Source organism: Sarcophilus harrisii, chromosome 2, assembly GCF_902635505.1.
Source record: "Sarcophilus harrisii chromosome 2, mSarHar1.11, whole genome shotgun sequence".
Classification (NCBI taxonomy): Eukaryota; Metazoa; Chordata; class Mammalia; order Dasyuromorphia; family Dasyuridae; genus Sarcophilus; species Sarcophilus harrisii.
The window spans coordinates 266,692,278-266,836,456 of record NC_045427.1 but is presented as its reverse complement, the minus strand read 5'-3'; the positions used below and the strand labels follow the sequence as shown (position 1 = coordinate 266,836,456).

The 144,179-nt window shown below is 36.7% G+C and overlaps 2 protein-coding genes across 2 annotated transcripts; one reads left to right on the top strand and one right to left on the bottom strand.

The window, feature by feature from the left end:
- Positions 1–18,524: 18,524 nt before the first annotated feature.
- Positions 18,525–43,280, top strand: GATM (glycine amidinotransferase). The gene is made up of 9 exons (XM_031952238.1): positions 18,525–18,680; positions 19,747–19,962; positions 26,151–26,346; positions 29,679–29,869; positions 32,742–32,879; positions 33,511–33,675; positions 38,304–38,367; positions 38,991–39,107; positions 42,207–43,280. The coding sequence occupies exons 1-9, from the start codon at positions 18,612–18,614 to the stop codon at positions 42,317–42,319; spliced, it is 1,269 nt and encodes a 422-aa protein (XP_031808098.1). The 5' UTR covers positions 18,525–18,611; the 3' UTR covers positions 42,320–43,280.
- Positions 43,281–84,461: 41,181 nt separating this feature from the next.
- Positions 84,462–126,844, bottom strand: SLC28A2 (solute carrier family 28 member 2). The gene is made up of 18 exons (XM_031952237.1): positions 126,289–126,844; positions 122,222–122,335; positions 122,024–122,112; positions 120,375–120,466; positions 109,915–110,095; positions 107,785–107,926; positions 105,969–106,082; positions 105,113–105,190; positions 103,636–103,716; positions 103,010–103,090; positions 96,421–96,546; positions 95,581–95,711; positions 94,911–95,079; positions 94,163–94,360; positions 93,116–93,197; positions 91,480–91,578; positions 91,139–91,253; positions 84,462–85,976 (listed from the first exon to the last, which is right to left on the bottom strand). The coding sequence occupies exons 2-18, from the start codon at positions 122,300–122,302 to the stop codon at positions 85,853–85,855; spliced, it is 1,983 nt and encodes a 660-aa protein (XP_031808097.1). The 5' UTR covers positions 122,303–122,335; positions 126,289–126,844; the 3' UTR covers positions 84,462–85,852.
- Positions 126,845–144,179: the final 17,335 nt, after the last annotated feature.

Sequence of the window (144,179 nt, the reverse complement as noted above, 5' to 3'; positions counted from 1 at the left end):
GATCAAGGCATTCTATTCCTTCCTCAGCTTCTTCATATATAAAATAACGTGTTTGGACCAGATAATTTTGAAGATCTGTTTCCGCTCAAATTAACTTCTACAATGTTATATACTCTGTTTTCTATTAAAAGTTTTGGTTTTGTATTTTATCTTGACCATAACACATCATCTCAGCATGAAAACTATTAAGAACTGGCCACCCAGCTTCCCATCCACGTATGTGTTTCATAGCTAGAATATTAATCAATTGGATCATCAAATGTTTGGACACACATGCTTTGGCCTCTTGTAGAGGAAAACATATTCCAGTCAGCACGCAGGAGTTCCCAAACTTTTAAAATTATGAGGTGGGCCTTAGAGCTGAAAAGGTCAGTGTCTTAGGATCAATGTTCAGTCATCTGTGTTAGGGAAAAATATAAAGCAGAGTTCACCCGCAACTTACAATCCTGTTTCAGCTTCACCTTGTCAAGCTTTTATTCCCACTGTCATGTACATAAAGCCATAGCAGCTGCTGAGAAACATCATCTCCCACTCACTTGAAAGTCCAAGGGAGAGCCAGTGTTGACTGTTCTTCCAACAGAGTCCAGTTGGAAAGAGATTGGAAGCCACTTTTCATGGTCACAAAGTAGGTGGTTCTACTTGATTTAATTGCTGGTACTCTTTGTTTTTTGTTTATGTTATTAAAATAGCATTTTATTTTTCTCCCAAATAGATGCAGATGCTCTTTGGTACAGCACCTCCTATCTCTCCTCCCCATCATGGGGACCATAGAACCAACTAGAAGCATCTGATTTCAAATTCCCTTTAGTTAGGGGCCAGAGTACTTATGTTGCACATATTCAAAGGCTGCAAGTCCATCTCCACCGGAAGTGTTGCAATTCAATCCCTTTCCTAAGCTAGGGCTAAACCCTGAGGTAAAGAGAAATCCACTATCTAAATGTCAGGGAAAAGGTAGAAGAAATTGTCTTATCAAATGCCTTTCTGAACCTCATAAAAACCTATAGCTTTCATGTTAGAATATGCAACCTCAGACTTTTCAGAGCTTTTCTCCTCAACAATGAACTCTGTCCTCCCAGGACTAGTTTCTTGTCCTCATGTTAACAGGATATGACCTCTCCTGAGACATATTTCAAGAACTTGAAGAATAATGGAATAACGGTAATAATGCATTGCCTTTCTGACAAGGCTTAAATCCATGTATATGCATAGATACACCTTCCCTTGAGTCCCTTTCTGTAGAATGGACTGGTTTTGTGTATCAAGTAAATACTTTTTTCAGTCCTTTTGGTGGAACTTTCAGACTGTACTTATCAAATAGTATTCATTGTTAAGGGCCTTACTCCACCCTTTGAGGACCATAAAATGCAGATGTAATCAGAAGCTGTCTAAATTCTTGAATTTGAATATCCCATTTGAATAAGCCATTACTGTGGCTTAGGGGCCAAGAGATAAAATTTCTCTGACCTTTCCCTTTTCCCTATCTCCTTTAAAATTATTATGGGGTTAACACCAAGGGACTATGGTTATTTTTGGATACCAATTTGTTGGCTCTGTGTCCTTTAGTTATCTACTCAAGACTAAGGTGCCAAATCCCAACTAAAAAAACCAGGGCTTAAAGGAAAGGCAGTATGGTACAGCATAACAGATGCTAGATGTGGTCAAGTCCACAAGCATTCATTAAGTGTAAATACTTGTAGTAAGCTACAAGCCCTAGCGATGTAAAGAAAGACAAAATAAAAACAAAAACCCATCCCAGCCCCTTCAAATGAACAAATGAAGGAATCAACCTATCTTTATTCTCAAGGATCTCAGTCTCAGAGGGGGAGAGCATACAAACAGCTATGTACAAATAAAATTTCTATAGTACACTTACAGCTTTATACTATGTATGTCTCACAAGACATACCTCTTCAGGTCTCAGTTCCCTCATCTGTAAAATCTACTTCCTTATCAAATCCTCTCATCTGTAAAATGAGAGGGTTGGGCCAGATATCACCAAAGTTCTACCATCTCTAAAATTCTTAAATTTCATGAGGGTAGGGATGACCTTTTTTTTGTTTTTTTTATCTTTGGCACTTAGTAAATACTTGTTAAACTGGATGAATGAATGAAGACTGCTGTTTTCTCTGTAAATCTTGTACTTAAAAGTTGGCCTAGTTTTGAATTTCAAAAACATCTTTTCCTTTTTTTCTAGTCCCAGAGGACAGTTTCATAATAGTCACATAAAACTACAATTAATTTAGACGATGCCATACAATACAAAATTTAGCTTAGATTATGATCTCAAGGAAAAAGCACTGAAAAAGGAATCAGGAAATTAAGGTTTTAGTTCCTTGCTATGCCACTTAATAATAGTGTGACCAAGGGACAAATCATTTTGTAATGTCAAAAGAAACTGAGCAAGACAGAGATTAGAGACCAATTCAATATTTATTAAATGGAGAGAAATACTGGGACCAATGGATCCCAGGCCTAGATGAGACTATGAGTCTAGCCCCAAGTATTGGGACAGCAAGCCTTTTATGAAATAACAAGAACAATGGCATAATGCAGAGACCTAGGTGGGGATGGCCTCATAGATGGAGGTTACTGATATTCTAATGACATTAAGGAATGTCTATAATACCTTTATCTCAACCATTAAGAGGAGCCGGTCATAACCTTAAGGCAGAATATGAAATAGGACAAATGGAGGAACTGGTCACCCCATTAAAAGTGACCTTTAACATTACAATTTAAGTTCTCTGGACCTCACCTTTTTTCCTAGTAATGAGGAAGGCTGGACTAGATGATCCAGAGAGCCCTTCTAGTTCTATGATTTGGGGCTCCAAAGTATTTTAAGTGTCAACATTAAAGGAAAACAAAAGAGAATATTGGGCTAGGTGTGAATAAGGAAAGCTCAAGAAGTTTGGAAGAGTTAGCCCTATAATAGCAAGTCTATATTTTTACTGGCTGTGTGTGAGAATTTGGGGGTGAGGGGTAATCCTCAGGCACTCCCAGAGCCCAGAGAAAGACTGGCATCAGGGAGAGAAAATCTGGTTGTTACAGTACTGACTCAGGGGTTCTCATGTTTCAAGTACAGCCTCTCTGGAAAGGGTTAGTGTGAATGATATGTGTCTCGTGTACAGAATGGCTTTCTAGAAAAGGCAATGTATTAAATGTCTCAGTCTATAATTACTAAATCAGTCCTTTATGGTGAGTTCACTCCCTAATTTCACTTTCATCATCCAGTTTAGCATTTCTGGCTTGTTGAACCTCATTAATTTTTACTTAGCAAAAGTGTGTGTGTGTGTGTGTGTGTGTGTGTGTGTGTGTGTGTATTTATATGTAAAAAACCAGAAATTATAATATAGTGATATAGCTAGAACATTTAGGCTCCTAAGCAGACACACACACACACACACACACACACAGAGAAAGAGAGGACCCTGCCTCCCTTCCATTATGACCTTAAGCTAGCCAACTAAGCTTAATAAATTATTTTCTTAGTCCCTGGAAGAAGTTTCTGAGTGTACTTAACAAATAGTATGTGTGATTAAGGGCTTCACTCTGCCCTTTAGGGATGCCAGCAATTCAGGCATAAAATCATAACTTAATTTGGAAAGACAGCTTTTTGAGTCACACCACACCACAGAATGGAGTCTTAGAGAGTGCCAGACTTGGAGTAAGGAGAACTGAGGTTTGAATCCCACTTCTAACACTTAACTAGCTGTGTGACCACAGGCAAGGCATTTAGTCTTTGAGCTAACATTTTTTCCTTCGTAAAATGGAAATAATAATAGCAGTCACCTCACAGGGTTGTTTTAAGGATCATATGAGATGTTTGTGTAAAGCACTTTGTAAACATTAAAGTGCTATATGAGTATGAACTATTGCTGCTGGAAAGGAAAGGTTGTATAAGTGGGAATGTATATATACCTTTTCCTAGAATTCTAGGGACAAAAAGGGGCAAGGCTTGGAGAGGAATATGCCAGTGAAGACAGTGGCAAGACATGGGAGAGAATTACTCCTTTAGTCTCTACCACCTCTTTTTTTGGTTGTTTTTAAATGCCCCAAATCATAGAACTGGCATGGCTCCTGTGGATCATCTGAACCAGCCTTTCTCATTACTAATATTGCGGGGTGGGTGGGATGGTGAGTTCCAGAAACTGAAATGTTTCTTCCTGGGAGTCAAAAGCCTCTTGGATATTTCCCAGGAGACCACTAGCAAGACCCAGGAGTGGGCAAAATCTGCCAAATCAGATCTCTCCCATGGGGAGAGTCCAGGCTGACAGGTGTGGGAATGGTAAAAGAAGTATTAGCCAGCCAGAGTCACAGAGACCCAGACAAACAGCACAAAACAAAGGAGGAGGAGGCGGAGGAAGAACGATACAGAAACAGAGAAACAGAAAGAGATAGAGCCAAAGTGACAAACAGAGAAAGAGAAGGAGAGGGAAAAGGGAGAAAGAGAATTTAGGGTTAGAGAGACAGAGAGACACACACAAAGAAACATAGAGAAAGAGACAGAGACTGAGAGAGACAGAGACAAACAGAGATAGGAGAGACAAAGTGACAGCAAAAGAGAGGCAGAAGGAAAAGGGAGAAAGAGAAAGAGAAAAAGAGAGACAGAAAGACACACACACACACAGAGAGACAGAGATAGGAGAGACAAAGTGACAGCAAAAGAGAGGCAGAAGGAAAAGGGAGAAAGAGAAAGAGAAAAAGAGAGACAGAAAGACACATACAAAGAGAGAGAGAGAGACAGAGATAGGAGAGACAAAGTGACAGCAAAAGAGAAGCAGAGGGAAAAGGGAGAAAGAGAAAAAGAGAGAGACAGAGAGACACACACAAAGGAACAGAGAGAGAGAGAGACAGACAGACAGACAGTGAGAGAGACAGAGAGAGAGAGAGGTCTTCATATGTGAATTCTGGATCCCTTTGTACCAAATTATAACGTTAGCCAAAAAGATATGAAATTGTTACACTGTCCACAAAGTTCTGTTTAAATCTGAATGATAACTCCTAAAAGACAGAGCAAGGTTAATGATAAAGTCCCTGAAAAGCCTATTGTTTCATTTAAGTGTGAACAGCCTTTGCCTCCTGCTTATCTAGACTAAAGGAACATTTTTATTCTTGCTCATTTATTCCTGATTTCCAGGATGATGTTGTTTTTATTTTGAGGTGTTTTTAAAGGGGAGAAGGCTTTTAATTAAAATATCCTGTGGACTGCATATGGCAACTTTTTTTTATTGTTCCTTTGGGTTTTAAAATAACATTTTTTTTTTAATTTGAGAAAATTTTTAAAGTTTCAATGAGAGGAATTGAATGGAGTCTTCAATATCTTGGTCAAATGCCCCATTGTTTCAAAGGGGGGGGTGATCCTGGACTCTTAAATGCTACTTCCAGAGTTCCTATGCTCTGGAACATCCTACCATTCTGGAAAGGTGTTGAGGAGAGATCCAGTGACAGACTGTTATCTAAGGATTAGTTGAGGAAATTTCAGAGAAGTTTATAACAAGTTAGAAGATTAGTCATAAGCTGTGGAATTTGTTGGCCAAGGCAATCATTCACTAAGGCATAATTTGATGTAGTACCCATGAGATTAAATCATACAATTATCTTCTTCCTCTTCTTCCTCTCCCTCCTTTTTCTCTCTCTCCTACTCCTCTTCTTTTCCTTCTCCCTTCTCCATTTTGTTCTCTTTCTCCTCCTCTTCCTTCTGCTTGTCCTGGTCCTTCATTCTCCTCCTTTTCAGATCCCAGATGTTTCCATCTTGATCCAAGAGGCACCCTTTGACTGAGCCATGTGGTTGATTTCGATAAAATGTCATGAAAGTCTCATGTGACAATATTTTTCTGTTTTTCAACTGACTGAAAGATTGAAACCAATCAAAAATATTTTTATTATTGCTTACTATGTGTCAGGCACCATGCTTATTGTTTGTTGTTTACTTTAAGAGCATTTGATTTGGTAGATGAAAAAAATTGCCTTAAAAGTTTTCTTCTATCTATATCAGAATTATTTCATTTCTTGAAATAACATTGAAATACCTTGTTAAATGATTTCCAGTCATAAATATAAGATAAGCATAAGACAGGGAGATATATTTGCCAAAGTTTTCACCATTCTGATGAAAGAGAGCTAGTGTAGAATCCAGATACTCCTCTTCCCATATGATATTATGCTGATTGCATCAAGCCCAGAGACAATGAACAGAGATCTACAAACCACCCACAAGATTTAGTTTAACCATTCCTATAGATAAACCAAGTAAATGAAGAATACGTTATCTAGTTCAAAGCTTCTTAAACTGTGTGTCAAAACCCTAGATGGGGTCACATAACAGAATGTGGGGATCATGAAATAATGATTTATTATCCATAAACGTTTGATTTGTATGCCTATTTCATATGCTTACATATCTGGGGCCACATAAAAATATCTTGTGCAAAAAGGGACCACAAGTGGAAAAGTTTAAAAAGCCCTCTCAAGAAAGGAATTAGAGTAGGTAATGAGGAAAGCAAATTATCACTCTTTGCAGATGATATGATGGTATACTTAGAGAACTCCAGAGAATCAACTAAAAAGTTATTAGAAATAATCCACAACTTTAGCAAAGTTACAGGATACAAAATAAATCTACATAAATCATCAGCATTTTTTACATCACTAACAAAATCCAATAGCAAGAGATACAAAGAGAAATTCCATTTAAAATAATTGTTAATAATATAAAATATTTGGGAATTTATCTGCCAAGGGAAAGTCAGGAACTATATAAGCAAAACTACAAAACACTTTCCACACAAATAAAGTCAGATCTAAGCAATTGGAAAAATATCAAGTTCTCTTGGATAGGTCGAGCAAATAAAAATGACAATACTTCCTAAACTAATCTATTTATTTAGTGCTATACCAATCAAACTCCCAAGAAACTATTTTACTGAACTAGAAAAAATAATAACAAAATTCACCTGGAAAAACAAGAATTTCAAAGGAATTAATGAAGAGAAAATCAAATCAAGATGGCCTATCTATACCTGATCTAAAACTATGTTATAAAGCAGTAGTCACCAAAACCATTTGGTATTGGCTAAGAAATAGACTAGTTGATCAATGGAATAGGTTAGAGTCACAGAACAAAATAGCTAACAACCTAATATTTGACAAACCAAAAAGCCCCACCTTTTGGGATAAGAATTCACTATTTGACAAAAACTGCTGGGAAAATTGGAAACTAGTATGGCAGAAAGTAGATATAGAGCCACACCTAACATTATATACCAAGATAAAGTCAAAATGGGTTCATGATCTAAACATAAAGAAAGATACTATAAACAAATTAGAAGAACATAGGATAGTTTACCTCTCAGATTTGAGGAGGAGGAAGGAATTTGTGACCAAAGAAGAACTAGAGATCATTATTGATCACAAATAATTTTGATTATGTCAAGTTTTGTACAAACAAAACTAATGCAAACAAGACTAGAAGGGAAGTAACAAACTGGGAAAACATTTTTTACATTCAAAAAGATCTGATAAAGGCCTCATTTCTAAAATGTATTGAGAATTGACTCAAGTTTACAATAATTCAAGCCATCTTCCAATTAATAAATAGTCAAAGGATATGAACAGACAATTTTCAGATGAAGAAATTGAAACTATTTGTAGCCACATGAAAAGATGCTCCAAGTCATTATTAATCAGAGAAATGCAAATTAAGACAACTCTAAGATACCACTACACACCTGTCAGATTGTCTAAGACAACAGGAAAAGATAATGATGAATGTTGGAGGGGATGTGGGAAGACTGGGACACTGATGCATTGTTGGTGGAATTGTGAATACATCCAACCATTCTGAAGAGCGATTTGGAACTGTGCTCATAAAGTTATCAAACTGTGCATACCCTTTGATCCAGCAGTGTTACTACTGGGATTATATCCCAAAGAGATCATAAAGAAGGGAAAGGCACCTGTATGTGCACGAATGTTTGTGGCAGCCCTGTTTGTAGTGGCTAGAAGCTGGAAAATGAGTGGATGTCCATCAGTTGGAGAATGGCTGAATAAATTGTGGTATATGAATGTTATAGAATATTATTGTTCTGTAAGAAACGACCTCCAGGATAAATAGAGAGGCTTGGAAAGACTTACATGAACTGATGCTGAGTGAAATGAGCAGGACCGGGAGATCATTATACATGGCAACAACAAGACTATATGATGATCAATTCTGATGGACGTGACTTTCTTCAACATTGAGATGATTCAAACCAGTTTCAATTGTTCAGTAACCAGAGAGAAAACCGTGGGAACAGAGTGTGGACCATAACATAGCATTCTCACTCTTTCTGCTGTTATTTGCTTGCATTTTATTTCTTTTCTCAGTTTTTCTTTTTCTTCCTTCTTGATCTGATTTTTCTTGTACAACAGGATGGCTGTGTGAATATGTATACATATGTTGGATCTGGCATGGATTTTGGCATATTTGGCATGTATTGGACTGCCTGCCAGGTAGGGTAAGAAATGGGGGGAAGAAGGGGAAAATTTGCGGCAGGGGGTTATGCAGAGGTCAGTGTTGGAAAAATTACCCATGCAATATGCTTTGTGAATAAAAAGCTTTAATTAAAAAAAAAAAAGCCCTCTTTTTTGCTAATTTAGTCAATAGTTGATTGACTAATGAACAGGCATTTAGTACTTCTGTGTACCACATCCAAGTTATGGTATCTGACTAGAGGGACAACCCATAGAACTTGTCTATCAGTATAATATATTAGATGTGTATAAATGAATTATCATATATGCTTGTACACACATGAGTATGTATATACATGTATACATGTGTGTGTTTGTATAACGACAGAACTGGACATATTATTATGGACACACAGAATTAATCTGGAGATGAAGAAAGGATTGCCTTCAGGAAATCGCAAAGCTCCTTTAAAGACTCCCAGCTTCTTCCAAAAAGGCCCATCATTTAAAACATAAATATTCTTCTTACGATTTGTGGGTCATGGAATCTATTTACCAGTGAAATCGCATATGGAGAAACACAATGTAGGTGTAAATAGGCTGCAACATACTGTCAGTCAATAAACTTTTATATTCCATTATGGACTAGGCTCATTGCACGTTTTGGACTAGCTAGATATATTTTTAAAAAGCAAAAGACAGAAGCTCTCAGTCTGATGGAGGAGACAGCACATAAAAAGAATCATCAAGAAAATAAAAAAGAAAATAAATTCTCTGAAGAGAGGAGGGGGCTAATCGGGGCCAGGATGAAGTCTAGGAGTAGAGGGGGGTAGTAGAGGGAATGAGGAGGTAAGGAAATGAGGAGATACTGCCCTGATGCCCTCCTTAGAATGGAGGTTCTGGGGGGAGCCCTCTTTAGTCAGAAGGAAACAGGGGCACCAGCTGGGGGTGGGGGGTCCTGGGGAAGTGTGTTTCAGATGTCATCTTGCAGGATAATGAGGTTCTGGAGACAACAAATGAGGAATTTAGATGAGGGACTGGAATAAAGCATATCATCTGAAAAACCTAAAATTCATCAAGAAAGATAGATCTCCTGGCAAGAGCCAATAATATGCTTCACTAGTATGTAAGTCCTGTGTCAAAAATTTATGGAGGACCAGAGTCACCCAGAGGCAAGTTATGATTTGCATTATTGCGGGGAATACCCAAACTGATGAGATCACAAATTCATTTTATATTCAGATTCATTCACAATTCACTAATAAATTGTGAGAGAAATAAAAGGTTACAGTTCTATCATCTCACAATTCCTAGCTAACAAGATCCTACCTCACCATTTGGTTTAGACTTAGTTAAATCTTAAAGGAAGAAAGTATCTATTGATTGCTTTTAGACAAATCCCCAAAAGGAGCTAGATTTAAGCCTAAAAAATATGAGAACTAAGAAATGAGAAAACAGCATAAATTCTCTGATTCAAATGTACTTTTTAATTTCACAGTATTTTAGAGATTGGAGCAGTGAGGTGGCACAATACATAGGCTGGGCCTGGAGTCAGGAGGCCCCATCTTCCTGAGTGAAAATGTGGCCTCAGGCACTTAGCTAGTCACTTAACCATGTTTGCCTCAGTTTCCTCATCTGATGGAGAAGGAAATGGCAAATCTTTGGTGTCTTTGTCCTCTTAAAAAACCCTAAATAAGGTCATGAAGAGTTGGACCCAATTGAATAACAACAATGTCTTAAAGGTTATACTGGCATTCTTGTCCATTGCATGAATATCTTCTCTAATATAATTATAAGCATCTAGACTCTACTTTGATATTTCCAGAGAGAAGAGAGTCACTAAATCGTCAGACTGTTCCATTTTAGGACATCACCAATCATTAGTAGTTCTTCCATAATACAGGAAAAGGAGCCCAGCCTCTGGAGTCACTCGGTATGCTAAAGGCCATTCTTGTTATCCCTCACCCTAACCCAAAAACCTGGGCTCAAATACCACCTCTGACACTTATCAATTGAGTAACTGCCTGAAGGTCACTTAGCCATCCTGGCCCTCAGCTTCCTCATTTGTGAAAAGAGTAATCTAGACTAGATAGTCTCTGAAAGCCCTGACAGTTCTAGACCTGTGATTTATAAATTCCTTATATTGATTAGAAACAGTCTTTGTGGCCTGGAGAGACTTACACGAACTGATGCTGAGTGAAATGAGCAGGAGGACCAGAAGATCATTACATACTTCAACAACAATACTTTATGATGACCAGTTCTGATGGACCTGGCCATCCTCAGCAATGAGATGAACCAAATCAGTTCCAGTAATGAACTGAACCAGCTACGCCCAGAAAAAGAACTCTGGGAGATGACTAAAAACCATTACATTGAATTCCCAATCCCTATATTTATGCCCACCTGCATTTTTGATTTCCTTCACAAGCTAATTGTACAATATTTCAGAGTCTGATTCTTTTTGTACAGCAAAATAACGTTTTGGTCATGTATACTTATTGTGTATCTAATTTATATTTTAATATATTTAACATCTACTGGTCATCCTGCCATCTAGGGGAGGGGGTGGGGGGGTAAGAGGTGAAAAATTGGAACAAGAGGTTTAGCAATTGTTAATGCTGTAAAGTTACCCATGCATATATCCTGTAAATAAAAGGCTATTAAATTTAAAAAAAAAAAAAAGAAACAGTCTTTGTCCAGCGTTTGCCCATCAGATATAAGTCTCTTTTAATGGGGTTATGCAGCCTAAATCAAAGCCCTGTCCTTATTCTTTCTTGCAGATAATAGCAATTTGAAATATTTGAAAGGAACCATTATCTCTTCCCTGAGTCTTCTCCAATCTTAACTTACTACATCAAAACCTTTAAATTCTCTAACCAGACTGATTGCTTTCCTCTGGACACCAGCTTGTCAATATAGTCCCTTATACATGGTACCCAGAACTGAAGGATTCTATAGATCAGTAATATTATTAACTCCATTCTTCCAGAGAGTTTACCTGTATTAGCATTATGAAAGTGCAGTATGAGGTTCCTTGGGAATCAAGTCAAGAGGTATTGATGAAGTACTTTGTTAAATGTCAGGCATTGTGCTAAACAGAAAAATGAAAATAATTCCAGCCCTCAGGAAACTCCCAATCTAATGTGGAAGACAAACAAGAGGAGAACTTGCAAGTCATCTCAGAGAGGGGCCATTTGCCATAAAGGGAAAAGACTTCTTGCCAAAGGTGGGATTTATTTGAAGGAAGCCAGAAAAGTCCCAAAATAGAGATGAGGAGGATAGAGGCAAAGATGAAGAAGATCTAGGAATATCTGCTGTTACTATCAATTTTCACAATAGCAATAGACATTCTATCTTCAGACTACCAGCCAGGACCTACTAGATGGACTGCTAAGCTGTTCCATATTCTGTCTGCCTGCAGCTGTCCTCCTTGCCTAGGATTCTTATTATCCTTCTTAGCATTCTTATTATCCTTCAAGGCTCATCTTCTTCAACTAGAAGCCTTTCCTGACTCTCCTACCCACCCCTCACTCTCACTTGCTAATATTTTCCCTCTCCTCAAATTACTTTATATAATACTTATCTGCCTCTATATTCTCTCTGTTCAGTAGAATGTAAATTCCCTGAGACTTCATTAGTTTTTTTTTGTATCATCAGTGCCTTGCACATAACATATGCTTAATATTTATTGAATTGAATTTTTCTCTCATATAATCAAAGTTCAGCATATTTCAATGTTTCTGCATAAACAGTTATTACTTCTTAGTCCCTGAATAACCTGTTACTGGCTGAGTTATAAAATTAGAATTTAGCTTATCAGTAATAGCTTGATAACCAGTTATAACTATGAGATCATTAAGGGCAGGGACTATTTAATTTTTATGTCTGTATTTCTAGTTCCTAGTGCTTGGCCCATAGTAGGTATTTAATAAATGCTTGTTGATAGATTGACAGCTTGACCAACTGATGAAGATGATGGAAAAGAGGAAGGAGTATTTTTCTCCTCCAACACTTTTATCTGCCTCTATTTGAATATAAACCATGAACATAAATGTCCTACATTCAGTCCTGTGGTAAAACTCCCCATAAGAGGCACATAAGTCTCTTTAAAAGCCCACTACTCCCTCACCCCTAATATTTCCTTCCTCATTGAGACCATACTATAAGAATTTTATTTTGGTATCTATCATTTTTCCTTGAGTCACCTTCCCTCTTTTGAATTTTTACTCATGAGTTAATTTCTATTATTTCTCTTAACTATTTTAAAATGTGATTTTCTATTGATTATGCCACATTTCCTTCCTTGGTTATTAGGAATTATGAAAGTGCTAGTGGCTTCCATTTCAACCTAACCAGTTTTTCCACATTCGTTAAATTAAATCCAACACAAAAGTTTCCCAAATCATTTTTTTCCATATTCTCTCAAAGATAAAATTGTCAATGAGGTAAGTCAAAAAAGGTGATACAGTTTTCTTAAAGTCAGATTAATTTTGGAGCAAACCTGAGCTAAACTGACCTTGACATCAATTATAATAACTGTCTTTTTCAGTTCTTGGAAACAAAGCCAGAACTAGGATAAGGTAACTTTGTCCAAGGGCACTGAAATTTAGAAGATGTAGACAGGTGTGAATGCTACTTACAATCTTTCATTGGCGTAGTTGAAATCTGCCAGAGGGTGAAGTGACTCCCCAGGGGAGCTCTTTCTAGCCTTGATCAGCCTGGTTTACTTCCTAGTAAACCTCATGATAGGTTTACTGCCTCATGGTAGCTTCTTTAGACCTTTGTTACTCTCTTACTCCAACTGACATTTTTTTATTTTAAAATTTTTTTATTTTGATTTTTTTTGAATCACAATAGATTTTCAGAATTTTAAGAAAGCTTGCTATTGCATTGTTGATTCCACCCAATTAAACAAATATTTATTAAGAAACTATTATTTTAACACCAATATTTGGCTATGAATCATGGAAAACTGAGGTCTCAGAAGAATCAAAATTGTAGATGATTAAAGAAAGGTGTATGTAGATTGCAGGGTTCATCTTTTTTTTTGGACAGGCTATTGTTAAAATTAAATATCTTACTTTGAGCAGATTGCAACATTTTCATGTCCAGTTTGCCATCTGAGTTGCTCTCCTACTATCTCTCATTTTCACTGTGACCAACTTACTTTTTTCTCATCATGAATATTCTCTATGATGTCTTTCATGGACAGCCATCCTATCATTGGCAACTAGCTGTTGTAAAGTCTTAATGAAGACTGGTACAGGGCGCAAAATATGTAATAAAGGTCAGGACAGATCAGAAAAGAGGGTGGATCCATTATTTACAAAAATTGAAAGTTAATAGATCAAACAATTATTAAGGGCCTTCTATGAATCAAACAACACCATGTCCACACATAATTTTGGCAAGAGAAATGGGTTTGGGGGTATGGAAGAAGGCTAACTCTTGAGCTGAGCGTTGAAGGAAGTTAGGAGTTCCAAAACATTAAGGGAAGAAAGCACTCCAACCATGGGAAAGATGGGCAGTTATATATGATGAAATAGATGGAAACCTTAAGTATTCATAGATATCCAGGCAAAATTAAAGAATAGAAGGAAAACGTCTGAGGGATTGGATTGATCTTCTAACCTCATTATATTGGACTTAAAAAATTGTTATTGCTATCTTTTGTTTTTTTTATCACCAAATATACCTCCTTTTCCTTTCCCTCCCAGAGAGCCATCCATATAACAAATCTTATTTTTAAGAAAGAAAAAGAAAAGTAAAAAATCCCACAAAACTAATCAATACATTAGGAAAGGTATGCAGTGTACTAAACCTTTCAAAGGTAACTGCAAAGGGGTGATTTCTATCTCTTCTTTGGAGCTTGTTTTTTTTCTAATTTTGCATTATTCCTTTTTTATTTTTTGTGGGTTGTGTTTGTGTGTGTGTATGTTTACATTGTTGGTAGTCATTGTGCACATTGTTTTCTTGGCCCTGCTAACTTCACCCTAATTGTCTCATAATGATCTTTCTATGTTTCTTTGTTGTCATCATATTTATCATATCTCATAGCAAAATAGCCCTCCACTACATTCAAGTACCACAATTTGTTTTGCCATTTCCCAACTGATAGGCATCTACTTTATGTCTAATTCTTTACTATTGCAGTAAGTGTGACTGCAAATATTTTGGTATAAGTTGCGTTTTTCTTATCATTGGCTTCCTTGGTATATAAGCCTAGCTGCTTATAGAGTCAAAGGCTATGGACAATATTAGACTTTTACTAAATACATTCTCTTTGGTACAGTGGGATGATCACTGGCTCTGTTTAGAACCTGAGTTTGAGTCCTACATCTCACACTTATTTTGGTCAACTCATTTAACCTTAATAGGCATTGGTTTCCTTTTCTATAAAATGAGGGGGATGGACTGAAGTCCCTTCCAACTCTATCTTCTATCTGGAGCTAGGTCCCGTATGACACTTATAGGCAGTTTTATACTTTTCACAGTATTTCCCCGTCTCAGATGCTTCTCCGTAGAGGAAAAACAGATGGAAGCTTGTTTTTTCCCCCCAGTTCCTCTTTATATACAGTTGTTTACATGTTGTCTCCTTTAGAATTTGAAGCAGGGACTGAGTTTTTGTTTTGTTTTGTTTTTTACTTTTCTTTATATCTCCACTGCCTAGCACATAATAAACACTTAATAATTGCTTGTTGACTAACTGGATTTGATAATTCCTGAGGTTTCTTCAATTAATAGCACTGTGATTTTATTTCCAATTGAGTATTTAAAGAACCTCATTTATTTAAAGGGCCTCAGGAAGGTTAAAACCAGCCCCATTTGTCCTAATAGGAAACTGAGTCTCAGAGAAGTTAAGTGATTTACTTGTTTAATGTCATACAGCTTGTTAACTCACAGAGTTGGACTTTTCTCCCTTCCAAATCTTAAGCTTATGGTCGTCTTTCTAGGAGCCTACACATTTCAGGGGACATGGTGTGCTCTGTGGTAAATCCAAATCTGTAAAGTAGTAAATAGTGTTATAATAAGGTTCCATTGTTTGTTCATTTTTGTGGAGGCAGGGCATAAACCATCAATCCTCCATCTGCCCACCCATCCGAGGCTGGGAACACAACCACCAGGCCAGTCCTACTTCCCTGGGAACAAATTTCTCAAATGAGCATTTCTTTTCAACCTTGAGGCTGGCTAGTTCTATACACTTCTATATCAGAATTCTACTTACTTAGCCCTCCCTCTTCTCTATTGCCATCATGTGTCTCTAGCCTACCTCCCCACCTCCCACTTTCCAAATTAAAAATCAGACACTGTTATCCTCCCCTGCTACTATCTCTTCCAGATGTACCATCCCTATCCAGCCTAACACTCCCCCTATCCTAGTTACTCTATATCCCTTTCCACTCTGTGCCTGGGAACCTGTTCTTTTGTGAACAAATTCCCACACATCCTCCACTACTCCTTTAGCCATTTCACCTAAAATGAACCCTGTATTTTTCCTAGCAATGCCTCCTCCCTTGGGAAAAAGGCAGATGTGGCATTTTATTTGCTCCCTTTTGCTCTGTCCTAACTATTGTTCTGCCACCATCTTTCCAAAGCCTGTCCAAAGAATCACCTTATGTTAGTGTCTCCCCACCTTTGTCTCCACTGACTTCTGCTGATCTCCAAGATAACTTCCTCAGTTTCTTCTCCAATCTGTGACCCTCCCCACCCCACTTTGTTCATTGATGACCTTCCTAACAACATGAACACAATTTCTTGAACTATAGTGACCTTCATTTCCACTGTCTCAGCTTCTTCATCAGTATGGCCCCACCATAGAACTCATCATCATTTGGAACTGCTTAAATTGCCTTTTTTGATAATGGCTTTCTAGTCATATCCACTTCTCCCATAGACTCCTCCTAAATTTGTTCCTCCTGGCCATCATGACCTTTAATCTCTCGAAACGTCTGTATTATTCATTCTATTAAGTCTTCACCCGGTCCCTCCATTGAGAGATCCTTCTAAACCAAGTTTATCAAGACAAAAACTCTCAAATGAGCCTTTTTTTTTTTTTTTGCAACCTTGAGGATGGATGGCTAGTTCTATACACTCCTATATCAAAATTCGACGTACTTAGCCCACTTCCTTCGTTATTGCCATACCCCCATGGTCAAATAATCAAAGATCTACTTCTAGAATCCCTACCCCTTTCATTTGTTTCCCATTTTGCCATTCATCAGTCCTGAAATGAAGAGAATGGCAAACCATTTATTAAATGCTAGTCAGGTGTCAAGTGGGGAGGACACAAATAGGGAATCAAGAGAGATCCTGTTCTGCAGGGAATTCATATTCTAATTAGGGGTCGATAACATCTTAAGGGAGAATCCATGCTCAGGTCATAAGGCATAGAAAGGACTGGTAGCATTTAGGTTCTGAGAGGGAAAGTAACAGGAGCTTACAATCAATTAATGTAGATTAGACAAATGAACGCTAGGCAGTTCTGTGAATGTCAGGACAGGTACTTTGGGGAAGTCAGAAAGGGGAGGAGAAAAACTCAAACACAACAAATATGTATTGAACACCTGTTTTATGCAAATCCTGGGGATAAAAAGTTGAAAAACAAAACAGGCTTTGCCTTCAAAGAGTTTATAGTCTGATGGAAGAATAAGACAAAAAAGCTTGATGTTAAGAAAAAGCACTCTAACTAATTTGAGTTTTCCTAATGATGCTCCAGTGGATCCTCTTCCCCACTCCTCCCTTCAGCTAAAAAAAAAAAAAAAATCAATTTTAATTTCCATACACTAGTGTTAAAAACTGCCATTGCTCCCTTTCTTTCACCTGCTCACCTTCCTGTCACCAAGCCTATAGATTAGTAACTGCTCTGTTGCGGTAGAAGGGGTATTGACCGGGTTTAGATACTTGACCTGCAGTAAGTAACCTAGCTTCTTTCGGCCTTAGTCTCCTTCTCTTCAAAACGGGAGTAGTACCAAGTCCGTCACAAAGTTCTCCCGAAAGGGCTAACAAATGGGAGCTATTGTTTCCTGCACGCGGCTGAAGGACCCCTGAGTTTCAGACGCCACTTCCGTCCCTGACACTGGCCGCCTTATCGGCCTGGGCCCGCCCACAGCTTCTCCTTCTCAGTTCCCTCATCTGGAAACTAACATGTTCTTTAGGCAGGGTGTGAGGACTGGGTCTAGACGGACCCTTTTAGAAGCCATCAAGGCCATCCGCCTCATTTTATAGAGAAGGGAAATGATGCCAACTGAAGTTGCATAATTCGCCCTCAGTCACACGTGTGGAGAAGTGGATAAGAACTTCCGTCTGTCTGGCTCCAAAATCAACACTGCTTCCAGACGCTACCCCCCTCCCCCCAAATGGCACGAGGTATCATAAAGGTCAAATAATCCGTACGGTCTTTTTTTTTTTTTTTTTTTTTGGCTGAGGCCCTTGGGGTTAAGTGGCTTGTCCAGGGTCACACAGCCAGGAAGAGTTCAGTGTCTGAGGTCACATTTGAACTCGGGTCCTCCTGACCATGCCGGCGTTTGTAAGTTGGATTTGAGTCGCTCTCAGGCTACAGGGCGAGCGAACGTGGGGTTGCCCAGGGTCTCTGGCCTCTCTCCGCACAATCCCCGTTCCCCAGAGGCGGCTCGCGTTGCATGGCTGGGAGAACTAAGGCGATGAGGCTGTTTTAGAGAGTGGGATAACTAAACGCTACATTATGGAACACGTAACTACTACTTCTAGCCGTGTATTGTAATAAAACACGGGACGAGACGACCTGCCGCGTTACGCGGAGCCCCTCTCCCGGTCCTTCCCCCCTCCTCCCCCGGATGCGGAGAAGCTTTCTCCCCTAGCCCCGCACAAAACACAGCCGCGGCCGGCTATCTGCAGGCGGCTTCGGGAAAGCTAAAAAAGGAAAGCGCCGGGCGACCCCCGCGCCGCCGCCGCCGCCGCCGCCCTCGGGGCTGGGGCCCGCCCCCTGACCTTCCTGCTCCGCGTGGGGCCCCACCACCTGTTCTCGGCAGCCAATGGCAGCGCCCGGGGAAGGGCGCGAGGGGGGGAAACTGGCATATAAGGCTCCCCGGGAGGGGGGTGGCTCCGAGGCGCGTCTGCTGCGGGCCGGAGGCAGCGGCGGGCCACGTTGCGATAGCGGAGCAGCTGCGCTCGGGAAGATGCTGCGGGTTCGGTGCCTGCGCGGCGGGAGCCGGGGGGCCGAGGCGGTGCACTACATCGGTTCTCGGGTGCGTATCCCCGCCGCTCCCTTCCTCCCTGCGCCCCCTCGGCGGCGGGACCCGGATGGGATGGGGCTGCGCGGGGGACCCGGATGGGATGCGCCTGACCCCCCTGCAGCCTGCGAGCGTCCAGCCGCGGCGAGCGTCCAGCCGCGGCGCACCTGTGCGGGAGACGGGGGCGGGGTGGGGCGGAGAGCCATACGGCACACTCTGTGCCAATGGGGCTGTGCGAGCGGGCGAGCCCAGACCAACAGTGGGTCCTCCCTGGAACGGGAATAGTCAGACCCCGCCCCGCAGCTGGCTGGGGAGCACTTGGCCCCTCCTCCCTCCCAGCTGCCCGAGTCCCCAATGTTTCCCCCTCGGCCCGGCCGGGCGCTGCAACTTGTTGCGGTCCCTTTGAGCCTCGTTCGTTTTAAGCTGTTCTCCCACCCCCGTTACCCCCTCTTCCCTATGCGTCCTGCTTTAATCCAGTTTCTGGCTTCTAAACTCCGCTCTCCCGGAAAGAAGCGGGGGGTTCGTTTCCAGAGACGAGATGGCAAAGGCGGGAAAGCATTCCAGAGAGGAAAAGTAGCTGCTTCTCGTGGGAGGGAGTGCGTTTTCCCAATGCCATCCCAGGCGTACGTCTGTTTGCCGGGGACAGTTAGCACTGGTCACCTTTCACAGCCTTCCAGAAGGGCGGAAACCCACGCCCGAAGCCCGGCCGGCCGGGAGAGAGGATGTGCTGTGCTAGGCCCTGGGGACAGCGGGGAAAGCGACAAAAGCCCTTTCCTCCAGGAGCCTGCGACTCATGACGTTAGGGTGATGAGAGGTTAAGCGGGGGTGGCTTGAGACAGTTGACTAGGAAACCCCGATGGACCAGCGGGGAGGAAGGAAGCCGGGATCTGGCTTCAGGGGCAGGTGGGTGTTTTCGGGAAGATGCCTGTTCCAGGAAGAGACTGCTGCAGGTGTGGGGAGGAGGGTGCCTGGAAGGAGAGGGCGGCCCTTCTGAGGAACAATGAGCGCTCAGTGACTTGATCACCCACCAGGATAGGGCAGACGTGCACGGGGAATAATGTTCTTTCTTTCCTTTTTGAAGATTGGAAGAGTCTTTGCAGGATGGGTGCAGCGAGCTTTCCAGAGCACCCAGGCTGCAGCAGCCTCCAGAAACTCCTTTGCTGCTGAAGACAAGGCCACAGATCCTGTTCCTAAGGACTGCCCTGTCTCCTCCTATAACGAATGGGACCCACTTGAGGAGGTGATTGTAGGCAGAGCTGAAAATGCCTGTGTTCCACCATTCACCGTGGAAGTCAAGGTAAAATCTGTGCTCCAAAAGTTCCAAAAGTCTGTGCGAGTGTATGTGTGCATGCCTTCACCAAATGGTTTTATCTATTTATGATGGATTTTAGGTGTCCTGACCTGGTATTTCCTTTATGCAATTTAAGGTGTACATTTTGCTCCCTAAAGTATAAAAGCACAAAATCAGGTAAACAGATTTTCCTCGGGGGAAAAAATAGAGCCCTCTCAACATCAGTCTAGCAAGAGTTAGACTGCCTTTCAGCTTATATAACTTCAAGCTGCAGAAACTTATTAAACCAACTTAGCTACTTTATTGAAGATGGGCAATCATTATTTTTAAAGATAGCTTTTTGTGGACTGCTTCTTGGTCACAACTCCTGGGTTTTAGCCCCGGATCAGCCATACTCTGCTTACATTATCATAGGCAAATTACTTAATCTTTTCCGCTCTTGAAGATATAGCGTGAAGGTGTAAAATGAGATTGTCTAAGGTCCTTTCAGCTCTAAACTTCTCGTTCAGCTCATTTTGGCAGTTGATTGGAAGAATAAGAAATGTTTCTGATATTAAATCACTGTTAGAGCTAAGTCACTGAGAATCATTTAGGTTAGAGGAGAAAATACACTTAATTTTTAGGATTACATTTGTCCACCATAATCTTACTTTCGATGCTTCCTCCTGGTGTAGAAGATGATCTTGTGTTCCTACAGATTACCAGTGAAGCATAAGATTCTGTCAGATTCTCAGACTGGAAAGACTGTGAGTGTGGGTCAAGCCATAGTCTGTCATAGGAGGAACAGTTTAGCAAAGGGTGCAGAGTCTTATCACTGTTAATTTGGGGGTGACCTTTTAAAAATCTTGGTAACTCTCAAAAAACATCTATTTAGGTAAAGGAGAATTGCATTGGGGAAGATAGTGCCTATAAAGAAATTCTAGGTATTATTGTAGATATTAATAGTAAGTTAATAGTCCTTTGTAGAATTTTACTTATACTTTAAAAATTACAATTTATGTTCAAATGTGACATTTATATATAGATCTGTTCTAGTCTTCTGGGAGAATTAACATCATGTGGGTTCTTCAGAAGAATTTTGATTGATCAGAGAGAAAATAGACTGATTATCCCCAGCCATGCTGTACTTCTGTCCTTATGACAAATTCACAGATTCTTAGAGTAGAAAGGGACCTCAGAGGCTCCACACTCTATTACATACCCAACAGATGGGCAGCCAGCTTTTGATTGAAGGTCCCTAACGTCCACCCAAGGGTAGAGTAACCCTATCCCTTCTGAGTGAGGCAGGTCATTCTACTTTTTGACAAGTTCTAATAGTTTAATATGTGTTTTTGTTAACTTAATTACAACTTTCAAGCTGTGCTTCTTGTTTTTCTGTAAATAGAAGGTACAATTATTATTGGAGCTATTAGTCTAGCTTAATCTCTTAATTAACATGAATTTATTAAACATGGCTCTGGGCTAGATGTGCTAAGTGCTGGTTATATAGTCACAAAAGTAGAACGGGAAACAACTTGTACCTCAAAATTTGGAGAGTATGTGTGTGAGTTCATATCCAAACAAGGGGCATTTTTCTGTTTGTAAGTAAGTCATCGTATCATAACAGCACAGGATCTAGAAGTGGAAGAAAGCTTGAGATTTACCTTTTAATCCAACGTGCTTATTTTTCAGAAATTGAAACTTAAGAGTTGAAGCCTTGGTAGTGATTAAAAAGCCAGTATGTCAGAACTGGAATTTTGAACCTAGGTCTCCTGTCCAGAAACTTATTGTCTCTTGCTGCTTTTCTCTTTAAAAAAAAAGTTGACTTGATGTCTTTTTTTATATCAAAAACATATGGATATCCATATCCCGCTTAAAATTCAGTTCTTTGTAACAAATCTGAATAATCAGAGCCCATAGGGAATACAACATTATCCCATCATAGTTGCCTGCCTCTCTGCCAAGAGGAGTGTTTCATTTATCTGTTCTCTGGGATCATTACTGATTTTTCTATTATCTCAGGGAATGTGAGCCACAGCATGGAGGGGTTGAACGAGTCTCCCTTCCTTCTTCACACTCAGACCTGACCTCAGCTCTGCCCTCCGTAGCCCCAGGTCCAGAGGCTGCCCACATGTGGCAGGCAGGGTTGAGCAATGGAGGGATGGTCAAGACTGGAGGTGGAGGCAAAAGCTCTGGGTTTATATCCCAAACCGGCTGTTTTTTTATTTATTTATTTTTTATTATTTCTATGTCTCTGAATCGGTCATTTGACTTCTCCAGGACTCAGTTTTCCTCAAATCTGTAAGTGAGATGGCCTCTGAGGTCCTTTTTAGCCCTAAGACCCTAGAACTTTTTAAATGATATTTTCATGTATATAGTTGCAGTCACCAAGAATGATGTTCTTCTACACATGCTTATTGCATTGGAATTGTGTCTCTGAACGAATTAGATTATTACTTTCTATAAAATTCTCTTATGTGAATACATTCACATAGCACGGCTGACCCGTGTGGCCATTCCCCAAGTCATAAATATTCGATTCATTTTGGTTATTTTGCTTCCTTGTTGGCACAAAAAGTGCTACTATACCTGGAATACTTTGGACCCTTCTTTATTGACTTTTACCTCCTTGAGCAATATTCCCAGGAGTATCAGATTAGAAGCTTCTTGAGGGCAGGGATTATCTTTTTTTTACTTTTCTTTTTAATTCCCAGATCATAAATACTGTTCGAGTGACTGGCATCCCTGGGTAAAGGTTATGATTTCCTCAGCGATTTTTGGTTGTTTTTGGCTATGGTTATTTTTATGAAAAGGAACAAGGAAGGGCCATGTCATCAACAAGCCCCGTGCCTGCAGTTTGTGGTCTATATGGGAAGATGGACAGATGCATAGAGAGTCTGACTTATTGGCTAGATTGTAGGACTTTTGGATTTCAAGGTATTGAATGAACCCTGGCTATGGGTCCTTAAGGAAGTAGAATCTGAACAAGTCACAAAGAAGGGCAGGACTTAATGACTTGATGTCTAAAGTAATGTTTCCTTCCGTTCTAAATCTCTTAGAAAATTCTCATTCTGACATTCCAGATGAATATATTCTGTAAATAAACTCTCTGGTGCTCTTATTTGATTTTTACAGACATTAAAAGAATATCCCTTTTTATCTTCCTACATGGGAAGCTACTCCATCTCCTGGATCTTTTTGGTTAGCAAAACTCCCCCAAGATCAAACTCAAGACATGTTTTTAAATTGTTTTCTGAAAATGTTGACCTCATGCCATATGATATCGTTCAGAATCAGACTATTTAGAATTTATTATAATCTCTGTTCCGATTTGCTCTATAACCTTGGACAACTCACTTTGAAATTTCATGGTTTGGTGGAAAGAGTACTGGACTCTGGAGGTCAGGAGACTTGAGTTGGCCAATTGTCAGTTATTTATTGGATGTCTAGTCTTAGCTCTTGGACTAATTAGCTTTGTGTCATTGGGCAAGTTACTTTGTAGTTCTTGATTTTGCTTTCTGCACCTGCAAACAAATACTTCTCCCTACCAACCTTAAAAGAGTATGAGAGTAAGAGGATTTAACAAGTAAGAGTAATTTTTTGAAAGATTTTAACCACTAAATGAATTTTTACAACTCAACTCTTGTTTTAACTCCTCACAATACAGATACTATAGGCTAGCATGTTACAGAATTCCATTGCTGGGGTGGTTATTAATAACAGTAACTTTTTTGTCAATAGCTCCATTAATTGCAGCATGATGCTAATGAGACCAAGGTTATGGTCTCATATTTAAATTTTAAAAAATTAAAATTAAATTAAATTGATTAAAATTTGATTGTTTAGTTCCCAACTTCAATGAGCCATCTTGCAAATGAAGGTGCTAACTTTATTAGTAAAATAGATGAAGGAAGAAGAATCGAGGTAGAGAATGTAAATTGCTTAGTTCTTTATTATTAGAAAACTAATTGCATTCCTTATAGATGGGGGGACAGTTACATCATGCTTTTGTACAAGGAACCAAAATTAATCCATAAGCAGCTGTTTTTTGAGCTCTTGTTTTGAATCTAACACTATGTGGTACTACAAGATTCATCAAATTTCTAATTCCTTCTCAAAAGAGTATATTACTCAATTAGAGAAGTAATACATGTGCAATGAAATATTTAAGAAACAATATGAGATGCAATAAAATGCTAAATTGCATAGTAGAGAGAGCATATTGCATGGAATAGATTTTAAGTGTTGAGGGAATCGGGCAAAATAGCAGATGTTACATATATACATATTTTATAGTGTATATATTATTATTCTCAGTATGATTTTTTTTTTTCTGTAAAAGATGATGAATACTTGTTAATAGGATCATAGATCAATCGGAAACCATTTTCAGGCCATTCTCTTTAATTTATAAGTAGAAACTGAGATCCATTTAATCTTTCCATCATACACACATGCCCCTTCAACCAGGCTGTATGGGGTGGGTGTGTGGGGGTGTGGGTGGGGGTGTAGATTCAATATAAATGCAAAAGGTATTTCAAGTCACAGGGTTAAAATTAGTTCATTTTCCAGCTGGGTAAATAAGAAACAGAACATCTGCAAAAGTTCCTTGAATTTCCAAGAACAGCAAATAGCTCTTTAACCTTCACTTGGCTATCAGAAAATATAAGTACTCCCAAAACACCAAACTGAGAGCTCAGTAACACGGATAGCTTTTTTGTTCCTGCCGTCTTCTATTAAAATTACAGTGTGCAGAGCACGTAAAATGGTGCTCTTTATCCTGCAGACACTGAGTAAATGATTGTTAAGTAATTGAGCTGGTTCATGAAGGAGTGCAAATAGTTTCTATCTCACTCTTGGAAAAAAAAATTATATCCTGAGCACCTGGACCTTGTCCAACTGATTTCTAAGTCGAGTTCTCCTTGAGTAACCCTCATAACTTGTTCAAACACTTCCCTCTCCCTCAGTTCGCTTCATGTCTCCCTAGGAAAATTCCGCCCTGCCCAGAAGCCCCCCTGTAAGTACTCCTTGGGATGTGGTTCGGGTGAGCCCAGCAGTCACAGCCCATCCTCCTGTAGGTCCGCCTTGGCCTTTGGCTGTGGCCTTCAGGAGATGTGCTTGGCATGAAAAGGAGGGAAAAGTGAATGGGTGCCGGGCCTGGCTTGTCTGGAAGAACTCCAGAGAGTAATTTATTATCCCTTTTGTTAGCTTCTGTGCCAGAAGTTTGCTCCTACAGGGAGAGGCTGGAATAAACTCGCTGTGCCCCGCTGGACAGGGCCCGGTTTTGGCCAGAGCCGCTGTGAATCTGATCCCTTTTGTCTCATTGATTTGTGAGATTGTGGCCGTGCTGGTCCCTGTGGTTCATTCAGAACTCAGGATGAAGGCAAATAACCCATTGGTGCCCTGTCTTTTCGCCTTGCTGAAGGGCTTTTTCCAGCCACTCCTTCCTACCAGACAGCTGGTCCAGATCCCAGATCCCAGCTCCTAGCTGGGGCCCACCAAGCTCTAGTCAGGCTGCCCGGACTTAAGGTTTCGTTCAAGTGGTTCAGTTCCCTTGCCCCTTGCTGCTAGCTGCTCTCTAGGACTGTGAACTGTAGAGAAGGAGCAGGGCTTGCATCTGCTGTAGGAATGTTTTCATCCACGAAGCATATTTTTAGAGCTAGAAAGATTATTTGGTTCAACTTTCTTAACTTTACAAATGAGGAAACTGGCAGCACAGGTGAAGACTCTAGGCAAAATTCTCTAGGCACTCTAGGCAAATTCATCCCCTCTACCCTACCCCTATCCTCCCAATACATTGTTATCAAGGAAAACAATTTTACCTTTAGAGTTCTTACAGTCCCACCAGAAATGCTTTGATAGCAGTTAGACTGAGCTGAAAAGCCCCTGAGTCTGCCTTATTATAGCAAAGTTTATGTTCTTTGTTCACTGTCTGTCTCTTTTTACATTTCTCCAAGACTCAGAAACACTTAAGCTTGTGCCTCTGAATAGTGTGGAAATTGGCCAAGAGTATTCTGGGTATAAGACCATGCTATGGATGATAGGGGTATAATATCTCAAGCCAGGATGAAGATAATCCCAAACATTAGATCAGGAAAGCTGTCACAGTTAAGTTCGGTTATATAAAGTTGCACATTGCCCTCAGTGAGTGTTCTAACCCATCCTGAGTTATATTTTTCTTCGCCAAGAATTGATCTGCTTTCTTTTGCTTCTAGGCTAACACATATGAGAAGTATTGGCCATTTTACCAGCAGTATGGAGGCCAGTATTTTCCCAAGGAGCATTTGAAAAAGGCTGTTGCTGAAATTGAAGAAATGTGCAATATTTTGAAAATGGAAGGAGTGACTGTTAAGAGGCCTGATCCCATTGATTGGTCTTTAAAGTACAAAACACCAGATTTTGAGTCTACAGGTGAGTGATATTCTGTAGATTACTTGGATCATGAAGTTCTGGCCAGAGGGAAGGCAGTAATGACCTTCCTACTCTAGGAATCTTTTGCAAATTGTAGATTAATTTAGAAAATTCGTAGCAATGAAAAATGCTGGGAACTTTTTAAAGCCATCAGTTTGTATCATATTTTTTAGCTCATTTTAATTCGTAGAAGTTTCATGGAGAGAAGCAAAATCTTTTCCCAAATTTTTCAATTGTGGTGTGATAGAACTGGATTTAGAGGGTAAAGGATTGAGTTTGAGTCTTGATTCAACTACTTCCTCATTGGATGACCCTAGTTAAGGCCCTTTCAGTTCTCTGAGCTTCATCTCCAAAATGGGAATCATAACATTGGCACAACCTACTTAAAAGGGTTGTAAGAACTCCCAGAACTGCAAGTTTCATTTTAATTTGTCTCACCTATAGAAAGCTGTGTAGCCTGTACAGCCTTACAGATTGGTAAAATCCCATGTATTCTCAAGATAATGTGATTGTATTTCCATTTTACCTGAAGATTAGAGTTAATACTTTTAATCATTGAAAAGCTGTTCCTTCAAATATTTAATTTTAGACACTTCTTTAGTTTGTGTGAACAGGTGAATATCATTAAATTACCATTTTTTTTATTACATTTAATGGAATTTATGCAGTTTTCTTATTTTGTTTAGAATAGTAACCCTTAAATTATCTAATAGGAATGACTTGTCTCAACAATTAACAAGTAAAGAATAGAAGCAAGACCTTCCCTTCCTATTTCTTTATAAATTTAGAAAATTTTTATACTCTTTTAAATACATATGTATTGTTCTCTCTTGAACCCATTCCCAATATAAGTAGGATTCTAGGACTACTGATCCTCCTTCCCCATCTAATTTCTGTCAATTTTTCTTCTTGTCCCTCATTAGCATAACATGACTTTTTTTTCCTTTACCTAACAGTTTTGCTTTCTAGAATCACATCTTACTCAGCTTTACCCCATTCTTTCTTTTGACCTACCCAGTTACCACTGACAATCTTAGACATATGGTTTACATTTCCAGATACAAAACACCCACAGATTATCCTTATTGAGTCCCTTGAAATTAGTCTTTGGTGTTTATCTTATATATAAATTATGATTTTTTTAAAGAAAAATAATTAGAAACACACCGTGTTTCTAGACATCTAGGATACTCTAGATAAAGAGCTTATTCAGGAAGACTTTAGAAAATTAGTTTCTTCACACTATTTTTGTGCTTGTTAAATTTTCTCATTTATAGTTATGAAAATGAGGTCATGCTGATTTGTAATTTTTTACATAGTTATCTAAAGAACCATACCTTTCTGTATTACAAAAGATAAAATAACAAAGAAATAATGAAGCTGAAAGACATAAATGGTTATGGTCCAGTAAGACCTGGAAGTGGCTCTAGTCTTATAGTTAGGTTTCTTTATAGAGAGACATAAGATTTAAGGGTGGAACAAACTGTCAGCCAGACCAGAACTGGTCTCCAACCCATGAGTTGCTGGAGTTGAACAAAGCAGGCCAGATCCAGGAAGGATCATTGAATTATGATTGTCTCAAGTTGTTAGGATCATTGAACTTTGATCATTCAGTGGGTACAGAGTCAGAATCAAGAGTGGTGAGAACAGGAGTGCAGCACCGGGGTCAGTTCGTTTAGTAGTTACAAGCACCAGACTTGTTCAGAGTGATTGATTACTTTGTACTGCACTATGTTGGTTATAATTATAGCTCTCAGGTCAGGGTCTTCTGGGAAATGGGGCTAAGTAGTAAAAATCATAAATCCTGATTCTGCGCCTTTGCTTTAGCTGAGATCATCCAGAGGGTGAGTTGAAAGAAGTAATGTCAAAATCGGGGCACAACCTGCTTACTGGGCTTGGAAAACAGGGTGTCTCCTATCCCGACAAAACCTTAGGGATCATTCAATCCAATCCCCTCATGTTAAAGTTTAGGAAACTTGAGGCTTAGAGATGGACAATGATTATCCAAAGTGATACAGGTACTAAGTAGTTGTTTTTTAAATTAATGTTTGTTTGATGCTTGTTAGTGGCTAAACTATTGATTATTTTTTTCACTTGATAGTAACTCATAAAATTTTAAAATTTACCAAAACATTTTCCTTTCAACAGACTTTTAAACTAGATAATGTAGATATTATCTATATCGATTTACCCACTAGCAGTGTCCACACACATCCTGAAGTCCTGACAATAGCTTCAGTGCACCTTCTCTTATACAATTGTAAGTAGTGGAGGAAGTGGGCAACTTGGTTTAGATAGAGTTTTAGACTTTGAGTCAAAAGAACTTGTATTCAAATTCTGCCTTTGACACTCTCTTCAGTGTCCTCTGAAAAATGAAGATGATAATAATACCTATCTCTTGATGGAGAAGTGATAAATTAAATATGCAGAATCATCACACATTTTGAGATGTGGCCATTGTGGGAATTTGTTGCAAAGATTTTGTTTCTCCTTTTCTTTTTTTCCCCCAGTGGTGTGGGGAAAGGAGGAAGGAAGAAAGAAGAAAATAAATGTTTATTAAGAAAAATAAAAACATCTACCTTAGGTTATTGCAAGAATGCATTTAAAACACTGCAAATCTTAAAGAACTATTTAAAAGTGAAAATATTTTCACTGTTGTCATCGTTATACCAGTGAGCTTACCATGACTGAAACTCTGAAATCCATTTGTAAGCAAAGCATCTTTTGCCAGGAAAAACCTAGTTTTTCCTAGGTGGAAATCCTCATTTTTGTGTTGTTATACCCATTATATTTAAATTTTTTTCACTCCTGATCCCTTTTCACCCAAGAAATTTTTATATGACTCTGGTATAAGTATACAAAATAGATATACAAATCAAACACTTACTACTAATAAATCATATTTTCACAATCCCCACATTGTTATGAGACTTTATATGGAGTTATACACCACAGAAAAGAAGCTTGGGGTCTCAAGAAACTTGGTGTTGATTTGGAGGTTCCAATTTGTAATATTAGCACCTTTTCAGCTAAGGATTATTTCATGCCTTGTATTTGTACTACAAAGGCTTCTAGCACAATATCTGACACATAGTCAAACGATGCTTAATAAATACTTTTTGATTTATTGCTGAACCATAAAGAATTGGGATTTTGATAATATAGAAGCTACATATTTCATTCAGTACAGGAAAAAAATGTAGTTAGAGAATTTGGTACCCCAAATATGAACTGTTCAGATTTCATGCATGGAATTGTTTTTTGTTTTTAGAATGCTCTGTTTTTAAAATTTTGATATTAGGATTATTTTTAAGACTTTCTGACCTTTTCAGGTTTGTATGGTGCAATGCCAAGAGACATTCTGATAGTAGTTGGAAATGAAATCATTGAAGCTCCCATGGCATGGCGTGCACGCTTCTTTGAGTATCGAGCATACAGATCAATTATCAAAGATTATTTCCATCGTGGGGCTAAGTGGACAACTGCTCCTAAGCCCACAATGGCTAATGAGCTTTATGACCAGGTACTTTCTTAAACTATGCTTATTAGTGTACTTTTTTCTGCTTAGCCCATCAGAAATATCTTCTAATGTTGTGAGTAGGTTTGAAATTGCAGGTTCTTAAAATTATTACTTATTTGCTGTTGTTTAAGTGATTTTTTTCTATTATGAATTATAAAATCCAAAATAATGGATTGTTCCACAGTTGAATTCACTCTGATTATGGGTTCTATTATCATCTTGGGCCTATACATCCAAATTAATATTTAAAATCATTGAAAAGTTATTTTTTCAGATTAATTACAGAAGTTTCTATAGTTTGTGAGAGGTAAGGATTGCAGAGTTTGTGTCCATTTTTATCTGATTGAATTTAACGGAATTCATTAAAATATCTCACTAGTAATGATAGTTTTCAATTTTCATTTTAGTTGCAAATTTTTTTGGAGAGGTAATTGGGGTTAAGTGACTTGCCCAGGGTCACACAGCTAGGAAGTATTAAGTCTCGTTAAAATAGAGGCCTTAAATTAAAGAATGTTTTATTTTAGCAGTTACAAAGAAATTTTAAATGTACAGTCACATGCTTGGGTTCAAAAATTTAATCTTACAAATATAAGATTACAAGATCAGAAGATCTTGTAAAATTTGGAGGTTGATATAGCAGTAGGGATAATCATGGACTGTGATTCCAATATGAATCAGCAATATGACATGGCAGCCAAAAATAATTTGATCTTGAGAATCATTTAGAGAAGCATAGCTTCTGAGAATAAAAAGTATTCTCAGTGTATAGCTATGATCAGACAATATTTGGAGTTTTGTGATGTGTGTTCTAGTTACCACAGTTTATTAATAGGGATGTTGATAAACTGGAAGGAAATTGGAGGAAAATATCTAAGATAAAAGGTGTTGAGTCTATATTATAAGATCATCAAATGAATGAACTAGAGAAATTTAACTTAGAAGAGAAGACTTGAGGGACATGGGAAAGAGCTGTCTTCAAGTATTTAAAAGATTTGTCACGTGGAAAAGAATTGAGTTTTGTTCAGTTTGACTTCAGAAAATAAAACGAGGAGCACTGGCTGGAAGTTGGAAAAAGGCAAATTTAGGCTTAATGTTAGGGGGAAAATTCCTAATAATTATTATCCAGGTTTTTTTTTTTTTTTTTTTTCTGAGACAATTGGTGTTAAGAGACTTGCCCAGGGTCACAAGCCAGTGTTAAGTGTCTGAGGTCAGATTTGATCTTTGGTTTTCCTGATTTCAGGGCTGGCGCTCTATCTATGGCACTGCACCATCTAGCTGCCCCAGAACACCTTGAAATAAGAAAATTTCAGACCGTTGAAATATAGGACACCCAGAAAACTTATTCTATACAGTCTTTTAGTCCATGAACAAAAAGTGATTTTTTTTTTTTAGTAAAAGTATAGAATTTTCCAAGTTTATATATTATATATGTATATATTTCAAGAAGGAACTTTAATTCTCTACATTGAATATGCATGAACTTCACTGAATAACAAAAATGACTGGCTGAATTTTTTATGGTCACGTGATAATTATTTCCAAGATATTTTATCTCTTGAAAAATGCACTAAGGAATACTATGATTTGTTTTAAACTGACATATGCTGTGTACACTTACATAAAAATTTAGTTGGACAAACAAAGACTTGCAGATTACCTGCAAAATAATCTGCAAGTCTTACATTGTGATTGTAATTTATAGCTAAATAAATGTTAGAATGAAATATACATATCAATGTATGGCTTACAGAATTATGTTCAAGAAGAATCACACCACCTGTCTCTAAATATCAGAAAATTGCTGAGTACCCTAATTCTTTTTCCCTGTTCACATGGTCACAAGTTTTCTATTCACATGCTTTCACTTAGTTTCAGAAATGAGTAACACAATATATTTCTTTTTTTTTTTTTTTAATTTATTTAATAGCCTTTTATTTACAGGATATATACATGGGTAACTTTACAGCATTAACAATTGCCAAACCTCTTGTTCCAATTTTTCACCTCTTACCCCCCCCCCACCCCCTCCCCTAAATGGCAGGATGAACCAGTAGATGTTAAATATATTAAAATATAACTTAGATACACAATAAGTATACATGACCAAAACATTATTTTGCTGTACAAAAAGAATCAGACTCTGAATTATTGTACAATTAGCTTGTGAAGGAAATCAAAAATGCAGGTGTGCATAAATATAGGGATTGGGAATTCAATGTAATGGTTTTTAGTCATCTCCCAGAGTTCTTTTTCTGGGCATAGCTAGTTCAGTTCATTACTGCTCCATTAGAAATGATTTGGTTGATCTCGTTGCTGAGGATGGCCTGATCCATCAGAACTGGTCATCATCTAGTATTGTTGTTGAAGTATATAATGATCTCCTGGTCCTGCTCATTTCACTCAGCATCAGTTCGTGTAAGTCTCTCCAGGCCTTTCTGAAATCATCCTGTTGGTCATTTCTTACAGAACAGTAATATTCCATAATTTTCATATACCACAATTTATTCAGCCATTCTCCAACTGATGGACATCCATTCAGTTTCCAGTTTCTAGCCACTACAAAAAGGGCTGCCACAAACATTCGTGCACATACAGGTCCCTTTCCCTTCTTTATAATCTCTTTGGGATATAATCCCAGTAGTAACACTGCTGGATCAAAGGGTATGCACAGTTGGATAACTTTTTGAGCATAGTTCCAAACTACTCTCCAAAATGGTTGGATTCGTACAATATATTTCTTAAATAGCATACATCATACTAATGGATTCTCAGTTGAGTCCAAATTTAAACCAATATTCTCAGTTGCATTAGTTGCCATATTTTTCTTCCTTAAAACTAATGTATTGATTTAGGTGTTGTTTGTTTTTCCTGTTAGAATTATCCAATCTATTCCGTAGAAGACAGACACAAATTGGCTGCTCAGGGAAAATTTGTGACGACTGAATATGAGCCATGTTTTGATGCTGCTGACTTTATTCGAGCTGGAAGAGATATTTTTGCACAGAGAAGCCAGGTAGAGAAGCTGTATCTAAAATGCCATGCTTTACTGTGTATTTTCTATTTTAGCATAAATTGTTAGACCACTTTTTATTGATTATTGATTTTTTATTTTTTTCTCAATATTTGTTTTTCCAATTACATGTAATGATAGTTTTCAACATTCATTTGTGCATTTGTTTTTGTTTTGTTTTTTTTGCTGAGGCAATTTGGGGTTAAGTGACTTGCCCAGGATCACACAGCTAGGAAGTATTAAGTGTCTGAGGTCAGATTTGAGCTCCGTCCTCCTAACTTCAGGGCTGGTGCTCTATCCTCTGCACCATTTAACTGCCCTCAACATTCATTTTTGTAAGATTTTGAGTTAGAAAACTTTCTGTTTTCCTCTCCCCAAGATAGTAAAGTGATCTGATATGGATTATACTCATTTTAAACACATTTCCATATTAGTAGTGTTGTAAAGAAAAATGAGAACAAAAGGGGAAAACCAAGATTAAAAAAAAGGCAAAGCTAAAGGTGAAAATAGCATGCTTCAATCTGCATTCAGTTTCTGTAGTTCTCTCTCTGGATGTGGATGGGGTTTTACATCCCAAGTATTAGATCCACTTCTGATGGCAAATTGTTATGATTTTCTTTCCTCTTATTTTCAGGTAACTAATTACCTGGGCATTGAGTGGATGCGTAGGCATCTTGCCCCGGACTATAGAGTGCATATCATCTCCTTTAAAGATCCTAACCCAATGCATATCGATGCTACCTTCAATATCATTGGGCCTGGTCTTGTACTTTCCAACCCTGACCGACCCTGTCATCAGGTAAGAGAATTAATGACCCTGGAAATAACAAATATGACTAGCAGCTGACATACCCACTCACTCAAATAGCATTTCTGTGGGAATTGAACATTTCTAATTTAATGACTGTTACTGAATTAGATTCCTTTTGATTATGTTCAAACATTGCTTTGATGGTGTGTGTGTGTGTGTGTGTATATATGTGTGTGTGTATTTTTATATATATAAAACTATAGCATAATGCTGGTGATAGTGGGATTCCATTGGATGTTAACTTTGGCCATTTCCTTTTGTCAAAACTTTAGGTTCATCTGGATGTGTTCATATACATGTCATGTACGTGTGTGTTGTAAAAAAAAAAAAAAAACAAAAAAAAATTATAGTCATTGCTACACAAAACATCTATCCTTCTCCTCTTCCACTCAATACCCTATTTTATAACAAAGAATAACAGTTAAATCAGAGCAATCAATACATACAGTAACCGGGTCTGACAATGTATTCAATATTCTAGTCCCCAGCGTTTACCTGGAATAGCAGAGAAATGTTTCCTTATGTGTTTTCTGGCACAAATATTGATGATTTCAATTAATCACAGTTTAGCTTTCTTTTAGTGTTTTCATTTATTACATTATGCATATTGTTCTTGTTCTATTTACTTCACTCTATGTTAGTTCATAAAACTTCCCGTGTAATTTGAATTCTTTATTCTTTATAATTTTATGGCAAAATAATATTCTATTAAATAATACTCCCTAGTCAGTGGGTTTGTTTCCTGTTCTTTACTCATGTTTTTAACAAAGAAGTGCTTTTATTTCATAATATCACAAACAAGATGATGCTCGCACGCCCAGGGCCAGTCCTGTGGGGTAATAAGATAGACATCTTTCCTCTCCTCCTCATTGTGACTCACTATGGCCAACTCTACTCTGCAGAGGAAGATGGATCTGTTGCATGTAGTGGTCTTTCCTTGATCTCCTCAGGCCTCCTGCTTCTGCTCATTGCCCCCTACTTCCACTTGGACAGATGAGAAGTGTTTTGTTTTCAAATTTCTAGGTAGCAATACAACCAACTTTGCAATAATCTTTTGCCACATTGCTACTTATTTCTGTACCATTAGGAGAATAAATGACAAGGTTTTATATTTATTTAAATTTAATATATTTGCTAGAATGGTATGGGCAAATCATGGCATTAAGGAAACGTAGGGATGTCGTAAGGATCTTGGGAGTTAGAAACCATCTAGGGATCTAAACAAGAATTCTTTCTACAACCCATCCAACAGGTAGTCAGCGGACCTTTGCTTGAAGGCTGCTAGCAGTGTGGGAGCCCTATTGTCTCCTGAGACACTCTGTTCTATTTTTGGATAGCTTTAGCCTGAAGGAAGTTTTTCCTTGCCTCAAGCTAATTTGTCTTTTTGTGACTTTGATATTAATCATGATGATAAAGCTGACACAATATAGCACTTGAAGATTTGCAAATTGCTTTTTATATATTGTCAATAGAGCCTCACCACAGCTCTATGAGGGAGGTACTTCTGATCATTTTCCTTATTTTACACATGAGGAAATAAGCTTAGAAAGGTTGTGACTTCCCATGAACACTTTGCTAGGAAGTATCAGACATCCCCTGGCCCTTTGTTCAAGTGCATTCCTTGCTTGCTCTCCAGCCAGGGGAACAAGACTAATCTTTCTTCCAGCTGACAGCCTGTCAGAGGTCTGAAGAGAGTTAATTATGTCCCTCCTAAGTCATCTTTTTCCAGGCTAAATAACCTGCGTCTTCATCCAGGCTTCACATAGCATGAACTCGGGCTGCTTTGCCTGCTTTTCCTTCTCTGGACACTCCACAGCTCCACATCCTTCCTATATCATAGTGCCCAGAACGAAGCCTCCAAATAGTCTGACCAGGAACTTACCTTAATGTGTCCAAAGACTTCCTTGCTCTCTTGGCTGCTCCTTCCAGGGATCAAGCCCACTGAGCTAAAACTAATTTTCTTAACTTGAGCTACTATCCCACTATACTACTTCTACCTTTTATTTATAAAGTTGATTTTTTGAAACCAAATAATATGAACTTTATTGGGATAAAATATAATTTTATATTTGATTTGTCCCAGTTCCAGCAATATTTCATGAATTTTGTCATTCATTAGCTCTTCCCTTCATTGTGATTTTACAAATTGGATAAATACGCCTTTATTCAGGCCATTGATAAAAAGTGTTTAGTAGTACAAGGTCAAGCAGGAGCTCTATAGCATGTCACTAGAGAATTGCTTTCCTAGACACATGTACTCTTTGGTCTTGCCCACTTAGCCAGTTGTAAGTCTACCAAATCACATTTTTCCTCTGGACTCTCTTCTCTTTTTTTCTCTACAGGAATAATGGGATAGACTTAGTCAAATGCTTAGCTAAAACCCTCATAACTAGAGCATTTCCCTGATCCACTAGACCATGTCAAAACCGGAAGTTAGGTTTGTTTGACCTATTCTTCCTTTAGTCATGCTGCCTCTTGGTGATCAGCACTTCCTTTTCTAGGGTTTACTAATCATCCCTATAATACTTTCTAGATTTAGGGAATCAAAGTTAAATTCAGACTGTTGGTTCACACACCCCATTCTCTATTTTTTTTTTTTTTTTTGTAAATCACCGATATTTTCCCTACTCCAGTATCATAGTAACTTTAGTTCCCCATAATCTTTCAAAGATTTACTGACAGTTGATCAGCAATCACAGTTGCCTTCGCCTCCCCCAATACCTTGGGAATATAATATTTTTGGCCCTAGATTTTAACCTCAACAAGGACGAGCTATATGTTTATCTTTCTGCTTACCATGGTTATCAACTCATTATTAGTGATTTTTGTTCTAAACTGCCTAGTCCAAAGATCATCAATCATTAAATTCCATCTTCTCTCTGTTCAGTTATAATTATCCTACCCATCTCTCAAGAGACTATCCTTTCTTTGATGTTCCTCCTTTCTTCAGTATGAATTGGGGTGGGAGACATACATACACACACTTTTTTAACTTTACTGGTCAGCCTCAATTCATTCTGAATATTAGCATTCCTGACACAGTTGTTATCCTTTGTAATTTTTTTTTATCTTTTTCCTGTTACTTGTCTGCAAGTGTATTTTAAAATCTAAGTTGGTTCATAAATTCCTTTAAAGTGCTATCAGTCTCTTCAAATAGCTAGCTCCTTCTTCCTCTTCATAGGAATTGTGTATTTTCAGAATTTCATTTTTGAGAACTTTTCATTTCTTTTAGATTTATCTTCCTGAAGATGTCTATGACTACCGTCTCTTTCTGAATATGTTGAAATCTCTTTTATTTTCCTGAAGATGTCTATGACTACTGGCTCTTTTTCTGAATATGTTGAAATCTCTCTTCCCTAATTCTACAATGTCTTTCAAACTAAAACTAGTTTTCCTTCTCCTATATCTAAAATAGAGTAATTCCTTTTCTTCAGAATTTTCTGTCCTTTCCACTTTTTCTTGTTGGTAGTCCAGAACAGAATTGCCCCTTATGGATTTCAGAACCTTTTGAATAATGAAATTACCATTTTAGCAAATGAAAAAAAATTACTTAAACTGTCCTGCTCTTGGTCAAGAGAGGGTTCCAGCAGATGATAGCTTAATTGAAGTGACATTATGATGTCATGACTCTAGGCCAGGTTTGTAATCTGTTTTCTGAGTTCTTCCTGCATTTTCTCTTTTTATTCATCTAGTCTGTAATATACTGTAGTTGGTGGCAATATTGCTTCTATTTCAGTTTCCATTTTTTTTTTCCCACCAAATTGTTCTTACCATGTTTTCCCATCCTGGTTCTTAAATTTCCTCATATGAATTCCTTTTTTAATGTAGAATGTACTTTTTAACAAACTCCATTATTACCTGTCTTGGGTGTCTACTCTGGAGTTCTACTTCAATACTTATGAATTTGAAATCTTGATAATCAAGCCCTTATACAACATATCTCATAGTATCACAGCCCAAGACAGGATATTGAGCTAATTTAAGTTGTTGAGCTGTTGGCGTGGAATGGGGAATCAGAACAGTTTGGCTTATAGTCTTAGTCCTGCTATTTTTTTTTTTAACCTATCTTTATTTTTATCTATGTAGCCTTGAATAAGCCTTTAGTGTCTTGGTTTCCCTCTCTATAGAATAATTTCCTATGCTGTCTATCTCAGATTATTGTGGGGGGATATAGGTGACATAATATATTTGAAAACCATTTTATAAATTATGAAGTACCTTGAAAATAGAAGGTATTTTTATGATTTTATGAATAGAACCTGGTTAATAAAAGTGAATCTTATTCAGAATCATTTTTCAAATGATTCAAATTTTTTCAAATGCTAATAACTTGAATGTTTAAAATTACTGGAAATATATAAAAAGCACAAGTTCACCTAAAATGTTCATTAGTCATTATTAAGTATCTTAACACTTTCAAAACATTAGGTCAAATTTTTTTTGCTTTGTAATATATACAATTTGTATCATACCCAGCTTAACTGTTGGTCATAATCTGAATGTTTGAAAAATAATTGTTAAAGTTGGGAAATACTGAGATGTTATTTCAGTTGGAATTATTCATAAGGGCTGTCAGAGAGCAAGAAATTAAAAATATTTTTGGATTTTTCTTTTAGATTGAACTTTTCAAGAAAGCAGGATGGACTATAGTTACTCCTCCAACTCCAATCATCCCAGATGGTAAGAATTCTTTCTTGGATTTTGAACTTATTTATATGAAGTATGAAGTTTAAAAATTTGGGAAAATGTTTCCAAAAAGAAAGTAGTTTTTAGGATTCACTTTCCTCTTTTTAGGACATGAAAAATAATGGCTAAAAGTAATAGAAAATTGTTTAAAAGTTCATTTAAAATGTTATTTTGTGAAATCCAAATATGTCATTATTAGAGACTGATATTTATATTTGTGTAAAGATTATTATTTTTTTTTGAAATGGAAGATACTGGTATTAATTATGTCTTTGTTTTCTTTTTTTTTTTATTTAATAGCCTTTTATTTACAGGATATATACATGGGTAACTTTACAGCATTAACAATTGCCAAACCTCTTGTTCCAATTTTTCACCTCTTACCCCCCCCACCTCCTCCCCTAAATGGCAGGATGACCAGTAGATGTTAAATATATTAAAATATAACTTAGATTTGTGTAAAGATTATAAAAAAAGTACAAAGACCTAGAGGAAGGGAATTGCTTTTAGCATAGAATCACTGTTACCTTATTCTTATCTTCTTTTCTTGAGAACCTCTCATTTAAGTGGAAATAAGAATGGGTACTGAGAATAATTATTGACTTTGTTCTTTTTAGACCACCCACTCTGGATGTCATCCAAATGGCTCTCCATGAATGTTTTAATGCTGGATGAAAAACGTGTTATGGTAGATGCCAATGAAGTTCCAATTCAAAAAATGTTTGAAAAGCTGGGTATGTTCAATACGTCAATCTTTTAAAAATTACACATGAAAGAGTGAAGCTAAAATGAAATTTAAAAAAAAACATCATTCTGGGTGAGAGCAGTATTTTATTTCTAACAGTGGTACCAAGGGACATTTTGTAGAAAAATACTGTATTTTGCCTTTCCATTATTTCAGCCTAAAAAATTACATGTTTTCACATATATCTCACTTTCCTTTAGTAACCAGTTCATAGATAATAGCTCTCTAAACCCTTCAGGGACCAATGAAAACTTTATAGCTCATGTGTGGGAATAGCTACTTTACAGGTAGCCATGTGAATTGATCAGCTATATTTAAATGGGGAAACATGAAGAGCTGTTTACAATTAAATGAAATGTCAATGTGCTTTTAATAAGCCTTATTAGGATGCAGCTTTCTTAATGTTTGAAGTGTGAAGTAAAGTATTGGGACTCATCTGAGGATATTTATGAAATCTTTAAGCTGGTGAGGAAAAAATAATGAGCAGACTTTTTAATTTGGGTCAGAGTTTATCTTTTTTTTATTTTTTTTTGAAGCTTATGTCAGCTATTTTTATAGTTTTGAAAGGGATTTTTGAAGGGTACAACTCTTGATATGGCTTTTAAATACCTGTAAATAAAAGTATTTTCCTGTGGGAGTGTTGAATTTCAAAGCCAATTAACTAGATTTATGACTTAATCTTACAAAACTACAAATGCACATATTTCTTAGGTCTCAGTTTTGAGATACATGATCCTTTAATTTTAGATTGATCCCAAGACTAGGAGTTTTTCAAATGTAATGCTTGACCCCCTTGTGTCTTTTTAATCAGATATCCAATATTTGTATAAAGATTGTCTTGCTTCTCAAGGATACAGAAAGCTTTTTTTTTTTTGGAACCCCAAAATGTTATAAGATGCCAGATAAGTTACCCTGTCCTCATGGATATCTTTCCTCTCTGGGTTTTTCATGATATGATTACCTAAGGCTCTGCCATGTTTGTTCATTTGTCCTACCTCTCCACTTTCTTGGTAATTTAATTGACTTCCGTCAATTCAATTTCATAAAAGTTATGAAAGTTACTTCCAGGTTTATATTTGCAGCTTTACTGTCCTAGAATTGAGTCCCAAATCATAATTTGCCTATTGGACATTTCAGTCTGGATGTCCTGTAACCACTTTAACTTCAAGGTCTCCAAAATAGGATTCATTATCTTTTCCCGCCAGCCCCCCAAAATCCTGCTTCCTAACTTCCCTACTTCTATCAAGGATACCACTGCCACCTAGACATTCTGCCTTTCCCACAACTGCCACATCTTGTCCGTTTTATCTCTGATAACATCTCACACTTGCTTTTTCTCCTTCCATAGGCTCTGCCCTGGATCAGGCTCTTAGCACTTTTTCATTAGCTCTCTTCTTAGTAGCTCTTATATATATCACCTCATTTCCCATCTCTGTGCCTTTGCAAAGGCTGTAATTTTGCCTGGAATACATTCCTTTTTTACTCTTGCATCTTAAAATATTTAGCATCCTTTCAAGCTCAGTTCAAGTGCCTCCTCTTCCATGAAGGTTTTTACTAATACTCTTTTGGTACTTTCTTTCCAGAATTATCCTGTAGGGCCAGCTAAATAATGCAATGAATAAAAAGCTGGTCTCAAAGTCGGAAGGACCTGAATTTAAAACCAGCCTCAGATCCTTAAAATCGCTTTGTGACCATGAACAAGTCAATTAATACTGATTGGGCCTCCTCCCCCCCCCCCCATTACCTTTTCTTTACTTGACATGTTTGTATATTTGTTGGTATCTGGTATTTCCCTGCATCTGATATTGACTTCTTGAATATTTGTTGGTATCTGGTATTTCCCTGCATCTGATATTGACTTCTTAAGGGCAAGAATTAAGGCTTTTAGGGGATTGTTTTTGCATTTCCAGTGCTTGGCACATAGTAGATGTTTTAACAAGTGTTTGTTGATCAATTATTCCTAGTTTTATTTATAATAATTTAAACCTGTAAAATGGTAAGCTTAACAGGTAACTTGTAAACTAGTCTGAAGTCTATCAGTTTTGACAAAATAAATGTTGGGTTATTTTGTCCTGCCTTTTAAAGGAGACATTACTATCTTCCTATCGTTGAAATAGTAATCTGTTTTAAATTAAGTCAGAAATAATATATATACATATATATATATATCAATCATTAAAAATTTTATTTCCCTTCTACATATTTAAAGCCTATTCCTTTCTTGTCTAATTCAAATCTCACCTTAGTGAAGCCTTCTCTAATTATTTCAACCCATTTTTATTTTCTCTCCTTGTTGCACTTACTGCCACAGTTTCATCACCTCATTGTATGTTGTCTGATTCTCTCAATTTTTTATGTGTCTTTTCCCCAATAAGTGTACATTCCTCAAAAAAAAAAAATAAAATTCTCAAAGGATATATTAGATAGTTAGTGGTTAGTAGGTTAATAAGATGTTTAATTAGCATAGATATCATATGTATACCATGGCACACTGTTTTGAATTGTGAATATAAAATTGAACAAAACTCTGGCTTTTTAAGTTTTATGGATATTTTATAAGGTATGGGAAAAGATTCATTCATCATTCAAGGTTAATCTCCTTCCACATTGGGGTGTATGTGTGTGTGTCTATTTTATATATATATATATATATATATATATATATATATATATATTCTCTCCTGAATTGGTAGGATAGGGAGGGAGGAATGAGAAAGGGGAGAATAAGCATTTATATAGCTCCTACTTCATGCCAGACACTGTGCAAATATTGTTTCATTCGCTATTGACAATCCTTTGGAATAGGTATTATTAATGATCTCTGTTTTACAATTAAAAGAGTCCCACAATGAATTGTCCAGGATCAGATCGCTAGTAAGCATCTGAGATTTCATTTGAATTCAGGTCTTGCTGATTCTAGATTTGGAGCTCTACTCACTGTGCCACTTAGATGATGCTATATATTTCACTATTAACCTTAAGCCAGGATTTCTACAATTTACAATCCTCATTTTCAGTTTTCTTACTTTGAGGAAATTTAGTAAAATACAATTTCTTGTTTAAATCTTGTCTCTTTGTTTTCACACAGGTATTTCGACAATTAAAGTTAATATTCGTAATGCCAATTCATTGGGAGGAGGTTTCCATTGTTGGACCTGTGATGTCCGTCGACGTGGTACCCTTCAATCCTACTTTGACTAGAACTGACCAGATGAGTGGTGGTGGCTACTTAGCTTGAAATAAACCTACGAAGCTTGGGTGTAAGCTTCATTCTACTGCTAAAACAAATGCATGAACTAGCTATGTAGTGCTTTAAGCAATCATGTCCTTAACAGGAGTCTTGAATCTAGCTTATTCTCACTGTCTTCCATATAAGGGAAAAAACTTTGGGCTGACTTTTTGAAGCACTTTGTTTCTACTCCTGAAGTCCTTGACTTCAAGTGTAAAAAGTTGACAAAGTATGTTTCAAGGTAAAGGTTAGCTGCTAGAATAACTTGGCCACTAATATTTAACCATCTACCTCTGTTTAATTTTCTATCCAAAAGGCAGCTTGAAATGATAGCCCTGAATTTAACATTCTTTTTTTTCTCTGTTAAGTAGTGTTTTTTGTTATTTTTTTTCTAAGTAAGAAAAGTACTTAAGTACTTAGATTTTAAATAGTACCAGATAACTGCCTCTTTTTCTAACAGTATTTTTGGTTAATTTTTTTATTTCTATTTTTTTGAAGATAAGCTAAACTATGCAAATATCAAAGAGAATTCTCCAGGAATTTTGTTAGTATTTCCATCTCAACATTCAACATTAATGTTATTTGCTTCTAAAAACATTTTCATATGACTTACCTCATTTCAAATGAAATATTTTGTCCACATTTCCTGTTATTTCTAAAGTTCTTATAGAAATATTAAATGTAGCAAGATAAATTTGTAATTTCTCATTTCTAATTTTTTTGATGTGTACAGTAGCTATACACTATTACATCTGCAAGTTTCCTTTCTTTGGTCACTTAAGGTTTGTTTACAAAAGTGCAAATTCTAGCTGAGAGATAAGAGCATTCAGTAATTAATGGAAAAAACTACATGCATATGTATGACCTGGCTTTAATGTTGGATATTAGACATGTATTTTTTATGCTAATAAAAATGTTTGTGTTCAAAACAAATTTTGTGCTGATTTGACATTAGCTGAAACCTTTAAAATAAAAAGATATGAAGAGACTGCTTCAGATTGAAGGTTGAATATTAGGTTCTAAAGTTAAAATATTGTTTGTACTTTGAAGACAGGTACTTTGGTACTATATTAAACTGTCAAGTTGCTTAGCACAGTCATTTTTTGTTGTTCCTTTAACCTGAGAATGTGAGAATCTTTCATAGATGACAGACTTTCGAACTGGAAGGGAAGAAACTTTAAAGTTCATATATCTTAAGAGATGAAAAAAAAACTAAGGCTCTAAAAGTAACCTAAGTGCTCAGGGTCACAGAGGTAATAGAGTGGGAATTTAAAGTCACTTTGGTTAAAAAAAATCATTGTTCTTTCCATCAAACTACCCCCATCTTCCTAAATCTGTGAGGTGAACTTTGAGGGATTTGTTAATTCTCATAATTTATGCATCGATAATAACAACTTGTTGGGAAATTTATACAAGGATTAAAGCCCAGTCTCTAAAATGTTATTTCTTCTGCTGTTTGGGAGAATTATCCTTCCAGTATGTTAATATAAGTTATATAACCTTAGGCTAAGTCATGTAAATTATTTGAGCAACCTTAAAGTGACTTGGTTCTAGGTTTTAAGCCCGTATTCAATGCCTTTTTACCTTGGTAAGCCTTGCTAAACCTTATTGCTTTTGCCCAGCTGCTGCATCTGGCCTGTGGGCCGTAGTTTGAGGACCCCTGCAATCTTTATGCCAAAGTTGAGACATAACGGGGGTCTGTGCTTGAGGTTGAACTTGATGTTCTCTGAGGGAATTTCCAAGTGATCCTTGTAGTCATCCCCCTTTAAGAAATTCTCAGTTCCAGCTAACCTGGACCGCTTGGTATTGGCAGGTGTACTCTGGCCTTCTGCCTCCATACCCTTACTGACACTGTCTCCATTTGGAATGATGTCTTTGTAGGAGTCTTGCCCATTCTCCCAGACCTAGCCCAGATGTTCTCCTTTGTGAAGCATCCCTGATTGCTTCACCCACTTCTCAACTCATTATTAGTGATTTTTGCTCTTACACTAATTCTCTATTAAGAGCTTCATATTAGAGTTCTCTGAATAGTCATTTCTCTCTTAGAATTGGAAGCTCATGTTTGTCACAGTTTGGGGCACAAAATGAGTTATTAATTTGTTCAAATGACTCCAGAAGATAATTTTTATTGGATATTTTTGTTATGATGCATTAAAAAAAATAGTTTCATGACATGGTCTAGTGGATAGAGTGGTGTTTGGAGTTGAAGACTTGAATGTGAGCCTGCCTCTGACCAGTTTGTTGCTGATCTTAATTGGAGGGATTTTCTGCACTACTGAAACCACAGGGGTGTCCCCCTCCCCAAATCCTTGCAGCAATCATCCCAAGCCCTTTTTCCCTTTCCTCAGTCTCTGATGAAGGGGGTGATCTCTCCTTAAGGTCCATTCTTTCACATGTTCTGTGTATATATATATACACACACACATACACACACGCATGCGCGCTCTTCTTTTAGACTATAAGCTCTTTGAGGAGAGGTCCTTGTTTCACTTTTGCCTTTATAGTCCCAGTCCTTAACTCAGTACCTGACACATAGTAGTTACTTTATGTTGACTAAATGGGAATTTATAAATATTCTGTACTGTGGATAATAGCATTAACTCTAGGTCAGAGAAAATTATTCTACCACCTTCAAACTATACCTGACCAAATATACCCTCCATCCAAACCTGTTTGGAGTTTTCTTGGCAGAGATGTTGAAGTGATTTGCTATTTTCTTCCCCAACTCATTTTACAGACAAAACAAAAGGGAAACTGAGGCAAATTAAGTGACTTTTCCAGGCTGGAGATTTGAACTCGGGAAAATGTCTTCCTGATTTTAGGCTGGGCTTTTCCAGCACTGTGCCACCTAGCTGTCCTAGAACCAATCCAGTGATGTTTAAATTAATAAAGTTTATTATAATTGTTCCTTTACCACTTACTCTCCAACCAGTTTTTTTTTTTTAAATAGCCTTTTATTTACAAGTTATATGTATGGGTAACTTTACAGCATTGACAATTGCCAAATCTCTTGTTCCAATTTTTCCCTTACCCCCCCATCCCCTTCCCCAGATGGCAGGATGACCAGTGACCAGTAGATGTTAAAATGATTATATTTATTATTATATAAATTATATATATATATATAAATATTATATTAAAATATAAATTAGAACACAATAAGTATACATGACCAAACCGTTATTTTGCTGTACATGTATAATTAGCCTGTGAAGGAAATCAAAAATGCAGGTGAGCAAAAATATAGGGATTGGGAATTCTATGTAATGGTTTTTAGTCATCTCCCAGAGTTCTCCACTGGTCCAACCAGTTCTAAGAGTTCTGGATTGTGTTTGTTTATGAACAGGTAATTTTTTCCTTTCCATTCTCACTTCCCCTTTCCCTGCCCAAGGCTCAGACACTGACTGAGCCAGAATTCTTCTAGATAATTTGAGCAAAATAATGTTATGGAGACAGCTAGAACAGTTTCTGAAAGAAGATCCTGGCAGCAAGAAATCAAAGGGCAGTAATGAAGTCGGAAATGTCACTCTTGACTTCTTGTCTATAGAGTAAAAACTATTTCCTGAAATAGTACCCTAAAAACTGATGTATTTGAGGCAGGGCTTCTTAAACTTTTTCTACTCAAAATTCCCTTTTGCCTGAGGAATTTTCACACAACTTCATGTATATAAATATATAAAATAGGTACACAATATTTATTGATTTTCTGATAAATCAATTTGATTTTGGGGCACCCACATTCAGTTACATCATCCTTTATGGGTTCTTGACACAGCTTAAATTTTGATTTAAGGAATAAGAGTTGTTTTATTTTGAAGTATTAACTTAAGTATTAAGTATTAAGTATTAACTTAAGACTTAGCAATTCCTGAAGATACCAGTTCTCTGGCTTTTATTTCATATTTAGAAAGCTCATCAATAGAATAATTAGAACAAACCTAATTATTAGAATATTTATCTGCTAGGAAATATTATACCCATATTATTACTTGAATATTTTTCTATAATGAATAAGAGACAAAAGCCTACCGACCTGAGGGCTCCTACTTCTCACTTTGGCTTTTCCTTTATGGATTAGCATTGTCCACTCAGCAGGCTCTTCAGTGGGGCCCATAGTATGTATAATGGGGGTCAAATTGACACCAGGCAGCTGAAGCTAAAGACAGAAGCAGCACAGCTTCCTACATACCGTGTAGCTAGAGCTCAGGAGGGTCACCTGCAAGGTCAGCGGGAAACATGGTGGAAGAGCTAACAACAGTCAGTCAAAGTCTCTGCCCCAGACTCCACACCTTCCCAGGACCAGAGAAGGAAGGGATCTTATCATTGAGGAAGATGCTGAAAGGAAAAGACAAAATCTGTTCAGGCTGGTACTTGGAAACAAGGAAAACAGAATCTTTGACATGTTCAATAAACAATAAACCCTGTTCCTTATCGTCCTAATATCCTACTGACCCCATCCAGCCCAAACCTGACACGACCTCTTCATTCATTCACTCTTCCACTCATATGCAGGAAGAAAGGAACAAAGGGTTCCAAAACATCTCAGTCTTTCTCTTTACAGCTTAAATACCTCTGGTAATTTAATTCTTCTTCTCCCATGGTTCTCTTTTCCTAGACACATATTCAGAGGGAGTTGTATAGTTCTGAAGTTCTTATCTTTTGAAAAGTTCTCTGTAGCAAAGATGGTTTTCATATTTGGTGGTGGTAAAATTTGTTTTTTTGAGAAAGGAAACACAATTGGTTTCATTCCCAATGAGGATTCCTAAGGAAACTTTTGGTGATGAGAAAAATAATTCTAGGAAGAGATGCTCTGATTTTTTTAAGCTTTCTGTAAGCTTCTCAAATGCAGAAGTTACATAAGCATTTCCTCCTCAAAGCCTAGTACAGTTTACACAGAGTTTATTCTCAAAAATGTTACTGATTGCTTCTCCTTGGGCATTAGATTGACTCCTTTTCTTCTCAGTAACTGACTTCTCTCTAGGACCGATGGGTTATATGGATCAAACTAGTATCTTTTTCCATGAGACAAAAGTGACTATGATAAATAATCCCATCTCTTGCTGAAAAATGGAGAAGTACTTACCTATCACACAAGTATTAATAAGGGATACACAGGACACTGTGAGGAGAGTACTGTTCAGTGTTGGAAAAATTACTGGTGAGGTACCATTGAAACTGCAGGAAGAGGAGACCAAAAGAAAAGACTTTCACATGATTAAATAAATACAGAAGAAAGGGCTTTCAAGTGATTAAATAAATACAATACACCTCACTTTTCACTGGAAGAAGCATACTTAAAATGCAAAATGGCACTTTGACTCTGTTCATGGACAAGTCATACACAATTGGTGTATGCTAAAATAAATCTTATTTTCTTTTTTTTTTAATCTTATTTTCTTATCCTTCACAAGATGTAATTGTTTTGAAAAGAAATGACATCTAGGATATGCTCTCTCAGAGTCAGAATTCTTGAAAAAGAAAAATATTGCTTGTCTGGTAAACCCATGATCAGTGATTTATGTGGTATGGGCAATTACGGTATGTGATCTGCTGAGGGTGAGCACAGGTGGACACTGAGATTGAGAGACTTACTCAGGGTCAGCCCCACTGACCAAATGTGTCAGAGGTGGGACTTGATTAAGGCTTCCAGAGAAGTCCTCCTTCATCTGTCATGTGCCTTCAAATACCATCTGCTAAAATGTGTTTTAAAATATGTTAAGGACAGGAGCCTAGCTGCTTTTAAAAATCTGCTGGAGAATCAGTCAATATAATGAATTAGTCTTTCAGTGTAAATGAGAAACAAGCTTAGCTTCAACAGAGTGAAATAGTGGTCCATTGAAGAAAAACATTCTTGCCTGAAGCAAATAGCGTTTATGAAAGAGTTGATACTAGCAAACCCAGGATATTCTTTTATTTTAACTGTGGAAAAGCAAAGATTCAGTCCTCAGAGATCTTTAGAGATAATAGGAAAAGGACTTAATACCCATTCTTAGGAAAAAATATCTAGATGGGATTCTTTCACAGGAGTAATGAAAAAAACTTTAGGGAAAGACATCTTAAAGATTTTTGTAAATGGGTTTTTTTTTGGTGAGTCTAATTTGAAAAAATTTGTAGGCTATAAAACTGTATTCTATTCATCCTGACAAAAGTCCAGGCTTAGATTAGTTAGCTATTAGAGATAGTTGAAGCTTGGTGAGTAAGGTATATATTGTAAATTGATCTTTTAAATTTACTCTATATTGTCTTTTTAAGAATGCTAGTTTCATTATACTTAATTTTTTTGCTTAGTTTTTAATAGACAAAAGCATAACTAAATAGTAAAGTTTGCTAATTAATCTCTGCCTCAATTAAGCCTGGCTATCTGACCAAGAGCTAAGATGCTATCTATAACTCTCTATCTGTTGATACCTTATCTACTTTGCATAAGTAATAATAATCTTCATTGTTAAAAAAGCTTTATCTAATTAAGTCACTCGCACCTCTTGATATCCCTGCTAGGTAGACAAGGGAGTATTCAGATCTCCATTTCACAGATAAGAAGGTTGGGGATTTGCCCAGTTCCCAGTGCCAGACTAATTGGAACCTGGTCCCAAAAAGCCAGTGGTGATGACTGAAACCTCCAGAGTAATGGCAAGGGTAGGGAATGGCCCATCATCCCTTGGAACAGGGCGTGCCTGGGGAGGATTTTGCTCTAGGCCAAAACTGTCTGCATCTTCCAGAGTTGGCTGGAGCACAGAGACCTCAGTCAGCTTGTGGCAGAGACAGGAGGCAGTCCAGGCCTCCAAGGCCAGTTTTCCATTTACAGCAGATTGCCTCCCACAGTCAGTTCCCTTTTTCTCAGTCATCTCCTCACTTTTAGCAATACATCTCATATACACTTTTTCTTCATTCTAGAGCATTTCCAGGATTTTAAAAGCTCCTTTTTTAAAATCAGTGACCCCTCTAAATCACTGGACCTCGGGGAGCCAGAAGCACTTCATGCTTCCAACAAAAGAGGCCCATATCTTTCCAAGGTTCCCATCAAATCAAATCTCTTGTCTCTTTCCAGGGATTTGAGATCAGAAGCTAAATGCTTGCTCTGTATGTAATGTGGTAGCGGGATATGCTGCATTTCTTGCTACCTTGGGTGTGCAGTGAGTTGAGACATTCTGAGTGGAGACCATAGGAAACCAGTCATGATTTTTAACATCAGCTACTCCCAGCTGGGTCTTAAAACCATAACGATACCAAACCTCCAGGAAGCAGAAACAGCAGAAGGCCTGGGGGGCAAGGTTATCTGTGAGTGAAATCCCCGCAAGGCTTGCATCAGAGGGATATATCTAAGATCCCTCTCACATCCATCAGCGTTGGAGTCAGGTAGCCAAAGGTTCTAAAGGTTCCAAGCTCTGCCTAGCATCAGAGTGCAAATTCAACCTCGAACACAACAGCTTGGAGGGATCCCAGGCAAGTCACTTGAATCCTTATTTCCCTCAATTTCCTCACCTGCAAAATGAAGGTGATAACCCTTACCTTGTGAGGTCATTAGGATCAAATGAGAACTCTGTAAAACACTTAGCACATTGCTTGGCACATAGTAGGCATAAGTGCTTATTTATAAGCACATTTTCTCTCCCCTTTTCCCTTTCCTGGAACTCAAAGATTGGAAGCTGAGGGCCTGTTCTACATGCGGGAGCCATCTAGGGATGACAGGGGAACTGGTGCTAAGTGGGAGTTCAGTCTGATATGCTCAGAAGGAGTTTCCTGGGCATATTCCCAGATTTCTGGTGCATCAAACACACGGGCTTGGAGACTGATACTTACGTCTCCCCAATGACACTATGCTTAGTTATCACAGAGTCCCAGAGGTCCTGGATGCTTGGTTTTCCCCATTTCTTAGGAATGGGAGGCAAACTATAACCTCCTGCTTCTTTCCATAGATCTGTCACTGTAGAAGTCAATCTCTGGGTAAACTGATTTCTATCTAACAATAAACTTTCATTTTGCAACTAATATTTGGGAATGAGTGAATTCTTTCACTCCTAGAACCTGTGGCCGATTTAAAGGGGATTCTTGATATAATGGGGATTGTTGATAACTCTCTCAGCCACTAACCTCTAGACCACCAGGGATCTAGACCACTCTAAACCTCATCAACATTTGAACTCAGGTCCTCCTGACTTCAGGGCTGCTGCTCTATTCACTGCACCACCTAGGTGTCCCTAACGTTTATGTTTTCTACTTAGATTTGCAAAACATGGTCATCACAAATCTAGGAGACTTTAAATAAGCAAGAAACAGTTACTTTTAAAGTGGACATTTCTAAATATGAAAGTTTTGAAAGTTTCTTTTCCATCTAGAATTTTATAGGATTCTTAAAATTATTCTGAAGCTGCTAGAGATTGTATATTGCTTATCACACCCAAAAAGATATATCCTACCACACTAAGAGTCTTTGTGGCTATGGCAGCCATGGTGACCTGCATCAGCAGGCAATATATAATAGAAAGGGGAACATTTCAATTGAAGAAGACAAAATAAATCCTGGATATAGCCATTTTTTTTTACTGCATCTTCTACATAATACTGTCGTGATATGATTTTTAAGGCTTATATATATATATATATATATATATATATATAAATTTTACAATGACTTCGATTTATAAACTACTTTGGTTTAATTTTGTTTTGTAGTATCCTTTATCTCGTTCTTACTAATGTTTCTCAAAATAAAGAAGGCTACCCATATTAAAACAGAAGAAAGGGCTTCATTATGGTTAAGTAAGATGTATAATCAATTCTTGACTATCATCAATGCAATATGTAACTCTACACTCTGGTCAAATATAGACCAAATTCTTATCTGATTAAGGAGCTGTTTTCTTTCACTCACCTTCACTGAGTTGACTTTTCTTATTTCCAGTCTGCAATCTCATAGAGGATTGTTTTTAATTTCCCCCTTCTTCATCATCTCAACTGAATATGACAGCTTGCATTCTATCATCATGAAGGACTAGAAGTGGGTTCAGATGAAAAGAGGAAACTGATGGTCTGATGTTCCTTAAAAAGCTGACTTTAAGAGGCTCAATTTACTTCTTTTTTTTATTCAAAATTGCTTTTTTGTTTATCAAACAGTTGTACTTTCTCACTAATGATATTATCTTCTGAATAAGGATGAGGAAAAGAACATTTAGAGGTCAGATATGTAAAATGGTGGTAGGAGGCTTTGAACTCGCCTCTCCTTTAATTCTTCCCTCTAGCTACCTCTCAACTCCTTAATTCTCTTGTTACCTGCTTTCTAAGCTTAGAATTCAGATGCTTCCAAGAGCTCCAGATGAATAATTTATTTTTTAAATATTTTTTTTCTTTTTTTTTTTTTATTATAACTTTTTATTGACAGAACCCATGCCAGGGTAATTTTTTACAACATTATCCCTTGCACTCACTTCTGTTCTGATTTTTCCCCTTCCTCCCTCCACCCCCTCCCCGCAGATGGCAAGCAGTCCTATACATGTTAAATAGGTCACGGTATATCCTAGATACAATATATGTGTGCAGAACCGAACGTTTCTCTTGTTGCACAGGGAGAATTGGATTCAGAAGGTAGAAATAACCCAGGAAGAAAAACCAAAATGCAAACAGTTTACATCCATTTCCCATTGTTTTTTCTTTGGGTGTAGCTGCTTCTGTCCATCACTGATCAATTGAAACTGAGTTAGATCTTCTCTTGTCGAAGAAATCCACTTCCATCAGAATATATCCTCATACAGTATCATTGTTGAGGTATATAATGATCTCCTGGTTCTGCTCATTTCACTTAGCATCAGTTCATGTAAGTCTCTCCAAGCCTCTCTGTATTCATCCTGCTGGTCATTTCTTATAGAACAATAATTGACTAATCTATTTTTGTATCATTTTAAAATATTTTTTGCATTTGAAAAACAAATGTGCTAACTACATTAATTCCTGTTTAAAATAAATAGTATATTCAATAGAATCTCTGATAATTGAGTGAAATTTCAACCATATGCTTACAACTACTTTCTCAATTTTCTAAATTTATTTAATTTAAATTTCTCAATTTCTCAATTCAGGTCCCCAGCAATAAACCAATGATTACTTAGATGGGGAGTGGCAGTGAGAGAGATCTAGAAAAACATGCACACAACTAGACAGATCTAAAAAACCTTTAAATTGTTCAGGAAAGAGCAAAGTCAGAAGTTGGCATTTGTACAACTTTAAATGAGATGAACTGGATTATGGAGAGAAGAGTAAAAATTTACCTTCTGGATTACTCACTGCAAAAGGCCCATGTAGTAAAAAAAAAATAGACATTACATAGCTGAAGAAAACAATTATTGCAAAACCTATGAACAGAACAAGGCATGATAGCTTTGGAGTTTGGTCAAAGACAAAAGTTCATGCCTGAGAGAGTTCATCAAGCCAAGAATTATATGCAATTTAAAGACCTTGACTTTGGGTTCTTGTTAAATCTGTAGGTCCTGGTGATCATACATTTGCAGGCTCTAAACTCTTTTGGCTGTCAGTTGAAAATTGATATGTTTTCCCTAATTCTTCTCAGTAGCATCACTACAAAGTTTACCTGTACACAGAAATATGGCAAGAATTTCCATATACCCTGTAAAACCACAGAACTATCGTGCTAGAACTGGAAGAAATTATCTTGTTTTAAGGCTGCTGTGTAGTACAATGGAAGGAGGATTGGATTTGGAGTCAAAGGGCTTGGATTTGAATCCTGGCTCCTCTCCTGACTATCCTATGAGACTTAGGTGAGTCATTCAACTTCTCTTATGTTGAAAATGAAGGAACTAGATGACTTTTTTTTTTTTGTTGTTTTTTTGCTGAGGCATTTGGGGTTAAGTGACTTGCTCAGGGTCACACAGCTAGGAAGTGTTAAGTGTCTGAAGGCAGATTTGCACTCAAGTCCTCCTGCCTTCAAGGCTGGTGCTCTGTCCATTGCACCAACTAGTTGCCCTTAGATGATTTCCTAAAATTTTACTTCTAAATCTGTGGTTTTAGGAAACCTACTGGTATTAGGGGACTTGTTCAAAATTATAGATATTGTAATAAGATGGGGTAGCTAGATGGCACCATAGTGGATAGAGAACTGGCCCTGGAGTCAGAACAGTTCCTCTCCAAAATTCAAATCCAGCCTCACACAGTTCTTAGCTGTGATTCTGGGCAAGGCACTTAATCCTGTTTGCCTCAATTTCCTCATCTATAAAATGAGCAGGAAAGGAAATGATAGATCACTTGAGTATCTCTGCTAAGAAAATCCCAAATGGGGTCATGAAGAATTGGGCACAATTAAAAAAAAAATGACTAAACAAAGAGTACTAGAATAGTAGAACTCCTAGATTTCTTCTAGAGCAGGAATTTTTAACCTTTTTGTGGTTTCATGGCAATCTAGTGAAGCCTTTGGACACTTATTTATAATAATGTTTTTAAATGTATAAATACATAGGTTTACAAAAGAAACCAATTATATTGAAATAAAGATTTTTTTCCCATTCAAGTTTATAGAGCTCCTATAATCTATCCATATCCCCCAGATTAAGAATCTGTCCTAGAGATAATGAAGTTTGAATCCCCTCAGCTCCCGATGGTAATAAGGGTAGTGGCAATAAGAGAGTTGTTAAAATCCCCTTTTGGTCGGCTGCAGGTTTAAAGTGAAAGAATTCACTTATTCCGGAATTATTAATTGCAAAATGAAAGTTTATTGTTGGATAGAAACCAGTTTGCTAAGATCCTGACTTCTATAGTGGCAAAGTCCTATTGGGGAAATGGAATTGGGTGCTGAGAATGCTTTCTTAGCGGGCAGAGAGTCCTAGCAGTTGAGCAAGCTATTTTAGACCTTCTGCAAGGAGTGAGTTTAAGGGAACCTATTATATGGGTATCTTGGTGGGGGCTGGGACAGCCTGAGCTTATCAGACCAGGATTTCTCAATTGAATGAGAATTTAGAATTTCAAAAAGATCAATGGGAGTTAATTTGCCCTTGAATAGTGTTGCTTCTCTCATGCTGGGAAGATGGGCTTTCTCTAGACTCCTTGGAGCCTGGGAGATCCTGATCTCTGAGATCAAAAAGGGGACACAATTTAATTTTAAAGAGAACACAGCTTCAGTAAAGGGAACAGTTTCCCTCCCCCTTCAGAGAGATTTCAATTCAGTAGGCACCAGTGTAAAATATCTAGTGTCAAATTGTTTTTAAATAGATTAATAACTTAAAGATCTTGATTAAGAAACCTTTATGAAGCATGTTGCTGAAGAAAAAAATTTGTATTCCCTGTTTTAGGTACAAGTCTGCCAGAAGTACATTTATTCAATTTAACATTAATCTAGTATCTAAGCATTTCTTACTTGGAAACAGATGTCTAAACTGGCATAGTTCCTTTCTCTCCTTTCTGCCCTCCCCCCACCCCCAATCCAAGCAATTGTACATGCCCCTGTATTCTAAAACAATTTTTGCTAAATTTTTATAAAAATATAGTTTGGGGTGGATATTCCATAACAATAGTCACTACTACTCATGTTTTTTGTTGACTATTCCCCTCAAAGACAGAAAAGGGTCTCTTTGTGATAAGTATCACTTCTTTTCTGAATAAGAGGGTACTTCCCTCTAACAGTAGAAGGTTGGATCAAAGTGCCAATCATTTCAAGGGTTGGGGAGAGAGGAAACTTCCTTAGATGCAATCAATCACTTTAGTAAGTGAGGAAAACAACAATTTTCTCAAGCTAGAGGTACTTTTTGTTGCCAAAATAGTTATTATCATTAATCTATTTCCTTAAAAAAGAGCTTTTTGACTTGGATCTAATTCCACTTTCTAAAAGGAACAAGTCTGGAAGGGCTTTTTAGGATTAGAGAAAATTTTATTTCCAAAGATTTCTATTGAATTTAAAAGGTTTTAAATATATTTCCATGGTGTTAACCAGTGGAACAAGAACTGGCCAATAAGAGTCCAGTCCTTAATGCATGTGCTAATATGCTTTACCTGGTACCACCATCAGCTTCCTGAGCTTGCTTCTCAGCATGCATTTGGGAGAGGCTCTTTATCTTTTCAGAATATATAAAGGTATTCTCTGACTGTTGCCTATCAATTTATTTTGTGCTAGTGAAATGCCTGTTTGCTGGCTACTGAGCTGGAAATGGGTATGCACATAAAAGGGATGAACAAACAAAATCTCTCTCCCTGATGGTTTTTAAGTGGGGAGGAAGAAGAAATGCCACAGACCTCTGTGTGAGAAGAAAGATTACCATATCCCCAAAGGCAAGTGCTATTACAGCTGATTTATTTCCATAGCCAGGTCACCTTATGGCTAGAAATATCTAACCCTCTTGTGTCTGTTCTTTGCTGCTTTTAGATAAATGAGTGTTTTGACAAGAAATGGAGCAGATTACACCCCTGTGAGTTTCAAAATGTCACAAGAGCCACCGGAGGTCCACCCACTGTAGTCTACAGCTCAGTCTGGACTTAGCCCCAGCAGGCAGACCCAGCAAGGAGCCAGCTCTGAGGAGCAATCTGCTTGACAGCCCAGCAGTGAATGCCCTAGGCATCCAAGAGATAGTGCCCTGCAGGCAAGGGAATGACTCGTTGATCGGCTGTACTATCATTAGAAGTAAACTTGGTGGAGGTGGAGAAATACTTTTAAAGCAATTATTTCAAGTTTGAGCAAAGTAGGAAAGGATATGTTCTGGTTAAGGAGATATTTTTGTGGTTTTCTCTGAACTTGCCTTTTCCTCTAAACCCTCCCTGTTTCTTCTAATTACTTCTAATTACTATTCTATTACTATTCTATTACACCATCCTCCCCATTCTTGGATGTCCCCTTTGACTCCTTATTCTTTCTCACAAAGAATATCCAATCTGTTGCCAAATCCTGCTTATTGTACTTTCACAGCATCTCTGGAATAGGCCCTCTTCTGTCCTCTGATACTCCAAGACCTAGTAACAAGATTTCATCACTTCATGGTGGAATTATTGCAGAAGCCTCCTGGTTAACCTCCCTATCTCATCTCTTCCCATTCCTGTCCATCCTCCATTCAGCTATCAAAGTAATCTTCCTAGGCCTAACCATGTATTTCTCCTAGTCAATAAACTCCAGTAGTTCTCTATTAACTCTAAGATCAAATATAAAATCATTTGTTTGGCTTTTTAAAGTCCTTCCTACTTTTCTATTCATCTTCTACTTTAGTCTGGCCTCCTGGCTCCTCTCTGCAAAAGATACTACATTTCCCAACTCTGTGCATTTTTGTAACTATCTCCCATGTTCCCTCATTTCCATCTCCTAGCTTTTCTGGTTTCCTTCAAGTCTCAGCAAAAATTCCACCTTCTGCAGATAGTCTTTCCCAGACCCTTGAATATCAATAGTGCTGTCTTTGCTATGAGATTACCTGAAATTTATCCTGCATATATCTTGTATGTACTGAGTTGTTTGCATCTTGTATCCCCTATTAAAATGTGAACTCTTTTAAGAGCACTTAAATCTTCAGCACTTAGTATAATGACTGGCACATAAAAGATGTTTAATAAATGCTTGTTGACTTGATCTGTTACACTTTTTCAGTAAATTTCCCTTTGCAAAAATGAATTAATGTCTAAATAGTAGTTTTAACAAATAAAGAAAGCCACAATTAGAAGTAAACTTGATGGCATAGGAACGATTTAAAACTAGAATCTCTAGAGACAGAGGTATAATGGAGAGTACACTCCCTATTTTGGAAGATTTTTTGCTTAAATTCTTGCTATGTCTTCTCATAAATATTTCTTTGTAAAAGCTAATTCATGCTACTTGGTTAATTGAGATCGAGTGGAAATCAAATAGCAATAATTACTAGTTAGGTGAAAGCTAAGAAATTGCTACTGGGGCAGTAATCACTGATTAGATGATATTGAAGAAACTAGATAGCTGTGTGATCTTGAGCAACTCATTAATATCTCATTGTCTTAATCCGCTGAAGAAGAAAATGGCAAATCACTTCAATGTCCTTATCAAGAAAAGCCCAAGGACAGTATGGTCCATGAAGTTATGAAGAGTTGGACATAAGTGAACAACAATAATGGGAGAGGTAATTGACTCTGGATATTGTCTGATATGTGTTTGTGTGTATTGCCTGATTTATTGGATAAATAAGTTTATTTGCTATTTGTTATGTGTGTTCATTGTGAGACTGGCATTTGGTGGGAAGGGAATCAAGCCAAATACATATGAATATATATATATATATACATATATATGTATATCTATATATACATATATATATGTATATATATATATAATCTTGGGGCCCTCCTCTAGTAAGGGATAGCAATTAGAAACTCAACTTGAACCTAAAGACTACTTCTGGATTAATAATATTTAAGGGAACATATAGATATAATTCTAATTCTAATATAATTCTAGAGAAGAATAGTCACCAGTTTCTGACCCTAATCTCCTATTCCTCTCCTGGAAAGAACCTGAGTCTCCCTTGGAAAAAGTTGGGGAATAGATTCTAATGATATCAATTCTTGCTTCCTGAAGAGACATATAATCTACATGGACAAAACATATTGTACATCCATCCTTACACTCAGAATTTTTTGTGAATGATCTGTAATACTAATCTGCACATATAACTACTAGACTGCTATCACTATAAGTCAGGCATTTTCCACTCTAATGCAGCAAGTGGAGGATTGGGACATAATCTCTTCTGCTGACTGTCAGCTTCTCCCTAGAGTTTTTGTCTCCCTTTAGGAACCTGAAGAAAGTCTGAGACTGCATGTTTTGTCATTTAAAGCTGAAAGCCAGAAAAGCAGGATCTCTTAAGTTCTCATCAACTTTGCCTTTCATACAGGCACAGAGTAATGAATCTCCACCAAATAGGAGAGTCTCAGGCAAATGAACTTTGAGTCACAGATTAGTCAAGGACTTCATAAGTCAAGGCATATTCACAGTAAGGAACTTAATTAACTTTATGGGTTCATTTGCATGTATGCTTTATTGCTGTCAGCTTGAATATTTAGTAATTCAGTTGAATATTCTTTCCTTTCTGCTTTGTCTTGGTTTCCCCCTACTTATCTAATTAGTCCATTGTTGGATTCATGTTGGATTCACACATACCATATACCCTAATAATGGGTCTATCCCAAAGCTCTGTCCTGGGCCTTCTCTACATTCTCTCACTTGGTAACCTTTTCAGGTTCCATGTGCTGCACTTCTCTGGACTTCTCCATCACAGCTTAGGAGCCTCTTCATCCTGCAGGATCATATCAACTCTGGAACTTATGCCTCATTACACCCTTTGCCCCTGGGGCATCTCTGATGTGAAGATTAGAGAATCCCTCCCTAAATCTTCATTTAAGAAGGTTGCGTACTTCTAGACTTCTCCATCATGATTCTGGTTTTGTGTATTGTCTTCCCCCATTAATTCATAAGTTCTTTGAGGGAAGGGACTTCCTTTTTTTCATTTTATACCTAGTCTTAGCATAATGCCTTGGCAAATACCAGGCACTTAATAATGTTTATTGACTGATTGATTGAATGTATCTAGTTTTAATCCCTCTCCTGATCCCCAATCTCTTATCACTAACTAACTGCCTATTGGACATTTAACAACAGCCATCTCAAACTCAAAATGTCCAGTACAGAATTCATTATCTTTTCCCCCAAAGCCATCCCTTTTCCTAGGCACCATAGTCTCTACCATCACAAAAGTCAACAATATTGGTTATTTTTAGTCTCCTGCTTCCCACATATCCATTCAGTTACCAAATCTTGTCATTTATACCTCCACATCTCATAGAGTCTCCTCCCTACTCACATATTCACCACCATATTTAAGACCCTCATCACCTTTCATCTGTGTTATTATTGCCATTCTCCTAATCATCTCCCTGATTTGTCTTTCCTCTAACCAATCTATTCTCACAACTACTGAAAAACTTGGATGGTTTCACAAGTTTTGTTTTGCTTTTGCCCTATTTACTATCTGTCACTTTCCACCTGTCTTAACTACTGCTTCATCCTCCAAACCACTGAATTTTTCATCCCCCCTCACTTCTGTATCTTCTGGACCAAAGAATATGTGCTGGGAGACCTTTTAGACTCTAAAGCAGGGTGAGGAAGAGTTCCTCACTTTTTTTTCTGCCAAGGGCCGTTTGGATATTCATATCATTTGTGGGCCATACAAAATTATCAACTTAAAAACTCAAGCAGTGGGAGGTTTTTGTACCTTACCTTCAAGCTCATCATCACCTGTGGTTGACTTGGCAGGGCCAAATGGGCCTTATATAGCTTTCAAGCCAGACAATCCCTACCCCTGCTCTACGTGGATTTTTAACCTAAAGTCAGAGGGGTAGATTTCAGGGAGTCTGTCAACATGTAAAGTAAAAACAATTATACTTTTATTTTTGTTAACCTTGTATTTTATGTATTTTATTTTATTCATTTAAAAACATCATTCTGAGAAGAAGTCTATAGGCTTCACCAAACTATCAAAAAGTCCATGACACTACAAAGGCAAAAATCTTTATTATAGAGAAAGAAAATAATTTCTTCAAGGACTTGGAAAAAGAAGATCGACTACTTAGAGAGCAGAGCCAATGAGTTATTTGAACAGGGCAAGTTTAATAGGAAGAGGATTACTTTTTTTAGAAGTTCCCAAAGTTTGTTTACATTCCAGGGGGAGTCTAAATGACCAGGTAGTTCTACAAGTTTGGGATGCAACTCTGTGGCAGAAACTCACTAGAATGCTAAAAGATTGGTAGCCTCAAATTTAATTCTCTTTCTGGGGAAGCTGATGGGTTGTGTGTGTGTGTGTGTGTGTGTGTGTGTGTGTGTGTGTGTGTTTATCTAAATTGTGGGCTCCTATTAATCTCTGAACCTTGTGCATTTTTATGTATTCAACGCTTTCTAGCTATATGACCCTGAACAAGCCACTTAACCCTATTTGCATCAATTTCCTTATCTGTAAAATGAGGTAGAGAAGAAAATGGCAAACCATTCTAGTCTGCCAATAAAACCCCAAATAGAGTCAAGAAGATACAGATACTACTGAAAAAAATGATTGAACGATAGGATTTATACCAAGAAAATAAGTTCAATTCAATATTAAGAAAGACCTAAATATAACAGACCATATTAACAAAAATAATAAAAATTGAATGATGATATCAAAAGATACATGAAAAGCTTTTGACAAAGTAAAATACCTACTTCAGTTTTTTTTAAAGCTAGAGAACAAAGAATTTATGAAGCTTTTAAAAAATATATGACAAATAATATCTATCTAATACCCAGAAATTGCATCATATGTAGTAGAGATAAACTAGAAGCCTTCCTGGGGTAAAGCAAGGATGTTCAATATCACTGCTATTAAATAACACCATAGTAGAAATGCTAGCTATAGCAATATGACAAGAAAGAGAAATAGAGAGAATGAGCATTGACAAAGTGGAAATAAAATTAGTGTAATTGGTATTATTTTTTTTTTTTTTTTTTTTTCAAATTATATGGTGATCTATGTGGAAAACTTTAAAGAGTAAGCTAAAAGTTAATTGGCTTCAGCAAAGTAGCAACATATAAAAGAATGCACACATAAATCATCAGCCTTTTTGCATATTACAAATAAAACTCACCAAAAAGAAATATAAAACAGAACTCCATTCAAAATTACTAGAGAATGTATAAAAGAATTCTCTATCAAGATAGAGAAACTTTATGAATATAATCACAAAATACTCTTTACAGAAGGTCAGATCTAAACATATAGAAAGATATTCATTGCTCTTGATTGATTCATACCAATATAACAATATAACAAAAAATCAATAATTTATAAAACTTATTCATTGCCATATCTATTAAACTACCAAACTAATACTAGAAAAATTAATAACAAAATCTAATTAAATAAAAGATCAAAATTTTCAAGGAAAACAATGAAAAAAGTGTGAAGAAAGGGAGCCTTGCAGAATCAGATCTCAAACTATATTAAATAAAATTATAAAAATTATTTGGTACTGGCAAAAACAAATAGAAAAAATAATTAAAACATAGTATTAAGTATATGGTATATAGAAAGAAACATAAGAACATAGTATATGATAAATCCCCAAACCACAACTACAGGGTTAAGGACTCACTATTATTCCATTAAAACTGCTGGGAAAACTGGGAAGCATTTTGTCAGAAATTAGGTATAGACCAGTGTCTTACACCATATACCAAAATAAGTTTTAGATACATGTCCTAGATATAAATTATCACATCATAAACAAGTTTGAATAGCAAGGAAGAAAATATCTTTTGGAACCATAGAAATGAGGGAAAATCCATAATCAGACAAGATTCAACAAAGAATAAGAAGATAAAAAGAACAATTATGATTCCAACAGTTTTTAAGTTTTTGTACAGACCAAAAATATAGTTATAATTAGAAGAGAAAACAATTAACTGGAAAAAAATCTTGGCAATGATTTTTTTCTAATAAAGCAATGATGTTCAAAGATTATAAGAAACTAATTTACTAACTGGAATTAATTTTCTATTTCTCTTCACCTACAAGTTTGCATCACTCTGCACTAATTCAAGGCTCAAGATTTGGCTGGAAGTAACCCAACGCAGAAATCAGTGAAAGAAATCCGTTGCTTTGGACTTCATAAACTATCCAGAATTAGCCACAAAATCAAGCTGATCAGAGTGGCTGTCCTCACACCCCTGTGGAGGGAATTTTTGATTCATTTATATTAATTAGACCCATAAGTATCCAACTATGGAGAAAGAAAGAATGGGCTTTAATATAATTCAATAATCACCCAATCAATCTCCTTCACACTCTACATATGATTGTAAACTATCTGGGCTCATTGAATCACTTTATATTACAAGTACTAATACCTCTCTGTGTTTTAAAATAAAATGAATTCTTAGTTCACCCTTAAAATTAGATGAGTGAAAATTTGTTGAAGTTTAAAAATATATTTGAGACTTTCATTACCTAATAAATATTCTAAATAACTATCATTACCTAACAGAGCATATCCCCATGCGAAACCTTAAAATTAATATTTAAAATTGCATGTAGTACAGAAATTTATGCACAATTTATATGGTATTCTATTGTTCTAAATTTGGTTTTAGGAAAACATATTGATAGAATTATATAGAATAGTTGCTTTTCATCAGATGAATATTAAAATAATTTTAATGGCCATAATAGAAACTTTAAACCTATTTTTATTTTTTAAACTTAACAGATAAAAAACCTTTGATATCTCTTTTAATCTTGAATATGTGGGAAATAGCTAAAATATTATAGTGCATTTTAACATTCTGATGGTTTCATAAAGTTTCAAGAAAGTCTACAATTTTATGGATTATTTTTGGTAATGAATACAAGTATTTCACAATACTAATCACCAAGAAGCTTTTTAAAAAATGTTTTCCACTACAGTTTAATTTTATACCTTTTTAAACTCCAAAAATAAAGAGGCTTGCCTATGGGTCATCAGTAAATGCTTAAAAATACAATTGCTTTTCAGGAATATCAACTATAAATTACATGGATGAAAATCAAGTATTCTCCAGAAGTCAAAATTTTTGACTTCTATTTCTAATTCTTCCACTGAAATATAGTAGTTTTTAGAAAAATACATATTCATTCGCATCTTAATTTCTCCAAATATACAATTATTTGATATTGCTGTCCTTTAATCCTCTATCTTCACCAAAAAGATTAGTAAATATGTGGAGTATATATAAAATATTTAATAGGCCTTCACTAAAGTTAACATTTCTGCTGTCCATATAATGGAAAAATTCTTGTAGGGGTCTATTGATACAAAAACAGAAAATTCAGTCAAATGAAAAGCATCTGAAATATTCTTTTCTACATAATTTTGATACAGAAACATTTAAATAAATTAGAAGAAAAATGGATTTTTAAGTAAGTTACTAAATGGCCAGTCCTCTGCCTTCAATTCCAGATGAAAGTATGTGGTATTGAGATAACCATATACAACAGGAGAGGGGAACCTTTTTTCTGCTCAGGGCCAATTGGATATTTATAACATCATTCACAGGCCATAGAAAAATATCAACTTATAGAATCCAAACAGTGGGAGGTTGTACCTAGCTTTCAGCTCATCTTCACCTAAGGTTGCCTTACAAATGATTTCATGGACCTATTTATATAATTTGTGGGCTGGATATTTCCCACTTCTGATATATAGGATCATAGGATTTAGAGCTAGAAGGAACCCTAGAGATCATCTAGCTCAACCCTCTAATTTCACAAAGGGGACTAATAAATTGTGGCCTACCAAAGTTACATGACTTCATCATCACAATGGTAGTAAGAAACTGAGCCTGTTTTCCAACGTGGGTCTTTGGTTTCAAAATGCAGTGTTCTGTCCATATTGCTGTCGTTCACATAATACAAATGACTATTATGCTTCAATAAGAATAATTTTAACTGTACAGCCTGAGAATTATATATTTTCTCAGTAACTTGATATCCATGAGATTTTCTTTTCCTAAGAAACTGACAGAAACTTGACAAAGCCAGGAGAAGGCTTATTCAAGGGATGATTCTCAGCAATAGTAGATGGGAAAGGAATATATTTTGAAATAAAGGAAATGTAAAAATAAAATGATAAAAAAATTAAAAACAAAAATTGCAAGATATGGTAGCTAATTGGATATGTGGGATGAAACAGAGTAGAAGTTGAAACAGGTTACAAACTTGGGAGATTGGAAGAAATAAGCAGAAAAATTTAGGAGAAAGGAGGGGATGGGAGGGAAAGAGAATGAGTAATAGAGATATCTATTTTGAATTGTTTGATAAACAGTTAGTTACACATGACTAAAACTCAGAAAAGAATGGGAATGGACATTGGAGGAGATGGTAAGGAATGAGATCAAGTACATAAGTAGAAGGGTTTCCCTTGGCAAGGAAAAGTTCCACGTCTTGGTCAGGAGTAGGACATGAGAAATGATGTCAAGGGATTTGAAGATAAAGAAAATTAGAGGGAGATTATTACTATAATGAAAGTATATAAGTTATATATAAATATAATATAAATTAAATGTAATTATGTCAAATAGCTTCAATTTTCCAGCAAAGTTAAAGGAAAGGTCCTCAACTGACGGGAAGGTGGGATGAATATGGGAGACAAAGAAAAGGGAAAAAATAAGAAAATATTTGATTTATTTATCAAGGGGACAGAGATGATAACCAAGGACTATACTATTTTGTAATACAAATTCACTTGTAAAATTTTACAAAGTATGATGGATGATTATAATCATAAAGCAGAAAGAATACAAGCTAGAAGAGAAGTTTACCCTCAAGAGAAAGCATCAGCTAAGCTCTGAAGCCCAGTGAAAAAAAGATCCAGAGCCCCAGCACATAAAGCTTGGAACAGTGCAAGACTAGAGCCCAACTCTCACATAAAAATGCCAAATCATAAAAAGGCAGAAAAAAATAAGCAAAAATCAAAAAGAGAGTTTGACTATATTAGAAAGTTACTATTGTGATAGAGAGGATATCAAGATTAAAACTTAGAAGAGGACAATAATGTTAAAAGAGCTACTTGTGAAGCTCAAAGAAAATTGGAATTTGGCCGCAGGCCCACAAAGAATTCCCGAAAGAGCTTAAAAAGGATTTTTAAAAGTAAATTAAGAGAAGTAGAAGAAAAATTGGGGAAAGAAATGAGAGTAATACAAGAGAATTATGAAAAAAAGAGTTAATAGCATGGAAAAGATATTCAAAAATTTGCCAAAGAAAATAACTCTCTGAAAAACAGAATTAGCCAAGTGGAAAAGGAAGTACAACAGCTCACTGAAGAAAATAATTAAAACTAGAATTGAACAAGTGGAAAAAATGATTCTATGAAACATCAAACTACAATAAAACAAAATTTGAAAAAATACAAATATAGAAGAAAATGGGAAATTTCTATTTGGAAAAATATTTGACCAAGAAAATAGATCCAGGAAACAAAATATATAAGAATTATTGGACTACCCAAAAGGTATGATCAAAATAAAAAGTCTGGAAATCTTTAAGAAATTAGCAAAAAAAAAAAAAAAAAAATTGCCCTGATATATTAGAACCAGAGGGCAAAATAGAAATTGAAAGAATCCACCAATTACTGCCTGAAAGGGATTCCAAGATGAAAATCTCAGGAATATTACAGGCTAGAGCTCACATATCAAGGATAAAGTATTGCAAGTAGCCAAAAAGGAACAATTCAAATATCATACCACTACAGTTAAGACTACACAGGATTTGGCAACTTCCACATTAAAGATTTGGAGGGGGGGTCAGCTAGGTGGCACAGTGGATAGAAGACCAGCCCTGATGTCAGGAGGACCTGAGTTCAAATCTGCCTTCAAACACTTAACACTTCCTAGTTTTTAGTTCCTAGTTTTTTCCAGTCTAAAGTTCCTGCCAGTGACAAGTCACTAAAATAAAAGCTTCAGTTCCTACTACATCCCAAGCCTTTAGCCCTCACTATGAAGGCCAATGTTTGGGGCAGAGCTTCTAAATCTTCACCTAATGTTTAGCATTACTAAAGGCTGAGTCAAAAATGGGCTGGATTGTATTGTCTATACTTCTTTGCCTATTTGCAGGAAAAATAACAACAAATAAGCAAAGAGAACAGTTCAAAGCAGCCAAAACATGTATTTTTGTATGTATATATGTTACACATATAACACATACATAAACATGTATACAAAATCTGTTCAACATATAATTCATAATATAACATACCTAATGTACTAGATAACATATAACATGTGTTAATATACACAGATACATCTATATGTATGTATATATACTGATGATTTTTATGGTTATAGTTTATTGATTTACAGATTATATTGATTCTCTACAAAAGTAAAACGATATCCAAAAATATGCTTTTTCAAGTCACGATAAAAATTTTAAATAGCAGAAGGCCTAGGATAAAAAGCTGTTGGGTTCTTCAATAGAGATCTCCTTCCAAGCTCACATCCAACTATTAATGAATATCTCTTTGCTTCAGATATTTAACCAGTTTTGTAGCTATCTAACCCTACTCTGTCTAATCCACATAATTCCATCTTATCCACAAGAATAGCACAAAAACTATGTCAAATGCTTTGCTAAAATTTAGGTAAACTAGTAGTCTTCCAACCCAGTGTTCCTGTCATAAAAAGAAATTAGGTTGGTCTGCCTTGACTCTTCTTAATGTTAACTTACTAGCTTCTAGCAATTACTACTTTCTTTTCTAAGTTATCATAAATAATTCTTTCAGATTTTACCAGGAATCAAAGTCAAGCAGTGATTTCTTATTGTAAAGAACAACAAATAGTCCAAAAACAATTATTATTTAGCTTTGAAGTGAATGATATGATTTTAATAGCAGAATTACCTTCCTAAATAGTCAGACTTAACTAAAAACTAGTTCAGAGTCACCATCACTGCAAGAGGTTTGTTGAATAAAAACCAAATGATTCAATGACCCAAAACCATGCTGAATAGGAGAAGGAAAATCAGCCTAGAACTAAAGATTCCAACTACAAAGTAGATGGTAGAATAGATCATCATTTATAGTTGTCCTCTAATCATTGTTGATTCATAATTGATTGCCCTCACATGAAAATGACATTAGACTCTTCCAAGCTGATCCCACAGTTAAGACTATGTAAACCAATTTTTTTAAGCAGTTTTGTCTATTGAAGGTTGTAACAAAATCCAATAATTCCACATTTATTTCCAGAAAAAAAGACTGGCCAGAGAATTTCCACATACTCACAAATGGAATTTGCTCAAATGCTCTACATCCATGCTAATACAGAGACAGAATTTGTGTCAACAGAAGCAGCCCAATGCTTTTTTTACTCACCATTTCAAACAATAATTCAGGCAGGATTTCCCAAAGGCTGTGGGAAAGGAAGAACATGAAGATGAACAAGGCCAGAACCCTCTGGATATCCTGGATATAAGCAGCCAACAAGAAGAGAGCATATGGAAAACAAGCAAAGGTTTGGACTTACAAAAGAAGATGCTGTTTACCTCCAGAGAAATAGATGACCCCTGGAAACAAGCAAAGTACAGTCTTACATATGTGTGTATGAATATATAGGCATATGTATGCATGTTTATAAATATCAGTGTAAATGTTTGTATAGATATGTCTATGTGCACATGCACATGCACACCTAATTGTACCTTTGGGATGAGGAAGAATAAAGTTAAAAGTGCAAAACAAAAAACAAAAGAAAACCTGGGGGCAGCTAGATGGTGCAGTGGTTAGAGCACCAGCCCTGAACTCAGGAGGACCTGAGTTCAAATAACCTGAGTTCAAATGTGCCCTCAGATACTTAACCCTTCCTAGCTGCATGACCCTGGGCAAGTCACTTAATCCCAATTGCCTCAGCAGGGAAAAAAAAGAAAGAAAGAAAGAAAAGAAAATCTGTAAGGAAGCAAAGCTGGACAGTTGTGAAAACAACTTGTAGTATTAAGGAGGTTTTCTTAAAATGGAAATTTATTGCTTTATATTGAATTCTTGTGTTCTGCTGTGAGAATTTTTTTTTATTTTGTATATAAGTTTAAAATAAATTAAAAAACTTTTTTTTAAAAAGATAGAATAAGTTAATAAGAGGAAAAATGGAAGAGTCAGGGACTTCAAAGAAGCAACCATAATCTCTGCACTGTCTGATTCTTTTTTATCCTATAAATGCCACTTACTTGCTGAAAGACAATAAATACATGTAGGGAGAAAGACTAATTCACTCTGTAATATAATTAGTCTCTCAAAGATATAACTGCTCAGGCAAATGCTAGAAGAGCCACTACTCTTGTATGAGACTTTTGAAGTACCTTGTCTAATCCACATAATTCCTGCACCAAGGAAACCTGCACCAAGAAACCCTCTGCAGGTTTTTACCCAAGAATTAAAATAGAAATAGGGAAAATATTTTTAAAATAATAATTCTCAAGTGAGAAGAAACATGAAATTTTTGTAAGGAGCCAATTAATTTACTTCTCTTCTGTTAATTTTTTTTGACAGAAGCAGTAGTTTGGAAGATGATGTATGAAAGAAATATACAGAGGGACCTTAAATTTTAGGAAAGAGAACCTTACTGCCTCTTGAGGAAGACTTCATGAGAACCTATTCTTTTTTTTTTTTTTCAAATACATGCAAAGAATAGCTTTCATCATTCATTTTGATAAAACCTTGTGTTCCAAATTTTCCCCTCTCCCAAGACAATAAGACATTTCCATATTCATCATGCTGCGCAAGAAAAATCAGATCAAAGGGAAAAAAAATTGAGAAAGAAAAAACAAATAACAACAACAAAAAGATGAAAATGTTATGCTTTGATCCACATTCAGTATCCATAGTTCTCTCTGACTGCCACTTTCCATCACAGTCTATTGGAATTGCCTTAAATCACAGCATTGTTAAGAAAAGTCAAGTCTAACTAACAGTTGATCATCATATAATCTTATTATTGAGGATGATGACCTATTAAGAAGGGCTGAAATTGTTCACATATTGCCAAATGTGAATGCTTCAACCAAACAGTGTGAAAGATAGCCATGTACTTATTTGAGAGAATTTGAATGAAGTCTCCTCTGAACTATAAGATTCTGCTGATGTTTTCAATTTCTAATGTTTCTGATTCAGTATCTCACCTACATACATCAATTTCATCAGCATCCACCAAAACAATTGGACATGAACTTTGCAGAAATGTCTTGTAGAGAAAAACTTCAGGATCCTTTTGAGAAGAACATAAAATGTGCAACATAGAAACAATCCTGGCCTATTCTCATCAAGTTTCATACTTAGAAGAGCACTATTTTATGACTTCCTCAGAATCTGCTCTTGTTCAAGGAAAAGAAGAAGAGATGATGGAATGAAGGAAAAACTTTCAGACTGAAAGCTTCATATTGACCCAGGATGTGCTAAAAGGATCATACCCATTGAGCAGCACATCTGAGAATTATCCATCTGAATCTGGACACAGTAGCATCCCAGATAGTCCAGGTGCATTAGAAAGTACAATTTAGTGTTGTCTGTTTTAGGAAAACAACTCTGTGTTCATTTATCATTCTGTCACTTAAGGATACCAAATAATCAAATCCCACATTCTGAAGGTACCATTCTATTCTTCTTTTTTAAAGATTGTTTCTACAAACCCAAAGATCCCAGCTTTTGGGATAAGAACTTACTGTTTGATAAAAATTGCTGGGAAAATTGGAAACTAATATGGCAGAAACTAGGCATTGATCCATACTTAACGCAACACCAAAGATAAAGGTCAAAATGGGTTCATGACCTAGGCATAAAGAATGAAATTTTTAATAAATTAGAGGAACACAGGATAGTTTACCTCTCAGACCTGTGGAAGGGGAAGGTCTTTATGACCAAAGCAGAACTAGAGATCATTACTGATCACAAAATAGAAAATTTCAATTATACCAAACTGAAAAGTTTTTGTACAAACAAAACTAATGCAGACAAGATTAGAAGGGAAGCAATAAACTGGGAAAATATTTTTACAGTCAAAGGTTCTGATAAAGGCCTCATTTCCAAAATATATAGAGAATTAACTCTAATTTATAAAAAATCAAGCCATTCTCCAATTGAAAAATGGTCAAAGGATATGAACAGACAATTCTCAGATGAAGAAATTGAAACTATTGCTAGTCACATGAAAAGATGCTCCAAGTCATTATTAATCAGAGAAATGCAAATTAAGACAACTCTAAGATACCACTACACACCTGTCAGATTGGCTAAGATGACAGGAAAAAATAATGATGATTGTTGGAGGGGATGCGGAAAACTGGGACATTGATGCATTGTTGGTGGAGTTGTGAACGAATCCAACCATTTTGGAGAGTAGTTTGGAACTATGCTCAAAAAATTATCAAACTGTGCATACCCTTTGATCCAGCAGTGCTACTACTGGGATTATATCCCAAAGAGATTATAAAGAAGGGAAAGGGACCTGTATGTGCACGAATGTTTGTGGCAGCCCTCTTTGTAGTGGCTAAAAACTGGAAACTGAATGGATGTCCATCAGTTGGAGAATGGCTGAATAAATTATGGTATATGAAAATTATGGAATATTACTGTTCTGTAAGAAATGAGCAACAGGATAATTTCAGAAAGGCCTGGACAGACTTACACGAACTGATGCTGAGTGAAATGAGCAGGACCAGGAGATCATTATATACTTCAACAACAATACTATATGATGACCAGTTCTGATGGACCAGGCCATCCTCAGCAACAAGATCAACCAAATCATTTCCAAAGGAGCAGTAATGAAATGAACCAGCTATGCCCAGAAAAAGAACTCTGGGAGATGACTAAAAACCATTACATTGAATTCCCTCCCAATCCCTATATTTATGCACACCTGCATTTTTGATTTCCTTCACAAGCTAATTGTACAATATTTCAGAGTCTGATTCTTTTCTACAAAATAACATTTGGTCAGGTATACTTATTGTGTATCTAATTTATATTTTAATATATTTAACATCTACTAGTATCCTGCCATCTAGGGAGGGGTGGAAGTAAGAGGTGAAAAATTGGAACAAGAGGTTTGGCAATTGTTAATGCTGTAAAGTTACCCATGTATATATCCTGTAAATAAAAGGCTATTAAATTAAAAAAAAAAAAATGACCAACAGGATAATTTCAGAAAGGCCTGGAGAGACTTACATGAACTGATGCTGAGTGAAATGAGCAGGACCAGGAGATCATTATATACTTCAACAACAATACTATATGATGACCAGTTCTGATGGACCAGGCATCCTCAGCAACGAGATCAACCAAATCATTTCCAAAGGAGCAGTAATGAACTGAACCAGCTATGCCCAGAAAAAGAACTCTGGGAGATGACTAAAAACCATTACATTGAATTCCCAATCCCCATCTTTATGCCCACCTGCATTTTTGATTTCCTTCACAAGCTAATTGTACAATATTTCAGAGTCTGATTCTTTTTGTACAGCAAAATAATGTTTTGGTCATGTATACTTATTGTGTATCTAATTTATATTTTAATATATTCAACATCTACTGGTCATCCTGACATCTAGGGGAGGGGGTGGGGGGGTAAGAGGTGAAAAATTGGAACAAGGGGTTTGGCAATTGTTAATGCTGTAAAATTACCCATGCATATATCCTGTAAATAAAAGGCTATTAAAAAAAAAAAAAAAAAAAAAAAAAAGATTGTTTCTCCATCTTGCCCAAGCTAGAAATGTAGGGATTATTCACAAGCTAATCCTATACTAAATCAAAGGGAAGATCTTTTCTTGTTCTAATCTGGGATAGTTTTATTCTCTTTAAATAAGGGGGTAACTCTTGCCCTAAGGGCTCATTTTATTGTTGCTGAATATGGACTCTGAATGTGGACACAGTACATTGCCCAAGAGCTACTGAAATTACACATGTGGGTGACCAGGTGGAGCTATTCTAGTCTCTTTTTTTCCTTCAAGGAATGAGCTTTCCTTCGAGAGCTATCTCATCACCTTCAACAAGTACATAGCTCATTTTTCTTACTTTCTTTTCCTTGTTGATTGTGTGAGAAAAGCTTAGATTGAACTTTACTGAAGGAAAACAGAGGCAGAGCTCAAAAGTAAGTTATCTTGAGTATAGAGAATATAGTCATAATTTATTTTATTTCTGACAGAGCTTTTTTGGGGAAATTCATAAATATATATATATATATTTTTTTTAATGAAAAAAACAAAACGATGGATTTTGGAGGCAATCTCCTCAAAATAGAGCCTCTGAAGCTTTGTCGCCATCTGGTGGACATAATCTCCTTGGCTCTTATCCCACCACAAATACTTTTCTCTAATACCTCTTCTTCTATATTTCCCCTCTTATCAAATAGAAGAAATGAAATAAAGAAATCTCATACCTCCAAAAAAAGGAGAGGCTAAATCTCCTCATATTTCAGATGACTCGCTTGTACTTTAGTCAATGTAGTTCCCTTTATTTTCTGTTTTTTCTCCTATAATAACAGGCAAAATTACTGTTGTTAGGCTTTCAAAGAAAAAAGATCTTACACTGGTAAAGTAATTTGAAAGATATTACTGGGAAATTTGAAGGAAGAATATCATTATCCCATTTGGAGATGCTTTGTCCCCAGCTGGATCTTCCTCCTTCCTCCCCCTTTATTTCTGTCCCTCTGTTACTCATTTTAGGGGCCCCATATGGTTATTTCTAAATTTCTTTTATACAGCTTTAAATGAAAAGTAATGCCATAGTAACAGGACTAGAAAACACGAGGGAAAGTGATGCTTCTCACAGCACTAGAAATAGTACACAGAGTCACATGAGCAATAAAGGCAAAGTTACCATAAATTTCAAGCCTAGATTCTCCATACTATTTTCCATATAAATTAAAGAAATAGAATCTCTTTCTCTCTTTTTCCCTTCCATCTAAAATTTTTAAAAAAAATTTAACCCAGTGTGGTTAGGTTAAATCATCAAATCAAAATCAATAAAAAGTTATTATTTATGCAGATCACTCTAAAACAGAAAATGCTTCTGTCCACAAAGAAACTACAATTTAAGATCAGTCAACAAGTATTTGTCAAGCATCATCTATGAATAGGAACAATGCTAGGTGCAATATATAAAAAGACAAAAATCAAATAGTCACCCTAAATGAGCTTACATTCTATTGAGGAAAATAAAATATGCCCAAATAAGTAAAAAAAAAAGTATTTGTGTGTGTGTGTGTGTGTATATGTGTATATACACATGCATATATATATATATATATATATACACATACAATACATATAAATATGTAATATTTAAATTGAATATATAACAATTTAATATAAAACATATACACACAAAAAAAAGTAAATACCAGGTTATTTTGGGGAATGAAGTCAGCACTGGGAAGCTAAGGGGAAGCAGCAAAGGCCTCATATAGAAGGTAGCACTTGAATTGACTTTTCAAGGAAGCTAAGAATTCTAAAATGTCCCATGGATATTGCAAATTCATTATTTTACTTCTAAACCCATTTTTCTTTAGGATTTCCTTATTTTTTGTTCAGTTGTTCAGGATACTGCTATCTCTGCAGTCATCCAAGGTCACATTATCTTCCATTATTTATCCCTATTCATCCCACATATCTAATCAGTTGCTAAGACACTGATTCTACCCCACAATCTTTCTCACATCTGTGGCCTTCTCTCTATAGGACTACCATTCCAGTTTAAGTCCTTGCATCAAGGCATATGTCCAACCTCCCCATCTGCTTCTGGATGATCATGCATGCTATTCTGAGCTTCAGTGCAGAACAAAGGAATGGTATTGCTTTAAAAAAGGGTGCAGATGTGGAGGAAGGCCAGGTGGGGCTGGTTTAGTCCTAAGATTACTATTATTAGTCCTAGTTGGCTGGAAATTGAAAATGCTACAATTTTTTAATGTCATTTTGTGTGATGGCATAGATAGCAGTACATGGATGACAGAATCTGAATGTTTCCAGCTAGCCAGTCTTCAGCAGTAAAGGCTGTTTTGGGGGTAACAAAGCTATCTGTTTACTGGTCATTGAGCAGGAAGAGCCAATGATTCAGGAAATTTTTTTGAGTGACCTTCTATGAATCAGTCATTTTTTCCTTTTCTCTTTTTTTCTCAGTTGCAGATCAAGTCAGATCTGTTAAAGTTTATCCTGGAGGATCCAGGAAAGAAGGTGGTCACTCTTCCTCTTACTCTGGCAAAAAATAGTGACTGCTCCTATGAGAGAAATAGAGTAGATACTTGACTAGCTGTGACTGGGTTTTTGCTTGCCTTTTCTGGTTGTTCTTTCCTAAATATAGAAAGCAATCCTGAAGTGGACATGTCTAGCTCTCCCCAAGTGCGGAACAGAAATATCCTCAACACACGATTGTAAATTAGGTAAGAGGTAAATATTTTTTTACACACAAAAGAAATACTTAAGAAAAAGGACTCCCCCAAACTTAAAACAATATATGCCTTACAACTATAACTATACTCATCCAGGAAATTGAATTGGAATATAGAAAATGGAATAAGAAGTCAAATTGGAATAAAAAGCAGTTTTCAGGATTATGTGGTGCTAGACCTCTTTATATTTCATCTAATCTCTGAACTGTCAGCTTCAGAGTCCATGTCTTCTGGCAAGCCAGGAGTTAAATTCATCCTTAAGATCTTTAAGCGATCTGGAGAAGTTATTGGAGCCTCCTCCAGAAGTGTATCCAGCCCTGACTGAGGACTCAGGATCATTCACAATTCTATTTCTTATTCCAATTCCAATATTCCTATTCCATTCTAGATATAAGCCAAACCTATTTCACTAAGTAATTTTCTCTAGGGTACATGGGTGGAAGCATAATAAGCCAGACTACAAGAAAAGGAATCTGACCCTTATTCTGTGGGCTTAGGATCCTGCAGAACCAAATGTGGTTGATCTTCCAAGTTCATTTGTCCAAAACAGAGGGAGTCTCAATAGAAAGGGAGAAGATGTCTCCTGAGAATGGCAGTGGTTTTTATTGCACTGTACCTGTTACTTGTCCAATGAAAATGGCACCTAATCTATCTCCTTTGCCTCAGATCTCTGCTCTCTCTAATCCTACTTCCCACAGCTTCCAAAGTGAGTTTCCGAAGGAACCGCAGCTACCTTTTCTTCTGCAATCACAACTACTGAAAACTCAGGAAAAAATCAAAACCAAAAAAGTTGGCACCATCAAATATAGCTCAATATCAGAAACAAATATGGTTTGGACTATCAAGGGACACTAAAGATATTTGTTTATTAGTCTTATCTCTTTTCTATAATCCTGTTAAACTAGATTACTTATCATGCAGACTACCAAGAATTTACTTTCTGTCCTGTTGCTGGAGGCTAAGGACCACAAAGGCTTTCCATTTACTCTGCAGCTGAACCCTCCTACTCCTTTCCCTCACTATTGCATTGTAAGCTCTTGGAAAGCAAAGATGATCTCATTTTTCTATTTTTCCCCATAGTGATTTCATAAAAAGCTTTAAAATGTTTTTTTTCAATCATTCATTCATTCAAGAAAAGTAGATTTAGGGGGTGAGAAAATAATGAGTTTAATTCTGGACATGTTAATATTGAGATGCCTATATGACATTCACTTCAAAATGTGCAATAGGCAATTGTTAATGTAGAACTGACAGTCAGAAGAGAGACTAGGGCTCATTACCACCCAAATTATTCCAACAGTCTCCTAACAGATCTTTGAGTCTTTGCTGTCTCCCTCCTTCATACTATCCAATTGAGTGTTGCTAGATTAATTTGGCAATCTATCTATCTATCTATCTTTACATCATTATTCTGCTTAAAATCTTTTAATATTTATTGACTACCATGCCAATTTTGAATTCCTTACTTGGCATGTAAAACTCTCCAAAACCTGGTGCCATCTTCCCTTTCTAGTCTTATTTCATCTTCTTCCTGTCTATATACACTTTGTTGCATGTAATTCTTTAGAACAAAACATTAATTCTGATAATATGGACTTTTCCTAACACAATTACAATGAAATAACCCATAAAATGCAGTGCATAAAATAAAACTGGTAATATGCAAAATGGGGCATCTAGGTGGCACAGTGGATAGAGTGCTGGACCTGGAGTTAGGAAGACTCATCTTCCTGAGTTCAAATCTAATCTTGGACACTTACTAGCTGTGTAACCCTGGGCAAGTAACTTAACCATGTCTAAGTTTCCTCATCTGTAAAATGAGTAGGAGAAAAGAAAATGGCAAAGCACTTAAATATCTGTGTAAGAAAACCCCAAATGGGCTCATAAAAAGTCAGACCTGAACTGAAAAACAACTGAACAACAACAGTGTAAGATAATACACACATATAAGAGAGAAAGATAAGGGGTATAACTGAATCAATGGAATCAGGTGACAATTGCCTAGAGCCTAGATGTAGCAAAAAGAATAACTGAAATGGCTCAGAAACAGAGTAGTCGATCAGTGGAATAGGTTAGCATCATAGGACAAACTAGTCAATAACTATAGCAATCTAGTGTTTGACAAACTCAAAGACCCCAACTTTTGGGATTAAAAATACTATTTGACAAAAACTTCTGGGAAAATTGGAAACTAGTATGGAAGAAATTAGGGCTCAACTCACATGTAACACCACATAAGAAGATAAGATCTAAATGGGTTCATGATTTAGACATCAAGAGTGATATTATAAGAAGAAACATAGGAAAGTTTACCTCTCAGATCTGTGGAGAAGGAAGGAATTTGTGTCCAAAGAAGAACTGGAACTCATAATTGAACACCAGATAGATAATTTTGATTATATTAAGTTAAAAAGTTTTTGTACAAATAAAACTAATGCAGACAAGATCAGAAGGGAGGCAATAAATTGGGAAATCATTTTTACATGTAAGGGTTCTGATAAAGGCTTCATTTCTAAAATATATAATTGATTCAAATTTATAAGAGTCCAAGCCATTCTTCACTTGATAAATGGTCAAAAGATATGAATAGACAATTTTCAAATGAAGAAATTAAAACTATTTTTAATCATATGACAAGGTGCTCTAAATCACTATTAACCAGAGAAGTGTAAATTAAGACAACTTTGAGATATGACTACACACCTTTCAGATTGACTAAGATGACAGGAAAAGAAAAGGACTAATGTTGGAGGTGATGTGGGAAAATTGGGACATTAATACATTGTTAGTGGAGTTGTGAACAGATCCAGCCATTCTGGAGAGCAATTTGGAATTTTGTTCAACCCTTTGATCCAGTAGTGTTTCTACTGGGTTTATATGCCAAAGAGATCTTAAAGAAAGGAAAGGAACTCACATGTGCAAAAATGTTTGTGGCAGCCCTCTTTACAGTAGCAAGAAACTGAAAACTGAGTGGATTCTCATCACTTGGAGAATGAGTGAATAAGTTATGGTATATAAATGTTACGGAATATTATTATTCTATAAGAAATGATCAGGAAGATGATTTTAGAGAGTCCTGGAGAGACTTACATGAACTGATGCCAAGTGAAATGAGCAGAACCAGATCATTATACACAGCAATATCAATATTATAGTTGATCATTTCTGATTGAATGTGACTCTTTCCAACAATGAGATGATTGATGCCAGATCCAATGATCTTGTGATGAAGAGAGTCATCTACAACCAGAGAGAGGACTGTGGGAATTGAATGTTGATCACAACATAACATTCTCACCCTTTTTGTTGTTATTCGTTTGCATTTTGTTTTCTTACTGATTTACTTTCTTTTGTTGATCTTGTGCAGCAAGAGAATTGTATAAATATGTCTATACATGTTGGATTTAACATCTTTTAACATGTTTAACATATACTGGATTGCTTGCCATCTAGGGAAGGGTTGGGGAGGAAGGAGGAGAAAACCTGAAACACAAGGCTATGCAAGGGTCAATGTCAAATTATCTGTGCATGTGTTTTGAAAATAAAAATAAAAAATTTTATGGGGAAAAAAAAAGAATGACTGAAGGATGAAGGATGGAATGCTTAGGTGAGAGTGATAGGTTGTTCTACCACAGAAAATAGTTTAACAGTTATCCAAGTAAACACCAAAAAGATAGTTTAAAATGATGGTAACCAAACTAGATAGGGATTGTATTCTGAAGTCCCAAGTTGAAGAGTATATTGACAGATGGTTAAAGATGAAGCTCTTAAGTATCATCTGAAGGGAAAGATGGGTATGAAACGATTTCCTTTTTCAGACTGGAGACCAAGGGAAACCCTAAGAAGTCAGTGTCATTCTCAGGGATATAATTAGCAAATGAGAAACAATTAAAAGAAATATGGTCAGGGGCAGCTAGGTGGCGCAGTGGATAGAGCACCAACCTTGAAGTCAGGAGGACCTGCGGTCAAATTTAGTCTCAGACACTCAACCTGTCCTAGCTGTGTGATCCTGGGCAAGTCACTTAACCCCAATTGCCTCGAGAGAAAAAAAAAATATTCTCCAAGTCACTGAATACTTAGATGAGTCAGATTACATTGTTATAATCTAATCATTATGCCCTGTTCTTAAAAAACAATCCTATTCCCATGCCCTACTCAGTAAAATAGCTCATTTATATAGCTCTTCAAGATTTACAAATTATCTTTCTCAGAAATCTATAAGGTATGATATTCCTAGCATTATGCTATTTTACAAATATGGAAATTAACCATTATAGAAGTAATCATTGGAATCCAGAACTTCTGACTCTGACAGTACTCTATGTCCCAGTGTTGTTTTAAAAAGTCACATTTATATAATGCTAAAATGCTTTCTTCTCAACAGCTCTATAAAGCAGAGGGTACAACCCAATCGCCACCACACAAAAATCTCCTCCCCCTATTTCTTCAAAGCTGACCCGAAACATTCACTTTTCCCCACTCCCCAGAATTCTCTATTAATGAAATTGTTTTCCCACTAAATTATGTGTCACATTGTGATATGGAGAGGAAGGCTTATGGGTTCTTGAAGGATATGTCAATAGAGTACAAATTCTGATAAGTCTCACCAAACAAAGATTTCAAGTGTGATCAGATAGTAGATCATTAATGTTTCCCCTGAATTGCAGAATACTTCATGAGAAATGCCAAATGAATCAAAAGCCTGAATTAAGGCTACTGGGAGTAATATCAATAATCTCATATATGCTGATGACATCACTGTGATGGCAGAAAGAGACGAATGAAGAAGCCTCTTGATAAGGGTGAAAAGGTGAAAGAAGAGAGTATAAAAGTTGACTTGAAGCTTACTATCTAAAAAACTAAGATCTTGGCAACTGGTCACATCACTTGCTGACAAATAGTGGGAGAAGAAATAGAAGCAGTGTCAGATTTTATGTTCTTGGGCTCAAAAATCACTGCAGAAGATGACTGCAGAGTCATGAAATTAAAAGATGATTGTTTCTTGGAAGGAAAGCTATGGCAAATCTAAACAACATACTAAAAAGCAGAGATATCATTTTGCTGACAAGGTCCATATTGTCAAAGCTATGGTTTTTCCAGTAGCAATGTATGGCTATGAGAATTTTACTATCAGGAAAGCTGAACACCACAGAATGGACATTTTCCGACTGTGGTGCAGGAGAAGACTTTTGAGAGCCCCTTGGATAATAAGGAAATCAAAACAGTCAATTCTTACATAAACAGAACCAAGAGAATATTGTACACAGTAACAGAACAATTGTGATGAACTTGGCTCTTTTCAACAAGGTGGTGATCCAAGACAATTCCGATAGACTTGTGATAGAAAGTGCTTCTGCATACAGAGAGAACTATGGAGACTGACTGTGGATCAAAGTATAGTATTTTCACCTTTGTTGTTTATTTGTTTGTTTTTTCTTTTTCATGTTTTTTCTCTTTTGATCCAATTTTTCTTGTACAACATGACAAATGTGGAAATAAATTTAGAATAACTGCATATGTTTAATCTATATTGAATTGTTTGCTGTCTTGGGGGGAGAAAAGGGAGGAAGAAAGAAAAAATTTGGAACACAAGATTTTACAAAGGTGAATGGGCTGAAAACTGTCTTTGAATGTGTTTGAAAAAATAAAATACTATTAAAAAAGACTATTCACTGGAAGGACAAATATTAAAGCTGAAGCTTAAACCCAGTGGTCATATGAGAAAACAGGACTCATAGGAAAAGACCTTGATTTGGGGAAAGACTGAAGGCAAAAGGAAAAGGGGATGGCAGAGATGGATAGATAGCATCATGGAAACAATGATCATGAATTTGGAGAGACAGAGAGAATTCAAGATAGAAGGACCTGGTGTGCTATGGTTCATGGGGTCACAAATAATCAGACCTGAATGAAAAAACAAAAAAGTGGAAAGGTCTAGCTTCCAGGTAATTTTTTTCCTTTCCTTTGGCCAAAAAAAAAAAAAAAAAAAAAAGGATCTAGAGTTTAAATAACTGGGTTTGAATTCTGATTCCCTATGTGATTTTAGACAAGACATTTAATTTCCCTACAGCCTTAACTTCAAAGGATCACAGACCTTAAGAAACTCCTTATTTTACATGTGAGAAAACTGTTTCAGATTCAGTGACTTGACCAGGGTCACATAACTAGTGAGTGTCTGAGTTAGGATTCGAACTCGGTTCTTCCCGATTCTATTTACTTATCTAGCTTCCGTAGTCAATATCAATCAATCAACAGTTATCAAGTGTCTGCCATGTGCTAGGCGCTGGAGATTAAAAAAAAAAAAAAGTTAAGAGACAGCCTTCGGGGGGTTTATAATCTAATGGAGGGGTTTACAATCTGTGCTTTCCCTCTTTTATTTCCTTTTTATTTATACAGGTTGCCTTACGTGTATTTGCTTATGTCTTCCATTAGATTGTAAGTTCCTTGAAGGCAGGAATTGTCTTTTTGGCTCTTTTTATATCCCTATGTGCTTAATAAATGGGAATTGAATGATCTAATCTAATGGAACAAAGGACCGAGTCCCTTCCAGCTCTAAGCCCGTGAGCCTATAAACGCAGGAAGACTTGACCGTGGCTTTGGAGGAGCTGAGATCCAAACAAGCGAAGGGAGTGCCGCAGGGAGGGCAGCACCTGCTCTAGAAGCCTGTGAAGTGCTAGGATTTGTTTTTTGTTTTCCCCTTACAGCTCCTCCCGTCCCGGCTCCCATTTTTCCGGGCCTCTACCGCAGGAAAGTCAGCCTCTTTCGCCGGACCTCAATCCTTTCCTTTCCCATCCTTTCTTTTTCTCATTCTTTCCTTTTCTTCCTCTACTTCTCTTTCGCTGTTATCTCCTCGCTGCCATTCCCTGCTCTTCCCCACACACTTTTCTTTTTCACTCCACCGCGTCCCCCCACCGAGCCCTTCCCTCACCATCTCGGATTACAGCCTAACGATGGGCCGAGAGGGAAAAAGGGATTGTTGGCTACCTGGGCGCTAGGGGGTGTGGCCAGAGGTTCGCTAGGGACTCACCACTTCGCCCACCCTCAAAAGTCCCTCCCCTTCTTTTTTGCTCCACCCTCTTCCAGCGTGCTCTCCCCTCCTCCCAAAATCCACCTTGTCTCTCGGCCCCTTCTCTCCCTTCTTCTCTTCCCTCTTCTCCCTCCCCCCTTTTCTCTCTCCTCGCCGTTATACTGGACTGGGCACTCGGGGCAAGTCTGCTTCCTCCTCCTTGTGAATCCCTTCGTCCTCGGGCCATCAGTTCCTCTCTCTCAGCTGGGCTGATGCTCTGGCCATTCCCCATCCCACGAAGTCCAGGTTCAGGGGTCTAAGAAACTAGATCCTGGAACGCTTCTCACATTTCCCCTTGTCCGATATACAGTAATTGAATTCAATAGAACAAACTTAAAAAAAAAAACAACTTTTTTTTTGGTTATACATATACACTCATTTTTTTACATATTTCCATATAAGTCATATTGGAAGAGAAAAATCAGAGCAAAAGGGGAAAACCCCAAGAAAGAAAAAAAAAAAAACTTAAAAGTAGTATGCTTCCATCCACATTCAATATCCGTAGTTCTCTCTCTGGATGAGGATGGCATTTTCCATCTAAAGTTTGTTGGAATTGCTTTGGGTTGATGAGAAGAGCCAAGTCTAACATAGTTGATCATCTCACTATCTTGCTGTTGCTGTGTACAATGTTTAATAAGGTTCTGCTATGCTAGGTACCATGAAAAAGGAACAAACAAGAGAAAGATATCGAGTCTTGTCTCAGTGAGCTTTTATTCTACTGGGGAATAGCATGAATAAATACATCATAAAGAAATAGTACTGATAACCTGCAGGGGAATAGGAGTCCAGGGAATACTCCAAGAAGGGGTCCCCTGAGCTGAGTGAGCCTGGAAGGGAAAACAGGGATTCTGAGAAGCAGAGTATGGGGGACAGAGTGATAGAAGATGGAATTTCCAGTTTGGAGTACGGTTGGAATATACGTTCAGTTTGTTTGGAACATAAATTTTATGGAGCAGATAATGAAATAAAACTGGGGAAAGAATGGGGCTGAAATTGTGAAGGACCTTGATTGCCATTTCTGACATCATTGAGGAACCATTTTTATTTGGCTGTGGTGCAAAGGACTGACAGTCTCTCTTTTAAATATTTGATTGGATTATTAAAATTAATGAAATCATAGTTCTCTTTGAGTTTTGAGATGGCCAGACCTGTACCTTTAAGAAAATCATTTCATGATGTATGTAGATGATGGAATATAAAGAGAAAACACCTGAGGCAGGAAAATCATTTTGGAGGTTTTTATAATAGTACAGAGGATTCATAAATAGGGTCTGAACTAGAATGGCATCAGTGAGAGAAGAGAAAAATACAGCAGCTAGAAGGGATAGCAGGGTGAAAGAAAGATTTTCTCAGAGGAATAGATCTGAGTGTGTTTATAAGCAGGATGGAAAGAGCCAAGGAGGAGAGAAAGCAGGGGAGGATCACACACTGCTGGATCAAGCTTCTGGATTGATTGGGAGGAGAAAAAATTGAAGGCATAGGTAAAGAATATCTATGACAAGGAGAAAAACTTAACTTTTTTTTTTCCCCTTCAGAGAAAGTAGAAGAGGAAAGGATGAAGATGCAAAAGGAGGAGGTAAATAGTAAGGGAAAAAAGACAGCTCATTGTGTATGACATAGTTTGGGGATTTTTTTTTTTTTTTTAAGTAAAGTAGAATCAAGGATATCTGCTGAGAATAAGGGATAAGATCAAAGACAAGAGAATTGTTAGGGCACATTCCATAAAAAGACAATGGGGTAAGAGAATCAAGAGTGAAAAATCATCCTTGATCTACTAACAGATTCCCCCAGAAAATGGGTAAACTGATTTGCTGAATCAATCGACGATAGTCAAGATTGTTAAGGGTTGAAAGTGAAGCCAGAGGGTGGGGTGACACTGGGAGAACTAAGATGAAAAAAGAGCACGGAAATTGAAGTTTAGAAAGACTGAGGCAGAGACATGGAAGAATGAGAATCTATGATCAGAGAGAGGAATTTCAGATTTTAAAATTACAAGAATGCTGCTTATTATAGGCCAGGAAGATCTAAGGTGTCGATGTCTCTGTGAGTAACTTAGTGAAGCTGTAGGCAAGGTTTGCAGTGAAGAGCCAAGGTCCTGACAATATCAACCAACAGAGGGAGGGAGCCTCAAAGAAAGAGAGCTTTCTGACTCATTAGAGCACAGGGAAGGTCTAAATGAGGAAGTGGGAAGCAAAAAGTATCTGACACTTCCCCAGACGTGGTGTACTGGGAGGTATAAGAGAAGCATCAGCCCTTTTCTGGTTATAAGTTCTGTGAAATCCTGTTTGTTATTGTTGATGCTCAGTTCTTCCTTAATAAGATAGTGCAGTCTACTCTCTCTTCAGTACTTTTGTTCTCCAGATATTGGTGCATGATTCACTGCCACTTTGTATCACCAGAGGGATACTGAAGCTGAAAAGCTGGGTCCTTGCTTCAAGGAGAAGCTTGAGGGCCATGCAGTTTCCCAAAGGCTAGAATCCATAACATATTAAAATACCTAGAAGAACTCTAGCACTTTGAAAATATCCTCTGGAAGATAAATGGAAGTACATGGACCAGAAAAATGTAGAATAGAAAAACAGAAGGGATGCAGTAAAGGGAAAGGTTGGGATAGTTGTCGAGTCCTTTTTAATCACTGGCAACCCTCTGTAACTCCATTTGGGGTTTCCTTGACAAAGGTACTGGAGTAATCTGCCATTTCCTTCTCCAGCTCATTTTACAGATGAGGAAACTGAAGCAGATAAAGTTAAATAACTTGTTCAGGATCACACAGCTAGTAACTAGCTGTCTTGAGTCTGGATTTGAACTCTGGAAGATGTCTTCCTGATTCCAGGTCCAGCATTCTATCCATTGTGCCCACATAGCTGCCTATAGGGGAAGGGCTTTCACAGATCCAATGAAGGGCTGATATCTCCAGATAAAAGCAAAATTATGGGTACTGGTGGATATATTCCTTAAACAACTTTTATTAAATAATTGTATATGTAAAACCTATAAGATTGCTATTTTGGGGAAGAGGGAAGTAAGGGAAAGAGGGAAAAAAAGGAAGTCAAAATATTATAAAAATAAATGTTCAAAACTAAAATTTTTAAAAGAACTGAAAAAAGTTTTTTAATTAAGGTAAGGAAAAAAAATCATTTATTTAGGGAAATGGAGAATATAATTGCCTTGAGAATATTTTAAAGAAAATGTTGACCCTTTCAATAAATATACAAAAACCTTTTAAACAATGCTATAGAAATTCACAAACCCCAACTTGATCACAAAACTCACAAAAGTATTCCTTTCCTTCACTTGCACCAATGCTTGTATCACTCATTTGTACATATTTATACCTTGTACCCTGCCAAACAATTTCTACAATAATTTGCATCACTCATTTGTACACATTTATGACCTGCCAAATAATTTCCACAATAGCTTGTTTTGTGTAAAATGCAATTACCTCTTCAAACCCAAGCTCATTCTTAGGACAGGCTTTAATTTGACATAGTGGAAAAATTTTGTCTGGTCTCATATGGGTATTCACTTCCATCAGTAAATTGAACCAAAATGAAGTTGTTAAATTTCTCGTGATTGTTAAATATTTTGATGGCCTATTTATATGGCAGGAACTGTGAGAAATGATTCATCTGGACCCATATGTCAATCAATATTAGTCAGTTTGATATGATTTCACAGGGGTAGTGATCCTAAGTTCTGTACATTAGGGCCCAGAGCTGTAAACATTGTAAGTTCACTCGCTTAATTGTAGGGAGCTAATTAGAGACCCTTGTTTTACCTTGTTATGATGACTAAGTCCAGGATGATGAAGGTGACTCAATTACATGAATAATCCCCCATTTTATTTTAATATGTCTGGACCACTTTCTCTTATTCAATATGAGCAGGTAACCATCCTATGATCATTTAGTCAGTGGAGATGTCCCATGCTTTGCCCAATCTGAGATCCCTTCTGCTAATAATAATACCATTTTTGGTTGATATATCATTTTTGGCCCTCAAACCAACCAATGGGATTCTGTATTTTATGTAATCCCTCTAGAGTATTCCAATATTAAACCTGGTATCAAACCACCCTAGAGAAAAGGGTATTCTCAGATAATTTGGAAGATCTGAGGTCCATTTCATTAGAGGGGACCATAGACCTTTAATAAAGTGCCAGTGGCTCAGAGCTCTGCATCGGTTTATTGTAGGCTGGACAATTTTAAACCCCATAGAACCATTAATAAGGAATTTAAAACTACTTTGTTTTAGTTGTACAATGATAGGGGTAACTACATCAAAGGTACCAGACTTATGACTCAGGTCCTTAGGGATTCTCAAGTATAACCCAAATCTTATTAAAATGAATTTGAAAAGTGTTTAACAAAAGAATTAAAATGTAATATGGCATAGATGATGTTAGTTTTCTAAATTCATATATAATTCCAGGAATCGACACTGGATTAGATGACATCAAAAGTCTTTCTAGCTTTAGATACTATCAGCTATAATCAAATATTATTATGCAAAGAGGCTGTTTTTAGCACAGACAGTATGGTTATAGAATCCACAGCAGCTGGCAAGGGAATTTGGGCTTGTCCAGAGTTGTGAAAAAGGGATCTGGCCAGTGTTGTTGAGTGTGACGCTGAAATGAAAACCAGAGAAATTTGTCGTTTGATTAGAATTGAGTTTCTATTAAGGAAAAATAAGACAAAGAACTAAAAAAGGAAGGAAATATGGAGCAATCAAAAATAATCAAGTTGCCTAGTGAAATATATCATTTCCTTCAAGCCTAGAGCTGATTTTCAAGCAGAGCTTCCTGAATTCGGAGCTAGAAGACTTGAATTCAAATCTCACCTCTAATCCTCCATGTATAACTTTTGACAAGTCACTTATGTTACTGGGGCCTCAGTTTACTCATCTGTAAAATGATAAAGTTGGACTAGATGAACGCTAGCCTTACCTGCTGATAATTTGAGTCAATGTCTAGATGAAAGTAGTATTGTTATGTCACACAGCATGCTTTCATTTCCAAAGAACAGGTAGGTAACAGAATTACCATTCATGCCTTCTTTGATAATCCATTTCTAGAATTGAGTGGAAATGAATTTTATAACCATAACCTAGAGGTTCAGACTTATAAATCATCATAATGGTAGGAAGATTTTCCACAAATGGCCTCCTCCAGTGCTTCATGATGGCACAGAGATGACCTGAATACATCAAAGGGAGGCTGGTAGATAGGTCCTACCAAGCTGGAGAGGTTTAGCATATGGCCTGATGACTGATTATATGTCTCTTGGTCCAGAGCCAGCCCAGCTGGATTCAGGGAGGTTCATCACCAGAAAGTGGCCATCAGGCTGTAATTATTTTTGGCTACAATACAAACAACTGTCTCCTAGGGAATGGAGGGTTGGAAAGATATTATGCTCTTTTAAAATGTAATGCAAATATCATTTCCTCCACGAAGCCTTCCCAGTTCCCCTTTAGACTCATAGAGTACTTTGTTTTACAATTCTCTGATGACTTATGTCATTTTATGCATTACTCTGTTAGTGTTTTGTTCCCCTGATAAGACTCTAAACTCCCTTAAAGCAAAATCTAAATTTTATAAGTCCCATAATAAAAGTTGTTGTTCAGTTGTTTCAGTCATGGTTGACTTTTTGTGACCCCTTTTGGGGGTTTTCTTGGCAAAGATACTGGAGAGGTTTGCCATTTCCTGCTCCAACTCATTTTACAGATGAGGAAACTGAGATAAACAGAGTTAAGTGACTTGCCTGGGGTCACACAGCTAGTAAGTATCTGAGGCTAGATTTGAACATAAGATGAGTTTTCTTGACTCCAAGCTCAGCAGACTCACTTATTATTATGAGGGCAGCTGGGTGGCACAATGGATAGAATCCATTGATCTGAGCCTGCAACCAAAAGGGGTCCCAGAAAATTGTATATGACTGAAAAACAATTTAACAGCAACATGAAGGCTGAAGTATTACCATACAGAATCTTAGATTTAAAGCTGGAAGAGATCTCAGGGTCATCCAGTCTATCTTCCTCATTTTTTTCAGATGATGAAAGTGAGATCACGGGAAATTTAAGTGACTTTCCTAAGTTCACACAGGTGGTTGCTGTCCTTTGAGCTTGAAGAGGACCAAAATGACATCACTATATTCGAATCAAATTACAATGTGCCTGACTGTGACTGCTCAGACTAATACAAGCTCAGAAGACTCTACCAAATCAGGCCCCAATAGTGCATGGAACATTTGTAGTGGAGACGTCTCTAAATTTATGTATTTAATGTTTCCCTTGAACTACTGCAATTCTGCTTTGATTATAGAGTATAGCATCTTCTTTTATGTGGGCAAGCATGGTAGATGGTCTTCTACTAGTATCTGCCATGAATCAAAATCAATTCCAAAGTTCTTCAGAGAGACCTTGAGAGTATCCTTGTATTGCTTCTTCTTACCTGCATGTGAGCACTTGCCTTGTGTGAATTCCTCATAAAATGTTCTTTTAAGCAAACACATTTGGCATTCAGACTATTTGGTCAGCTCATTAGAGTTGCACTCTCTGCAGTAGAGTTTGAAAGCTTGGCAGTTCATTTGAGAAAGTACCTAAGTGTCTGGTTCCTTACTTTGCTAAGTAATCTTCAGACTCTTCCTAAGACAATTCAAATACAAATGATTCGGTTTCCTAGCATAGCACTGGTAAACCGTGCAGTTTTCACAGATTTACAACAAGAAGGTCAGCACAAAGGCTCTGTGGACCTTCAGTATGGTAGGCAACCTAAAATACCTCTTCTCTTCCACCTTTTCCTTTGGAGCATCCCAAACACTGGGCTAGCTCTGGCAATGTGTACATCAATTTCATCATTTACGTGGATATCACTGTAAAGAATATTGCCAAGGTAAGTGAATGTATCCATAGCATTCAAAGTTTCTGAGAGTCATAATCAGTGATTCCATATATGGATGGTGCAGTGTTGAATGGTGGAGAATCTCTGTTCTTTTTTTTGGTGTTAATTATCAGACTAAAATGAACACAAGCAGCAATACTCTACTGCTTTTCAGTCTCAGCAGGTGCCTTGAATACATAATCATCTGTGAACAAAGTCACACACCAACTTTCCTTCCACTTTAGTCTTAGCTGGGAGCCTCTTCAAGTTAAATAAATTATCATCAGTGGAGTAGCTGACTTTGATGCTGTTTTTATCCTTGTTAAAGATATCAGACATGAATGAAAATATCATGCTAAAAGGGATGGGCAACTAGCACATAGCCCTGCTTTATTCCATTGGTGACAATAAAAAAGTATTATTGTCCATTTTCCAGAACCAGGGCAAGATGCCATTTTGAAACTGACATACAATGAACACAAGCAGCAATACTCTACTGCTTTTCAGTCTCAGCAGGTGCCTTGAATACATAATCATCTGTGAACAAAGTCACACACCAACTTTCCTTCCACTTTAGTCTTAGCTGGACTCTTATTAAATAAATTATCATCAGTGGAGAGCTGACTTTGATGCTGTTTTATCCTTGTTAAAGATATCAGACATGAATGAAAATATCATGCTAAAGGGATGGGCAACTAGCACATAGCCCTGCTTTATTCCATTGGTGACAATAAAAAAGTATTATTGTCCATTTTCCAGAACCAGGGCAAGATGCCATTTTGAAACTGACATACAATACTGATGCTATGAATTTCCACAAGCCCTCATGACTGAGGGAATCAAAGGCTTTGTCAGATCAATAAATGTTTGGGTACAGTTCCTTTTCCTTTATAGAGATGGACAGTGGAGTTATCCTTGAACACCTAAGGGATAATCTCATCTTTCCATATAAGATAAGCAGAAGATTTCAATCAGCTTTTATATTAGCAGTGGACCTCCTACCTTGTAAATCTCAGATTTAATAGAATCAGCAAGCACCAGGAGCATTGCCACAAAAGAGGAACCTACTGGCATTTGAAAAGTTTGTCTAGATCCCAAAGAGATCATAAAGAAGGGAAAGGGATCTGTATGTACACGAATGTTTGTGGCAGCCCTCTTTGTAGTGGCCAGAAACTGGAAACTGAGTGGATGCTCATCAGTTGGAGAATGGCTGAATAAATTGTGGTATATGAATATTATGGAATATTATTGTTCTGTTAGAAACAGATGAACCAACTTGCCAGTAAATCCTGTGTAGTTCACATTTTTCATTATCAGCTTCTGAACTTCCTCATCATGCTTGTCAAATGAATATTGATGTTTGCAAGTATTCTGACCCAGCTGAGTAAATGCAGTACTATATACCAAATCTCTGAAAACTGCCCATTCCTTTTTCTGTCTTACTGTTGCCAATCATATGTTGACTCAACTTTCCCTTCAAGTTAACAAGTTGGCATTTGAAAAGTTTGTCTAGAAAGGAATTGACTTCAACCTGAGGTAAATGGTCAATGGCTTCAGTATTGGTTGATGATAATCTTTTGAGAGTTTTGTGGAATGCTTTTATTAGTTCACACATGGAGAAGCTCACTAATCTGTTGACATTAAATTTTCTGGTAATCATCTTGTCTTGGGGCCACGGCTTTTGCTGAATGATAATGTTTATCATGGAAAGGATAAGTCTATGATCAGTCTAGCACTCTGTACCATACATTGTCTTCCTTACTCTCACATCCTGTCTATCTCTTCTCCTTACAATTATATAGTTTTTTAAATGCCAATGTTTGCTATGTAATGCATCCACAAAGTTTTATTGTGTTTAGGTAAATGGAAAACAGTGTTGTTGATTGAGATGGTCATGAGACACAAGAATCTTCAGTACTAAGTTACTACTGCTGTTTCTGACTCCATTTCATAAGGATTCTGTTCTTGTTCTAGTGTTCTAGTCACCCAGTCACCCAATACTCATTAGATACAACTCTTCTTTCCTTTTGGGTGATAAAAGAAGAAAGACAAAGTTCAAGGAGTAGTGTACGTCAGTGAGGTAGGAACCTGTGCCTTGTTTTAGTTCCAAATCACCCTCAGGATGAGGGCTCTAAGTACAATGTCAACACCAGCTTAGGTGAGCAAAAAAAAAAAAGAAGAAGAAGAAGAAGAAGAAGAACAAGAGAAAAGTACTTCATTTGGATGATGTTCTTCAGTGAGAATACAATTTAGCTCAACATAGAGCCATCCACCTATTTTTTATTTTCCAGGGTGATCTTTATGACATGGAGACTTAATCTTATTTATGTCATGAACATTGTAACACTGTGGCAGCCTTGGAAATCTCTCTCCTTCATGGAATAATGTTTTTATATGTATAAAATACAATACATAGGAATACAAAGGAAACTAATTACATTGAAATCCTAATTAAAATATTTTTAAAAATAAAAGTTCATGGAGCCAAGGCCAAGAAATTCTGCTTTTACAAGACTACCAAAACAAAATGTGATAATATCTAAAACTAGTCTTATCTAGCTCATGTCATTGTTGAAGGTATTTTGATGAAAACCCAGCATGGGATTTAAGGATTAAAATCCATTAATATCTTAGTATATATCTCACCTCTTAAATCTAACCTATTTTCATATATTTTCAGTATTATCATCCCTTGAGATTGGTGAATTATATAAATTTAATATAATTCTTTTATACTTCCTAAAGCTACCTCCTTCTTCAAGCTTCATAATATATCCCCTTTTTTGAGAGGAGAGGGAGGTGAACTTGACCTTGTAATCTTCAACCATATTGAAGGAACTCCCTTACAATTCCCCTGCCACAAAGAGACACTTTTGAGGGGATACAGAAGCCAGAAATCACAAGATCCTCACCTCTGGAAGAGTTGTCTACAACACACGTAGATCTCATAGCTGGGACTGGTGAAATTTGTTGTGTCCAGGAAAGAAGTGCAGTCGGCCTCAGCCCCCCTGGGAACATAGAGGATTCCTGGGGAAAGGAGATAAAAAAAATACCAGACACAAAGCAGGCCCTGAATATGGTACTGAGGCTTCTCTGCCCTCAGAGCCCTTGGAATTCCCTTTATCGTACAGGATGGGGTTGCCCTCTCTCTGTCTTGTTGGTTGGATAATTAGATAGAATCAGTCCCTATTCTTGGCTATATCTTGCTCCAAAACAAAAAGTAGCTAGGAGGAGGGCGGATAGGGGAACCTACCTGCCACACAGGCATTGACCAGGGACACGCAGGCCCCTGTCAAGAGGGCTCTCACCACCAGCTTAGCAAAGTCACTCTTCCGTTTGGGAGCCATTGAAGCTGTCGGGAATGGAAGAGGAAAGAAACTTACTGTTCCAGAAAATCAAACCCAGTCCCCAATGAACAATTCAGAAGAATAAAACCCTGCCTTAAAATCTATTTATTGGCTGCTGCCTTCACCAGACACAAAAGTGGCCCAGAATGGTTCCATGAGCTGCTATGTGTCTTCTCTAAGTGATTACTGATTTGAAGACCTCCAAGAATGTAAGATGTATCTAATGCACAAGTTTTAAAACAGGATTGGCTGGCCTAGTTAACTCCAGGACTACCCTATACCAAGACCAAGGCTTAGCAATGACACCTTAATTGGTCCAACATCCCAAGGGTCCTATGGTGTCAAGTATAATTTGGGGTTGCTCCAGATTGGAGCAAATCCCCTGGATCTTTCCCAGTCAGAATTTCTAAAGCTTGGCCAGAGTCAGATTAGCTTCTGGAGAGAAAGGAATAAGGCCCCATTCATTCAGTTCTGACTCCAATATATTTGTCTTCCTCTCAGAGGCTGTCTCACATGTAGTCAATAATGAGCTTTTAGGATTAGTGCAATGCAGAGGAGTTCTGAGAAGGAGGCAGTGGGGGAAGATGCATTGAAAAGAAAAAATGCAATCTCTAATGAACACAACTCAATAAGCAACCAAATCAATGAAGCTAATGATTCTGTCCCTGAAAATAAACAAGGTAAAAATGGACAGGTAGTTTTTCTTCTATATGCCTTTGTTATAGATTCTCTGTGAACTTAGTTCACATAGGGATAGCTGTGGCTTCGATCTAAACCCAGAAAGCACGTCAGCTGTCAGATCAAAAATAAAGCTCACACATTTGCATGCAATTAGCACCTTACTCATTAAATGTCAAAGATATAAATGTCACTATAACATTTTTTATCATAGATCAGAATTCATTATAAGGTGGATCTATATTAGATCCAATCTATCTAAAGGAAAATAATTACTCAGGGATGGGGGAAGGGGGAATCAGGGAGGCAGGGAATCCCTTTTGATCTAAAAATATCTCATCCACAACATGATGATGAGTCTAGGCCAGAAGAGTCAAACCCAGAAAAAAAAAACAGAGGCTACTAATCCTTACCCAAGGGCTCCTGCAAGCAGCATATTGATTTAGTTTTTAAAATATAGCATTGTCTATATTTTATTGCATTTTTATTTATTTTGATAAATATTTCCCAGTTACATTTTAATCTGGTTCAGGCTGCATGTGACTTGTGATTCTGTTTTTCATCTCTGAAGATATACAGAAATCTCCCTGGCCCATTTTTCTCTCCCCTTAATTAACTGCTGCTCTGGTGATTCTGTTTTTCATCTCTGAAGATATACAGAAATCTCCCTGGCCCATTTTTCTCTCCCCTTAATTAACTGCTGCTCTGGTTACTTCCAATGGGGTGGGTCTAGCCTAGCTATAATTTCTCTGCCTAGGTGCACCTGACTTTGTAGCATGAGGGCTGCAAATTACAAGGCTTTCACAGTCTGGCTGAGGTTTCAGTTATAGTCTTCAAGAGACACAGGGGTTTCTTGTAACTCACTTAAGCCTCCTAATGTGATCCCCATTGAACTGAGATTGGCAAATCCACACAGTGAAAAAGTTGTGATGATTTCTGCTCTCACCTGGAAGAAAAAAGAACTTCAGACACATATAAGCATATGTATGTGTGTATGCATGTTTACATATATATATGGTGGTATATAATTTGTGTGAGAATAAATACATTTTATAAATATAATATATATATGTGTGTGTGTGGTGTGTGTGTGTGTAGACACACAGGCCATCTAGCTATGTATTTATATATGTATATATGCACACACATATATTGTGTATAAGTGGCATATATAAGCTGCCTAAATACACTAGTGTGTGTATGGTCCAACAGATAGAATTCAGGGCCTGGCTTAGGAAGACTTGAGTTCAAATCCAGGCTCAGACACTCACTAGTTGTGTCAACCTGAACAAGTCACTTAACCCTGTTTATCTTAGTTTCCTCATCTGTAAAATATTAACTTTTTGTAAGAATCAAAGCAGATAATATTTATAAAATACAGTGCTGAAACATAGTAGGTAGTATATAAATGATAACACATATTTACAAATACTAGGGTTGTTTTGAGAAAGGGGAAGGGAGAAGGAAATCAGGGAAGGAAAAGAGAAAAAGGAAATGGAGAGAGAGAGGGGAGGGAAGGAAAGAGAGAGACAGAGAGAGATCATCAAATTATAAATCAGAGAAACTCAAAAAAGTTTAACACTCGAAGTGAAGAAGTGAAAGATGGGTGAGTTTATAAGAACATCAGAAAATTATCCTTCTGAATAGTCATCCACTCTATCAAGACACAGTTTTATTTGGAGAGGAAAAAAATGATAAAAGTAGAAACAATAGAGGACTCAAGGAAGTTCAAGGACCTAAAACAGAAAGCTGAGCATAATCTTACAGCTTATTTCAGTGCTCATCCTAGGAACTCAGAAGGGGGACTTGGAAACCTGCTTCAGAATTTTCTGTGGCAGTTGCCTTCTGCACATGGATAGCCTTGGGCTGAGACCCTAGGGTGTTTCATACTTCTCTGGATGTACCACTTACAGAAATCCATTGTTTTTCACCCCTGATCCACTCTTCAATTCCAGAGAGACGTTTGTTCTTGTAGTGAGACAATCGTTCATAGGCCACAAACTCATTCAGAAAGAACTTGATCCCCAGCATCTCGGCTACCATTGGACAGTCTGCCCAGTCCACACCCATCATGAAAGCAATGGGCCTTAGCACATAGGAAGAGATGACCTGACACAAAGAGAGGGAGAGGAGGTGAGGGAACGGGATGAAGGGAGAGAGACAAAGACAGAGAGAAAGACGGAGAAGGGAAGGAAAGGAAGAGAAAGAGAGGGGGAGAAAGAGAAAGAAAGAGACAGAGAGAGAAAGAGAGAAAGACACAGAGAGAAATAGAGAGGGAGGGGGGGTGGAGAGGGAGAGAGAGGGAGAGAGAATTAGAATTTGAATCTATACAGGATAAAGCAAAATAAATGGCAAAGGTTAGATAAGAGCATTTATCCCAGGACCAGCTACCAGCTATGTGACATAATAGAGTACCAGCACTTAACTCAGGAGGCCCTTAGTGCAAATCTGCCCTCAGATACTTTCCAGATGTGTAAGTTTGGCAAGTCATCTATCTCCAATTGCCTTTCTCCCCACAAAGAAAAAAAACAGAGCAATTATCCCCTGTGGCCAGAGCTCTCTGGCCTTTCCTGGTTCACTGGAACAGGCCTAGTACTGATCCCAAGCTGACCACCTCCCAGGGAAATGGGCCCTGATGGGTCAGTGTGACAGATATTACTTGGAAGCTGAGTCCCTCTATGTCCACCATCTCCCCCAGCCAGGACAGGGCCGCATTGATGAAAGCTAACACTGCCAGGAAGGCGATGAGATTGGTGGCGATGTTGGCGATGAGTCCTATGGAATCTGCAGCCCCACTGCTGGCAGCTTCCAGGATGTTCTTCTGATTGCTGTGATTGTCATCAAAGATAACAGGAGAGAAAGAAACTGGGGCTGTAGTTGTAGGCAGCTGTGGGTGTGGGGAGGGGAGTCCCTCTCAGAGGAAGTACCTTTGAAGCTTTCTTGTGGCTCCCCATCCCCTCCATCCCTCCCCCTAAGAATAAGTCACTTTTCTTATATGGGAAATGAGTTGGGAGCTAACTCCATGAGGGATAGGGATACTCAGTGAAGCTGACTCCAAACCAGTGTCAGAAATAGGATCAATCAATCAACAAATATTATTAAACATCTACTCTGTGAGGCTGAGCTAAAGAACAGGCCAGAGAGTGAGCCAATGTTAGAAAAGGGATAAACTGGATAATTTGGAAACAGTGATAAGAAAGGAGAAGGACTCTTCTTACCACGATCCCTCAGCCAGACAGGACATGGAACTTCATTCTCCCACTTACTCCTGCCTCTGGACTTGGCCCTGACCCCACAATCCCCCAAGTCATGTATTTCACTGAACTCACCCACGGGACAGTTTTACTCCTTCCTTATTTTTGAACTTGGATTCTTCTACTTCTGGGTAGATCAGCTTAGACAGGGCAAGAGCACAAGGAGCAGCCATCACAGAGGCAGAAACCAAGGATGCAGCATCAATCTGAAAGGTCATATCTCAAGGTCATTGTCTGTTCAGAACCCAGTGCTGCCTGCCAATTGGTGCCAGGGATTGCTCAGGGTATTCTATTATCTACAAATAAACTGAAAACATCCAAGAAACATGGCAGAAGGGAGCCTAGCATGATTATAATAACAAATAATATGTATTATATATAATATATAAGTATATATATATTATATATAATAAATAAATATAATAACAGCTCATATTTATAAAGCTCTTTAAGATTTGCAAAGAACTTGCCTCCCAACAATCTTATGAGGTAGGTGTTGTAAGTATTATTATCCCCATAAACCTAAAAATAGAAACAATTGAGAGGGCAGACTTTGGGATGACAAGAGGAGGACAACCTCTAGTTCATGAGTATTTGTTCACTGTGATATTATACTCAGAAGAGAACCAAAGTTCTCCCAGCACATTAAGACTCAAGTCTGAATTCCTTGTTCTATTAATATGTATTCATTCCTGACTTCCTTTAGGCAGATTACTCTTACAAGGGAATGTCTTGGGACCTTGAAGCACCTTAGTTGAAGTTCCTTAAGATTCAGACTTACATTATAAATGGAAAGAGCAGGGGAATCCCAAAACCAAAAAAGTTTCTTTAAGACTTTCTCTGGGGAATGGCTATTGCCTCTGTGAAAGAGTCCGACACTCTGGTCTGCAAAGGAGCTAAGAGACCTGTGCCTACCCCAAAAGAGATGTAGGCTCCCAAAACAGTGCCTGAAATGGTAGCAAAACCTCCGGTCATAACAGCATGGACTTCTGAAGATGTCATGTCTGGCAGGTATGGCCGAACCAGCAGAGGTGCCTCTGTCTGGAAAGATTCATTGGATTATTTTACTCAGAAGAGAAAGAATACAGGAGGGAGATGGAAACATATGCAGGTTAAGGAATTACTTTATTCCTCTCTAAGCAATTTCCTAGGATTCTCTGTCTATCTCACTCATTGTGACCTATAAGGGTGAAAGGGGCAATGGAATTAGACTAGGAGTTTGAACCTTGGTTCAAATCGCACCTTTGCCATTTACTATCTGTGTGACTTGGTAAAGCATTGAATCTCTTCAGACTTCAGTTTCTCCATCTGTAAAATGAGGAGATTACACCAGATGGCCTCTAAAGTCCTTTCCACCTCTCAATCTATGATTCTATGAACCTAATGATCTTTTGCTGCTTTAAGTTGTTAGGAGACTCTCAGAGTTCTCAGTGAAAATGACTCTAAACCAGAAATATCTAAATCAGAAATAAGTGTTACTGGATCAATCAATAAACATTTCTATTCTACAAAATTATAATGTCTAGATGACAGAGACTATTTTTCATATTTCTTTTGTACTTTCTAAGGATACCACATCTAGGATATACTAGGTATTTAATAAATATTCATTGGATGATAAATGAATGAATGAATGAAAGAAGTACAGAATCTATAGCCAAGGCCTATCCTGTCATTTACTCTATGTCATTTGATGAGACGCTACTCCTAGTATTCAGTTATTCAGTCAGAAATGTGTTCTAAGTACCAACTGCATACAAACATTTCTTAGATATTTAGGGAAGAAATGTGTGATGAATGAAATATGTAGTAGATAATAAATAAATCCTTGTGAAAGAAAAAAGAAGGAATAGGAGAGAAGACTTAGTCATGAATGATTAGAAAGTTTGGACAAATACAAATGTCAATGAATAAATAAACAAATGAAAAACGCATGGGAGAAAAAAAAACAACTATGAAAACCAACATTTTTTGTTAGTACCTAAGACAAGTGGCCTGAGGATGGGTTGAAACTAAACTTAAGCAGAGATATTCATGGATATAGTAACATGGAGACTGATAGAAAAAAATGACAAAGGTCACAAAGAAGTCTATGTCATCAATATCCCACTTTAAAACAGCAATTGAAATGCAAGAAAAAGAAAACAATCAGAATCTTCAAAAAAAAATGTAAAAATCCACTAAAAATAGATGAACCAAAGAAAAACTCCAACACGATGGTAAAATACAAGATGTCTTATAAGATAAATCTCTTAAAATTAAGGTAGATTTAAAACTTCACTAAGACTTTTGGGTACATCCTGTATTAGAAAGAGGCCAAAATGTCAAAAGAAAAAGATATTGAATCAACACTGGCAGGATTATCTGAAACAAAGCCAGGATTTTCTCAAGACAGGTAAGTAGATAAAAGACACAATGAAGGAATTAAGGTTGAAAATGAATTATTTTTTTAAATTATGAAAAGAAATAAAGATAGAACTAGATATAGCAAAGGAATGTCAGAAACCAACTCAATAATTTAAAATATACCTGGAGAATATGTACATGAAAATGAAATTGATGAAAAATCACATTATTTTTACTAAAAGACAAACTAATAGAAAACAGAAAAGGCAAACTCTGAAAATCCCCAAGCTGGAAAAAAAAAAAAAAAAGATTTGAAAGCACTACTGGTGAAAATGATGGATCTGGAGGATGGATCAAGTAGAGAAAATTTAAGAATCACTAAATTCCCTGAAAAATGTGAAGAAATGAATCTGACCATTATATTTCAGGAAGTTATGCAAGAAAATGTTTCAAAAAACATAGAAAGATTGAAAATAAATAAAAATTCATAAGATGTTAGTAAGGAAAAACCCACAATTAAATTCATTCCAGCATTTCATCCATCATTCTTCAAAATACTGCAATAAAAGGATAATCCTACAAGCAATCAAGAAGAATGTCATTGCATATTTAAAAATACCATTTTAAATTTCACAAGATTTTTCTATAAAAATAAGAAATAATGGAAGAAAATAACCTATAATATATAGAAAGTTAGGGAGCATTAGAATTCATGCTACAATCAGTTTCCCAGCAAAATTAAGCATTCTTTCTAAAAATCAAAAGATGTACATATAAAAATCAAGGCCTTTTTCAAACAATTCATTGAAAAAAGGTCCAATCGCAAAGAAACTCTAAACATAAAAGTTAAAAAGAGCATCCAAATCTTGAAATGAATTTCACAATTGAGGGCAGAATCTCTAGATTAAAAAGATCATCAAGTTAAGTATTTTTATCTGTTATAAAGGATTAATTGCTATCTTAGAACACCCATCATAAAAAGATTAAAAAACTAGAGAGTTGGAATGTATAAACCCAGAAATGACTTAGCAGTTTGCTTCCCTGCAATATAAGGCAAAAGCTCACCTATTAGAGCCAATAAACTCAAGAACAAAATTCAAGGTTGTTATGGAAGGAAATGAGAACAGTAATCAGAGCTTAGGTTTCATGGCAAGAAGATTATAAGGATGTATCAGTATAATAAAACATACAGATGAGACACTAAAACAATATTATTTTACAATTTTATTTTATATTAAGATGTAGGAAATGGCTTCAATTTTAAAACAGCATCCATTTATATTCATTCTTAAAAGCATAAGAATGGAGTGACTTCTTTTCTTTAGCATGATTAAAAAAATATTTATCTGAAACCAAGAATTACTTTAAAGGCATTTTCCATTAAGAACAGAATATCTGTCCATCTTCACCATTTTGACTTGCAATAGCTACTCATACTTGGAAGGTTAGACTGACTTCTTAAACAAGAAAAGAAAATAATGTCTTATGGAAATAGTAATAATAATAGCATTTATATTCTGCTTTAAGATTTGCAAAGCATTTTAAAAATATTATCTCATTTGATCCTCACAACAACTCTGGTGGTAGATGCTTATTATCCCCATAATATAGATGAACAAGGCAAAGACCAATTAAGTGACTTGCCAGGGTCACACAGCTAGAAACTGTCTGAGGTTCAGAAATCTTCTTAACTTCAGCTCCAGCATTCTATATACTGTCTCACCTAGCCTATCAATGAGTAAGAATGAATTAGTCAAGGTTAGTGAGGAGAGATCTACTTTTTGTAGATATTAGAACTAGCAATGATTTTCTATTTGAAAAAAACAGGATAATTTACTCAGGTTGGAGCTATTCTAAAAGCAAGATTAAAAAAAAAATGGTTGATCAAATAAGTAACCTTCAAAAGAGAGCTGGCAAAGGGTATTCTGCTCAAGGTAGAATAAAACGGATAAGAAACTTCTTATAAAACCAGTCAGGAAGACAGCAGTATTCCAGAATCTCTTAAGGGACTAAGGAACTTTCTTAAGGAAATCTCTTAAGATTAAACTTCCATGCTCACCTCTCCTTCTACTCTTTGAAAATAGTTCAACTGCCTTTCTGAATGAGGCTTGAATCCTTGTAAATTATTACTCCTTAATTTCAAGTAAAACTGAAATAAAAGTGTGTAGCTGTTATTAACTTTTTACTAAGAACCTTCATAGGCACACATATCAAAAACCACAGGAAGAAATCCTGAGACTTATCAGGTACAGTCAGTCCTCAACACTAATGGTTTCACCTTTGCTACTTCAAGCATTTGGGCGATTTTATTAGTAACGGCATTTTTACTTTTGCATTGGCAACCTTACACATTTTGTAGAGCTATATTCAGTAGATAAAAAAAAGAGGTGTGTTGGGTAAGTTTGTGGAGAAGCTGGTATCCTTTTATTCTTTACCCTAAAGAGCTCTTATTTGTTGTATATTTTCATTGGTTTCCTTTAAAACTCAAGTTTTATGTAAAAAATATGCCCCCAAACAGTAATGTAAATCCTTTGGTTTCTAAGCCCAAGCATGCAAAGTCAATGATTTAACTTAGTAAGAAAATAAAAGTGTTAAATAAACTTCATGCTGCAATGTCTGTAGCCATGTGTTTGGAGTTAGTGAATCAATGATTCCTTATAACTGCAAAATGGAGGAAAGTATTCATAAATATTTGTGAATCCAGTCCAGAAAGTGTTAATGTAAACTCTCAAGTGTGCAATGACGGAATTGAAAAAATGGAAAAATGGCTAAATTTGTGGATACGGAAAATGGTGGAAGAATGAAAAAATGTGGCCAATATGTCAAGCATCCATTTGAAATCCCAACAAATTTATAAGCATGTTATCATGGGCCAAGAAAATGTGAAATGTTTTGTAAGCTAACCAAGGGTGGATATATTGCTTTAAGTTATGGTATGGTTTAAAAACGGCAGATTTTCTGGTGAAGCTGGTTCTGCTGATGCTGCAGCTGCTGCAGAGTTTCAGAGCATATTGAACATACTGATAAAGAAAAAAGGTTACCTACCAAAACAAATGTTTAATGCTGATGAGATTAGTCTGTCTAGGAAATAGGAAATAAGTACACATATACCAACAGTTATCACCAAAGTCCCTGACTTCAAGACTTTTAAGGATCTTTCCACCCTACTGTTATGTACCAACACCAACAATTACTTCAAGTATAAATCAATGATGATCTACTGAGCCCCAAATCCCAAGGTTTTGAAAGGAAAAAACAATGTTTGAATGCATTTGCATTAACACTGGAATAGAAAGTGTAGATGATTGCAGAGATTTTCTAGCACTAGTTCAACAACTGCTTCATTCCAGAGATAGAATGATATCTGCAGGGGGAAAATCTTGTATTCAAGTTTTTTTTAAAATACTTGATAATGCACCACTTCATATTCATGAGCAGCTGAAAAATACCTACAAAAAATGTCGAAGTTATTTTTATGCCATCCAACATCTTTGTTCCAGTCTATGGATCAGAAAATCATAAAAACCATCATTGTGCTTAAAGTCATAGACTATCTTAATATAGCCTGGGGAAATGTTTCACAGGCTACTTTGAACAATTGTTGGAAAAACATAGGACTTGCTTATATCCAGAGTACTGAAGACTTTAAAGGTGATGAAGCAGTGAGGTAGATTTGCTGAAGCAGCCATGAGCCTAGTGTATATCACTGGAGAAGATTTCAAGAATATGGGAGAAATGTCTCTGACATCTTGCAGGAGCAATCTTAGGGGCTCATGAATGAGGAGTTAAATGAGATGACTCAGGAAGCTTTTCAGGACTACAAAGATGTTAATTAACAAGCTTCCAAGATTGTGCCATTCACAGTTTCCAGGCTTAAATGATAAATTGACATAACTTACCAGGAAACTAGAGATATTGGATTGCTTAAATTGAAATATGTGACATTTCATATTGAAAATGTATGAACTCGCCTCTGCTATACTCCCACCCTCTGAAATCCTTAAGGATCTCAAAACACCCATGAAGCAGATATAACTGATAGATTATTTCTATTTGGTGAGTCCTTCATGATCTCCACTGCCACCCACCAGCCGTAAAAGTTGGAATGTCAGAGATGATGTTGAAACCACAGTGTCTTCTGACAGCAGTGACTAAAATCCCATCAATTTCTTCCTTAGCTTTCAGAAGGTAGCCAAGGTAGAAAATAGTAGAGTATACAGTATGATGTTCTTCTACTACCATCTGACACAGTGTAAGGTAAGATTCAGGTTTAAAATGTTTGGATTTTCAGAAGTGTATTTGCTATACAGTATTTATTAGACTATAGATTTCATTTGTTATAAGAAATATTGTCTGAAATCAATTTGTTTTATTGAGATGTCAGCTTAAAAGGTCATGGAATTCTAGGAAATTTTGTTGATTACCTCCTGTGATCCCTTTTGGGGTTTTCTTGACAAAGATACTAGAGTGGTTTGCCATTTCCTTCTCCAGCTCATTTTACAGATAAGTAAACTGAAGTAAATAGGGTTAAGTGAGTTGCCCAAGATCTCACAACTAGTATGTGTCTGGAGGCAAATTTGAACTCTTCCTAACTACAGTCTCAACACTCTATCCGTTGCACCACCTAGTTACCCACATTTTGCATATTACCAATTTTATTTTGTTACTGCCTTTTATGGATTATTTAATAGTTACTGTTAGGAAAGATGAATATTATCAGATTTAATGTTTTTTTATGGAGAATTGTATGCAGAAAAGTTTATTTTCAGAAATTTCTAGAGGAAGATTAGTTTTTGGTGGTTACAGAAACCTATCCTCATTTCTCATAGGTTCAATGTACCATCGTTCATGTTTTTAACTTTCACACCATTTTCTAGGAACATTACTCCATGAAAGCTGAAGATTGACTGTATTAATGGCAGATGAATATAGGGGTCAATCTTTTCTCTATTCTCATTACCCATCCCTCTGCAGCTATGGCTAAAGATATAGAAATGATAGAAAGCCAGAAAGTGCTTTGAGATTCCTAGGGTAAAAAGCAGTACTATTAGTGGCCAAGGTAGTATCTATCTATACTCCCTAAGGAAGTGAAGAATCTGGTTGAAGATAATCAAACCGAACTCCAATTAAAGGGACCAGGAGGTTGTAGGTTGCTTACCATACCCACGAAGATATTTCCTGCCACACTCAAGGTCTCTGTGGCTGTGGTTCCCAGAGTAATTTGTAAAAACCAGGCAATCTAGGGGGAAAAAAAATTATATATATATATATATATATATATATATATATATGTATACACAGAGAGAGAGAGAGAGAGAGAGAGAGAGATCATAATCACACCGCCTCATTTCATGGATGAGGAAATCAGAGACCGGAAAGATCAAAGGTGGTTGTACTAATCAAAGAAGCTAATCTATATAAACTACTTTAAAAACTTTTAAGTACCATATAATTGTTAGGTTATTGAGGATGTTTGTTATGGCAAGGAGGAAAGACTTATTTCAATCAGATGAATCAGCTAGATTCTTTATGGAGAGTATCTGGTACTTTAATCAACAGAAAAACCAATTAAATAAAATAATTTATTTCTTAAAAAATTAATAGAGCAGCTGAGTTCACTCAACTTGGTTCCAGTGCTATTTGGAGGGATATAACATTGAATTCTAGTTCATCTGTTTTCTGTACCCATGAAGTGAAAGCATTTCAGTCCTGACACCCCAGCTTTTTGGAATTTAGAGATACAAAGAATGGGTTATCTCATGTCTGAGTGAGAGCAGGACCCACCTTTACAATCAGCCACTGCATGAGTCCCAAGTAGTAGAGGATGGACATCACACAACTGAAGAAGACAATGATTGGTAAAACCTGGAAGAGAACGGCAAGAGGCATTTAAGAGAGGAAATCTGGCATTTTGATCTCATTCTCACACCCTTACACAGATAATCCCTACTTTACTGTCCAGTCTGGTCAAAGTAGTCAAGTATTGTTACCAGTACATGGCATTCCATGACCCTTCTCAGGCCTTTGCACAGGCTAACCCCCAATCCCTGAAATACACTCAGTTCCATCTCTTTGGATACCTAATTCCCCTCAAAGCTTAGGTCAAAAACCATCTTTTAAATAAACTTTTAATGATTCTACACAGTCATAAGTGCCTCGACACCTCCATTACCCTTAACGAGGTTGTTTTTTTTTTTTAATATACTTATAGATAATATTTTGTTTCCTCTGATAGAATGTAAGAGCCTTGAGGGCAGAGAATGTTTCATTTTGAACTTTATATCTAAGTACTTAGTACAGTGCCTGGAATATAGATACAATATTTGATTTATAAATGTTTGCTGAATGATTATGTCATGCAGAACAAAGCTCCCTGTGAACTCTAGGTCCAGTACACTGCCCAGCACAGTGCAAATTCTCATTAGCTATTAAACATAAGCTCATTTAGGAGGAAACTGAAACTGTGAAAGTCTATCATCCCATAGAAACAAACTTATTTGAACCTTACTTTCCACAGAAAGTGAATCTAGTTTCTGAAGGAGACAGCCATCAAAGGAAACTCGAATGTGCAATTTCTCCTTTTCTTTCTTCTTTTTCCTTCCCTAGTCCTCCATCTCAGCACTTTCCCTCAGTCCAAAACTCATATGGGATGCATCCCCTTTACTAATGACTTCATACAAGATTTGAATGAAGTCAGCAACTCCATTTCTTCTAGTAACATGGGAAGGTCTCCAGGTACTTGGCTTTCCTCCCAAGGTCCCTCAGTCCTTACCCTATGCTCTGCTTCTGCCCCTTACATTTCCCTGGCACTGTTACCTGACTTACAGATACCTTGCCATCTATCCTTCTCTAACCTCTTAGGACTTGTGAGTTCTGCAGCTCAACTGTTTTATGAATATCTCCCCAATAGGAGAGCAAAAACAGTCACTTTTCCTGTTTATGGCTTCAGCACTTTGCACACTGTTTGGCACAGAGAAAGAACTTAACCAATAAGAGCTTGAGATCTCTACTGTTTCTTGTGCTGTTAAGTCCTATTATAGTCTAAAGGGTTTGCTCCCTTGCAAGCCTGACTTCATAAGACAACCTGTTAATTTACTTTTTTCATGACTGTGAGAGCTTTTATGCAGCCAGAACTAAAGTCTGTTGTAAAAAGTCATTATTGCACCCAACACACATACACACACACACACACACACACACATGCTCTAGCTGATCCACCATCCACCTACTTCCCATTTCCATCCACAAAGACAGGTATCACCTGAAAGGCAAAAACATCCCTGACGAGAGCATCCCCAAAGACAAAACTGGAACCGGCCACGGTGTAATTGAGAAAAATCTAAAGAGAAAGGAAAACAAGGCAAAAATGAGGAAGCCCATGGAGTGGAGAATTAATTATATCCATCACTCAATTCTGCTTGTGCTCCACACAATTGGGAGGTTCTCTTGGGGTGAATCAGGCCCCAATGAAGGCCTGTGAAGATGCTAAAATTCCTCCTTTTCCATGGTATGATCCCACTATATAAACATATTGCTGTTGGACTTCCTTGTGATGGAGACTGTTCAGAGTCCTGCATGTGGTAAACAGCCTTTCAGTGGTGTGTTCAGTGGGCATCTGCAACCACCAGCCCGATGTTGTGGGCTCTGGCCAGAACACAGATGCTATAGGTCACCTGTATTTGGACCAAGTACTTTCCCTTCTAGCCTCTGCACATGGAAAGACTCACCAGGCTTTTGGGGAGCGCCAGGTTCTGAGCTCCCTGGTAGAACAATCCACACTGATACAGTGAAAAAGATGTCACTGACTCCTAACTGGTCCTGCCATTCTAGGTCTGAGTGCACAAACTCTCTCCTTGGCATAGGGAGATATTGAAAAATCCTCTCTGTTTATCTGATCAGAATTCAGTTTGATGTGTTTTTTGGTTGTTGTGGAGGGGGTATATTGGGATGTCTAAGCAAAAATGTTGACTCTTACTACACCATCTTGACCCTGCCCCTCTCCTTGTCTATCTCATGGTTTTATTCATACTTTATTAGAAATATTAAAAAAATTCTCCCAACCTCTTTCTTCTCAGGATCCTGAGACAGAAGAGAACCTAGAGCCCAGCTCCCCATACCTGAATCTGTTCACCAAGCCACTGAAATGCAGCAAATCCAGGATCAGTTCGGATGACCAGGATGCCAAGAGCAAATTCCAGCATAAGACCCCAAAACACAGCCCTCCAGTTCACCTAGGTTTAAGAAGAGGTAGCTAGATGGCACAATTGATAAAGGTGGGACTTGAAATCAGGAAGACCTAAGAATGAGTCCTTCCTGAGACAAGTAAGACAATACCTCGCTATCTCATTTTCCCATCTGTAAAATGGAGATCACCTAGTTCACAAGTAGTTGAGAGGATCAAATGAGTGTGAGAGACTTAGTTATTTTAATCAGTATAATCATCCAAGACAATTCCAAAGAAATCATGAAAAAAACATACTATCTATATCCAGAGGACGATTACGAATAGAAACATACTTTTTTTTTTCACTTTAATTTTCTTGCTTTTTGTTGCAACATGGCTAATATGAAAATGTTTCACATGACTTCACATAAAAGTGATATCATACTTCTTGCCTTGGCAATAAGTGGGTAAGAGGAGGCAAGAGGGATAGAATTGGAATATCAACACTTTAAAAAATTAATGTTAAAATGAAGTGAAATTATTTTTAAAAAGAGATATAAAAGTACTTTTCAAACCTTAAAGTCCTATATAAATATTTTCCCCATATTACCCAGATCTCTATCCAAGGACCACAGAATTTGAGAATTGAAGGGGACCCTAAAAGGCATCTAGTCTAACTCATAAAGGAATTTCTAACTCAAACTATTATTCTAATCTCTAACTCAAGAGATCATCACTACAAATACCAGCAGTGGTCATCCAGCCTAATTAAAGGCCTCCAAGGAAGGGGAACCCACCAGCTCTTCAGGTAGTCCATCACATCTATTTATCATTTCACATATTATAGTTGTCCCATTATTGGAGTCAACCTCAGATTTTAGGTTCGGGTCTAAGGGATTTCTAGGAAGCTGATGCCATGCAGAAAAAAACAGGGGTAACTCACTTGAATAACTTCAGAAATCATGATTAATGCTTAGGTGACACCCATTCAAAGCCTCTGGGACCCCTAGAATTATTATCTGGGCTTGAATTGGGGTTATACCAGAACCAGACATTCTAAGAGACTATAAGGCAAATTTAAAAAAAAAAGTTTTCATGATAAAATTACATTTCTGGTATTTTACAAATACAATCAAATTGTACTTTCAGATAACCAGTATGAAAATCTGTTGTTCTTCAGAAATTTAGATTAAAAGATTCTGCTCATGCCATATATGTGTGTGTGTACATCTATATATAAATATACATAAATATAAATATAAATATACATACTATATGGCAGCATATGGTAATGTCAGGATGACTAGGGAAGTATATAATTTCTATAACAAAATGGTATTAGCACATATATGTGTGTGTATACCTGTATATAAATATACATATGTTTATATGTGTATGTATATGCAAGTTTGTTTTTGTAAACATAGATTTTCTGGACCACACATCTGACCTGTCTGATTTATTTTCTAAAATCCCAAGCCAAATATTTTAACCTTGCTTGGCTCCTACTGACTAAAGACGAACCAGATTGGGTTTCATAAGGCTTCTTGGCATTTCTTGCCTCCCTTTTGACTTTATGCTCTGGTATCATTCCCATTCCCCACTTGACAACAACTTATTTCTTGATTCAGCACTGATACTATGGTCAAGTAAATAAATCAAAGTTCACATTACTTCCTGATCAAGGCCACCTGAAGGGCTTCTTGATGATTAAGGAGGAGGCCATTGGAGGGATTTTCTTAGCCTCATTCTATAATGTCAAGACTTACTGCAAAGTGGTGCTTGGAGAAGGCAAAGAGGATGATAAGAAACATACAAATTCCAGCAAAAGAAACGAGCTGTTTTGGCCTTTGAGCAGTGTCGAGGATCAGCCACAGGATGAGGCTGACCATGGCAACTGCCATTAGACCCCTAAAAAGAGAAGGAAAGAAATGTTATTCAATAGAACAGGTTAGAAATAAAAAAGCATTACAGGTACACTAGTGAAGTCTTAAACAAGAATTAATTCTCATGGGAATAAGTGAATAAAAATCATATTGGATTAACACATTTTAAAGATGTATAACTTCATCCTCACAATTGTTACTAATTTTTTTAGAATGGACCTATAATTTCTTTTTCTTTTTTTTTTTTCTTTTTTCTTTTTATTTAATAGCCTTTTATTTACAGGATATATACATGGGTAACTTTACAGCATTAACAATTGCCAAACCTCTTGTTCCAATTTTTCATCTCTTACCCCCCCACCTCCCCTAGATGGCAGGATGACCAGTAGATGTTAAATATATTAAAATATAAATTAGATACACAATAAGTATACCTGACCAAAACGTTATTTTGCTGTAGAAAAAGAATCAGACTCTGAAATATTGTACAATTAGCTTGTGAAGGAAATCAAAAATGCAGGTGTGCATAAATATAGGTATTGGGAATTCAATGTAATGGTTTTTAGATGGACCTATAATTTCATTGGTATAGGGAAATACAAGTATGGAATCTGCCTTTAGCAATGCAGGTTGGCAACTTCGCTGTACTTTAGAATCCTTGAAAGTTTCCTTAGCCATTAAGAAAGTGATTTGCCTATGATCATACACGTTAATATGTGGCACAGTTAAGACTTGAATTCAAGTCTTCCTGATTCCAAAGCAGCCCTTCTCCTATATTTCTTATTCCAATGGGATAATACATATAAAAACACTTTGCAAATTTTAAAGTATAAACATCAATGAAAGCTATCTCATTATTATTACTATTTTAAAAAATAACACTAGCTGAGAGATATGATGCTACTAAAGAAGGGAAAGGGACCCGATTGTGCCAAATTGTTTGTGGCAGCCCTGTTTGTAGTGGCTAGAAACTGGAAAATTAATGGATGTCCATCAATTGGAGAATGGTTGGGTAAATTGTGGTATATGAGAGATATGATGCTTTCAGGTCTACAAATCCCTTGATGCACATTATCTTATTTAACCTAATGGAAAAATTCTCTCTCTCTCTTTGTATATATATATGCACTATAATATCACATAGTTCAAAGATTCAGGGTGAAGTTGAAAGGATCATTGATTTAGAAGTGAAAGAAATTTTTTATGCATCTAATCTAACATGCTCATTTTACAGACAAGGAAACTAAAGTCAAGAGAAATGTAAGTGCCTTGCCTGGAATCATATTTCAGAGGCAGATACTGATTTCAAATCATCATCCTTTCCATTGTACCATATTTTCTCTCAAGGATAGAATTACATAGATTCAGGCTAGTGCAAATTCCCGCTGGCCACTTATACCTGGGCTTTCCATTGAACAACTCTAACATAGAATATCCAAAAAGTAGGAAGAGTCTCAGAGTTTGTGCATTACCCTATATAGATAGGCAAAGATCACAGACATATCATTGGCAATAATGTCTCCTTCCTCACTGGCTAAGCAAAAGGTTTGCTGCTAGAAATTCTAGAACTATGAAAGGTAGATGTGTCAGCACTACAATAGTCCCAAGAAGTCTGGGGATATGGTGCCGGCATATGGTAATGTCAGGATGGCTAGGGAAGTATATAATTTCTAGAACAGAATGGTATTAGCACAGTAAAACAGAGTCAATGCCCCATCTAAATCCTTTCTAGTAATCATCTAATTATTTCATTGGATCATAGTTTCTCTTGTTCCTGATATGGACATTTGAATGATGAACCAGACTGATTCCCTTCCCTGAAATATCATTATACCCTTCAGCCAAGTTAATCTACATGGATATAAGGGGCAGGGCTAAACTCAATGGATCCCATGAGTCCAACAATAATCAGAGAAAGACAAAAAAAGATGAGCATAAGAATTCTAGAATTTGGATTGATGGTGAAACTTGTCTCAAGGACAACAAAACCAGTGAAACTATCTTCCCACTCACCATTTTAGCCAAAGCCTTTGCCGAAAGTTTCCAAAAGGCTTTCCACATCTCAACTCCTTTCCAAAATGCTTTTTAATGAGACTGTAAGCCAAGTAGAAAACACCCAAACAGGTGAGCACAAACAAAGCAAGGGCTCTCTGGAAATTCAGGATACAGGCCGCCAGTACATAGGCAGCATAGGCTAAAGAAAATTGAAAGAGAAAAGGATAAAGGTCAGCAAATGGACTTCTAAAGGAACACCTGGAACATCTGCCTTGAATTTGAAGGATCTGAAGGAATTTGAAGACAAGAAACACTCAGGTTCAGCCTAGCTAGTGAGCAACAGATAGCATTTGATGTAAGCTCAGTTGTTCAGATATCTGAACAACTTTTTGTTTTTCTTTTCTTTTAATGCTGTTTTTTTAATCATCAAAAATCTGTACTTTCTCCCTTTTATCTCATCCCCTCCCCCAATTGAGAATATTTAAAAACTTGCTACAAACAAGAATAATCAACCAAACAAATTCCTTCACTGCAGGTCTAAAAGAAAAAAATAGATAAATATATGTATATATGTCTCATTCTGCACTCCAAGATTCATCTATCAGGTTGATAGTATGTTTCATTGTGAATTTTCTGAAATTGTATTTGAACATTACAATGATCAGAGTTCCTAAATATTTCAAAATTGTTTGTCTTTGCTCTATTGTTGTGATTGTATAAACTTGTCTCCTGGATCTGCTCACTTTACTCTGCATCACTTCATACAAATCTTCCCAGGTTTCTCTAAAACCATCCCCATCACCATTTCTTAGAGCCCAATAATACTCCATCATATTTTTATATCAATTATTTCCCAAATCATGGACACCCCCTCAGTTTCCAATTCTTTATCACTACAAAAAGAGCTATAAATATTTGTGTAGGTCTTTAGTTAAGAGTTGGGACTCATCTCTTCCATAATCTCCCCTACCATTTATTCTCCTTTCCCTACATTCCTTTCTTCCTATTTTTTTGTTGAATGAAATGCATTTATGAACCTGACTGGGTGGATGTATGTGTGTGCTTCCCTCGAAACTTTGAGCAGTTCTAAAGAAAGTGAGATTCAATGTCCCCAAAGGGTGGTCACTAAAGTTTTCTGGATCTCAGCTTTCTTAACTTTTCTTAACTTTCTTAATTTAGATGCTGAACTAAAGGGCCTAGGTTGGAAGTGGTAAGAGTGTCAGAGCCTAAGGATCATAGATTTAAAACTAGAAGGATCATAGGATCATAGTTTTATGACTGGAAAGATCCTTGGAAACCATTCATCTGGCCTCCTCATTTTACAGATGAAGAAACAGAATCACAGAAAGATTGAATGACTTACACTGAGTCATGTCACCACCAAATATTAGAGATGGGTTTTGATCACAGCTCTAGTGCCTCTCTCCTACAACACATTGCCTCTCAACATTAGAGGTTGTCTGCTTTACAGATGAAAAACTGAGGTCCAAACACATTCTGCTTTTAAGCCCATCCTGCCTTGAGCAAATCTACTTTTCTTTTTTCCTTTTTTCTTTCTTTTTCTTTCTCTCTTCTTAAAAATATTCTCCCTCTTGGAGAGACTTACATGAACTGATGCCAAGTGAAATGAGCAGGACCAGGAGATCATTATATACTTCAACAATACTATATGATGATCAATTCTGATGGACATGGCCCTCTCCAGCAATGAGATGAACCAAATCAGCACCAATAAAGCAGTAATGAATTGAACCACACACCCAGTGAAAGAACTCTTGGAGATGACTATGAACCATTACATAGAATTCCCAATCCCTATATTTTTGTCCACCTGCATTTTTTGATTTCCTTCACAGGCTAATAGTACATTATTTCAAAGTCCGATTCTTTTTGTACAGCAAAATAACTATTTGGACATGTATACTTATATTGTATTTAATTTATACTTTAACATATTTAACATGTATTGGTCAACCTGCCATCTGGGGGAGGGGATGGGGGGAAGGAGGGGAAAAAGTGGAACAAAAGGTTTGGCAATTGTCAATGCTGTGAAATTACCCATACATATAACTTGTAAATAAAAAGCTATAATTAAATAAATAAAATATAATTCCATACAAAAATATTCTCCCTAAGGAAATGAGACATGTTATAACATAACTTTCAGGATAGTGAAAACAAACAATTAAAAAACTAAAACTCTAATACCCACCAATGTAGCTATTTTAACAGCCAGTGTTATAGTTTGATATTACAAGCACAACTAAGTGATGAAGTAAAGTAGATGGAGAGCTGGGCTTGGAGTCAGGAAGTCCTGAGTTCTAATCTGGTCTTAGACCAGATTGTGTGATCCTGAGCAAGTCACTTAACCCTATTTGCCTCAGTTTTCAGAGGTAGAAAAGGAAAGGGCAAACCACTCCAGTATCTTTGCCAAAAACATCCCAAATAAGATCACAAAAAGTCAAGCATGACCAAAACAACTAAACAATAACCAAAAAAGGGGAAATTACACGTACAAAAAATATTTATAGCAACTCTTTTTGTAGTGCAAAGAATTGGAAATTGAGGAGTTGCCCATCAATTGCAGAATGACTGTACAAGTTATGATTGTATAGGATATATATGTGGTTGTATGGAATATTTATTGTACTTCAAAAAATGATGGGCAGGCTACTTCCAAAAACTCAAGGAAAGGCTTACATGAACTGATGCAAAGTAAAGTAAGCAGAAGTAGTAGAACACTGTGCATAGAAATAACAAAACTGTATTATCAGCTGTGAATGATTTAGCTCTTCTCACTAATATAATGCTCCCAGACAATTCCAAAGGACTCCCATTGAAAAATTCTGTCCACTTCCAGAGAAAGAACTGAGGAAGTATGAATGCAGATCAAAGCATACTATTTTTCACATTCTATATTTTCATTTTTTTTTCTTTTTTGGTCTTTCTTCTTTTGGTCACTGTCTTTAACAAGATGACTAATATGGTAATATGTTTTTCATGATTGCACATGTATAACCTATATCAAATTGCTTATTTTCTCAGGGAGGGGGGAGGTGAAAGAGGGAAAAAGAAAAATTTGAAATCAAAATTTTTAAAAATAAGGAATGTAAAAAACTCTTTTGACATATAACTGGAAAATATAAAATATTATTGAAGAAAAAAGATTTGTAAAGCAATGAAGGCTTACTGATTTAGAAGAGTAGCAGAATGGTTAGTGCATGCCCTCCTCCCCTTCTTCTTCCTTCCTTTCCCTTTTACCAGTCCAGTTTAGCCTTGTCTAAGTTGACCCATCCCATTCTGGCTCTGATTGATGTCTAGAGACCTCTAGAAACTAAGTGGTTTCTAAGTGGAAACCTAAGTGGTACATATCTGCCTGTTTAAGTTGAGAAAACTTTTGAATTTTTTTTTTTGAGTAATACAGATATCTCCTAAATTCAAGTATTACTTATATGATGATGATGTCACTAGTTCTATGAAAAGTAAATCTTGAAAAAGATTCAGATGAAGAAGAGGAGTTTAATTTTTTCTCTTAAGGGGCCCATCTGGACCCAGAGTTAGATCTTAATATAACAAAATTATACATATATAGAATTAGGTGGAAATAATTGGTGTCATGCAAGGAAATATTACAAAGGTAACTGAGAGAAGGGATACTGAATGAGCCATGAGACAAAAAGTTTATAAAAGAATGCAACAGGTCTTAGCAACACAGCCAGACTTTTGAAGGGAAATGTGGTAGCATAGATAAAAAATGAAGGTCATCATGGTTCTGGTTGCCATTTAGTCTTGGCTAGTGATTATAATTCCTAATGTCCTGAAATATTGGCCAGAGATCTCCATTAGAATAATTCTGGGACAACTTTTAAAAAGAATATTGCTGGAGGAGCCAAGATAGTGGAATGAAACCAGGAAGCTGCTCAAACTGTCCTCAGTTCCCTAGAAAGCCAAATGAAACCAACCTTCAGAAGAGAGTCTGAAATGACAGAACCTACCAAGAGATGGAATAAAAAAAATTTCCAACACAAGATAGGTCAGAATGACTTCAAAAAAGATCAATCACTGGGATAAAAGGGACACTCAACCCAGTTCTGACAGTGTCTGGGAAAGCAATGGGAAGGTCTTAATCACACCTGATTAGCAACTGAGATCTGGCTCAGTAGTTCTACTCAATAGCAAAGAAGTCTATTGGGTCAACCCGGAAAACCAGGCAACAACAAGCAAGACTAGATTGAGCTACCCCCTGCTGTAAGCAAGACAACAAACACAAGGGGCCCCTGTGCTCAAAACCAAGACTCAAAGCTGAATAAGAAGCTTGGGGCAGAACCCCCTGAACTCCAAGAGCAGAGCTCTCCTTAAAAGTCATGAAGGGGGGTATAAACTGGTCTCAAGCACAAAAAGCTTTCTTGGAAGATCTCAACAAGCTTTAAAAGTCAAATAAAAGAGAAAGAAGAAAAAATGAGAAGTTTGTAAAAGAGAACCAAAAAAATTGGAAAAGGAAGGACAAAAATTGACTGAAGAAAACAATTCCTTTAAAAATACAATCGACCAAATGCCAAAAAAAAAAAAAAATTCTACTAAAGAAAACACCACCTTTAAAAGCAGCATTAATCATCTCCAAGATAATACACTATGATCAAGTAGGATTTATACCAGGAATGCAGGACTGGTTCAATATTAGGAAAACTATCAATATAATTGGCCATGTTAATAACCAAATTAACAAAAACCATATGATCATCTCAATAGATGCAGAAAAAGCATTTGATAAAATCCAACATCCATTCCTATTAAAAACACTTAAGAGTATAGGAATAAATGGACTTTTCCCTAAAATAATCAGCAGCATCTATTTAAAACCATCAGTAAGCATCATATGTAATGGAGACAAACTGCAACCATTCCCAATAAGATCTGGAGTGAAACAAGGTTGCCCACTATCACCATTACTATTTAATTATTGTATTAGAAACGCTAGCTATAGCAATAAGAGCTGAGAAAGAGATTAAAGGAATAAGAATAGGCAATGAGGAAGCCAAATTATCACTCTTTGCCGATGACATGATGGTATACTTAGAGAACCCCAGAGATTCTGCTAAAAAGTTATTAGAAATAATCCACAACTTTAGCAAAGTTGCTGGTTATAAAATAAACCCACATAAGTCATCAGCATTCTTATATATCACTAACAAAATCCAACAGTCAGAGTTACAAAGAGAAATTCCATTTAAAGTAACTACTGATAATATAAAATATTTAGGAATCTATCTGCCAAGGGAAAATCAGAAACTTTATGAGCAAAATTACAGACCACTTTTCACACAAATTAAGTCTGATCTAACCAATTGGAAAAATATTAAATGCTCTTGGATAGGGCGAGCAAATATAATAAAGATGACAATATTACCTAAACTAATCTATTTATTTAGCGCTATACCAATCAGACTCCCAAAAAACTATTTTAATGACCTAGAAAAAATAACAACAAAGTTCATATGGAAAAACAAAAGGTCAAGAATTTCAAGGGAATTAATGAAAAAAAAATCAAATGATGGTGGCTTAGCTGTACCAGATCTAAAATTATATTATAGAGCAGCAGTTACCAAAACTATTTGGTATTGGCTAAGGAATAGATTAGTTGATCAGTGGAATAGATTAGGTTCAAGGGATAAAACAGTCAACAAATATAGCAACCTAGTCTTTGACAAACCCAAAGATCCCAGCTTTTGGGATAAGAACTTACTGTTTGATAAAAATTGCTGGGAAAATTGGAAACTAATATGGCAGAAACTAGGCATTGATCCATACTTAACGCCGTACACCAAGATAAGGTCAAAATGGGTTCATGACCTAGGCATAAAGAATGAAATTATTAATAAATTAGAGGAACATAGGATAGTTTACCTCTCAGACCTGTGGAAGGGGAAGGTCTTTATGACCAAAGCAGAACTAGAGATCATTACTGATCACAAAATAGAAAATTTCGATTATACCAAACTGAAAAGTTTTTGTACAAACAAAACTAATGCAGACAAGATTAGAAGGGAAGCAATAAACTGGGAAAATATTTTTACAGTCAAAGGTTCTGATAAAGGCCTCATTTCCAAAATATATAGAGAATTAACTCTAATTTATAAAAAATCAAGCCATTCTCCAATTGAAAAATGGTCAAAGGATATGAACAGACAATTCTCAGATGAAGAAATTGAAACTATTTCTAGTCATATGAAAAGATGCTCCAAGTCATTATTAATCAGAGAAATGCAAATTAAGACAACTCTAAGATACCACTACACACCTGTCAGATTGGCTAAGATGACAGGAAAAAATAATGATGATTGTTGGAGGGGATGTGGGAAAACTGGGACATTGATGCATTGTTGGTGGAGTTGTGAACGAATCCAACCATTTTGGAGAGTAGTTTGGAACTATGCTCAAAAAGTTATCAAACTGTGCATACCCTTTGATCCAGCAGTGTTACTACTGGGATTATATCCCAAAGAGATTATAAAGAAGGGAAAGGGACCTGTATGTGCACGAATGTTTGTGGCAGCCCTTTTTGTAGTGGCTAGAAACTGGAAACTGAATGGATGTCCATCAGTTGGAGAATGGCTGAATAAATTGTGGTATATGAAAATTATGGAATATTACTGTTCTGTAAGAAATGACCAACAGGATGATTTCAGAAAGGCCTGGAGAGACTTACACGAACTGATGCTGAGTGAAATGAGCAGGACCAGGAGATCATTATATACTTCAACAACAATACTATATGATGACCAGTTCTGATGGATCAGGCCATCCTCAGCCACGAGATCAACCAAATCATTTCTAATGGAGCAGTAATGAACTGAACTAGCTATGCCCAGAAAAAGAACTCTGGGAGATGACTAAAAACCATTACATTGAATTCCCAATCCCTATATTTATGCACACCTGCATTTTTGATTTCCTTCACAAGCTAATTGTACAATATTTCAGAGTCTGATTCTTTTTGTACAGCAAAATAACGTTTTGGTCATGTATACTTATTGTGTATCTAATTTATATTTTAATATATTTAACATCTACTGGTCATCCTGCCATCTAGGGGAGGGGGTGGGGGGGTAAGAGGTGAAATTGGAACAAGAGGTTTGGCAATTGTTAATGCTGTAAAGTTACCCATGTATATATCCTGTAAATAAAAGGCTATTAAATAAAAAAAAAAAAAAGCAGCATTAATCAAATGGAAAAGGAGATACAGAAGTTAACTGAAGAAAATCATACATTAAAAAATATAACTAGGCAAATGAAAGCTAGTGACTCTAGGAGACATCAAGAATCAATTAAACTAAAAAGAATGAAAAATTATAAGAAAATAAAAAATAACTCATTGGAAACACATTGTACTTGGAAAATAGATCCAGGAGAGACAATTTTAAAATTATTGGACTATTTGAAGTCCACAACCAAAAAAGACCCTATTTAACATTTTTCAAGAGATCATCAAGGAAAATTCCCCTGATATATTAGGACCAGAGGACAAAATAATCATTGAATGAATCCATCGATTACCTCTAGAAAGAGATCCCATAAGGAAACCTCAAAGAAATATTATTGCAAAACTCCAGAACTATAATCTCAAGGAAAAATACTGTAGACTGCCAGGAAAAAATGAATCCAAATATCAAAGAGCCACAGTCAGGATTACCTAGGATTTGGCAGTATCTACAATAAAGGATCAGAAGGCCTGGAATACCATATTCCAGAAGGCAAAGGACCTGGGATTATCACCAAGAAAATCAACTACCCAGTGAGACTAAGCATCATCTTCCAGGGAAGGAAATGGATCTTCAATGAAATTGGGGACTTTCAAGAATTTCTATTGAAAAAACCATAACTGAACAGAAAATTTGATCTACAGACACAAGACTCAAGAGAAGCATAAAGAGGTGAAAAGAAAGAAAAAACCCATATTATTTAAAGGTTGAATAGTTTACATTTCTAACTGGGAAAATGATAAGTGTAACTGTTGAGAACTATATTTTTATTAGGACAGTTAGAGGGGGCATACATAGACAGAGAGTGTGGTGATAAACTGACTTTGATGGGATGATTTTAAAGAAAAAGACATTAAGGGGGTGGAAAAAGGATTGTATTGGAAGAAGAAAAAAGGGAAATTAAATGGATTAAGCAAAATCACATGAAGAGGCACAGAAGACCTACTATAGTACAGGGAAAGAAGGGTAGGGGATGATCATTGAAGCTTAATCTCATCAGTTTTGGTTCAAAGAGGGAATAACATATACACTCAGTTGGGTATAGAAATTTATTACCCTATAGAGAAGGAGAAAAGGAAAACGGAGAAAAAAAGAAAGGGGCTAGACAAAAGGGAGGACAGAGAAATAAGTAAAAGAATAGAGGATGGGTGATAGAAAGGAGAGCAGACTGACTAAAGACTACTAAGAAGGGACAGGGTAGAAAGAGAGAAAAAAAGTATAAACATGGGAGAAAACAGGATATAAGGAAATACACGGTAATCGTAACTGTTTGTGATAATGGGATGAACTCTCCCATAAAATGGAAGCAGATAGCTCAGTGGATTAAAAACCAGAATCCTATAATATGATGTTTACAAGAAATACTTTTGAAATAGAGAGATACATACAGAGTCAGGGTAAAAGGCTGGAGCAGAATATATTATGTTTCAGTTGAAGCAAAAAAGCAAGGGTAGCAATTCTAATACTAAACAAAGCAAAAGAAAAATATAAAGATATACAGAAAGAAGCTACATCCTCCCAAAAGATACCATAGACAATGAAACAGTATCAATTCTAAACATGTATGGGATACAGCATCCAAATTCTTAGAGAAGTTAAGCCAATTCCAGGAAGAAATAGACAGCAAAACTATACTAACGGGACACCTCATTCTCTCCCTCTCAGATTTAAGACAAATATAACCACAAAATAAGAAATTAGGGAGGTTAGTAAAATCTTAGAAAACTTAAATATGATAGACTTCTGGAGAAAACTGAATGAGGATAAAAAAGAATATACTTTTTCTCAGTGGAACATGTCACTGACACAAAAATTGACTATGTATCAGGGCATAAAAACTTCACAATCAAATGCAGAAAGGCATCCTTTTTAGATCACAATACAATAAAAATTATACTCAATAAAGAACCGAACAAATAGAATAAAAACTAATTGAAAATTAAATAATCTAATCCTAAAGAATGAGTGGGTCAAACAGTAAATTGGAGAAACAATCAATGATTTCATCCAAGAGAACAACAATAATGAGACAACATACCAAAACTTATGGAATACAGCCAAAGCAGTTCTTAGTGGAAATTTTATGCTTCTAAATACTTATATGAATGAAATAGAAAAAGAGAAGATCAATGAAATTGGGCAAGCAACTAAAAAAGCTAGAAAAAGAACAAAATTTTTAAACTTAATTAAATGTTAAATTAGAAATTCTGAAAACCAAAGGATAGATTAATAAAAATGAAAGTAAGAAAATTATTGAGCTAAATTAATAAAACCAAGAGTTGGTTTTATGAAAAAAATTCCAATCTCTTTACAAGTAGATAATTGTATTAAATTATAAATATCATCATCACCAAAGGTTAGTTATATAGACAAACAATAAATTAAAAAAATCTAGTTTCAAATTTAGATTTCTAGAACATGGCAAAGTAGATATTTCTATTTTTAAATATAATTAATAAAAGTATATCTTCTTGAATGGAAGGAGACTAATTAGAAAGGGGTTGTGGCAGTCTTAAGAGCTCAAAGTATATGAGCACCTTGATCTCAGAGGCAAGATGAATGAGGCGGGAGACTCAGAGTGTAAAAAAGTTCCAGTTTATTAAGCCGTACAGCCTTGCTGTTATACATTTTTGCAAGTGTGATCAGCACATGAACAGTAGGCAATCCCCATTCACTATTCAGAGAAGGGAGGAAGGGAGGGAGAAAGGGAAGAAGGAAGGAAAGAAGGAAGGGAAGGAAGAAGAAAGGGAGGGAGGGAGGGAGGGAGGAAGGAAGGGAAGAAGGGAGGAAGGGAAGAAGGGAGGAAGGCAAGAAGAGAAGAAGGGAGGAAGGGAAAGAGGGAGGGAAAGAAGGAAGGGAAGGGAGGAAGGGAAGAACATAGTTTTCCAACTGATCAATTCCAGTTTGTGGGCCTGCCTTACTCACAGAGGTTGTTGCTTGTCCTTCGTTCTGGAAAAGAACCATGACATCAGGAAGGTGATGCCATGTTGTAGGGCAGGCATATTATCCTCATAAACAAAAACCAAGGAGTTAAATCACTTGCCCAGGATCACACAGAAAGGACATTTCTGAGGAAGGGTTTTAACTGGGGTATTCTTTGACTCAGTACTCTATCCACTTTACCACCTAGCAGGATATTTTTTAGTGATACAGTACTAATCCCACAGTGATTTAATCTCTCATTTCTAAGTATTTGAAAAAGAACTGAAGATGTCTCACCTGTACACAGGAGGCTTAATAGGATTCTCTGGAACAACTGTGTGTGAGTTTTGTAGAACTGTCTTGCCTTAGAGAAAGGCTGCTGGCTCCCCCTTATTGAAAACCAAATAGCAAGAAATTAGAATTATCTCAATTCCTTCTCACCAGCTCCTACACTCCCAACCAGGTGAGAGACAGACACCTCAATTCCAGGTAGAACCTATCTTTGTTCAATGGATGCTCTTAGCATTTCACCTTTCAGTGTTGGGCTTCAGCATGAAGAAAATTGACTACTGGTCATCTCAAATCTACTCTTTCTGGGCCCAAGATCATAGCAAATTCTGTTCTACCCTGGACTCAAGGTATTTCAGATTACTCTTCATGCCTCAGGAAAGGGAATAGTTTTATTCTGTCTTTTTCAAAGAAGATTTTCAAAGATTTACTATCCTGTAAAATCATTGTGTGCACAGTGGGGTCATATTCTGAAGGGGGAAAAAGTGATGGTGTCCTAAGCAATGCTTCTGGGCTTTCTTTCCCCACTCCCACTAGCCCAAGTCCCATCTTTGAAAAAGTCATCAGATATGTCTTTGGACTAGAAAACTCCAGAGGAGCCTTTCCTATTTGACTGGGGTGTAAGGAGGTGACTAATAGTATGAGGGCTTCAGAATGACCCTACCTCCTCATTTGGCCGTCTTCACTTATTTCTGATAACTCTGAGCTTCCTTTTCACTCCCAATCCTACAGACAGACCTCCTTGTTTCTCTGAGCCCAATGACTTTCTCTTTGGGGTTCTATGGTTTTTCCAGGAAGAGGTTTGTTGTAGAGAATAGGAGGGTGTTATTTAATTTCTTTGTGTACCTTGGCAACTAAGACTCCATCAGTTGAGGGAGGAGGAGCTGCATGGGAAGAGGGAGGAATCATAGAGTTTGGGCTAGAAGAGATCTGAAAGCTCTCTCATTTTACAATGAAAAAATGAAGTTAAGGGACTTAACTTGGACTTGGACTATGTCCAAAGGATATAGAGAAGCACCAGAGGTGGCATTTGTACCTAGATATTTATTCCACTATAGCGAGCTGCCTTTAGATGGAGTGACACTGAAGGTTCCAAAAAGAGGGAGAAAATCAGTCTATCAATAAATATTTATTAATTGTCACCATGTGTTAGGAACTTTGCTAATTGCTAGGGATGCAAAAAGAAGCAAAAGACTGTCCTTATTCTCAAGGAATTGAAATCTAATGGATGAACAGATAATTTAATGGATGATACAGAGAAAGAAAAAAGAATAGAAGGGGGAGAGAAACAGAAGAGACTGATGATAGCGATGTAAGAGTGACAGAGATACAGGAGAGGAAAGAAAAGAGGGGGAAGAAAATGAGAGAAGAAAAAGGAAGAAGAAAAAGAAGAAGGAAGAAGAAGAAGGAAGAACAACAACAACAACAACAAGAAAAAGAGGAGGAGGAAGAGGAAGAGGAGGAAGATGAGGAGGAGGAGGAGCAAGAGCAAGGGGAGGAGCAGGGGGAGGAAGAGTGGGGGGAGGAGGAGAGGGGAGAGGGGGAGGAAGGAGAAAGTCCAAGGTATGGGAGATAGCCAGTGAAAATTATATGTGCTAGTGGTTTTTCTGAACTCTTGCAGGACTTTATGTTCATTCCCATTAAATTTCATACTATACCTTTGGAAAGTGGGAAGCTCTGATCCATTCCCCAAGTTGATTCCTGTATCTTCAGTCTTTGTTTTTTCTAGATTGTCTAGTTCTTCCCCCTACAAGCAGCAAGTACAGTGTTTGTGTTAAGTCAGAGAGAAGAGCAGTATTTTAGACATAATATTGAGACTAACACACATATCTCTGTATAAAAAGAAATAGAATTACTGTGATATCCAGTCCGTGGTTGTCCTGATAGTTCTGCTTTGTAGAGAGTGAAATAGAATCTTTCTCTTTTTCTTTCTCCATCTCTTGTTACTGGGTTGTTGGATTTCTTTCAAGCTAAGAAAAAAAGTAATAAGACTAAAGATTGAGTTCAAACCTCAATAATTTGGAGACAGAAATGTTTTTTTTTTCCCCAATTAGAGCCACTGAGGCATCAAGTTAAATCAACAAGCACTTATTAAGCAACTACTATGTGCTGGATAATGGGCTAAGCATTGGAGATCCAAAGACAGACAAAATAAAATTAGTTCCTGTACTTAAGGAACTCACATTCTAATGGGAGAGATAACATGCAAACTATAATGTATCAACAAGATCTATACTGGAAAAAAATTGGAGATAATCACACAGAGCTAGAGAACACATCTGCAAATTTCTCACATTATCCTCACAAGTATCCTGGGAAATAGATCCCATTATTTTTCTAGTTTTACAAATGAGAAATCTGAGGTAAAAAGAGCTTAAATGGCTTGCCCAGGGTCACACAGCTACCTAAAGCCAGATTTTAACTTGAGTCCTCTTGACACCACATGTAACAATAAATACTTTAAGACACCTGTCTGCCTAAAGAAGGAAGGAATTAGAAATAAAAGAACTGGGAAAGATTTCTTGTAGAAATCAAGGTACCCAAGGATGACAGGAAGAAGGAGAGAATTCTAGGCATGAGGCACAGCCAGGGAAAATACCTGCAGTTGGGAGATTAGTGTCTTGTTGGAACAGCAAGATTGCCAGTGGCACTGGATCATAAAGTACATGGTAGGGAGAAGGTATGAGGTATAAGAAAGCAAGAAAGAGGTGTTGGGGGAAACAGGAGACACAGAAAAGGCTAAGGGAAAGTGGTTGAGGAAACTGAAGGAATGAAGTTAATGGGATTTAAAAGTTAAAGGAACCAGGGGATTAAGATGGTTAAGGTTAAGAGAATGAGGAAACAAAAATGCTAAGAGGATATAATAATTTCCTATCTATAAGTTAAACAATCTATCATATTTAATAACTGCCTAGAGTAGCAGGAAGAAATAGGTATGCATGGTGAATCAAACAAATTGTGCAATGAGTATGAATTCTTCTATAATCATCTTTATTTTATAAGATTTCTCCCTTTTGAGTACAAACTCAAGGAGGTGTGAAAGATATGAAATGGTGAAAGTCAAAACTGGGAAGATTTCCAAAGTTGAAACAGATAACCTGAGAAATATAGCACAATATTGGCTGATTGTAAATTTCTGTTTGAGACCTTTTCCCATACAACAGCTATGGATTATCTTTATCTTAGGGCTCAAGTAAGAATCTAGTTACCTCTCAGAAGCAATTGAGCCATCCTATCATATTTAAAGAAATCTTTATGGCAAATCATAATAGGAAGCTAGCTAAAAAGATGCATATAAATCTCTTAGATTTATAATCTACTTTAATTTAGTTAAATTCATGAATAGACAGCAAATATGGTATATAACTTAGAAATCACCTTGATTTTTAAAAGATATGGGGCAGGTACATGACACAGTAGATAGAGCACTACCCTTGGAGTTGGTAGTATCCGAGTTCAAATCTTGTCTCAGACATTTAATACTTATTAGCTGTGTGACCCTGGCAAACCACTTAACCCCAGTTGCCTTGCAAATAAAAAAAAAAAAAAAAAGAATTTTAAAAGATATGAATAGACAGCAGAAGCAATAAAATGAGGTTCATCTGATCAGTGATAGATTTAACTGATTTAATCATTTTCTATTTAGAGTATACTCACAGACAAGCTTATGAATTAGGCCTCTTGCTTACCATAATATGTTAATTTCTGCTGGACATGTGTGGGGAGAGTACTTCTGAAGTAGTGAATGTGAACATGGGTCGAAAAACCCAGCAGGGAAAAGGGCTGAGAACAAAATGTCATGTGTTCTGGGGAGGAGGAGCCTTTCAGGTATGGGAAATGAGAAAAGAATGGTAACAATTAGAGGAATGGCTGAGATAGAATATTGGAGAGAACAATGATTTGGAGACAGATTCAAGATGCATATATATTTTTAGAGTTATATATTTTTTAGAGATATATATTTTTAGAGTTGGTCAATGTAGGCATTTGTCTTGCTTGACTATTCATATAGTCTGTTTTTCCTTCTTTGAATGAAGAGGTGGGAAAGATATAAAATAAATGCTTATTAAAAGGAAAGTTAAAAAAAAAAAAACAAAGCTTACATTTTAAAAGATACAATAAATTTTTAAAAATCCACTTGTGAAATGATCCAACCATTCTGAAGAGCAATGTGGAATATGCCCAAAGATCTATAGAACTGTGCATATCCTTTGACCCAGCAGTGCCTTTACTGGATCTGTATCCCAAGGAAATCATAGAGGAGGGAAACGAGAACTATAATCAAAATGAAGGTATTGCCTTCAAAGAACTCACAGTGAAAACTAGAACAACTGAGATTAAAGATAACTGAGTCTGGAGGCATTAATGACAAACCTTAACAACGTCACAATTTAACCCAAGGTTATACCTGTTTGCTGTGAATAGACAAACCAACTGTTTCAACACTTATTTTTATTTTTGTCTTATGGGTGTCTTCGAGTTAGCTTAATGGTTAAGTTCAGTACCTTGTCTAACTGTGGTATCTGCAGAGAAATTGTTAAATAAAATAAAACATAGTCCCAGATCATAAGAAGCTTATGATCTCTTTGGAGAAGCAGTACAAATTCCTAAGAGACATACTACACAGTATTATGTCTAAAGGAAGACAATAGGGTTACAAACATCACAATTATTGAAGTTCAGAAAAAGGACACATGAATGTGGATAACAGTAATTGCCTCTCAGTACCTTCACTTAGATGACTAGCTGTCACTTCAAAATGATTCAAAATCAATGTCACATTCAAAATGAGTAGTTTTTCCCTATCTCTCTCTCCTTTTTTTTCCTCTTTGATTTTGACTCTTTTTCCTCCCATTCCCTGTGCCCCTTTAAACACACACACACACACACACACACACACACACACACACACGTTTCTCTGATGGAATATTATTGTTGATGATGCAGGAGGCTCTCAAAAAACAACAATAAAAAAAACCCCCCTGAAATTTCTCCATGAAGAAAGTGAAATAAACTGTATACAAAATAATAGCAATGTTCTGGGATGACCAGCTGTAAATTTGTTATTCTTAGTAGTACAATGACCCAGAATTATTCTGAAGGACTTTTGAGGAAAAATCCTATCCATACCTAGAGAAGGAACTAATTGACTGATTATAGCTCGAAGCATTGTCTAAAAGAAAAAGAAAAAGGCATCAACACTGTTATGAAAGACTTAAGAGGTCAATTAATATATTGAGTACATGTGGTGATTAACATTACCCACCTGAGAGGGATAGTGTTGGATATCAGGTGCAAAAAGTGACATTTACTTTTTAAAAAATAAAATCCACTCTGTCGATTTAAAAAACAACAAAGAAATTGTAGGTATGAACCTAAAAGTATTAAATGTTATTCCTTATCCTATCCTATCCCTCTTGATTCACTATGAATCATAAAGATAGATCATAGGATCATAGATCTGGTGTGAATTCCCACAAATGATTTAGAGAGCAATATAACCAGAACTTATCTATACTGATTCAACACACTATTTTGATATGGTTTTCTATTGGAAACTTACTAAAACTACTATTTCATGTACAGTGGAGTCATTTTTTCCTTTTTGTTGATCAATGTGTTAATAATCTATTGAGGCATAATGAAAAAAAGACTATATAGGATAGTATTGCATCCAGAAGATTCCTCATCATTTAAGCAGCCTGAGGTTTTTATATTTGTATTTATAAACTCACATAATTTGTTTCTATGTAGTCATTTGCAGGTTGTCTCCCCCATTATATTGTGGACTCCTAGAGAACAGGAATTATCTTTTGCCTTTCTTTGTATTATCAGTGCTTAGCAGTGTCTAAGCACAACATAGTAAGCACTTAAAAAATATTTGATTATAAAAACACAGACACATACATGCATACATACATACCTTCTAATTTTTGCTTTAGAGCTGAGCTGAGAAAAATGCACAGTTCCTAATGTCCAGTACAAAATGAATGACACCAAAGGTTGTGCCATCTCTGTCCTTGCAGTCTCCTTTTCTTGCCCCAACTTCCCCTAGCTAATTATGAAAGAAATTTGACTTTCCCTGAACACTCAAAAACGAAGAAAAAGAGGAAGTAATTGCAACCATTTCACTCAAATGGATTGTAAAACTGATCAGCTGCCTTGCCACTCCATTCCCCAATTAATGGCTAAACCACAAATCATCCTTTTTTTTTCTTTCATCTCACCCATATCCGTTTTCTCTTTTGCAACTCCTGTCTCTCAGTTTTGATTAGGAAACTGTGGGTTTCTCCAGGCAGATGTTTTGGCAGAAGCTGAGCCTCTTAGCAGGAAGAAGGACTTCTCTTAAGGTACCTGCCCCACCCTTCTAGGCATAGAACAAAAGAACAATTTGATTCCAAATTCAGATTTCCTTTCTTACATTCTTCCTTACCTTAGGAACTAGTTGCTAGTACCTACTCTAATGGTCAGACCTCTGGCAATCCCTGCATAAACACTCAAATCCCTAACTCCACTCCTCCTTCCTCCATCCCCACCCCCAATAATACCCTCATTTCATTTCCTCCATTCCTCCTGTCTCCATTTCAGGGGAAAAAGTCCAAAGGCTACTTTCTCGGTTTCAAAACACAGTGCCATGTATTGAGATTTGGGGTCCTTTCAGCTTACAAATGAGAAAATTGAGACAAGGAGATCACAATGTGGATTTCTGCTTATCTACATTAAATGTTTTTATTTTGAAATGTTCATAGGTTAGAGTTAATTATTGAATTGATATGTAATGGTTAAGAAAAATACCTACCTGCCATCTAGGGGATGGGGTGAGGGGAAGGAAGGGAAAATTTGGAACAGAAAATTTTGCAAGGGCCAATGTTGAAAGATTACCCATACATATGTTTTGCAAATGTGTGATTCAGAAATGGTGAGGGGTCACCATTTAATAAAAAAAAAAGCTGGAGAGATCTCTAGAAGCAAAGCAAAGTTTATTACACATTCTCGCAAGAAGGACGTCCCACCCATCCAGAGAGGGTTTCTTCTGCCCCACTCCATAGTTGCACCTGTCATTAGTCCCCTCTCCTCTTGTGAGAAGAGAGAATTCAAAATAGACCTAAGTTCTTTTCCCAAGTCCCGAGGGCCCCGGAGGGGCTGATGGAATTAAATCCTTTCTTTCTCTTTCAGGTACAAATTCAGTCTTTTAATTTATCTCCCAAGGGACAATCTACCGGTATTTTCTGATCATTTTTCTCATTTCTCTCCCCCGAGGGCTGGCTGGGACTGAGCCACATCCATTGAATTTGGATGGAATCTAAATTCCAAAACACCCAAACATGCCAATTGTCGCCAATTGACTTCAGTCACCCAAGAAGGCCTGGCCTAGTCATCCTATCCAGAGACCCCTACAGAGTCTAAGACTCAAGGGCCTCACAGGATCCTGTCCAGAGACCCCTCCAGAGTTTGTAAAACTCAAGGGCCTCACAGGGGGCTTATCTCTGGGTTGTTGCACAGCAAATTACTTGACTGGTCTGTCCTCCACCGAACGGGTCGGGATTTTACGGCAGTTTTTTTCCCTTTGCTTTGTTCCGAAGGTTCTCCACTTCGGCTCCACTTTACCTTGGGGAGCAAGGAGAAACCCCTGGACGCTGGCGGACTGCCTAAATCAGGGCAGGGTGCCACCCTGCTTGCACCCCAAGGGTTCACCTACTCACCACAAGTAGTGTGATCCGGATTAGCCCCCAAAACTGTGTGGCTCAGAAATGGTGAGGGGTCACCATTTAATAAAAAAAAGCTGGAGAGATCTCTAGAAGACTTAAAGCAAAGTTTATTATTCTCTCTCCAAAAGGGTATCCCACCTATTGAGCAGACAATGGAAGGGAGGGAGCACCTTCGGGGCAGGGTCAATACTTTTAATTCCCAACACAAATATCCCCTCCCACCACTGACCCTCATCATTATTGGCTGAAGATCTTACATTCTAAATGCAAGAACTACCCAAGAAATTGAACTTGACCAATAGTACTTAGTTGCCCATATTTGACTGAAATAGGGAGAAAATGGTGTCATGGCAGGATAGCAGGAAGGGGATTTAGGTATGCCCTTGACTCAATCTTCAAAATCCTTCAGGCCTACTCAAACTCAAATAGATGAAGCCTTACTCGATTTTCACAACAGTCTTGAAAGATCTCACCTCATCTCATTCTCAAATAATTTTTAAAAAAGTAAAATATCATGGCACTCAAGGTATATCAGGCAAGTCTTATTTCCCTGATGTGAGAATGGACTTCGTCAATCACGCAGATCGGAAGAAATAGAGGAGAGAGTTCAACCTGCGATTTCTGATTCCTTATTCAGCAGGCTTTCTAAATACTTCCTAAATACCACACATGATAGGATTGCTCTTATACAGAGTACAAAGGAGTTTCACTCTGCAGGCAGAGCCTGAGATATTTGATAAGGGGCAGTCCCTTCCAGGAACTATTAGAACATTGAAGCAGTTTGTCCCGTTTATCATGAATTAGGGAGGAAGAGTCTGCAAAGTGCAAGCCTGGTTTCAGCCAGTTCTAGCTAGCTCTTCAGTGAACTATCTCGGCAGATAAAGTCAATGTAGAGTTCCAAAATAAGGCAGGTACAAAGGATCACCAGTATGTCAACACTGAGCAAGTCAATTGACTACTGACTGGTCCACTCTGCCTTTAGGATCTCTATCCTCCTTCTCCTCTCCCTTCAATCCTATGGAATAGGGTAACTCAAGAAAGACAGAAAAGTTAAACTTGGGTATATATTCAAAAGGCAGAACATTAGAGAGAAAAAAGTGAAAAGGAAGTCAGCTATTTGGGTAGAAGATATTTTATAAATCAGAGGAATCAGATTTAAATCCTATTTCTTTTTTTTTTTTTTAAATTTAACAGTATTTTTCAATTACATGTAAAGACAGTTTTCATCTTTGTAAGATTTTGAGGTCAAAATTTTCTCCCCTCCTTTCTTCCCTTCTCCCTCCTTAAGACAATAAGCAATCTAGGATATACTACGACATATCTAGGATATACTACAACATATTCAACATATATAGGACTGCTTGCCATCTAGGGGAGGGGGTGGAGGGTAGGAGGGAAAATCGGAACAGAAGTGAGTGCAAGGGATAATGTAAAAAAAAATTACCCTGGCATGGGGTCATAGACTGCATTTATAGATTATTAGGGTCAATTCCATTCTCTTTCTTTTCCCATCTTCTCTTTCTTTGCAAAAGGGTGAGTAATGGCACTAAAAAGAAGAACTATTATAACACAATATAGAAATAAAATACTTGATATGGATGTAAAATCCTAACCATTAATGTCAATGGAATAAATTCACTCATTAAATGGAGAAAATTAGTAAACCAAACTCAAAATAGAATCTAACAAGATATTGTTGACAAAAAAACCTTTTGGAACATAAAAATTCACAGAGTTTGAAATAAGTCTTTAAAAATAAATACACAATATTTTTGGAAGTAAAAAATAACTAAATAATGATTTTTAAAAGAAAAAATATTTTTTATAAAATTGCTGTTTGTAAATAAATTTTTCTCCTAATTCTGTTCATTCTGTATCAGTTCATATAAGCCTTCACAGGCAGTAGAATAGGTGCTGGGGCTCCAAAGACATCATCATAATAAAGAGACTAAGTGACATATCCAGGGTTACATAGCTAGTAAATATTGGAAGTTAGATTTGATTTAATAATTATAACTTTTTATTGATAGAACCCATGCCAGAGTTATTTTTTACAACATTATCCCTTGCACTCACTTCTGTTTCGATTTGTCCCTTCCTTCCCTCCACCCCCTCCCCCGGATGGCAAGCAGTTCTATACATCTTAAATATGTCACAGTCTATCCTAGATACAATATATGTGTGCAGAACTGAACAGTTCTCTTGTTGCACAGGAAGAATTGGATTCAGAAGGTAAAAATAACTCGGGAAGAAAAACAAAAATGTAAACAGTTTACATTCATTTCCCAGTGTGCTTTTTTTGGGTGTGAAGCTGCTAATTTTTTTGTAATCATGACTGATGTTTTAGTTGTTTCTTTCTGGATGCTTGCAGTATTTTTTCCCTTGACCCAGAACTCTGGAATTTGGTTCTAATCTTCTTGGGAGTTTTCAATTTGGGGATTTCTTTTAGAAAGTGATTTAAAGCATTAAAACCTAGTGAAACCACCTTTGTTGCATTTTTAAATGATAGCTTTTTATTTTCAAAATATATACATGGATAATTTTTGACATTTATTATGCATATTTCTTCTGACAAACAAATATATGAGAAATATAAAGTTCTTTCTTCTTCATTTATGTCCCAGTATATTCTTTTTTCCTTTCTGAAAAAACAAAAGAGCTATGGCTCCCCTCTGGTTCATGCTCTCTTAACCCCATTAGTTGCTGACCTGACTACTGCCATTACAGACCTTTTGTCTGAAAATCCAATATAAACCTGGATTTTTTTTGGTAAATAATGTTATTTTTCCAATTATATGTAAAAATATTGTTCACTATCTTTACATTCTTTTTTTTATCATATTTTGAGTTATGATTTTTCTCCCTTTCGTCTTCTCCTCTCCTCTGCCCAAGATATCAGACAATCTGATATGAGTTATATATATGCAAACATATAAACATATTTCTACATTAGCGATATTGTGAAAGAAGATTTTTAAAAAAGGAAAAGGGACAAAAACAACAAAAAAGTGAAAAGAGTATGCTTTGATTTATATTCAAGCTCCATCTTTTTTTTCCTCTGGGTATGGATAGCATTTTCTGTTCCAAGCCCTTTGGAATTGTCTTGGATCATTGAATTGCCAAGAAGAGCTAAGTCAGTCATAGTTGATCATTGTACAATGTTGCTGTTACTGTGTACAATATTCTTCTGCTTCTGCTCACTTCATTCAGAATCAGTTCACTTAAAATCTTTCCAGATTTCTCTGAAATCTGCCTGTTTATCATTCCTTGTAGTACAATAATATTCTAACATAATCATATACCACAACTTGTTCAGCCAATCGCCAATTGATGAGTATTCCCTCAATTTCGAACTCTTTGCCACCACAAAAATGAAGTGCCATAAATATTTGTGTACATGTAAGTAACAACAACATTGTGCAATGACCAACTATAATAGACAGCTCTTCTCGGCAATGCAATGATCTAAAACAGTTCCAAGGGATTCATGATGAAAAATGCCAAACACATCCAGAGAAAGAAATTCAGAGTCTGAATGCAAATCAAAGCATACTCTTTTCACTTTTTTTCTTTCTCATGAATTTTCTTTTGTTGTTTCTTCTTTCACAACATGACTAATCTGGAAATATGATAAATATGATTGTATATGTGTAACTTTTATTACATTGCTTACTGTCTTGGGGAGGGAGAAGGGAAAGAAGGAAGGGAGAAAAATTTAGACCTCAAAATCTTACAAAGGTGAAAACTATCTTTACATGTAATTGAAAATAAAATACTATTAAATTTAAAAAAAGAAATAGGATTTGAATCTGGGTCCTCTGACTTATAAAATATTTTCTACCCAAATAGCTGACTTTCCTCTTCACTTTTATCTCTCTAATGTTCTTCCTTTTAAATATATACCCAAGTCTAACTTTTCTGTCTTTTGAGTTACCCTTTTCCATAGGATTGAAGGGAGAGGAGGAGGAGGATGGAGATCCTAAAGGCAGAGTGGACCAGTCAGTAGTCAGTTTGACTTACTCAGTCTTGACATACTAGTGATCCTTTGCACCTGCCTTATTTTGGAACTCTACATTGACTTTACCTGGCGATATAGTTCACTGAAGAGCTAGCTAGAACTAGCTGAAACCAAGCTTGCACTTTGCAGACTCTTCCCCTCCTAATTCATGATGAATAGGATAAAGTACTTCAATGTTCTAGCAGTTCTTGGAAAGGACTGCCCTTTGTCAAATATCTCAGGCTCTCCCTGCAGAGTAAGCTTCCTTTGTACTCTGTATAGAACAATCTTATCATGTGTGGTATTTAGGAAGTATTTAGAAAGCCTGCTGAATAAGGAATCAGAAATCCCAGGTTGGACTCTCCTCTGTTTTTTTCAATCTGTGGACCAAGTCCATTCTCATATCAGGGAAATGAGATTTGCCTGATCTACCTTGAGTGCCATGTTTTTATTTTGTTTCTTAAAGCTTTTTATTTACAAAACATATGCATGGGAAATTTTTCAACACTGACTCCTGCAAAAGTTTCTGTCCCAAATTTTGCCCACCTTCCCCCCACCCCATCCCCTAGATGGCAAGTAGGCCATGATATTTTTATTAACTATTACATATCAATTTAATAATTAACCCTAACCCATGAACATTTCTTTTTTTATTATAGCTTTTTATTTACAAGATATATGCATGGGTAATTTTTCAGCATTGATAATTGCAAAAGCTTTTGTTCCAATTTTTCCCCTCCTTCCCCCCACCCCCTCCCCCAGATGACAGGTTGACCAAAACATGTTAAATATGTTAAAGTATAAGTTAAATACAATATATGTATACATGTCCATATAGTTATTTTGCTGTACAAAAAGAATCAGACTTTGAAATAGTGTACAATTAACCTGTGAAGGAAATCAAAAATGCAGGCAGACAAAAATAGAGGGAATGGGAATTCTATGTAGTGGTTCATAGTCATCTCCCAGAGTTCTTTCGCTGGGTGTAGCTGGTTCAGTTCATTACTGTTCTATTGGAACTGATTTGGTTCATCTCATTGTTGAAGAGAGTCACATTCATCAGAGTTGATCACCATATGCTATTGTTGTTGAAGTATATGATGATCACCTAGTCCTGCTCATTTCACTCAGCATCAGCTCATGTAAATCTCTCCAGGCCTCTCTGAAATCATCCTGCTGGTCATTTCTTACAGAACAATAATATTCCATAACATTCATATACCACAATTTCTTCAGCCATTCTCCAATTGATGGGCATCCACTCAGTTTCCAGTTTCTGGCCACTACAAAGAGGGCTGCCACAAACATTCGTGCACATACAGGTCCCTTTCCCTTCTTTAAAATCTCTTTGGGATATAAGTCCAGTAGTAACACTGCTGGGTCAAAGGGTGTGCACAGTTTGATAACTTTTTGAGCATAGTTCCAAATCGTTCTCCAGAATGTCTGGATATATTCACAATTCCACCAAGAACATTTCAAAATAAAAACTTTTAATGTAGATAGGCAGAAATCCACATTGTGATCTTTGTCTCAGTTTTCTGTAAGCTGAGCAGGACTCCCAGATCTCAATATATGATACTGTGTCATAGGGAAAGCCACTGAAATAGAAGCTTTATTCACCTATAAAGAGATTCTGAAGATGAGTAAGTAATCTTTGGACTTTTTTTTCCCTGAAATGGAGACAGAGGAAAGGAATAAGGGTATTATGGGGCGGGGGGAGGGGGGGGAAGTGGAGTGAGAGGTTTGAGTGTTTTTACAGGGATTGCAAGAGGTCTGACTATTAGAGTAGGTAGTAGCAACTAATTGCTAAGGTGAGGAAGAATCTGAGAAAGGAAATCTGAATTTGGAATCAAGTTGTTCTTTTGTTCTATACCTAGAAGGGTGGAACAGGTACCTTAAGAGCAGTCCCTCTTCCTGCATAGAGATTCAGCATCTGTCAAAACATCTACCTAGGGAAATCCACAGTTTCCTAATCAAAACTGAGAGACAGGCATTGCAAAAGAGAAAACGAATATGGGTGAGATGAAAGAAAAAAAAAGGATGATTTATGGTTTAGCCATTAATTGGGGAATGGAGTGGCAAGGCAGCTGATCAGTTTTACAATCCATTTGAATGAAATGGTTGCAATTACTTCCTCTCTTTCTTCGTTTTTGGGTGTTCAGGGAAAGGCAAATTTCTTTCATAATTAGCTTTTAAGGGAAGTTGGGGCACGAAAAGAAGAATGCAAGGACAGAGATGGCAAAACTTTTGGTGTCATTCATTTTGTACTAGACATTAGGAATTGTGCATTTTTTCTCAGTCAGTTCTGAAGCAAGAATTAGAAGGTGGAATAGATTAGGTTCAAGGGATAAAACAGTCAACAAATATAGCAACCTAGTCTTTGACAAACCCAAAGATCCCAGCTTTTGGGATAAGAACTTACTGTTTGATAAAAATTGCTGGGAAAATTGGAAACTAATATGGCAGAAACTAGGCATTGATCCATACTTGACGCCGTACACCAAGATAAGGTCAAAATGGGTTCATGACCTAGGCATAAAGAATGAAATTATTAATAAATTAGAGGAACATAGGATAGTTTACCTCTCAGACCTGTGGAAGGGGAAGGTCTTTATGACCAAAGCAGAACTAGAGATCATTACTGATCACAAAATAGAAAATTTCGATTATACCAAACTGAAAAGTTTTTGTACAAACAAAACTAATGCAGACAAGATTAGAAGGGAAGCAATAAACTGGGAAAATATTTTTACAGTCAAAGGTTCTGATAAAGGCCTCATTTCCAAAATATATAGAGAATTAACTCTAATTTATAAAAAATCAAGCCATTCTCCAATTGAAAAATGGTCAAAGGATATGAACAGACAATTCTCAGATGAAGAAATTGAAACTATTTCTAGTCATATGAAAAGATGCTCCAAGTCATTATTAATCAGAGAAATGCAAATTAAGACAACTCTAAGATACCACTACACACCTGTCAGATTGGCTAAGATGACAGGAAAAAATAATGATGATTGTTGGAGGGGATGTGGGAAAACTGGGACATTGATGCATTGTTGGTGGAGTTGTGAACGAATCCAACCATTTTGGAGAGTAGTTTGGAACTATGCTCAAAAAGTTATCAAACTGTGCATACCCTTTGATCCAGCAGTGTTACTACTGGGATTATATCCCAAAGAGATTATAAAGAAGGGAAAGGGACCTGTATGTGCACGAATGTTTGTGGCAGCCCTTTTTGTAGTGGCTAGAAACTGGAAACTGAATGGATGTCCATCAGTTGGAGAATGGCTGAATAAATTGTGGTATATGAAAATTATGGAATATTACTGTTCTGTAAGAAATGACCAACAGGATGATTTCAGAAAGGCCTGGAGAGACTTACACGAACTGATGCTGAGTGAAATGAGCAGGACCAGGAGATCATTATATACTTCAACAACAATACTATATGATGACCAGTTCTGATGGACCTGGCCATCCTCAGCAACGAGATCAACCAAATCATTTCTAATGGAGCAGTAATGAACTGAACTAGCTATACCCAGAAAAAGAACTCTGGGAGATGACTAAAAACCATTACATTGAATTCCCAATCCCTATATTTATGCACACCTGCATTTTTGATTTCCTTCACAAGCTAATTGTACAATATTTCAGAGTCTGATTCTTTTTGTACAGCAATAACGTTTTGGTCAGGTATACTTATTGTGTATCTAATTTATATTTTAATATATTTAACATCTACTGGTCATCCTGCCATCTAGGGGAGGGGGTGGGGGGGGTAAGAGGTGAAAAATTGGAACAAGAGGTTTGGCAATTGTTAATGCTGTAAAATTACCCATGTATATATCATGTAAATAAAAGGCTATTAAAAAAAAAAAGAATTAGAAGGTATGTATGTATGTATATGTCTGTGTTTTTATAATCATCAAATATTTATTAAGTGCTTATTATGTTGTGCTTAGATACTGTGCTAAACACTGGTAATACAAAGAAAGGCAAAAGATAATTCCTGTTCTCTAGGACTCCACAATATAATGGGGGAGACAACCTGCAAATGACTACGTACAAACAAATTATATAGGTTTATAAAAATAAATATAAAAACCTCAGGTTGCTTAAATGATGAGGAATCTTCTGGATCCAATACTGTCCTATATAGTCTTTCCTTCACTATGCATCAATGGATTATTAACACATTGACCAACAAAGGGGAAGAAATGACTCCACTGTACATGGAATAGTAGTTTTAGCAAGTTTCCAATAGAAAACCAATATCAAAATAGTGTGTTGAATCAGTACAGATAAGTTCTTGTTATATTGCTCTCTAGAATCATTTGTGGGAATTCACACCAGATCTATGATCCTATGATCTATCTTTATGATTCATAATGAATCAAGAGGGATAGGATAGGATAAGGGATAACATTTAATACTTTTAGGTTCATACTTACAATTTCTTTATTGTTTTTTAAGTCAACACAGTGGATTTTATTTTTTAAAAAGTAAATGTCACTTTTTGCACCTGATATCCAACACTATCCCTCTCAGGTGGGTAATGTGAATCACCACATGTACTCAATATATTAATTGACCTCTTAAGTCTTTCATAACAGTGTTGATGCCTTTTTTTTTTCTTTTAGACAATGCTTCAAGCTATAATCAGAGTCAATCAGTTCCTTCGCTAGGTATGGAGAGAATTTTTCCTCAAAAGATTACATGCATCTTTTTAGCTAGCTTCCTATTATGATTTGCCATAAAGATTTCTTTAAATATGATAGCATGGCTCAATTGCTTCTGAGAGGTAACTAGATTCTTACTTGAGCCCTAAGACAAAGAGGCAATCCATAGTTGTTGTATGGAAAAAGGTCTCAAACAGAAATTTACAATCAACCAATGTTATGCTATATTTCTCAGTTATCTGTTTCAGCTTTGGAAGTCTTCCCAGTTTTGACTTTCACCATTTCATATCTTTCACACCCCCTTGAGTTTGTACTCAAAAGGGAGAAATCTTATAAAACAAAGATGATTATAGAAAAATTCATACTTATTGCACAATTTGTTTGATTCACCATGCATACCTATTTCTTCCTGCTACTCTAGAATCCAGAATAGTTCTGGATTATTGTACTACTGAGAATAACAAATTTACAAATAACAATTTACAAAATCTGAGAATCCCAGAACATCACTATTTCTTTGTATACAGTATATTTCACTTTGTTCATGGAGAAATTTCAGGGTTTTTTGTTTGGTTTTGTTTTGTTTGCTTTTTGAGAGCCTCCTGCATCATCAAAAATAATATTCCACCAGAGAAACTTGTGTGTGTGTGTGTGTGTGTGTGTGTGTGTGTGTGTGTGTGTTTAAAGGGACACAGGGAATGGGAGAAAAAGAGGCAAAATCAAAAAGAAAAAAAAGAGGAAGGGGAGAGAGGTCAGGAAAAACTACAGAATCATTTTGAAGTGACAGCCAGTCATCTAAGTGAAGATAGATAGAGGCAATTACTGCTATCCACATTCATGTGTCCTTTTTCTGAACTTCAATAATTGTGATGTTTGTAACCCTATTGTCTTCCTTTAGACATAATACTGTGTAGTATGTCTCTTAGGAATTTGTACTGCTTCTCCAAAGAGATCATAAGCTTCTTATGATCTGGGACTATGTTTTATTTTATTTAACAATTTCTCTGCAGATACCACAGTTAGACAAGGTACTGAACTTAACCATTAACCTAACTTGAAGTCACCCATAAGACAAAAATAAGTGTTGAAACAGTTGGTTTGTCTATTCACAGCAGACAGGCATAACCTTGGGTTAAATTAAGTTGTTAAGGTTTGTCATTAATGCCTCCAGACTCAGTTATCTTTAATCTCAGTTGTTCTAGTTTTCACTGTGAGTTCTTTGAAGACAATACCTTCATTTTGATTGTAGTTCTCGTTTTCCTCCTCTATGATTTCCTTGGGATACAGATCAAGTAAAGGCACTGCTGGGTCAAAGGATATGCACAGTTCTATAGATCTTTGGGCATATTCCACATTGCTCTCCAGAATAGTTGGATCATTTCACAAGGGGATTTTTAAAAAATTTATTGTACCTTTTAAAATGTAAGCTTTGTTGCTGGGGTTTTTTTTTTTTAAACTTTCCTTTTAATGAACATTTATTTTATATCTTTCCCACCTCTTCATTCAATTAAAAGAAGGAAAAACAAATTATATGAATAGTCAAGCAAGACAAATGCCTACACTGACCAACTCTAAAAATATATATTTCATTCTGCATCTTGAATCTGTCATCCCTCTTTGAGGAAGTAGATGATATGCTTCATCACCAGTCCTCTGGATTTATGTTATCCCCTTAATTTTACAAATTAACTGCCCCAAGGAGGAGGAAGTATTTCTATTAAGATTATTATAATGGGAATTCCATGTCTCCAAATCATTGTTCTCTCCAATATTCCTCAGCCATCCCTCTAATTGTTCCCATTCTTTTCTCATTTCCCATACCTGAAAGGCTCCTCCTCCCCAGAACACATGACATTTTGTTCTCAGCCCTTTTCTCTGCTGGGTTTTCAGACCCATGTTCACATTCACTACTTCAGAAGTACTCTCCCACACATGTCCAGGGTATGCCCAGCAGAGAAATTAACATATTATGGTAAGCAAGAGGCCTAATTCATAAGCGGCTTCTTCTTCTTCTTCTTCTACCTGCCCCATATCTTTTAAAAATCAAAGTGATTTCTAAGTTATATACAATATTTGCTGTCTATTCATGAATTTAACAAAATTAAAGTAGATTATAAATCTAAGAGATTTACATGCATCTTTTTAGCTAGCTTCCTATTATGATTTGCCATAAAGATTTCTTTAAATATGATAGGATGGCTCAATTGCTTCTGAGAGGTAACTAGATTCTTACTTGAGCCCTAAGACAAAGAGGCATAATCCATAGTTGTTGTATGGGAAAAGGTCTCAAACAGAAATTTACAATCAACCAATGTTATGCTATATTTCTCAGTTATCTGTTTCAGCTTTGGAAGTCTTCCCAGTTTTGACTTTTACCATTTCATATCTTTCACACCTCCTTGAGTTTGTACTCAAAAGGGAGAAATCTTATAAAACAAAGATGATTATAGAAAAATTCATACTTATTGCACAATTTGTTTGATTCACCATGCATACCTATTTCTTCCTGCTACTCTAGGCAGTTATTAAATATGATAGACTTTTTAATCTATAGATAGGAAACTATTATATCCTCTTAGCATTTTTGTTTCCTCATTCCCTTAACCTTAATCATCTTAATCCCCTGGTTCCTTTAATTTTTAAATCCCATTCACTTCATTCCTTCAGTTTCCTCAACCACTTTCCCCTAGCCTTTTCTGTGTCTCCTGTTTCCCCCAACACCTCTTTCTTGCTTTCTTATACCTCATACCTTCTCCCCACCATGTACTTTATGATCCAGTACCACTGGCAATCTTGCTGTTCCAACAAGACACTAATCTCCCAACTGCAGGTATTTTCCCTGGCTGTGCCTCATGCCTAGAATTCTCTCCTTTCTCCTGTCATCCTTGGGTACCTTGATTTCTACAAGAAATCTCTCCCAGTTCTTTCATTCCTAATTCCTTCCTTCTTTAGGCAGACAGGTGTCTTAAAGTATTTATTGTTACATGTGGTATCAAGAGGACTCAAGTTAAAATCTGGCCTCAGGTAGCTGTGTGACCCTGGTCAAGCCACTTAACCTCTGTTTACCTCATATTTCTCATTTGTAAAAGTTGGAAAATAATAGGATCTATTTCCCAGGATACTTGTGAGGATAATATGAGCAAATTGCAAATGTGTTCTCTAGCTCTGTGTGATTATCTCCAATTTTTTTCCAGTATAGATCTTGTTGATACATAATAGTTTGCATATTATCTCTCCCATTAGAACATGAGTTCCTTAAGTACAGGAACTAATTTTATTTTGTCTGTGTGTATGGATCTTCAGTGCTTAGCCCATTATCCAGCACATGCTTAATAAGTGCTTGTTGACTTGACTTGATGGGTCAGTGGCTCTAATTGGGAAAAAAAAAAAGTTTCTGTCTCCAAATTATTGAGGCTTGAACTTAAGCTTTAGTCTTATTACTTTTTTTTCTTAGCTTGAAAGAAACCCAACAACCCAATAACAAGAGATGGAGAATGAAAAAGAGAAAGATTCTATTTACTCCCTATAAGGCAGAACTCTCAGGACTTGATATCACAGTAATTCTATTTCTTTTTATACAGAGATATGTATGTTAGCCTCAACATTATGTCTAAATCACTGCGCTTCTCTGTGACTTAACACAAACACTGTACCTGCTGCTTGTAGGGGGAAGAACTAGACAGTCTAGAAAAAAACTAAGAATGAAGATACAGGAATCAACTTGGGGAATGGATCAGAGCTTCCCACTTTCCAAAGGTAGAATGAAATTTAATAGGAATGAACATAAAGTTTTGCAAGAGTTCAGAAAAACCACTAGCACATATAATTTTCACTGGCTATCTCCCATACCTTGGACTTTCTCCTCCTCCTCTTCCTTCTCCTCCTCCTCCTTTTCTTCTTCTTCTTCTTCTTCTTCTTCTTCTTCTTCTTCTTCTTCTTCTTCTTCTTCTTCTTCTTCTTCTTCTTCTTCTTCTTCTTCTTCTTCTTCTTCTTCTTCTTCTTCTTCTTCTTCTTCTTCTTCTTCTTCTTCTTCTTCTTCTTCTTCTTCTTCTTCTTCTTCTTCTTCTTCTTCTTCTTCTTCTTCTTCTTCTCTCATTTTCTTCCCCCTCTTTCCTCTCCTTCCTCTCTTCTCCTATATCTCGGTCACTCTTATATAGCTATCAGTCTCTTCTGTTTCTTTCCCTTTCTATTTGTTTTTCTTTCTCTGTATCATCCATTAAATTATCTGTTCATCCATTAGATTTCAGTTCCTTGAGAATAAGGACAGTCTTTTGCTTCTTTTTGCATCCCCAGCAATTAGCACAGTTCCTAACACATGGTGGCAATTAATAAATATTTATTGATTGATTCCCTCTTTTTGGAACCTTCAGTGTCACCCCATCTAAAGTCAGTTCGCTATAGTGGAATGAATATCTAGATACAAATGCCTCCTCTGGTGCTTCTAGTCTATAAAGACATATCTGATGACTTTTTGAAAGATGGGACTTGGGGTAGTGGGAATGGGGAAAGAAAGCCCAGAAGCATTACTTAGGACACCATCACTTGTTCCTACTTCAGAATGTGACTACTGTGCATACAATGATTTTACAGGATAGTAAATCTTTGAAAAAGACAGAATAAAACTATTCCCTTTCCTGAGGCATGAAGAGTAATCTGAAATACCTTGAGTCCAGGGTGGAACAGAATTTGCTATGATCTTGGGCCCAGAAAGAGTAGATTTGAGATGACCAATCAGTTTTCTTCATGCTGAAGCCCAACACTGAAAGGTGAAATGCTAAGAGCATCCATTGAACAAAGATAGGTTCTACCTGGAATTGAGGTGTCTGTCTCTCACCTGGTTGGGAGTGTAGGAGCTGGTGAGAAGGAATTGAGATAATTCTAATTTCTTGCTATTTGGTTTTCAATAAGGGGGAGCCAGCAGCCTTTCTCTAAGGCAAGACAGTTCTACAAAACTCATACTCAGTTGTTCCAGAGAATCCTATTGAGCCTCCTGTGTACAGGTGAGACATCTTCAGTTCTTCTTCAAATACTTAGAAGTGAGAGATTAAATCATTGTGGGATTAGTACTGTAACACTAAAAAATATCCTGCTAAGTAGTAAAGTGGATAGAGTACTGAGTCAAGAATACCCCAGTTAAAACCCTTCCTCAGAAATGTCCTTTCTGTGTGATCCTGGGCAAGTGATTTAACTCCTTGGTTTTTGTTTATGAGGATAATATGCCTGCCCTACAACATGGCATCACCTTCCTGATGTCATGGTTCTCTTCCAGAATGAAGGACAAGCAACAACCTCTGTGAGTAAGGCAGGCCCACAAACTGGAATTGATCAGTTGGAAAACTCCTATCTTCTTCTCTTCCTCCTTCCTTCCTTCCTTCCTTCCTTCCTTCCTTCCTTCCTTCCTTCCTTCCTTCCTTTCTTCCTTCCTTCTTCCCTCCCTTCCTCCCTCCCTCCCTCTCCCTTCCTTCCTTCCTTCCTCCTTTCCTCCCTCCCTCCTTTCCTTGTTTTCTCCCTCCCTTCCTTCCTTCTTTTTTCCTTCCTTCCTTCCTTCCTTCCTTCCTTCCTTCCTTCCTTCCTTCTTTCCTTCCTTCCTTCCTTCCTTCCTTCCTTCCTTCCTTCCTTCCTTCCTTCCTTTCTTCCTTCCTTCCTTCCCATTATCTCCCTGAAGACATGGTTCTCTTCAAGAAGGAAGGACAAACAACAACATCACACAGGGCTGTTGTACAGCTTAAATGAGATAAAAATGTAAAATACTCTGAAATTCTTTTGATTTGCAGGAGTGTCATTAGTCACAGTTGAAATTAGTAATATTGAAAACATTAGTTCTTCATCAGTATATGAGTCAGTCACTTAATCTTGCTTGTCTCTGTTTCCTCATCTATAAAATGAGCTGGAGAAGGAAATGGTAAACCACTGCAGTATCTCTGACAAAAAAAAAATCTCATATGGGGTCATGAAGAGTCAGACAGGACTGAAATCACTAAACAACAACAAAATATATAGAAACCATTTCCAAAACCTAATTTTTTTACACAAGAAAATTATGTATTTTGTAATCATTAACTGAGTAGTTGCCATTTCCTTTTAACATAATATGTTATTCTCTCTATCCCCTACCATATCCCTGAATTACATACAAAAAATTCCAACCTCTTTACTTTACAGTAGATAATTGTATTAAATTATAAATATCATCATCACCAAAGGTTAGTTATATAGACAAACAATGGATTAGAAAATATCTAGTTTCAAATTTAGATTTCTATAACTTGGCAAAGTAGATATTTCTATTTTTAAATATAATTAATAAAAGCATATCTTCTTGAATGGAAGGAGACTAATTAGAAAGGGGTTGTGGCAGTCCTAAGAGCTCAAAGTATATGAGCCCTTTGATCTCAGAGGCAAGATGAATGAGGCGGGAGACTCAGAGTGTGAAAAGAACTCCAGTTTATTAAGCCGTACAGCCTTGTTGATATACATTTTTGCAAGCGTGATCAGTGAGCAAACAGTAGGCAATCCCCATCCACCATTCAGAGAAGCAGCTTGAGGGCTTTGTGTATGCATGGTATCTGCCAATGGAAGGAGAACCAATTCAGCAATTTAGCAACTCATTCATAGGCTAGAGGCCCTATCAAGGCATCCCTGCTCATGAGCAACTAGCTGTGATCCTCAGGCTCAACACACATTCCCATGATCACAAATCATTGCTCCTTGCTCAGCAACGGCATTTCTACAACATGGCAGAAAACTTATTGTGCACCAAAGGTCAAGGTGGCCTCTCCACAGGATCTCATACCCTAGCATTTCCCCCCCTTTTTTCTTTAAGATAAAAAGTCCTTGAGCTGCATCTGAAAGGATGGTGGAGAAAGATCTATAAAGACATTTTATTATAGGACAATAACAAAGCATTAACAATATAACAACACACAGGGAAATCCATGATTCTATTTTTAACCACCATGAAGAGGTATTATCAAACCAATGTATGATTTTTTTCAGCAGTTTTATCTGGATTCAAATCTTCATGAGAAGCTTTTTCTATGTCAGATGTTAATTTATATAAACTTTCTATGTCACCTTATATTGTGTTATAGAGAAATAAACCATTCAAATGCTTCCTGATACTGTCCCAATCATAATCTTGTTCTGTATGATTATATAGCAAAGGGGTTACACAGACCTTAGTTTGTTGGGCAAAATCTGCTGAGATATTCCTAGCTAGTTCCTCTATGTATCTACCTTGTACTGTACAGTATTGTACATTAGATATGGACATTGCAAGAGAGATTGATGAAAATGTAAGTGAAACCAACAGAGTGATACCTAATATCATGTAACTGATACATCTCTTTTTTTTTAATGGGACTAAGGTTTGTTTCCTTCTATTCAATATGGTATTGAACATATGATCAGACTTAGTATGATA

Excerpts from the sequence above, each read along its gene's own strand:
- SLC28A2 (XM_031952237.1), bottom strand. The coding sequence starts at position 122,302 with ATGGAGAAAGAAAAAGAGAAAGATTCTATTTCACTCTCTACAAAGCAG. Across the intron at positions 103,717-105,112 it reads GGGATGTTTTTGCCTTTCAG|GTTTTACCAATCATTGTCTT; the intron begins GTGATACCTGTC and ends GTTCTCTTCCAG. Across the intron at positions 93,198-94,162 it reads GTGAAAAACAATGGATTTCT|GTGAGAGCAGAAATCATCAC; the intron begins GTAAGTGGTACA and ends TTTTTCTTCCAG.
- GATM (XM_031952238.1), top strand. The coding sequence starts at position 18,612 with ATGCTGCGGGTTCGGTGCCTGCGCGGCGGGAGCCGGGGGGCCGAGGCG. Across the intron at positions 32,880-33,510 it reads TTTTTGCACAGAGAAGCCAG|GTAACTAATTACCTGGGCAT; the intron begins GTAGAGAAGCTG and ends TCTTATTTTCAG. Across the intron at positions 39,108-42,206 it reads AAAAATGTTTGAAAAGCTGG|GTATTTCGACAATTAAAGTT; the intron begins GTATGTTCAATA and ends GTTTTCACACAG.